The sequence below is a fragment of the Colletotrichum chrysophilum genome, assembly GCF_026319265.1.
Source record: "Colletotrichum chrysophilum strain AFK26 chromosome Unknown scaffold_114, whole genome shotgun sequence".
Classification (NCBI taxonomy): domain Eukaryota; kingdom Fungi; phylum Ascomycota; class Sordariomycetes; order Glomerellales; family Glomerellaceae; genus Colletotrichum; species Colletotrichum chrysophilum.
The window spans coordinates 1-135,848 of record NW_026517401.1 but is presented as its reverse complement, the minus strand read 5'-3'; the positions used below and the strand labels follow the sequence as shown (position 1 = coordinate 135,848).

Sequence of the window (135,848 nt, the reverse complement as noted above, 5' to 3'; positions counted from 1 at the left end):
AGAGCGTTTTTGGTGTCCTGGTTCATGATTCGCGGGTCTTTGTTGTGGATGAGGTGGCAGAAATTGCGGCCGTAGACGTCGCATGTGTACAAATCGAAGCGTTGTTGTTTGAGGAATACAATAAGCTGGTAGAGATCGTTGGCAGGCGACGAGAACCAAGAATCATTAAGAACGTGCATAAAGGTCTGTCCAGCACTGTTGACCGCCGATGGGTTGGGCGACAGCTCCTGCTTCAAGGCGTGGGAGAGATGGGTGTGAGGGGCATTGCCGGCTGCGAGTAAGTGAAGGATTGTGTTGCCAAAGGCGTCGCGGCGCGCAAAGTTGCCATCCGCAGGTCTGCCATACATGAGGACTTGCTGGGCAAAGGGTTCCGGTCCCCTGTCTGATACCCAGGCCTCTTCCGGAAGCTCATCATTCACATGGCAGTAGCAAGATCTCGTGTCATGTTCGGGTAGGCCTGGTAAGCAGGCACCCTGAGTATGAAGGCGGTAATGGAGGCTCAGGAAATCGCCGGGAAGTGGTCTGGCTTCGGTCTCGGATCTCCTTTGTGGCGCGTCGTACTCAAAAATCCACGAAGCCGGGTTCGAGTCGGCGGTGCCGGGGCGGTCGTCGTCCATCGGCGACTGGTTGAGCATCGTATTACTGGGCATCGTGTAGCGTTTCAACAACTTGTTGACCTGGCGGATGAAACCGGTCGAGTACTCGGACAAAACGTCTCCCAGGGTGTGCATGGTGCCTGAGCGGCGGAGGCCCCCGGCTTCGGGCGGCGCGACGGAGGCGTATTCGGGGGTCATGAGGGTCGGCAGCGGGCCGGGGGCGGCGGGGTTCCACCCGGCGGACGAAGCGCGGGAGTAGTCAAAGGACTGGAAATCATTCACATTCGGACTGTTGCCGGCCTCGACTTTGAATTCTGGGTTAACGCTCAAGTGCGATCTGGAGCCGGAGGAGGCGGAGCGCGTGTAGTCTGGCGAAAAAGCATCCTCTGGGGGCGCTTGGCGTGTGGGGGAACTATCGAGGGCACCAATGCGACGGTCCATATCGGTTCGGGTTCGGGGGTGAAGCCATCGTGGTTCTTTGTCGAGAATCGCATTCAATTTCTTGTTGGCAGAATCCTTTCTGATAGCTCAGATGTCAGCATAAGCGCCGGCGCAATAGCAATGTCAGCGCGCATACCCTGGGCAGTCCCGGTTCCCTGGGGTCGCTTTGTGGACGACTTCTACAATCTTGACCAGAGGAAGAGTAGTATAAACGTATAATCTAGCCAGCTTGCGCTCGGCCGACTCGGTCCACAACGAAGGGCGACCGGTCTGAGTGGCGTGGGAACTGGAGGGAGACTCCGACATTGCGCTCTGGTTTGAGGCCGGCGGCCACAGCCTTGTGGTGTTGGACAGTGTAAAGCGTGTAAGTGAGCGTCTGAGGGTAAATCAACCGGATGGACGTTGAGATTCGCTTCGGATCAAGAGCCAAGGGAAAGATTGAAGCAAAAGGCTCAGGAAATGGACAGATACATGACGGGCGAACAAGAGCGTTCGAAATGGACTTCTGCGATGGGAAGTGAGGGGGGATGACCAGGCTATTCAATGGAGCTGAACTTTGGCGCGCGCCGCCGTGGCGCCGTGGTGCGAGAGGAGGGATGGGCGGCTCAGGCTGGAGAAGACGGGAGCCGGCACGGCGCAAGGATGGAACACAGCTAGAGCCTAGAGATGCAGCCCAGGAAGCTCGCCAACAACGATAAGACTGACTGGCTGGCCCCCAGAGATGACCGGGGTCTGCAGTTGCACAGCACTTGGAGCCTGGAGGGGAGGTCTCGAAGGTGGTCTGGCGGAGTCGGGTGCTCCAATGACTTCTCCGTGTCTCCCAAGTGGAAGAATGATGGTGGTGCCGCCGGTAGGCTGGGTTGCAGGGGACGGGGGCTCAGCTGTGTGCCTTGGAGCAGCCAGACTTGACTACTCTGGGCAATACGGGTGAGATATTGACGGGGTTTGACGAGCATGAGGTCGTGACTTCAAGACCACTTATCGCAGCCATGGCACACGGAACAAGGGAGCGGCTAGAACAAGCTCGCCGAAGGATTGCAGAAGGCTAGGAAGCGGCTCCCGCTGATGGTATTCGCGCGTGAAGAAGCTCCCTCACGTGCGCTCGAAGCAGCAGCATGTCCGATGAAGCCATCCGCGTAGCGAAGCAACCGCCGGCAGAGCGTGATTGATGATTGCTCTTTGATGTGTTCAGCTCAAGGCACCAGCATTCGGCCATCCTTGCCCGCGTCCACAATTCAAGGCATCAGCAACAACCCCTCGTCAGGACGACATCGGTAATTTGGACATCGGTTACAGTCGAAAGAGCGAGGACGGTCTTTGTTTCCCCTGGGGCAGACTCGATTGCAAGAAATGACTTCATCCTGGACGCCGTACAACGAACAATGAGCGGGAGGTCTGCCGTTTGGGCCGCAGTAGAATCGAGATGGGCGCAGCTTGTCTGCTGTCACTCGGGAGAGTGCGAGAATGATGCATGAGTGGAAGAACACAGAAAACAGCCCTGTCAGGCAGAGTCGAAGGAGGGGAATCGCTGTGTGGCAGTGTCCCCCAAAGGCCTCCGGGCGCACCGTGCAAGCAGTTCAGTTGAAGGGACATGAACTGGGGGGGAGGAATGACGTGCTGTGCCGTGCTGTTCGTTCTCGATTGTGCTGGGCCAGACCGAGAGATACGTATCCGTCTTACCCTGACCCATGTCTGTCTGCATCTCCATCTGAGATGATTAAGCTCATGTTGGATTTTGAAGCAAACAACGACAATAGATTGTCCCTTTTGGATATTACAAAGAGCTGCGTTGTTTTATCAGACAGAATTCATTCTCTTTAGTCTTCTTGTTCGATTCAATAGCGTTGTTGACACGTCAGTCTTCACCAAGTCGGCCTCAGACAAGGGTATTTTCCACTTCTCGTGTAGCCAACACAGACATTGATCAACCAAGCCCCTTCGTGATCTTGTGAATTTCAATGCCCAATATCAACTTGGTTGACAAAGAATATGAGTTGTTGGCCTCAACTACTTGATGGGACGGCAAACTATCCCGAGGATGTCAACAGGGAAGAGAATTTCACCCAGAAGAAGCGGAAGAGACTAACCATGCCCTGCCTCTTGTGACATGCCTGCCTTTCTGCCCCTCAATCCTTCCGCTGCACCGCCAGCCACAGCCACTGGTTCTGCATTTTCGTTTCATCAACTTGGAAGACATCTTGAGTTTGGCAGAGAGAGCACTCATATCCCATGGTTGGCGGCCTCGGGCAGCCATTTCACACCTTGGTAGTGAAAAGATTTCCATCATCTCAGCCACACCCTCCCTTCCCTTGCCTTGATCCATCCCCGTCATGAACCTCTGCATCACTGGTAGCCGCTGGATGCCTCCCCGCTGCTTGTGCCTCCGGTTCGGTTCCCCTCCCTGCACCCATCCGAGCCAACACGCATGTTGGCTAATAATTCCCAGTTCCAACGTGTTGGCCAGGGCCAGGGCATGGGGATGGCCCGCCTCTAGGGGCAGGACATCGTCAGATTCAGTGGCAACACCTGCTCCCCATTGAGGATGCGAAGCATCCAAAGCCAAGCCAAGAACGGTTTCGAGGCCAAGCTTTCACCCGTTGAACCCCTTGACCGCCCTTGAACGATCGTCTAGCGCAGAATCTCCTTCGACTCTTCTTCGACTTCACAAGCGATCTAACAGGATCCTCTCGTCCGCATTCCCGTCCCGCTCCGGCGCTAGGTCGCGCCCTGATGCTCCCGCCCGTTTAACCCCGGTCGTCCATCTCTCTTCCCATTCCATATCACCTTCGAATATTCTATGCCACCGCCACAATTAATGGGGCAGAAGCCAATACCCTCTCGTGCGCAGATTCGCGGGCGGCGTTTGTTTCATATCTTGCTCACAATCGTCAATTTCCAGGTGAGGTGGCGAATATCGCATCACATCCAAGCTCCAACGCGCGAGTGCGCGCTCCTGTCTTCAGGGATTCGCTCCCCGTGACTTAGCCACGTCTTTTTACAATTGATGTTGTTTTCGCTCAACAGCGCATTTCCATATCGTCTTTCTCCCATATTTGTTAATCGTCTGCATTCTTTAGAGTCCAGAAGAGAAGATCTGATGGCCCGGGGCCCCAATTTTGTTCCTAACTCCAACGCGCTAGCTGGTCAAGTGACAGCAAGTTGACCATGATACTGGACGCCGCCACACAGCTTCTGTCTGCGTAAATCGCACACGCGATATTTCAATTTCATGTTCCTAAGCGCCGCCATTGAATCCTAACCCCACAATTGCGATGATTCAACATAGGTTGGGAATTCGCAACGGAGTTGTCAGATACTGGTAATTGTATTTGTTTTTTTCTATTTTGTCGAACTGCCTACCCTTCTCTCCTTCATCATGTCCAGGTGAGTATAAGACCCACGATTAGTCGGCCTTGAATCTCAGACCTCACCAACACACCCATCACCACGATAATTACCCCTGCTCTCAGCGACCCAAACTAGACCGCACCAACATCAATCCACATACCCTACCACTCCACCTCTCATAATCATGTCAGGATCCAAGTACGGCGCTTCTTCTTCTAGGTAGGCAACCACGTCACACCCTCAAACGGGCCGTCCCTTTCTGACATCGACTAGACACCAGCAGTCATCGTACAGCGTGTCTTCCAACACTGGAGGGCGCACATCGAGCAGCTCATCCAGTCAGACACGGTACACCTCCTACGCTTCATCGTCCAGCACCTCGGACAGATTTTACGCCACTGGGCAGCCTACCGGCAGATCATCTCAGTCAATGGCCGTCCAGATGGCTGCGTGGGACCGACAGTGGAGCAGTGCCAGCAGTGGTGGTCGTCGTTGATGAACAGCATATGCACCTGAGTTTGCAGCCTCAGACGTGCAACCCACCTTGTATTATATTTCTTTCCTTGACGCGTACATAGTCGGCCGATACCCCAATGGAATACTTTTGTGAGAGCTGTTTCTCGTGAGACTTATGTGTGCAGGATAGCTGAATCTTGTTGTTGGTTTGGTTCTGCCTGGGTTCAGCTGTGTGAGTCGTCAAGATCTGAGAGCTCTAAGTAAATGAAGGAATCAGAAACAGCAACGCATGGGGTCTGCTGTCTTGAACGAGGTACTATTCTCCTTGTCACTATGAGTCTCACCGCCATAGTCAACTTAATCACGGCTGGCTGGAAGCAAGTTAAGATGGCAACTGAACAGACAGGTTCCACGGTACAAGAGATGACATCAAGTCGATCGCGGGGCGGGCCATTCTTGACAGAAACTCCACTGCCGGCCTTGCATGTTGATGGCAATGCGAGATTACCGAGTCGATCGCAGGCCGGTAGTCATCCCATCGGCTTTAAAGTCTGACGTGGGAACTGGACGATTCTGGCCGGCTGCATGATATAGCTATATGCGCAAGCAACTCCATAATCGTCAGCATGAGAGGGCGAGAAGGTTCAAAGCTAGCGTTTCGCTCGAATTCCGACCTGTCATCCGGAGATCATACGTATTTGAGACGACGATGCGCGCACCTGGCTTTTTCTGCCCGTCGGCCGATCACTCGAGCAGATCTTGGAATAGCTTCAGACGCAGATGACACCAAGTGGCCTCCCAACACAGGCCAAGATCGACTGAGCAGGCCACACCATGGACCGGCCGTGTCGGTGGCACGTCGAGTTCATTATGCCCATTGACGACAAAGAAACAATCTCGAGAGCCCCGCACCTTATTCCGGTTGACATCCGACCGGGGAGGGTCGTATATGTAGGGCTGCTTCTTGGACCAGAACAAACCAATAGCGCGCGAGTGAGGACAAACGGAAGTGAAACCAGGCCCTTCGTTCTGGGTCTTAATCGCCTGGTTCCCAACCGGGACCTCCCGTAGTCGGAAGACTAGTCCCGGCAGTTGCAATCCTCATGTCTGTGTGAGCCTCGATAGCTTGGCGCGGCTGAAACTGTCATCCGCAACAGAATTGGGACGGAGGATGTAATGAGCGGAGGATGTGGAGGGGGGAATTCAGGGAACTATACCAGCAGCAATATCACCAGTCATTACTCCCGAGGTGCCGAAGTGACAGGTCTCATGTATTTTCCGAGCGGAATCATGCGTTGTTGCTGTCAGACCGCACACTTGTTCTTATGCATCTTTCAGCGAGACCCTAGATCTTGCTAGCGGCGGTGGTGTTTGGGGCGAGTTAGTCTTGATCCGGAGGTGTAATTGATTGATTGAACAAGAGAGAAAAGGAGAGAGAGCTCGCGCCAGACCGTGGCCGGAGTGAGGCAGGGGACATTCCTTTTGATTTCGAGTAGACCCCGCCGGCGCACGAACCTCAACTCGACCGAGACACTTGCTGCTCCTTGCAGTGTTTTGCTGTTCATTATGCTCGCTGCTCATTGCTCACTTCTCACTTTGACACCACACGTTCACACGTTTTCTCCACCACGTTGCCTTTATTCACCTGAACTTTCTCTCTGGCTGGCTGGCTCTTTCCTTATCGAAGTTTGAGAGTGGAAGTGGGCTTTATCGCGTTCGTTGATTTGCAGAATGTGATATCCGCAACTTAATTCTTGTTGTCTCACCGCGAATTGTCACCACCGCCAACAGGGATCACCACCCGATCAATTAAAAGAGGACGCTTGACCACCAAATGCGACGCCATGACCGAGATGAAAATGCGCAGAAAGCGCGTCGCAGAAGACGATGAAGAAGACGAATTTTATCACAGCCCCCCAAACAAGAGAGGCCGCGCTGGATCGGCCGCCTTCAAGTGGCTCTGGGCACCATCACCGCATCCAGATGACCCGCGACCGCAGGGTCTCTGGCCAGACACCGAGAGGCTATTTCGAACCCAAAGCGACCACCGCGACTTCAACCTCCCGCGCTCCTTCTCGCTCCCGCCGGAGACTTCCTCAAGGCGCACCAGCAGGCGCCGGGGTGCCATCTCGGTGACGTCGTCGCCGCCGCCAAGCGAACTGGATCGCCATCTCGCCATGCAACTGCAACAGCAAATCGCCATCATACGGCTCAAGGCGGCATCCCGTGGTGCGGACGACGACGAGGTCGAGAGAATGCGACGTGAACTCGAGGACGTGCAGATCGACGCGGCCCTCCCCTCCATCCTGGGCATCTCCTTAGACTTTGACCGCAAACTCGACCTCGGGTCCAGTCGTTCGCCGCAAGGGTCAGAACAAAGAGGTAAAGTCACGAACACCCACCCCCCAAACCATCCTAACGGTGACGACGAGTCAAGACTCACTCGCCCTCGCCCTCTTCTCACGTTTTCTTTCTTCTTCCTTGGCCATGTGCCTGTCTCAGCAGTTGAGAGTGGGAAGCCGGGGGACCACCACCACCAACATGACTGGACCCATGAACCTCCCAAAACCCATCCTCCCTGGCCGTCGATCAAACATGAGAGATCCCATCTAACACCCTGCACACAGAATCCAGTTCGTCGCCCGCCTGGTGTCTGTGGGATTCCAAGAAAGCCAAATCGGGCACCGGCGTCGTCGGCAGCTGTCGTGCAGCAGCAGACGACAAGAGGAACCTGCGACAGCACCAGCACCAGCAGGTCGGTACTGGGTGTGGTGCCGTCGTTCGTGGTGTAAGCGGTGGTTGCGGCGCCGGGGGAGAGGCTCCAGCAGCGGCGGGACTGTGGAGGAGGCCTCGGACTTGAGACCAAACTCTGCTTGCTGCATGCTCTGCCAAGCCTTTTTCTTCTCTTTTTTGACTTCCAAGACACGACACGCTTCCGAACAGACGGGGAGCAAGCACATGTAATTATTATTATTCGAGCACACAAGACAGCGATGGATGGGGTTGCTTAATGCAGCAACGGGTTGTGATGTGATGGCATGTTGGAGGGCGGGGTCGTTGGATGGCATGAATGTCAAAGGGTCATAATAAATTTTGTATTATACTGAGCTGGTGGTGTTGATACGGGTGTCATAAGGCCCCCTTGTAGAACAGTAATTAATAACATGAAGAGTAATAAATAGTAGAACAAAAGAGTGAACGTTATTTTTGAGCGCATTAATCATAGGTAGTCGTCCAAAGGCGTGTTTTACTCCTCCTCCCCCTCCTCTCGGCCTCCCTCCCTGTTCATTTGGGAGGCGGCGAATCTGACCTCCTAAATGGCCAGTCCGAACCCTTCTCCCCTGTCGGGCTGTCGACCAGGTCCCCAAACGGGCTCACGGTCTGCGTCCGTCTCAACCAGCCCTTGCTCCCCTCCACAAGCTCGCCTTCCTCGTCCACCTTGCTCAGCTTCTCGTTGTTGGTCGAAGCGAACGGGTTGGTGTTGGTGGCTGAAGCAAATGGCGGAGAAGGTCCTTGTGATCCCCCGGTCCCCGGTGGCTGATCCTGTTGTTGCTCTCTATTTCGAGCTGGGGCCGGAGTTGGAGGCAGAGCCGTATTTGGCGGTCCGTCTCTCGACTTTGGCGGGAAGAGAGAGTACGGCGGTTGTTTCCTCGGCGACGGCGGCACCACTGGCTTTCGACTCACCGACGGCTCTCGCTGTATCGTCTGCATCTGAGGTGCCGACTGACTGACGAACGTCGTCGTTCTCGAAAAATTTGGTGCCCCGTCGCCAAAGTCACTCACCGCGTACCCCATCCCGCCCGACCCCGTCGTCCGTGCCGTGTCTGGCCTCGTCGGTGATATAGAACTTTTTAGGTCTGGCGGATAGCCGTTGTTGGCCGCTAATGCGTTTGTCGTCATGAGCGTATTCTGTTTCGGGTAGCTGATTTCCCGTCGAAACTCCCTCTCCTTTGCCTCCTTGCGTTTGCCCCGGCGATAGCGTGTCCAGATGTAGAAGCCCAAGATGGTGAGAAGTGAAGAGCCGATGATCGCGCCCACAACTGCGAGTGCTGCTTGCGTGACTGAGACGGCTGCTCCCTGTGCCTGTGAGACTCTCAAGTTGGCGTCGTCCTGTTCATGTGTTAGTCGTGTAAGTGATGCAAAGTGTGAGTGAGTTGTAAAGACGTACCCTGGCAGCTTGAATCTGCTGTTGCGCTTGCTGCTGAGCACTCTGGATAGCAGCACTCGCAGAAGCCGTAGCAGATGCAATGGCCTGGGCAGCACTGATACTCGCGCTCGCCTGGATGCTCGCAATCTGTGACGCCAGCTGCTGGTTCGCACTGCTCGTCACAGACGCCAGATTCGCCGCAATGTCCCTGCTCGCACTCTCCCTCGCCTGCTGCTGCGCGTTGGCAATGCCCTCCCTCGCGCTCGCCTGTGCCTGTACTACGGCGTTGTTCGCCGAGATGGACGCCCTCGTGGCGGCGTCGTTGGCCTGTCTTGCCTGTTCCTCTGCCTGTCGTTGTCTGTCTTGGGCCTGTCGTACCTGGTCGTTGGCTTGTTGAACAGCCTGTGCCGCCGACTGCGATGCCGAGGCGATGGCCTGCTGGGCGGACCGGGACGCCTGGTTGATCTGGTCGATGGGGTTAAAGCTATCTTGTCTCCCAAAGAGGGCGGCCGGCGTGGGTACCGCCAGCACGACGCGGTCTTCGAGGGGTATGGGCTTGTTGATGTCCACCGACGCCGTTGGGGGCTCCATATCCCGCCTCCCCAAGAGGTCCATCATGATATGTCTTCCTGCTCCCCCTCGCCTCCGGTGAGGCTGTGCCGGTGACTGATGATCCCCCGCGTCGACCCATCGTGCCCACCGTCCTTTGGCCCCATCTGTCTTTGCTACCGCCGCTAACACGAAGCAGACCCAAGCAGATAGTAGTAGTATTCGTGGGAGGCAAGCCTTCACCATGATTTCATGTCGGATTATGTATGCCTCCTCTTTGCTGTAACCATATTATCCCTATTCTTCCACGGGTAATATAACACACAACACACAAAAGATGTATAATTCCTGGATTCACGTCAACACAAGAAACGAACAAAAGGAAAGATGAAAACACAAAAAAAAGACCAATCCAAGAAAAGGGCTAAAGGTTCAGCGAAATGTCCCTAGTCGGCGGCCCTCGCCCATGTTATGGACCGCTTCGTCCTAATTGTCCCCCAGTCCCACGACTCTTGTCGCCGCCCTACGGCACCATTCCTCTTTGGTTTGACCCCATCATCCCTCCCCTTCCGTGCGGTTGACTCCGCTTCGATATCACGCCCGTCGCTATCCAGTCGGCTTCATTGGCAGAGGGACGGGGGCGGAGACGGACGGGGTTGGGCCAGACGCTGGTAACTGCCCGTTGCCCGGTTGGTTGCCTTTCGGACGCTCTCAAAGGAGTGGAGTTGAAGTGGAATGGTATCCTTTCCCATAGATCAGATTTGGGCCCGCGGCGAACCGTCCCATCTTCTCATTCGGTCAGACGCCCAGGCTCGAGTTGGTGGTTAATGCACAGATGGTTTCACAAGGGGCTTTGGAAACAGAAAGCTGACAGAAACGACAGAAAAGTTTATGCCTGCCGAACGGGAGTGGTTTGCTATACCCTCGCGGCATCAATATTCGGTTGCGTTCCGAGCTTGGTATTGTCTCAAAAGCCAAAGTTGGTCTGGATCCCTGGTCAGGTTGAGGCTCTTGAAGGAGGGGTGTTGCAATGGCGGGATTGCCCCTCGAACCAGCGTCGATCCTCTCGTGCTCCTGGTGTCGCATATCCCTGTCCGGCGTCACTTGACTCGGGCCCGGCGTGCGGGCAAGACCACGAAGGTCGGGGCAGCCGGAGGAACTCCAGGGGAACTGACAAGATTTCTGCAGAGTCTGTTCCTGAATCGCTCCCAACTCAAAAGAAGGGAGGTGTTCCTTCAGGGTCTGCTTCTTTTCCTTTCCCCCTCCCTCCTAGTTGGGAAATGACGACGAGAGACAAATACTGAGCAGGGACCGACCTCAGTCGGCGACCCAAGAACAAGATCAAGATTTTCGGAAGCCGGCGAACTAACCGAAAAAGAACGAGTCATCGCAGCACGCGGTAACCGCCCCATGGCGCGTGCGGGCGGCTGGCATACGATGAGGAGGGGGGGGAACGGCGGAAACGTTCTTGAGAAAGCGGGCTGAAGAGATTTGGAAACGTTCTTCACATTGACCATCTATATACCAGTGGTGTCCCGGCCTTTCTTCCTGTTCGTCCACGATCTCCGTCGATCTGTGAGAAGAAGAATCAGCCATCCAACCAACACCCAAAAACGTGGCGTGACTGACTGGCTGCGTGGCACGCCCCATGCAAAACTAACCATATCTCCCAACGCCTGTCATGCATCCATCCTGCACGGAGAGGATATCCCGTACCTAGCACCTGGCCAACTTTTTGTATGTGTGTGCCTGAAATCCGATGTGTTGTGTTTGATGAGACTGGACGAAAAGAAATCAGGTCATGCCAAACACTTAGTCTCCGATGTTTCTCGGAGTATTTAGTGCAGCCCATGACTCTCCGCTCCGTCACGTCGCCCGTCGCGGAAGTTTCCAGGCGAGGAAAACGCACGAAGAAAACTCTTTTAAGAGTAGGCAAAGAGACTTTAGACGGGCAGCTTGAACTTCTTGCCCTTCATCACCTTGGTGTAGTAAATCCAGAAGAAGTCAGAGTACAGGATGGTCTGGATAATGCCGGCGACGATGGCGATCCAGTCGACCTTGTGGTTCACCTCGGTGAAGTAACGGTAGATCCAGTTGGGGATGTATAGGGCACGGTAGATACCGAGGGCAGCGAGGTAGTGGGTAGTGATGGTCTCGGCCTCGCCAGTACGCTGGAGCATGAAGAGCTGGGGCAGGATGGCGACGGCCTCGAGCCAGATGGAGAAGGCCCAGAGGATCTCCCAGAAGGTGTAGTAGTAGGGGAAGACGATGGCCAGGGCGGCGGCGCCTCCAAGCAGGTACTGGACGCGGAACGTGTCTTGGTTGGGGTCGTTGGTGGGCTTGTAGGCGGTCGTCATCAGGTAGACGATGTAGCCTTGGGAGGTAATGAAGAGAATCTTGAAGACCAGGTTCCAGAGGCTGCTGGTTGAGAATAGGTCTGTTGACGGAAGATGTCAGCTAAGTGAGGTCGTGCGGCAATAGGACGATGAGAGTCGACATACCAAGGTATCTGGTGATGTAAACCAAAAGGTAGAGAGCTTGTGATTTGAACGAAATACCGGAACAGCTCTGCCGAAGGATTAGATAAGGCTCGGGTGACGGCATTGTTGGCATCGCAAACACTCACGTTCAGCTGAACCATCTTGTGGAGGAGGATGCCAATACTGGCAAGGTGGGACAAGTCCCCTAGAAGCCGTGTTAGTCGACAGAGCCATCGCAAGACGGGGCAGACATGCTTCGGCACGCTGCGCAGGGTGTAGGCTACACGTACCGAGAATACGGAAGAGGTTGAGCATCGTCGCGGCTTGGCGGGGGGCGGCGGGATCGGTCGCAGTGGACGGGAGACGGGAGCTTCAGTCGAGTCGGATCGGAGCTTAAAGCTGCCTCAACAGCGGGGATTGTGGTCAAGCAGGTGCAGCCTCGGAGCGGCGTAGACTCGCAGTGCGCGGATGGGTGGTGGTTGTTGTCGTCGTGGTCGTGGTGGTGACCGGTGTCGTCTGTCGTCGCGATCGATGAGTTGGCGTTGGCGTTGGCGTTGAGATGTGTCCAGGGAGGGAGCTTCAACTGTGTGCGGCAGAGCTGGCAGCTATTTTTTTGGGACCGTGGTTCCAGGAGGTCGAAAGGACACGAACGCGATTGCACGCTCATTGGAAGCTGGAACCGACAGGCCAAGCCACAACCCGGTAGGGCACCTCACGTCTCTCGACCAGTGGCAGCGAAGCACTGACAGCGACGCCGCGTCCTGTTTGGCTGGCCGCCTGCTGTTTTACCTAAGGCAGGTCCCTGGTTTCGGCTTAGCTAATGGATTGTGAGACAGCTGCAGCCGTGTTGCAGCGCTGCAGGTGCTTGGGTGCTACTGCGTACGTAGTAGGTAGGAGGTACCTTAGTGTGAGGGTGCATTCCCGCCAGTTGCCGCTTCCGCGAGGATAGGTCCACTTCGCTAGCTGTCTCCTGGTCACTTACCTCAGCAATCCAGGAACCAATGAGAGCCCGAGCCTTGGCCTCGCGGAAGCAGTGACGCCGTCCCTGTTTCTCTCTGCTGCGTTGCCCGTCCTTGCTGAGGTAATCTGTCGGATTGCCCGAAGCTTTGCCGGTGTCTTGGCTTCCGAAGAGAGCACTGACGGGAAAGAAGAACCCTTCGTGCCTTCGGACCCACCCCTAAGTCCAGCCCGAAGGCCCGGAGTCCACCTGCCAGCGAGTGACGTATTACAAAGCTGCCTGAATGACAAACACTGCGAATACGCTCCAGACGGCCTCACCGGTGACCGTCTGCGTTTGCGCCTGCGCCCCCAACGCCGCCTTCCTGCACATTCTACGCAGTCATCTCGTTTGTATATATCTCTAGCGCATCTCTCAATCTTCGAAACCTTGTCGCATCTACCCACAGCATCATCAGATACTTGCATATACACCGATCTAGCGCCTCTCAAACACCACAGCTCCAAGAAACCACGAACCCACCCACCATGGCCGAACCCCATCGCGACGAGTCCGACTTCGACGACTCCGCCGACGAAGCCATCACAATCACCCTCACCCACCGCAACACCCCGCACACCTTCAAGTTCCCCAGCGACGGCACCATCACCCACCTCTCCGAAGATGTCGAAGACGCTCTCTCCATCCCCGCCTCCAACCAAAAGTTCATCGTCCCGAAGCTCGGCCTGCTGAAGCCCCCGTTCAAGGACCCCGACATGTCCCTCGCCGACTTGCAGGGCAAGAAGATTATGCTCATGGGCGTCGAGGCGAAGGAGGTTGCCTCCCTGCAGGCCGCGTCCGAGTTCGCTGCACGCCGCAACGCCGCCCGCAGCGCCGCGCGGAGGGCGAATCGCCCGTCGCGGAGGCGGGACCAGGGGCGGTCGCAGGCGCACAGCACGTATACCTTCCTGTCCGTCAGGCCGCTGGCGGGGCTGCCGAACCCGGAGCGGTCGCTGGCGCTGCTGGAGAAGCTGAAGGAGGATCCGGGAATCCGCGCCTCGATGGTGAAGCACAAGTTCAGCGTCGGCCTGCTGACGGAGATGGAGCCGCTATCAAACACGCAGTCGAGCCACGAGGGCACGACGAGGCTGTTGGGACTGAACCGGAACCAGGGAGAAGTTATCGAGCTGCGCCTGAGGACGGACGCGCATGACGGATACAGGGACTACAAGACGATTCGAAAGACGCTGTGCCATGAGTTGGCACACAACGTCCACGGCCCCCACGACAGGAATTTCTGGGACCTGTGCCACCAGATCGAGCGCGAGGTTGACGCCGCGGACTGGAAGCACGGCGGGCAGACCGTCGGGCAATCATCATCCTATTATGCGGCTGGAGAGGACGAGGAGGAAGGTTTCGAGGACCACGGGGGCTGGGAGGGAGGCGACTTTGTTGTCGGCGGAAGCGCCGCTGACAACAAGGGCTTGAGCCGACGGGAGATTCTAGCCAGAGCCGCAGAGGAACGCCTGAAAAAGATGAATATGGAAAGGAGGGATGGCGGAAAGCCGGATTCAGGAGCATCACCTTGAGTTCTACTTTTGGTCATGGTCTGCATTTACACAAATTAGCCTAGGTTGTTTTGGTCGTCGGGTTTGGGCATTGCGATGGAGTTGGTAAATATTATGTATGATGTCGCTGTACTGGCTGGCTTGGGGCTTCCATAGCGAGGAAAAGTAATCTCAGCACGATCCAACACGAAATCTCAAAAGTGTTTGTCAAATGTTTAATCTCGAGGTCCTTGGCACCTCGGTATCTTTGGGTATCTAGTGTGCACATGCGACTCCTCTAGTGGCTTTGCGGATGGTTCCATTTCATATGGCAACCAGCCCGCGCGCCATATCTACCCAACGGGCGGTGCTCATCGTAGTGATACTCTCCATCTTCATGATGTGACAAAAGGAAGAAAAAAAAAAGGGAGGTAATGCCCGAGTGTCCTCCCTGTCAAAAATCCCTGACCCTGGAACACCTTAATCTCATGCCATGCCATACCATGTCCGGAACGCCACCAATGCATGTAAGCGTGCAAAACGCAAAATGCTGCCGTTAAAAAAAAATTGCCCATGTGCTTTTGTGGAAAAAAGACAAGTCGCGGCCATCGCTTGTGCTGATCCAAATCCAACACGATCCTTACTTTGACCACTCGAGATCATCCGCAAGGTCTTCCGCCGTCGCCTTCTAGGAGGACTGCTGCACCTTGAGCCACTCCTTCTGTTCAGGTTCCCACCTGTGTCTGCAAGTAATTGTTAGTCGCGGCACATAAGAAGCTTAAACAGGCGGACGGAATTCCGCGCAGATCTTGACTTACCCTTGCCATTCAGTAGTGACCAGACTCTTGGTACCGTACTCCTCGGAGAGGATGCGCTCGAAGCTGTAGGGAATGATGGCGGGAACACCCTCGAATTCAGTCTCGCGCATGGGGAAGAGATCGGTGGTGCGGTAGCGGTGGTAGTTCTTGCAGCTCCAGACGCCGGGCATGCCAGAGGGATCGCGCTCAGCCAAACCGGTGATGTCGACAAAAGCACCGTTGGCCATGTTGATCCAGCGGGCGTCGATGATGTTCTGGCCGTCGCCACGGTCCTTGTCGGTGCCGTGGGGGTTGACGTCAAGCAGGTAGCGGTCCATCTGGGGGTTGCCCTCGGCGTCGGTCCACTCGTACTCGTGCTCGGTACGGTTCATGTTCTGGCCAAGCCAGTAGAGAGTTGCAGTAGAGACCTGAACATCGAGATCGTAGTCCCAGGGCATGATCTTACCATTCCACCACCAGCCGAGCAGGGTGCCGTGGGCGAGCCATGTCTCGATGTTGAGCTTCTTGGTGATGGTGAGGTAAGAGCGGATGAGGTTGCGCAGGACGACGCGGTGCTCGTCGTAGGGAACAGCCTCGGTGAAGTAGCGGATGTCGTAGTGGCCCAGCTCCTCGCCGCAGCAGGGTTCGTGGAAGTACTTGGTGTCTGCGCGCTTAGCGACAACTGGCGGTGATGCCGCGTTGGGTGATTGTTGTGAGGGCGCCGCGGCGACTGTAGCAGTAAGGCCCAACAGGGCGATGGGGAGGGCGAAGCTGAAGCGCATCGTGGCGGCTGTGAAAATGTATTGCTCTGGTGAGTGGCAAGGTTGCTGAGCAAATTGTCGACCTCGTGAACGGGTGATTAAGAAAAAGAGTTGCCAATCCAAGAAATAGGAAAGACCGTTTGTTGGATTTTTGGGTCTGTTCGAATTTTGGGTGGGAGGGTTCGCAGTGCCAAGAAGTCGTCGAGTGGATAGGAGAAGACGGAGGTAGGAGGTAGGAGGTAGGTCCAAAGCCAAGACGAGAAGGAGGGCGGTTCCAAAGGCGACTGATAACCAAACTTGCCGAGGGGTATCACTGCGCAGTAATAACTGAAAAGCACGGGAGGTTGTTTGTAGTAGACGCGGTCTCGATGTTGCGGGTATCGTAAGGCCGGTGAGGTGAGGTGAGGCGATATAAGTTGTTGATGTGAGTGGGCGGTTCGGTGTAAGCGTCGACAGCGGGAGCGGAGGCGGTGACTGCCGTGGAATGCCAGGAAAGACGAGATGGAGATGGAGGAGGACCCTGATGTGGAGGATGTCCAGACGATGTCAAGTCCAGGCTTTTAGGAAACTGGGACGTTGAAGTAGGCGAATGCCAAGAAGTAGTAGAGGCAGAAGGAGGAACCGGAGTGGACATGTGTGAAGCGCGGGCAGGGCGAGGCAGAGACTGATATGTAAATGTGGGATCGGATGGCGAGGAGGAGTACATGGAGTAAGTGAGTGAGTGAGTGAGGCCAAGGCCAGTCCCCAACTCCACGTCCAGGGCAGTCTCCAGCTCCTCCCGACGTGGACGTGGACTCCCGTCCCAATGGGGGTGGAGAGGGATTCGCCGAGAGGTGTGTCTGCAGCGAGGGACGGGAGAGAGGCGTTTTCCGGGGAGGAGGCGTTGAGCTGTTGCACGTCGTGGGTGTTGCCGCATCATCCTGCCTTAGCGTCCACCGTTCCTTCCTTTGCCTCTGCTTCCCGACGCCCGCCTTCTTACAGAGGTAACCTACGGATACCTTACCTATCCGTACGCAGTAGATGCATACCTTACGGATACCCAGTAGGTAGTTCTTGACTTGTTGCGACCCTGTTTGCCTTGCCAAGATCTGGGCCGTCTTTTTCTGATCCATTCTTTCCGACGACTCGTTCCTTTTTTCTCTGCATCTTGACACCCAGGCAGTGAATGGCACTTTTTCCAATATTGGATCCTTCACAAACATACAAAGACCCCTTCTCCAAAGAAACATTGTCTGCCAAACAAGACGAGACGGCCAGGACAAGACATCGGACTGAACAGCCCAGACATCGGACCAAGGTACGCAACAAGACAAGGGCAGGGCGGAACAGGGAGTCTCCCGCCGCCAGATAAACTGTGGTACGTACTCGCGCCTACGTACCACCGTCACCAGCCCCGACAGATGGATACCTCCATTCGTAATAAGGGTCAGTGTCAGTCAGTCAGCCAGTCCGCAGCAATAAGGTAGAGAGAGTAAAGTAGTCTATTCGTGGTGACTGGTGAGGGCACCGCTGCTGTGGTGCCACCCGTGTCCCCAATGTCCCCAGTGTCACTCCTCGTCAGACGTCCTCCCACATTCCTTGGCTTGCACCAGTAGGGGAGAAGAAGAAAAAAAAAAAAAAAGAGTCGACTCCAACGTCTGCGCGTATGTGCCATGATTACGCAGTAGTGGCATACGTAATCCCGCGCAGGAAAAGGAGGCCCTAGTCTTTGAGCCTTGAACCAGCGCACGGGAGCCAGTGACAAGCCGCGCTTTCGACTGCAAAAGGCGACGAGTCTCCAGCGGGGGGTGGATAAACACCCATTTACGGAACATAGAGTTAATTAAAAGAGGCGACCAAAAAAGAAGCTTGGGGCTGGACTGGCCGGGCCTCGGAGGGGCGGGATGGAGACGGCAGATTTTGATATTCCTGTGGCTCACAGTTGACTGTCATGGACCCGAGTCACCTCACTGCCCTCAGTCAAGGTTGAGAAGGACAAGAGGTTCGATAGGTGCTAGATGATCGCGTGAGGTCGCAGGGTTCCCGCCTACAGCGCTCGGAAAGGCCCCTTTCATCCACTGAACAGCCACTGGACGGTCGCACTTGCGGACGGCAGGCTGGACAGGGGAGGGATTACATAGCACAAGGTGGACGGGGTCAGGGGGGGGAGGGTGTCGTTGTCGTGTGCTCTCCTTCCTTGGTGTTTCTTGGTCCCGGTCGCCGCATAAGCCGCTAGGGGTCTTGGCAGCATAAGGAGTGGCTCCGGCGTCAGCACCGACCTAAGAGACACCTTGCACTTAACCGATACACAATACCTCACCTTGCCTTATCAAGTACATGCATGTCTCCCGAGAGGCGCTCACTATCGTGCCGATCTTCCCATGCACCGCCGTTGTCTCTGGCTACCCGAACCCTCTTTTAGCCTAAGCTCTGGTGCCGTTAGACTGGCCATCATGTCTGTCCCAATAAAAACATAGAATCATCTGATATATCTGCTGCTGCTGCTGCTGCGTTGTGTGCGCAGGCGCAGAGTGCAGATGCAGATGCGTTATGTATAAACCAAAACAAATAAACTCTCAACCAGCCGCAGTCAGCGGAAGACTCTTCAGACGAGAGAGGCACTACGCGGGAGAGATGGCCCATAGGTATGCGTCACCACAAAATATGCATCAATCCGGTCCCGGACTTTGCGGTGCTCCCGATATCGAAATTGGCAGGAGAGCACCCGACCTGCCTCCCGAGGGTCAAGGTCAAGGTCAAGCACCACCACCACACCACCACGGTCCACGGCCATGGATTGGCGTCAACGTCACAATGGAACCAACCCTTCCTCTCAATGGAAGTTCCATTCTCAAAGCCGGCCCCCATCAAATGGAAGCTGCCCCTGTCGCCTACATCCGAGCCAATCTGGGCGTAATCAACAGAAATTCGCTCCCGCGACCGACAAGATATCGATGACGGGCGCATTTTCCATGCCCAGCGAATGGGACATCGACCGTCGACCGTCAACCGTCCATCGTCCGCTGTCGACTGTCGCGTGCCCGTCATCTCATTTGCAGCCATCATCCATGATCCCGACCCATCCCATTTCATCCAGCAGCACAGCGAGCAACTTGTTCAAGGTTGACAGCGAAGATCACTCCCGAGGATTGCATATCTGCTTAACGGGATAAGATATGATACGTACGCGGGGAGAGACAGAGACTGCGAGAAAGCGGCTACAGCTACAGCTACAGCTACAGCTACGGCTACGGCTACGGCCACGGCTACGGCTACGGTGCCGTTCTGCCAGCGCCAGCTCGACGCCATTTCCCAGAAATTGGCAAACTGGCACGGCCTTGGTAAAGCGAATCCGCCCGCTTGGCACGTTTGGCGCTGCCTTCACAACTCCAGCCATTGTGCCTCCGAGCCAATGAGCCGAGTCCCTGCGCCGGGGCCTCATCTTGGCCATCCTCGGCGTCGCTTGCTGGCAGAATCCCGTCGCCAGGCTGACCATACCGAACGGATTCAACCTCCCCAACATCACCGATATATGCAAACTCCGTTCCGCCGCTTGGCCTTCTGTCATCCTCGGACTCTGCCTATGGATCACCTATGCGCGAGAGGCCACCGCAGACAAGATACCGTACGCACAGCACAGAGTCTTGCAATACGAGCCGCTCGTCATCTTGCATCTCTCCCGTCAGCCACCTCGTGAATCGCGAAATTTCATCCCATGCTGCAACATCCGAACGCAGCGTGTGTGTCTTCGTACGCCCATCCGAGAGACTCGCAGGAGAAGCTCCGTACTCTCCCAGGGAACATCCCCCTTTGGCGATCGGCGGGCGGCTCTGCAGCTCTGCAACGTCTGGAGATGGGCGCCCGAGACAGGAGGTGGCCGCTGACGAACCGCACCGCTTGATTGAATCGTCCCAAGTCGAGAGAGCCAGAACAGCCAGCCAGCGCCTGATGGAAGTTTGGAACGGAATTGGGATGGCCAGCAGCAGCAAAACCAAACCCAAAACCCCGGCCCAGCTGCTTGCTTCCCAGCGTTCTCAGCGTCAGCCTCCGTTTCGTGCCATTGGCCGTTGGCTGCTGCACAGTCCCACAGAGACGCGTGGCCCTGCTCCCTTACCCCCTGCACCCCTTATCCTTCTTTGGGACAACGGCTGTCAGGCCCTAGGTCGGCGCACGTCCGATGCAATCTTGTCTCTTCTTTTTCTGCCCTTCTGCCCATCACTCCTCTCTGTTTGATGCATAACTCGACACTCCTCAGATTGACTTTCCACCAGGTACCTGTGGCGCGACACAGCGCTTCCGCTCCGCCCGCCCATCGTCCGCCTCCGGGGTAGCGCTCCCTGTCGGAGCTTTCAGCATCGAGAAAGGCTGTGCCACAGTGCTCTCTGGGCTGCTTCGGTGGCCCTCAGGCTGCCTTCCAGGGCTTGAGCTACCGCCTCTGTGACGCTCTCCCAGCACTCCTAGTCGTTAGGCCCACGGCAACATGGCATCTCTGGCGGCTAGCAGCAGACGCATTCGTGGCACATGGTTTCAGGTCCTAATGTCACTGTTCGGTACTCGTCACTGGCCACGCAATTGAAGGAAGTCGGCACCGCTACGCTGCAAGCTAGCTGCAGCAATTCAGATCTAGCAATGCCACCAGCGAGCACGGAGGGAGAGAGAGCTGGGAAAGGCTATCCGATGTCTGCATCTCAACATGGCAACCTCTCGCATGTTCGGCACCGAACCGGCGGGTTGGTAACAACACCGCGGTGATGACATGACGGGGGCAACCAACTCAAAAGCTGCAGCCTGCTGGGCAACCTCCCCACCCCGCTCACCGCACCTTATCGACATGATCGCCTTGTCGCGTGTTGGCCTTCCTTTCGCGAGGAAAGGCTGGGGAAACAGTGTGGTTGGCGGCTGGAGATTGGCATTGTCTTGGCTTCTTGCCGCTCTCCCGGCTCAAGTCGTGCATCGACTCTGATGTTCGGATACAGCCATAATGACTGATGCATATTGACCGTCGGGCGTAAAGTGGAATGTCTCAACGACCGTCGCGGGATCCTTCGAGATGCAGTCATTTCTGGCCAAGAATGCTGCATACTATCTTTGGCTGGCCCATGGCTTTCGAGGTTTGGATCCGAACAGGCCAATGGCAGCGGTTAAACCACGGCCAGCAAAAGACGACTTTGTTGTCTTCTGCAAGCATCCATTTAGGACTGTGATATCTCTTTTCTCTGAAGGAGTGGTTTTGATTCCTTCAGCCAGCCAACTATCATAGGCTGCCTGATGAAAACAGAGCCGTGTCTGGACCTTCCTTCAGACGCCATCTGATGATTTCCCATCAGTCGTCAAAGGTTTAGGATTATTATGACCTTTGGAGGAGAACTTTGTCACATTGCACTGGAATAAGAATAGAGCCATGAGCTCGTGGTTGGCTGGACCGAGTTGCGGGAAGTGCGTCGCGAGACATTCGCCGGAAGCGTTGATGTCCTCGTTGCTCTGCCCGTGGTCTCCAAGAGCCGGGGTAAACGTCCTCAATTCACCATACCTTGGAGGCAAAAGAGAAGGCCATCATTCCCAAAACATTTCCATTTCTTGCTCAACCTGGTCATGGCGAAGGCTAGCTCCGCCAAGCACAGCTATATTCCGAAGCGAGACAATTGGTAGAAGCCCGAAGATGGTTCTGTCACGTTGTCGTCGAGACCGTTCTTGGTCCGGTGCACTGGTCGAGTGTACGCATTCGTTCACGCATGGCCTGATCGTGGCAGCCACAATCGAAGTGGTTAAGCAGGGCGAACAAGCTTCGTGGCTTCCTCGTCACTCGCCCGAATCATGACAAACATGGTAATCAAGGCCCGGTGCGCACGTATCGCAAGCGCTGTCAAACGTTTACACCACCTCCCGGGTCTTTGACGCCACAACCCGATTGCATCACCATCGCGGTATTAAACAAAAATTAACCACCACGAAGATCCGCAGTTCGATATTAATTGCCCGGTGTTCCCGTTACGGTTACGCTCGTGTGCCCGTAATGTGGGCAGGGCTGGCTGGGATGACTGCTCCGGGGTTCGGGCACAGCCGCCGCAGCGGCCGCACCGCCTCGATTCCGCACCCGGGCATGTCGAGTGGGTCTGATGCGATTCCGCTTCTTCGTCACCGCCACGGCCGTGATGAGAATTCTCGGACAGGGTCATGCTATCCGGCCTCCAAGCTCACAGAGGATAAGCCGCGCCGGGCTAGACGCCGGGGGCTGGACGGGGGACACTTCCTGTCACGGGAACGAGGCCAAACTTTAATTGAGTGCCGAACTTGATGTCTCTCTATGTCAAGTGCCGGCCGGCTTGTTCCAGGCCTCGGCCCCTCTTCCGTCATCTTGGTTCGGCGTGTCGTCAATGAGGCTGATCTTGGACCCTCTTCATCTTCATGCGAGGGTTTGCGCGGCGTATCGGCACAGCCCACGTGAGCGGAGACGCAAGCGACGTGTCTCCAGAAGCTTGTTTCCCCTGCAGCGGCCATGTCTGGGATCGCGAGCTTGTCGGAATATCGGCATCAGGATGGGTCTGGGAAGACCCTTTGAGACCCAGTATCTTAACCTTGAATGGATATATGGCAATGTGATGGCCTTGCCTTGAACGGATGTCGAACATCATGAACATGTCAAGGGGCGCTTTGGCTGCAGAACCATGACCTCAGACCTCAACTTCTAGTTCAGCATATTATGTATTATTGATATGCCTATCATGATCATTTTGTCCATGTTTAGTCTTTGTCCTTCTTACAAATTCCAAGGAGATCGAAATATTTTGGCGTTGGAGACGATACAAGACTTGATTGGTCTTTTCGAACTGGCTTGAGGTTTTTTTTTTGAGTAGGTATGTATGGGTTTATGAACACAACAATTCGCATGGATCCCCACTGCAATTCTTTTCATATCATTTACAACTATAGTCCACGGTTCTCAAAGCCATCGGTTCAGTGTAGTTTAGTTACGGACGTACTGAGGGTAAAATACGGTAAAGGAGAGAAGCCAAGATGACGCGGAATTTCCATTTTTGCATGACTTCAATATAATAGCTCTTTAACACAACGTTTGCGATGAAGATGCCATGTGAGATGCTGTACTTGTGTAGGTAATATGGAGGGATGGCGTAGAAACCCAGACAGTTGAAAACTCGCTCCTCGTGAGATATACATGGCGACGAGATACCTGGGCTAGGGTATGGCGGAGGACGGCCAAGAGCCCTTCGGCAATGTAACCAGGTTTCTACGCTGGGTCTGTAGAGAAGCTGTCAGAGCCACGCAGGAAGATCGATTGCTCCCATTTCACTGCACCGTCTGGCCTGGTCAGCCGAATGTGATCTCGAAGATACGGAGCAACCTCCGCCCAGAGGAGTACCTTATGTCAAACAAACCTGGTACGCGGGCATCTTTCATACATGCCGTACGGGCACCTTGATGGTACCATTTTACACTAAAGGACGAGAGGAAGGCAGTATGAAGACTAGTATGAAGACCAAACTCGTTTGTACTACCGGCGTCAACCCTTTAAAAGTCGTAGAGTCGGGAGGCGCGCGGTCAGAAGGTCTGATGCGGTAAGCAGTCACAATCATTGCACGCGGCGAGAGCAGGACCACTCAAACATCAAGCATATGGGGTATAGTATAAAACCTGCTTGTATTTGCGAGAAAGCCCTTTCAGCTGCCCGTGGACTCGCCCATACGAGCCGTACTCGGCCAATCATCCAAAGACCTGTTGTTTGTACATTCGAGCCATAAGTGTACTCAAACGATGATAACACTGGCTCGACAGCGATACCGAGGAAACATCCCCGAGCATGTCTTTCACTCTGCTCTATCCAGTACAAAAAGAATACACGCACCATGACAACGCCGTAGTATGCATCCGAAACCCGCCTGGTATTGCACATTTGTTTTAGGCCGCCCCATTACGGCCGTGCCATTGCCCTCAAACGCGCGAACTCATCGAAACTCATAAGTCTTTGCACGCACTCTCCTCCTCTTGCTGTTCTCACGCTTACAGTCGGATGTTGATGTCTAGACACTCAACCCGCCATTCCCTCCGTCCCAGGAGACTGCGCAGCCACTCGATGCCCAAGCCGGTCCACTCCTGTCTTTGACGTGCCAGCTCTTCGGCAGCAGCACCGGCCAGGGCGCTGGCAGTCGAGTTGATCACCTCGACGACAGTGGCATTGAAGCTCGCGTTCGGATCGATGTCGGGTATCGGGGAGGTGGAGAGGGAGGTCGGTGGGCGGGGTTGGAACCAGTTGCTGCTGAAGTCGAAGAAGCAACGGTCGGACCAGTTACACGAGGTGAGGAAGAGGATGAGAAGCAGGAAGCTGCAGTAGACGCAGGGTCGGTTGAGGAAGTAGGTGCAGATGAAGAAGAGGAAGATGAAGGCGGGAGAGGCGTTGGTCGGGATGAAGAGGAGCGGGAGCCAGCTGGATTGCGCTGTTAGCAAACGTGACTTTGCGACTGGGTAGGTATGGATAGTTTACCTTCGCAAGCAGAACATGTTGGAGGGTTGAGGTGGTGACGTAGAACAGGGTGGGTTGTGGTCCCTTGACGGGATTGCTTCGCTGGGTTTCTCCGGCCGGGAATCCTCAGGGCAGGACGGGACGGGGGAGCGGCGACTCCGTAGGGCGCAAGCTCTCGATGAGGAGGATGTGTGAGTGACGTCCGAATGGCAAAGGGACTGCGCCCTTGTCCTCGTGCCGTGGTTTGCGGTATCGTGCCGAACGGAGTCTCGTGGGTTTCGACAGGCTGGAGGGGAATATCACGGATGCCGGCCGATCGCAACCGTGGGCAGAGCGAAAAAGTCTTTGCGTGTGTGTGTCAGACAATGGCCGGTTGCCTTGTGGCGACGCCGTCAACAGCTGGTGGAATGTAAGGCAGAGGGGAGCAAAGTACGTGGGTTCATGGACTCGGCTGTCTGCGTGCGGTTGCGTTGCGCTGTGCTGTGCTGCGCTGCGGTTGTTCTTGGACCAGCACCAGCACCAGGTAGCCAGCCCACCGGAGACTTGCTTATGTCAGACACGACGACCAGGACACTGGACACTGTGATGTTCGGATTCTGCAAGCGGGCAGAAAATGGAAGTCTCGAAGAAGTGGGGGGGCCCTTGCTCTGCACCACGACACTGAACACTTGAACTGGAGCAGGCGCACGGTCCACGTCTCTCTGATTCCAGCAGGTGTATCATCTCCACTCCAAGCTGTGTCCACTGTCCAGTGTCCCTGGCCAACCAACACAGAAGGTGCTCGTTGCTTACCTGAGGCGCGCCCGGGCCAATGGGCTATGGCCAGGCATCACCAGGCACCTATGCATTTCTCCGGCGACTGGGAGGTAATCCGTACTGGAGTAGGAGCTTCATCAACCTTCAGCAGCTTCAGCAGCAGCAGAAGCAGCACCCCCCCAGCGTGCCTGAGCTTGGTCCAGGAACCTCCTCCCATCGCTTCCCCCCCAACCTAATCCGCACCAGTGCTGCACCACCCACTGAACGGCCCTCTCTTCAGCACGCGGACGCGCCAATCCACACCCGTGGACGCCAAAGCTGCCGTCCACTGCCAAAGCTAAACCCCGTGGAAGCTGCTGCCCTGATGTGCTCCCTCCCCATCGGCCCTTCCTTCCCTCCGCACCACCACACGCACCTATCCGACACCGACACCGACTGACACTGACCTGGGCAACCTGCACCTGCGGCAGGTCTTTCCCATTCAATTCAACCACGTCACCCCCCTGCACCACCTTCGCTGGCGCTACAGGGTTGTGTTAGGTTGGGCTGAGATTCCAGCCTCCCAAGTCATCGATCCCGTCCCAAAATTATTTTCAGATCCTCTTTTTCGCCTTCCTTTCCTCCATCCCCTTCAACCCTCTCTACATCTCCAATCAACCACCATCAATTCAGCGTCACGACGGAAGGGTCACCGCGTCAATTGTCCTTCGTTTCCCTCGTCGAATAATCCCTTCCCTCCCCTCCGCGCCCCAGACGCCGTCATGGTGTCGCCCATGCCCCCGGCCCCGACGCCCCCCGGAGGCAGCGCGCCTTCAAACGGCGATCGCACCACCAACTTGTTGAACTTGCTCAAGTTCAGTGGTGCCGGCGGTGGTGGCCAAGCTTCGCAGTCACAGTCGCAGTCGCAGCCTCAGCCTCGCCAGGACCCTCCGAGCTACCAGCAGCATCAGCAGCATGCCTCGCAGTCTTCCCAGCAGTCTCAGCAGATCCAGCACCAGCATCAGCCGGATCAGTACCAGCAGTCGCCTCAGCAGCACCACCAGCAGCTGCAACAGCAGACGATGCCTTCGTCCATCCAGACCCAGATCGTTGCACCGGCTCGCGCCCCCGCCGACCCGACCGGTCTGCTCGCCGCTCTGATGAAAGGAGCACACGATGGCGAAGAGTCGCGACCGGAGCCTTCCCAGAACGGCTCCTTCGCGAACTTCGGCGCCGCCGCATCGCCCCCCGATGACACCCGCGCCTACCTGCTGAATCTGCTGAACCGCCCAAAGCCTAGCCAGAACGACATGCTCTTGATCGAGTCGACTCGTTCTCCTCTGCCTCAGGGTGGTGAAAACATTCTCCAGAGAGTCCTCGCCGAGGCTGGACAAGCTCCCCCCAGCCTGTCGCACCTGCCCTCAAATTCCTCCTTCGAATACGACCCCAACACCTACGCCCAATCCAGTGGCAACTTCAGCACCTATTCCTATCCTTCGACGCAGGAGGCCAATCTGCCCCCTGTTCACTCGCAGCAGCAGCAGCAGCCTCAACACCAGCAGCAGCAATATGGCTACAACAATGCCAGCAGCAGCTTCGATGAGCCTCACATCACTTCGCCACAGAACCGCACCCCCAAGTCTGGTTCCATCTCGGGTATCGCCCCACCTCATTCTGCTGGCCAGTCACCTGCAGGCCCGGCTTCCCAGATCCTGAAAAAGACCCACGACTCTCCGAGCTCTCATCACGGAAGCGAATCCAAGCGTATCAACAACGAGCGCAGCCCTCTCGCCTCCCCCGAGCGTGCCCGCCACAACCTTGGCCACGGTTCTTCCCCCGCCGATAAACTTGCTAACCCAACCCCCGGCTCAACTGCCTCGTTTGCAAGCATTCCCGCCGCGGAGAAGAATAAAGAGACCGTGTCGGAAGCTGTTCACGACATCGCCGAGCAGGCGGATTTCGAGGCTCAGCAGGCTCTGGCCCGCGCTGAGGAAGAGCAGTCGCGGCCCGAGTACCTGCAGGATCTGGAAGACATGGACGCCGCCCGGACTGAGAGAGAGTTCGAGGCGAGCGCCCACCATGCTGCCCAGGCCATCAAGAAGGAGCTGGACCGCGAGGAGAACAGACATCTCCTCGAGAAGGTCGTCTCTGCCGAGGTCGCCGAAGAGGTTCGCGAGATTGTCGAGGAGGCTGCTGCGCACGCCGTCGCCGACAGCTGGGAGAGCGCCGACCAGGATGAGATTGTGGTGATTGAGGAGGAAACTCCCTCGCCCGTCAAGGTCTTCAACTTCCCCATGAAGCCTTGGATCTCAATTGGCCTGCAGGATGGTGCCACCGAGCCCCGTCCCCAGTTCCGCGACGAGGCCATCATGGACATTGCTCGTCTCAAGAAGGAATTCGACCAGATCGATCGCAACCTGTACACCGCGACGGAGAGCTACATGGCCTACGGTATGTCCAAGGCCGGAGGTCTCCGTGTCATCCGACAGGACGATGGCAAGGATGCAAAGATCTTTACCGACACCAAGGATCGCATCTTCAACGTCGCCATGTCGGTTACGCCCGCCGACCACAGTGGCACTCACCGCGAGGCCATCATCGGTACTGGCATTAGCGGCACGGTCTACTGGGTTCAGATCAAGAGTGGCGAGAAGGACCACATTGAAGACGCCCACCCCGAGCAGTACGGCTTTGCTCTTCCCCCCATGGCTTCCCACGAAGGTGGTGATGCCCCTGGTGGTGTCCTCAAGACCCGCGCCCGCACCTCGACCATCCACCCTGAGTTCTTCGCTGTTGGCCGCGGCAAGTCGATCAACATCATCTGGCCCACCTACATCATGCAGAACAATCTCTTCAAGCCTGGCCATGACCGCGTCGTCGACACAGAGAAGCTGGCCAAGCAATGCTCGTTGAAGATCAATACCGGTAAGGCCGGTAAAGACTTCACGTTCAGTCAGGATGACAGCGTGATAGTGTCTCTTGACAAGTCTGGCCGCGTCAAGTTCTGGGACGTTCGCGACCTCACTGCCGCCGAGGAGGGTAGCGACGCGCGTTGGCCCTTGCCCGCGCATACCTCGCTCGAGATCAAGGAGCCTCTCATGACTCTGACTAGCACTCCTGAGGGTGAGAAGGCATGGCCTACCTCGGTTCTCTTGGTCGATAAGCTCCGCCCCTACCAGAAGCGTTGCGCCCTGCGCTACATGATCATCGGCATGAAGCAGAACCACACCCTGCAGCTCTGGGATCTTGCTCTCGGCAAGCCGGTCCAGGAGTTCAACCTGCCGCACAGCAAGGAGTCAGACGCTGTCTGCAGTGTCATGTACCACCCTCCCACTGGCATGCTGGTCATCGGCCACCCGACCCGCAACTCGATCTACTTTGCGCATCTTTCGGCTCCTAAGTACAACCTCAAGAGCGTGTCGCAGGTTGAGTACATTCAGCGCCTAGTGGCCCAGGATGCCTCCATCCCGCAACCCGACTCTACTGCTGTTATTAGTGGCGTGCGTGAGTACTCGTTTGCGAACCGGGGCATTCTTCGCAGTCTCGACATTTTGTGCAACCCTGCCATGAGCCAAGAGACCGACGAGCCGACCCTTTTCGAGCTCTACGCCATGCACTCCAAGGGTGTTGCCTGCCTTCTCATCAAGCAGGCTGAACTCGGATGGTCCAAAGACAACAAGGTCCTGGCTCCCGTCGATGCTGTTGAAGCTGGTGTTGTCACCATCTCCAAGCTTAAGCCTCCTGCTGCTCAGCCCGCCGAGCCTTCCCACCAGAACAACGACGGAGGCCATCCTTCGGCCCGTAACATTGCCAAGGAATCTCTGCTCCAGACCACGCCTTCCCAGGATGATGGTACCCCCCGCCGCGGCCCCGAATCCGTCACCCCAGTCAAGATCGCGAAGGCCGAGGCCAAGGACGAGGAGACGCCGGCTCCTGTCCCTCCTGTGAAGGAAGAGAAGCAGGAACGCAAGAGCCGTAAGAAGAAGGCCGCTGCCGCCGCCGCAGCTGCTGCTGCTGCTGCCGCCTCTACAGACCCGCAATCCAACGGATCTCCTCGCGTCGGTTCTTCCAACAACAACTCGAAGGACAAGCAGCAGCAATCTTCCAACGCCATCACGCAAGAGTCGGTTGAATCTGCAATCAGCAGCATGGAGTCTCGTCTGCAGAACAGCCTCAATGGTCTTCTCAACACGTCCTTCAAGACCCTGCACAGCCGCATTGAGGATGGTCTTCGTGCTCGCGAAGCCGACTTCACTGAGCGCCAGAGTCAACTCCTCAACATGGTGTCTGACGTCCTGAACGAGAACACCCAGAAAGTGCTCCACGCTCTCATCAACGAGCAGTTCAGCACTGCCGTCATTCCTGCCATTTCCGATGTCGCCTCCAAGGCGGTATCTGACCAATTTTCTAAGAGCATGAATGCTCAGGTCTCCCACTCTATTCAGAAGGAGATTCACAAGGCCCTTCCTTCCGCGACCCAGCACGCGCTGCAGAACGGCGACTTTGTGAAGGCCATCTCTGACAGAGTCGGATCGACCGTCGCAGCCAATGTTCAGCAGGAGGTTGTCAACACGTTGACCGCCCGCCTCGGCCCGTCTTTCACCAACATGGCTGTCCAGGCTTGCCAGCGCGTCGCTGGCGAGCTTCAGAAGCAGCACCGCACCGAGATGGAGGCCATCAACGCCCAGCGCCTTGCCGAGACTAAGAAGATTGACCAGCTCACCAATGTGGTCACTCAGCTCATGGGCACGGTCTCCAGCATGGCGGCTACTCAGGAACAGTACCAGAACGAGTTTGTCAAGCTCCAGCAGCACATCGTATCTCAGCAGCAGATCATTCGCGCCCAGGCCCAGCAGCAACAGCAACAGCAACAGCAGGCCCAGCAGCAGCAAGCCCAGCAGCAGGCGCAGGTGCCCCATCACCACGCCGCTCCCTCGTACGCTCCATCTGTCGTTAGCCAGGTTCCAAGCCAGGCCCACAGCCAAGCTCATAGCCAAGCTCAAAGCCAGGTCTACAGCAACGTCCAAAGCCCCGACCGCGCCTCGCACCAGTCCATGGGCTACGGTCACTCGCAGGCCTTGACTGTTGCGAAGCCTGAATCTGGATACGACGCGGACCTGCAGGCTCGCATTGCTGTTGTCAACCAGTCAATGAAGGAAGGCAGAGCTGAGGAGGCTGTTGTCCGCTGGATGCAGTCTGGCCGCGAGCAGGAGGTTTTTGAGAAGTACATGTCGAAGTATAGTCCCGAGTTTGTCCGCAACTTGCCTCACTTGGTTCTCTTGACGGTGACTGCCACCGTCAGCTTGAACCTTGAGTCATGCACTCGTGAGAGAATTGCCTGGCTCGAGATGGTTGTTCACAGCCTGCAGGTATCTCTTGGCAACATGGTAAGCATCCACCCACGGTCCTTTCTAGTCTCGCGAATGCTAACAATTATCCAGGATGAGGATGCCCGCGCAGTTACACCTAAGATTATGGGTATGCTGGTGGCTCGTGTGGAGCAGCTCTTCGTTCGCATCAGCAGCAGTGCCGGCAACGACCCGGTGCTCAAGAACCTGTCGCAGATCATCAACAACGCCAAGCGCGTCATGGACGCTTGCCAAGACGAGCCTCACTACGCTTGAAGGGATGGAGGATGACATATTTCTGGCATTGAGCCTTTGACGACATGACGATATCAAGTACATAGGACATTTCGACATCATACACTGCAGGATGGCTTCGCTGCTATGCGGGGCCGACATTGTTGGGGAGATAGGGCTTGGGATGGCGGCAGACATGATACCAGAAGCAGGGCAGTCGGGCAGTGAGTGCATTCGTGGCCGCGTTTCCCTGCTTGGCTTTGGAGAATGGGGTTGGTTTCATTGAGTTGCGTTTCGTCGGGCGGCGTGATATGGGCATGCGAACGGAGTCGCTTGGGCTTTGATCGATCTCTGGCCGGGCGGATAAAAGTCCAATTTTCCTTTTTTTTTCTCTTTTTTCCCTTAGTTGTAATAAGTGTCGTCAGATGGCTTGGGTGTAGATTAGGGGGGGTGTGTTTGGACGCCAGCCTATGACTATTCTTGGGCTTGGATGTTCCATTCAGGGGGGATAGCCGTCTTAGATAGGAACGATTTCAGTTGATATGAACAAGTGCGAAGCTTACTCGGTGCCTTGTGTTGTGGCTGTTTGGGTTCTTGGATGATGCACAACGGTCTGCACAATATCCACCTACCTACCTAGGTACTGCAGGTTAGATATGCAACGCTGCACAAATGCCGCGATAAGAGATAAAGGAGGCGCATTAGCTAATCTTCAGGCAATGTGGCCTGTGCCCCTGAATAGAGGGTGGAACCTTGCTGGTGTTGATGCCTGAGGGTGTGAGTGTTGTGCAAATTCCGTCTGATTGGGCCAAAAATTGGCGGCAACGCAGGTTGGGGGAGCTCAGTCACAAACGGACAGTGCAGTGCAGGGCAGCCAGTGCAGTGCAGTTGTACAGCGTGACAGCGCTGACCTGACTTTGGACGGGAGTGACCACCTACCTAGGAACTGTACCTCAGCCCTGCCTGCCTGTCTCTCTTGCTTGTGTCTGTCTGCGCTGCGAAAAAGCCACCAAAACGCGACATATCGACGAAATCTCTGCGGCCACCCATTCCCGCGCATAGCTTTCTCCTTGGTGTGACCTCTTCCTTGGCCGTGTGCTTTCTTCGTTCGACTCGATCTGAAGCGAGCAGCTGCGATCCCACGACGTCTGCCACGATCCTGAGAACCCCCCAACAGCACCGGGCCAATTGCGTGGAGCAGAGTGTTCAGTGTCAAGAGCCCTCCACTGACTAGGTGACTGAGGTGGTACCTTGATACTTCCTACTGGACCTGACCAACGCGACAGGATCAGGACAGCGGAAAGCTCCAATTGACCAGGGGGCCGCAGCTCCGACTCGACTGCCACCACACCCACCTCAGGTTCTCAACCACCATCCATCCTGCCAGGTTTGGGGGGTTTGGAATTGACGAACTCGCCAACGACGACACGCCGACACGAAGGAACGAACGACGACGACGGCCGACCGAGCCTACGCAAGCATCGACACCCCGACCAGTTGCCGCCGTTCATTTCCCGCCCGGCAGATGCCATAGACAACACATCACCACTTTCTCTGTCTCTATTTCTTTGCACATCAAAGGCGCGGCCGCAACAGCGGGAGCCCAGCAAAGAAGGACCTCGATCGAGCTCCATCATCACCCACACCCATCAAACACCCTTCCACCTCGACGTCTGCCGGCAGTGCTGAGCTGCTAGCTGGGGACCAGTTTCCCTTGCGCGCGTATGAGCTGGCAGGTGGTCTCGGGCATGGGGACGAACATGGGAAACGGCATGGGGCCTGGGGGAAACGAGATGGGCGGCGCCATGCAGGGCAACGGCTCTGGCCAGCCTCATGCGACCGAGTATACGCTACAGGGTACGTTATCATCGCCGACCTACCTAGGCACTGAGTTGAGAGCATGCGTCCGCTGACCACAACCCTCAAACAGGCGTCATGCGCTTCCTCCAAACCGAATGGCACCGTCACGAACGCGACAGGAATGCGTGGGAGATTGAGCGCCAGGAGATGAAGGCCAGGATAGCCGCCCTCGAAGGCCAGGCACGACGGGCTGATGCCACCCAGAAGGCCCTCAAGAAATACGTCACAATTCTCGAGAAGAAGGTCAAGGATCAGTCCGCGCAGCTCAAGGGAGGATCCAAAGCCGAGGAAGCTGCAAAGGCCGAGAAGGATCGCGCCGCCATGATCCAGGAGAAGCTTCGACGTGAGTTCGGGATGCGCAATATGGATCAAAGACTTGCTTACAGGTGCTCGCAGCCTCGAACAAGAAGGCCACCAACGCCGACGGCAACGAAATCGATGTCGAGAAGGGCGATGACGAGTCGCAGCGCGCCGACCTCAAGTCGTTCCTGGATCAGTGCCAAGCAGAATTCACCTACCTGATGATCACTCCAGCCAACCCTTTGCCTCCTCGCGAATCGCCGCCGCTGCCGCTTCTTGAAGATCTTCGTGAGGGCGAGCCTTTTGGTGTTCCCGGTGGCAAGCCCTTCCAGGAGCCGCCCTTCCCATTCGCTTCTTCTTCCCTCGTGCCGCAGAACCATGTCCGCGAGGCCAATCGACCACCCCCCGCCCCTAATCACGCGCCCCCTATGCAAAGAAGCCAGCCGACGAGCCTCCCCATGAGGCCGGCCGAACAGCCGCCGCAACAAATGCCGCCTCCGAACCCCGAGCCTGCTCCTCCCGTCATGTACGCAGCCGGAAACGAGTGGCCGCAGCCCATGTCCGTGACTGCCCGTATGCTGGACGACAACCTGCAGCAGCGGCCTAGCCACGCCGTTGAGTCGGTCAATAGTGTCGAACCAACAGACGAGCCTCAGCAAAGTAGCCGACCGGCGCCTGAGACCGACGGATGGGAGTTCCCCGAGGGCGCGTTCCCCGAGTCAAATTCATCGCAACCCCTACAGCAACTGACCAACCGACCTGATACGGACGCTTTTCCTACGGCAGATAACCTTCCCAAGTCGCCTAACCGCGGGCCAGCATCTCATCGCCGCAAAGGCTCTATGTCAAGGAGGCGCAGTGCCGATCACGAACTTTCGTTGAACGCAGCCGCTCAGAAGGCAGGAACGGGCAACTTTAAGCTGCGTTTCGGTCTGCGAGGCCATCTCGACACCGTGCGAACGGTCATCTTCTCCGGCGGCGGCAGTCCTGGTGAGCCTGAAATCTGCACCGCAGGCGACGACGGCATGATCAAGCGTTTCCACATCCCCCGCGTCGACGGCCATGGCCAAACCAACGCCGCCTCTGACCTTGATGTAACAGCCAACTTCTCTCACCGTGGTCACAATGGAGCGGTCCTCTGTCTGACATCCTGGTCTCCATCCCCCAACTTCTCGACTGGCGGGCGCGCCCAAGGTGATGGCTGGATCTTCTCTGGCGGCCAAGACGCCACCATCAGAGTCTGGGAGCGTGGCAGGGTCGACCCGAAGGCGACTCTCGAGGGACACACTGATGCCGTATGGGCCTTGTGCGTGTTGCCTACGACTCTAGGCTCAGTCTTTGGACAGAACAACCAATACGGTAGTCCTGATCGCATCATGCTGGTGTCTGGAGGTGCGGATGGAACTGTCCGTCTCTGGGCGGTCAGCGCACCGCCTCAGCTGACTAGTCCTCAGCCAGGCACGAACAGGGCTGGGCCTACGGGTAGCAGAGGTCGTGTTCGCGGCAATTCTATGAGCTCTGGCAGCGCTTTCTCGAGCACTCCGCAGCCCAACATGGCTACCAACTCCCCATTTAACCACACTATGGTACACAACATCAAGAGACCCGAGGGAGCCACGGGTACCCCGACTTGCATCACACCCCTTGGCCCCAATGGCGAATCTTTCGTCGTTTCTTACTCTGACGCGGCAATTCTTGTTTACGACACCAGGTCAGGTGAACAGACGGGAACCATGGATAGCTTGGAGACGTACGACGGAACGATCAACACGAGCGTCAATGCTGTTGTGGCAACCACTGTCGGCCTGGAGCAGCCCCAGAGCGGCATGTCTGAAGAGGACAGTGGTGCTGGTGGCGGACCTACGGGAGGCGGCAGGTCGATGGCGGGATCTGGCGTCGAGGGCGTCATCATCTCTGGACACGAAGATCGGTTCGTGCGATTCTTTGATGCAAACAGCGGTAAGTCCTGGCGGATCCTGTGAAGAAGGCTACTTGCTAACGAAGTCAGGGCAATGTACGTACAACATGCTCGCTCACCCTGCATCGATCTCGAGCCTTTCTCTCAGTCCAGATGGCCGTGAGCTCATCAGCGCCGGCCACGACGCCTCCCTGCGGTTCTGGAGTCTTGAGAAGCGATCCTGCACGCAGGAGATTACGAGCCACCGCATCATGCGCGGCGAGGGCGTTTGCTCCGTCGTCTGGAGCCAGGACGGCAAGTGGGTTGTCAGCGGTGGCGGCGATGGTGTTGTGAAGGTGTTTGCACGGTAGACGGCGTGTACGAGGAAACGGAGAAAAATATACAGCAGCATAGCGTCCGTTGAATGGCGTCGTTATCTTTGGGTCGGATGCGGATGCGGATGCTCTCGGAGCTTGACTTCTGATGCAAGACCCTGGCAAGAAAGACAGACGAATGGCATGATTGGGAACGAGGACGTTTAGCATGAGGAAACGAGTGAGCTCTGGGCGGCCGGCAGTGGGCTGGAGTGCCTTTGAGAAGCACGGGGACAGGATACGGGCGTGACTGGTGCCAGCCGTCCTGTTGTAATATTGTACTGGGGCATTGTTCATTATAACTGTCGATACCCTCCGCTATGCCTGTCGTGACCTTTTTTTTTTTATGTTGATCGTTGGGACGTACATATAATTACCATAAATGAGAAGATGATTGACTGGGTATTTTGTGGCTTCGAGAAAACTGGCTGTTACGGAGAAATCAAAGACTTGCGAGCCAAAGGGAAGGTGCTAGAACTCTAGCTCCTCAACCTCCATCCCGCAGCCGTTGCATTTCTTCACCGTCATCCCGTCCTCGTTCTCAACCGCCCGTCCCCATTCGTGAACGTGTTTACCGCCACCAATGGAATCGCCAAACTTCCTCGGTCCAGCGCCGGCTGCTTGCGTGGCTTGCTGTCGCCGGATGGCCTCCGTCCTCGTTTTCCTCTTCAAGTCATTCAGCTTGTCCCGGAACTTCGCCTCTTTCCGCCGCTTCTTGTCCGCCTCCCGCTTCTCGAACTCGGCGTCCAGCTTCTCCGCCGACCCCCACTTCGTATTGAAGGCGTACTCTTCCACCTGGAAGCGCAGAAACAGCATCATGTCGTGCCAGTGCGACTTGTGCGGGTTCGGCCTTGACAAGTGCGGCAGCAGGTCCGCGTCCTTGAGCTCCTCATCCGTCAGGAGGTAGTCCTCCTTGCACTCCGTCTTGGTGAGGAGGGAGTACTTGTCCGGGATGGACTCCTTGCAGGCGTGGCAGACCTGTATCCCAAACACCTCGTCCCACACCCAGTCGATCTCGATCGAGGAGCACTCGCGGCACTTTTTCCGCGTGGCCTCGTCGGCGAGGACGCTCAGCCCGGGCTCGAACGGCCCGGCCTTTTGCCTGCGCAGCTTCCGGAGCAGCTGCAGACGCTCCCATTCCTGGCTCGACATGCCCTTTGGCTTCTCCTCTGTCGGCGGGCCGCCCGGTTTGACCTTGGGGACGAGGGCGGTGTTGTGCGGGTCGTCCTCGGCCGTGAGGAAACCGCCTTTGGTGTCCGTCATGGCGGACATGTTGTAATCGACGAACTTGGCAAAGTTGCGCGCCGGGCGCAGGGCGGTGGTGTCGCGGGCATCGCGGGCATCGCGATTCGTCTCGGGCGCCGTCGTCGTCGAGATGGACGAGTGTGGGCGTTTTGTTCCCGCGCCGGCGCCGGTGCCTGCTGCTGCGCCGGCCTTGGTGATGTGGACTGTGTCTGTTGCGATGAAGCCCGACAAGGTCGTGGGGACCGGGGCGGAGGGTGCTTCGACTTCACGGCGGTCGCGGAGGGCTTTTGATTTCAGACGGGATTCTTCCTGGTTTGGGAGTTAGTGATATTTGCGGCAACAATGACGATGGAGATTGGTGTAAGAGGGCGGCGCACCATGCGACGAGTTGCAGCTGGCGTTGGGGGTGTTCCGGCAGGCACGGCGGGCCTTGGATTTCCCGGAGGAGTCTTGGGTCGCTCCATTTTTGGTGGTAGAATGTGAGGAACTTGGTTCGGGGATCTGGGGCCTTCTGCTGTGCGACAATGTGGTGAGACGCGGGTGTTGAAGATGGGAAACGTGAATCTTGGAGGGGCAAGTTCTCCGGGTCGATTATGTCACCAATTGAAGCGCGAACGCACGTGCCGTTTCCGCGCTGACCGAGCTCACCGACGGCAGCTGCGGTTGCCACCCACATGCGCTAAAGAAACTACTGGGTAGATACGGCAGGATGAAAGGGAAAGGAAGGGTTGGTCAACGGATTGTTGCGATTAATGTGCAGTATCTCGGACTATCATCTACACGGATGCCGTGAGCTGTTTTGCGGCTCTATTCCCAGCAACAGGCGAAAGCAAGCGCATTGCGCCAACGCAAAAAGTACCCTGTATCCCAACACACACAGTTTTCCCCCTCCGCTTGTAGTAACCAGTTTACTCCTCCTTGGCACCACCACGGCCGGAACGCTCGGCGGCCTCGACGGCCTTCTTGTCGCTCTGGGCGGGGCCGGACTGCAGACCCTGCATGATGCCGGCGGGGGCCTTGAAGGGACGCTTGAGGTCGCCGGAGGCGGGCTGGCCGAAGACGTGGATCTTGACGAGGTTGCTCTCGAGGGCGGACTTGAGGGGGATGATGGACTGGATAAGGAGGGGGTTGGTGTACTTCATGTAGATGTGCATGAAGGCCATCATGGCGATGCCCATGGCCTGGGAGCGGAAGGCCTGGCGGAGCTGGGTCGAGTCGTAGGCGTGGATGGTGGTGGTGACGAGCTTGCCCTCCTCGGAGGAGCCCATGGGGGCGGGCTCGACGTACTTGAGGGTGGTGAGGTCTGTCAAGGGACTATGTCAGTGGTGTGTGTGGAGTGGCATCGGCAAACAGAGGCAACGAACCCTTCTTCTTGTTGATCTGGGCCTGAACGTAGAGGTACAGGATGGCGATCAGGACGTTGCTGGCAATGTAGCCGGCGCGGCACATGTTCAGGACGTTCGGGTCATCAAAGGGGACCTTGCGCGAGACCTGGACCATGCCGAGCATGATGATCAGGTTGGTACTGTGGCACTGTTAGCTTTGGCATCCCGTGATGGCTTCTTTTGCCTTCGCGCAGGGTCTGCATGCGACGCGGCGCGGGAGGCCTTGGAGGGGACAGGCAAACGCACATCTGAGGGCTGACCATTTTGGCGGTATTGACGATTGACTCCTGGGATTGACGAAAGGGACGAAGTTGAACCGAGACCTCTGCTGATGCAACGAGGGTTGATGTATTGAGACGGAGGAGGGTGGCTGGTTGGATGAGGTCGGGTGCGAGAGGCGCGAACGTGGAGGTTGCGAGTTTTTGTACTGGCAGCAGAGAGAGCCCTGAGGGTGAGGTGGTCGAAACGGCTGGGTTAGGTGGAGGTGGAGAGGTGCTTTAGTGGAGAGCCTTGCTGGCCGGCTGCTTTTTTAGCGCGGTCCGATTCGCGGCTTGCGCTTGGTTGCAGAGGTGAGAGGCCGCTCAGGGTACCTATGCCCAGCTAGGTTCGGTTCGGGGTCCAGCGGGATGGCGAATTGCGAATTGCACAATTTTCAGCGCTGCCCTTGGGATTCTGTAGCCTTCTACCATCGTCTTTCTTCAGGTCACATCCAATACCTAAGGTGCCTAGCTGCAGGGGTTGCAGTGAGGCTCATGTCCCCTCTCTTGCGCGGTATGTTGGTTGCCTACCTACACAAACGGAGAAATACACTATGTCAACCGCAGGCGCATTCGATGCAACAAACCATGGATCTCTAAAGACGCCAAACTTTGGGCCATGCGAGCTAGGCTAGAATCTCCGTTGGGTACCTACCATCTGTCTCCGTGACATGTGTCTCGGTGGCTTGAATCGTCCGTCTGGCCGATGAACCAACGCCACACCCCCATCTTCAAAACTCCGGTCCCTGTACCGCGGTTCTCAGTCTGCCATGTTGGTGAGGCGACACCCAGGATCCAAAGTTCAGGGACGCGATGAGGACACGTTCATTGATTGCAGCGTGGGGAATCCTGTCAGATACCCACCCACCTGCCTGTTCAAGACAGCTTCCACCGTGCCTCATTTTACAGCTGAAATTTGGTCATGCATGCAACTGCCTGCTTTGGCGTTGGTTGGTCCCTTCAATCGTGTGTCATGTTGGCAAAGTGGTTGCACTTCAATGGCAAGATGCCTTCATATTCCAGATATGTACACGGGGTTTGCCCCCTCTTGAGAAAATATCTACCACTGAAACTGATTCAGAGGGAACGCGCCCAGTACCTTATGCGCTTCTATGGTAGATATACATCTAAACCATACATATCGTACGCACGGGGCACGGGGTACGGCCCCTCTCTCTGCCGGCCGAATACGGCCCCACATCCGAATATCGCGATCGGTCTCAAGCAAATGTCTTGAGAACCGGGAGGTATGTGACGAAAGCCTTACCAGTTGTAGGCTCCATAGAGTACATGTAGTCAGCCCACCAAGGGCCGGCAGCCCACCCTTCATAAGGTTAGAATCGTGAGAAGACTAGGTCAGAAGGTTGGAAACTTACAGAGAGCGCCCTTCCAGACGTCCGAGTTGTCCGAAAGGTGCTGGATGGCACCCTTGACGGCAGTGACACACTGGTCGTTGGCACCAGCGCCAATCTCGCCGAGAACACCCTGCTTGTTGTTGTCCTTGAGCCACTTGGTAGCAACGGCGAGACGCTCAGCACCGATGGTGGTGCTGACGCAGGCCTCGTTGGTGCCGGAGCCGTCCGTGTCGAGGTACTGGTGCATCTCGTAAAAGAGCTTCTTGCCAGTGGCATCAGAAGGATCAGTCAGGTTCTTGAGAGCGTCGCCGGAGCCGCTCTCGATCCAGTGCCAGGCACCAGAGTACGAGTTACCCTCGATCCAGATGTTCTGGGTCGTGGCACCCGCAGCACGGATGTTGGTGATGGCGGCCTGGTTCAGGTCGTGGACCAGCGTGTTGTCCATGTCGTGGTACTCGTTGTTGGTGTCGAAGATGACCTTCTCGTTGTCCTTGAAACGAGCGGCAACGGTCTTCCACCAGGCTCCAAAGTCGGCGCTGCTGGTGATGATGTTGCCGTAGTAGCGGCCGTAGTTGTGGGGATCGATGACGGCATAGGAGCCCCTATAATTGTCAGTTTGCTGTGATTGGGTCGAGAGTCTTTCCTGTGCTCACTTCGAGGTAACGTCCTTGACAAGCTATGGCTGGGTTAGCTTACGCTGGTGTTTGAATGACAACAAGCAACACTTACGTCCTCAAGACCAGAGAAATAGGTCTCGTTGATGGTGCCCGTCAACTTGTCAGGAATGATGCGCTCCCTGTAACAAATCAATGGAAAAGAACTTCACATCCCATCTTTTGAACTTACATCATAGTTCCAATACGGAAGGTGTTGAGGCCAGCCGCCCTCAGGGTCTTACTCAGTCAGTCTCCTGCCTTACCCCCTTGACCACAAATACTCACATCAATAGCCGTCTTGTTGGGCCATGTGTAGTCCTTGCCCAGCTGTCCAGGCAGGTTGGCTTGGCCGAACTCACCACCGGACTCGTTGACACCGGTGAAGGTGAATTTGCCGGCACGCTTCGTCTTGGCAGAGCCGTCGACGGGGGCCGCCAGGACCGACGCGACGGACGCAGCTCCGAGAGCCAAGTTGGAAAACTTCATGTTGTCGAAGAAAGAATGGAAATTGGAAGAAGCTCAAAAAAATTGGGGTCAGACTAAGAAAAGAAGGTAAAGGTCGGATGAGGTCCAGAAAGCCAAGACCACCACCCCAGATCAGCCCAGAGGCGCCGTGGGCTTTATACTCGGCTGCCCTCGTGGCCCATCGTTCCCCTCTTCTTTTTCGTCTCGTTTACAGTTTTAGGGGGTGTGGTTCGAACTTTGGGGGCTGGCTGCCTTCGTCCAGGGCCCATCGTGACGGAGTCCCTTGCTCCGTCCCATGTATAGAGCCAAAAAGGCACGCGATTTGCAGGAAAATTTGGGAACCTGGCTAGTGTGCCTGTAACATAGAGACGAGAGAGAGAGCCTCCTCCGGCTAAGCTTGCTTGGCATGGGTGATGTGCTGTGTGGGGTAGTCCCGGCAGGGAAGAGCAGATCTCGGGACCTGGACCTCCTAGGGCGCTTTTCCCTCTGGACCTTGCATCATTCCTGGTTTGTCACGTTGTGGTTATTGGTGCCAAGAATGCCGAGGATTGCGGCTGCTCGGGTCGTGGTGGTCTAGTCACGTCGGGGTTAGATTACATGCAGTCTGTCTGCGTAACCATCTGAGTACATATATCTGGCGTCGGAGCAATTTGTTGGAGTGACGGCAGCGGCACTTGAGCAAATTTGAGCAAGCCAAGTGCCGTGACGGCCTGACAAAAGCAAATATGGCGCAGACGATGACATGTTTGGCAGAGTTTCCCGGCGACAGGATTCAGTTGAGTGATGGACTGATGTTGGTCCAAAGGGGGGATTAAGTTGGGCTGGTTTCACATGGCCGGGGAATCTCCCTCCGCGTGGTATAGTGGGCTGGAATTAAGGGATCGCCAGCTTGACTACTTTCCCCACATTGATCATCAAGTGGGAGCACATAGAGGCCCAGACTGAGCCGCGAGGCCGGGAGGATGATGCTAGCACGGTTGCAAGATAATTGGCATCCATATAGAAGTCGGGAGACGGCTCGTGGTGAATAGGAGACAATGTGATCTCTTGCCTGTCCATGACGTTGGTTTACGGATATGAGCCAAGGGGAAGATGCCATATTGGGCTGACTGCGAGCTCCCAGCACAGGCGATTTTCTCTTTTTGAGCCTGCTGGCTGGCTTGCGCATTCCAAAGGGGAGCAGGGTGGGCCTTGTGTGAAGTCCAAACTATGATTGAGTCGTTTCATCAGTTCGTGACAGGAAACAAAGTTGACCGAGTCCAGCGTTCTCTGGCCGTCTGAAACGATGGGTAGGTATCCATTCAGCGCATTGTGTGCTGCAGCTATCCCGCAGTGGCTCGGCCATTTGAGCGATGAGGAGGAAATGCAATGAACATTAGGTGAACTTGTGAAGCGACTAAGACTTCTGTTGTTACTTTCGACTTTGGTTTCGGTGACAATCTGCAGGCCCTTGTGTTGAACCAAGCAGCACGAGGGACGGCACTTGAAGTGGGTCTCCGTTGGGGGCGGCAGCGGTACGGTGCCGCGACGGTCACTCATCACGTGACACGGACAAATTCTCGAAGCTCGGAAAGTTCCTCCCGCGCGCCGCAGCAGCAAGGCGTTGAATCGCGAAGAACAGCAGCGCCATCAACCCAAGACAGGGTCATCAGCCGCCAAAATGCAACCCACGTTGGCCCTCCTGAAGAGATCGGTGTGGAAGGGTAAGTCGCAATCATCTTGCATTGATGTGGAAATGGTGAACTGACAGCTGCGCCTCCAGGACCGAACATCGTCCCGTAAGAGAACCCTTTGCGATGCCCCTCGGCCAACATCCCTCGATCCTAACCTTGATGCGAACAGTCTCGCCATCGTCCGCCCAGCACCTGGCAAGAAGGTCCCTCCCATCAGAACGCAGGCTCGATCGGCCACTATTCTGCCCAACTTCGTCGGCCTCAAGTTCCAGGTCTACAATGGAAGATATTTCCTCGATGTGGTCATTACGGAGGATATGGTAGGACACAAGCTTGGAGAATTCGCGCCGTGAGTGACACATACATTGCAAACGACTTGAGCAGGAACTAATGCGCGCCTGTCTAGTACGAGAAAGCCCTTCATCTGGTCCAGATTGTAAGAGGACGTTTGCTGAGGAGCCGGGTTTGTTCTGGCGAGAGGAGGAAAATGACGACCGACATTTGTACAACACTGTCAAGATACCAGCGATGCATTGTAGCATCAAAATGCCAGGCCATGTGCCGATGATGACCCTCTGCTTCATATACGAATGGGCTCTATTGTATCATTCTTTCTTGGTCGTGCGTGACTTGCCCGCTGAAACTGTAAAATCATTTTGCCATGTTCCCTGGCCCCTCGACGCCGAAGCAAACCATCCAACGCCTTGATATGTATACACCCGTCCGGAAAGAAACCTTTGCTGAAGCCCACTCCTCTACCGGTAGAACTCGCTCCTCTTGACATTGACACCGTACTCGCCCACGGCCATACCGAGGTCCTCCATCGTCAACACGGTGCGGTTCTGGCTACCTCCTTGACCGCCGCCACCGTAGCCGGGACGCTGAATACCCAACGGACCACCGCGGCCCTGGTCTTTTGCGCCAGCGGGGCCTGTCGGCTGGCCGGGGATGGGGAAGCCGGCGGCGGCGCCGAGGTTGCCCATGGGGTTATTGGCGTTGGAGTTGGACGCGCGGATGCGGCTGTATTGGTACGCGTCGGCGGCAATATCTGCGATGAACTTTTGCGTCGCCAAAGCGAGCAGGCGCGCGAGGCGGGGATCGGTCTGCGGCGGAGGGGGGAGGCCGGCCTTGGTCATGTAGTAGTTTGTAACCGCATCAGGAATCTGTGACCATCGTAGTTAGCTTCAAATGCGTCGTTGAGTCTGGGAGATGAGGAGTCATACAATGGGAGCGTAGTCGTCCATCTTGGTTAGGAACTCGCGCAGAGACATGTCCTTACGAGTGATCGCCTTCGGTTCGGGGCCAGGCGCGACTGCCTCCGGAACAGCAGCAGCAGGGGCTGCCGCCGGGGCACCGCCAGCCGGAGCGGCGCCCGGGGCAGGAGCCTCTTGCGAGTTGGGCGCGGTCGGAGCCTGCTCTGCGTTTGCTTCGGGGGCGTTGGTGGACATTATTGCGCTCTGCGACGATGAGATTCTAGATGAGACTTCGAGGTCTGGTTGACGCGCGACGTCCGCGAGGCTGATGAGGCTGGTGATGTAAGATGGAGTGGCACGGGCTTCGCTCACTGGTGAGAGCTGTGGCGTAAGTCACGTGTTATGTGGCTGGACCGGATACGGATGCACTGTGTCCGAGCTTGAAATATGGGGAACCCCAGTTACCTTCTTAGTGTTCCTCACCTTCTTCTTCCATGTTCATCGAGAAGGTGCTGCTCACCAGCGGTGAACATCACCAGGCAATGATTGAAATTGTTGAGCGTTACCAAGCGAGGTTATAAAAGCTCAGGTGCCAAGAATCCGACGACAAAATCGCAGAAATTCGAGTCCAAGAATGGAAAACGTCTACTGCGCAAATCAGAGCACGTTCCTGGCATTGATATTGAAGAAAGGTATGAAAGTTCGCTGCAGAATGCCATGCAGCGGATGAGTCAATGCTTAAATTGCACTCGAGCCTTTACAGTCCCATCTTTTCCCGAATATATGATGTTCCTTATCTGAGGTTTAGATTTCTTCGTATCCATGACTGCTAAATTCGGCTGGTTGAGTATTTATGACTGGGTACGTTGAGCATTATGCACTCGTAAGAATCATTTATTAAAGCACCTGGAAGCCAAGAATGATGGAAGGATACTCGAGAAATCCTTGGATTGCATCCCGACACACAACACGTCTTACGGCCCGGGGTTGATTGAATGATGTTGATCATTTGGGAGAGCTACAGAAAACTCGTGAATGTGCCCGTCAACACGTGTCCCAACCACGTTGTTGAGTCCGGTGCGGGAACGCGAAATTCGTCTGAGAATGCTACAGGCTACCTCTTGCGGACTGGAACAATCTTCCGAGCGCTACATAGAGCCTAGGGCTTAGCGCTCTCCCCTAAGATCTACGGGAGATCTGGCGTGGCTGCTTCTTTTCCCAGGGTGAACTCTATTTTGGCTCCTCAGGGGTTCTTTCGTGGCTGTGAAGAGCGTTGAACCACCTTAGTGGTGACGGAAACAAATTGATCGAGCCGGAATGAAAGGGGGCAATAGAGACAAGAACTCAGCTATGCGCATAGTAAACGGTCAACTATACGTTTGCAGGGGTTGTGGTGGCTGTTTTCGGTGTAACAATGGAATTGTGGTCGAAAATATGGAGGTTGTACTTGAGCATCGACTAACACTAGTATACTGGGGAAAAGCAAGGTTGTCCTTCCGGAAAAGGAAGCATCGTCTTTCTGTTCGACTATTTCGAGTCTAAAGCAACCTCAGGAGTAAGGGACTAAGAGTGGTTGGTGTACCAAGAGAGATTGGCCTCGACATGTCAAACCTATCCCCTTTCCTTAGTCTGTTATCCAACCGTTTGGTGTGCTGGCGTAGGGTCTGAAACCAAGTAAGCCTTCTAGTTCAATCGTGCTAGACGTCTGAAGTGTCCCAAATCGGACAGGCCTGTATTTTGGTGGTCCCAATCCGCTGTCAGCTTCTGCTTCAGCCTCAGCGGTATGAGGCGCCCAGTGGCGCCAACGGTTAACGTTGCCAGCCACCCATTCCAAAATCCGACTAATATGCTTAAACTTGATCTGGAATGTTCTCAGACAGCCGCAATACCAGCACTAGATTAGCTCATCGTTCTCCAGAATCCTTTATATCTGATCGTTTCTAGAAGCATGGTGTCTTTCTCTGACATCTTGACAGACTCTGAGCTTTCACGAGTAGTGTTCATTTCAAATGCCTCTTCGGTCTTCATTACATCTGAAATGGACCCCATATCGATCGCTGCGACTGCAGCGTCACTAGCAGGAGCTGCTGGAAGCGTGAGTGGTTTCTTCATGTCCTTCGGTTCAATGGTCTGCGAAGAGAGGCAGACCATAGGAATACCCGCTTTTTGTTCGATTCATGCATGCTGACGTTATTGCAGACTGCTATTGTGTTGATTCGACTGGCCAAAAAGGTCAAGAATGTGGACATCAAACTATCAGAGACTTGCGCAGAGGTCCAAAAGCTGTCTGGACTCCTTGTGTCCGTGGACAAGACAGTGAGGCAGTGCCAGACACACGTACCGTCACTTCTATATTTTTATCACAACATATGGGGACAGATTGGAGACACCTTAGTAGACTGCAAGTCCAACATCGCTGGTCTCGATCAGCTTCTCAGAAAACTCAGCGTACATTTCGACGCGGAAGGCAATTCGCTTGCAACACTTCTCAGAAAAACAAACTTCTATTTCATCCTGAGTATCCACAAGGAAGAGATTCAAGACTACAAGGTCAAGATCTTCAATTCAAACTGGGCTATTCAGATGACTTTGCAGTTGGTAACCATGTAAGCATTTTAGGTTCGAACAAGATTTTTGGTTTCTTCGATTTGACGATTTCTTAGTGCTCTCAGCTTCAGAACCAATATTTCTCAAGAGAGATTATTCCAGGAGCTTAACAAGCTGGAGGGTATGATCAAAAAATCTCTTCGAAAGGCACACCAAGAACTACCCGGGCCTGAGACGGAACAGAAAATGGAGATCGCAGCTCGCAACGTTCCTTACATCTACTTCGACATGTTTGACGAGGAGATCGATGAGCGGAAGCATCCTTACGAGACAACTGACCAGCATGGAGGAGTGCAAGCCAGCGGCAGACCAGACCAAGACGAAACTCCATCATCTAGGATTGCAGAGGATAACTGTGGAAATATGGACCAAGCCCTGAGCTTTTCGCAGACGTCCTTGGGGCCATTGGGCCTCCCACCCCGGCCAGAGTCCCCGAAGAAGCATGCTGCCAGCCGTTTTTTTGACGATGAATTGGAAGAGACGGATATGGCAACCGGAAGGGTTGGTTTTGATCGGGGACGGAGGATGTCTGCCATGATACCTTCAACCCATCTACAGGCACACGAGAATTCGATTGGGCGCCTAAGAAGTCACTCGCAAGGCTCCAGGCCATATCCAAACACAACGTGCCACGACAGCGTTGCATACTGGCATCGTTCGGTCGAGACAGCTGAACTCAGAGACGAAACAGCCAAAGAAGCTACAATGGGTTCATTTGGTCCTGATCTTTCGCCACTAATCATCCGGTCCGATTACAACCTTGCTCCCGACTCAAGAGCTAGACAAGACCAGACACGGCAAAAGAAGACCCAAAGACTACCGAGTCTGGCCATTACCCCAAACCAGCCTCCACGTAGTGTCTCATCGTACTCCGATGATGCCACTTCTTCCGCTCGCAAAGGATCCTTCTTAATCCCGACTTTGACACGGGCAACTTCGGACAGCCTTCATCCATCATCTCGCCCTGTCGAGAGAGTCTTCTCAGCATCAACCCCTGTGACACCGGTATCTTGCACACCTCATCGGCTCGTCAAGGTGAAATCATTCACGGACCTTCCAAGCAGAGCCCAATCGCAAAAGATGGACGGGGTGGAGAGAAATCGGAAACATTGGTAGCGGGTTCCTCAGGCACATCGCATTTCCTGCAACTCTCTAAGGCGAGCCGTAAACCCCGGTACATGAGCCACGAAAGGATGAAAGACGAAATGAAATTGAATATGCTATTGGCTGCAACACGGACAGGCAAAAGATACACGAGTGGTGGAACGGGAAGATGGATTTGAGCAACGAACGACGGGTTTTGAAGAGATTGTAACTAGCCCGTTATTTAACTAATAACTATACAGCAACACGTTGCTTGTCCCTGAGCGCAGTACCTTTTGATTCTCTTTGATCAGCATCCGTCTCAGAAGCCATGCTAAGGCCGCAGCTGCCGCAGAAAATGCAGCACTTGAGGCCATAGCAGTAGTATATCTGGGTTCATCTGAGGCCGGCCAAAGGTACTTCAGAATTGTGAGCCAAGCCTGAGGGACGCAACCTTGAGACAATGTGTATGTGTACTTACAGGAGTGTAAATGGGTCCGATTGTGGCGATGGTATTTACCAACGCAAGAGACACAGCTTTCTTTTCTCTCGTTTGCCCACAAGTACTCGATACCCATCCCAGGATCACGCTGTTGCAGGCATAGACTCCGGTTGCGAACGCGCACATTGCGAAGTAACGAGCCCCGGTATTAAGCGTACTGCAGGCCAGGACAAACCCGAAGACCGCAATAGCTTTGGCGATCGTGATATGCCACACTCTTTCGTTGAAACGCCCTAAGTTTGTTAATTCATTGTTAACCATATAAAACCGAAGAAAGAGTACGCAAGAAGCTCACCAGAGCTAGCCGCCCAAATCACAGATATAACACCAGAGATTAGATAAGGTGGGCAAGTAAGAGCGAGAGTGACGTTCCTATCGAAGCCCAGAGTTTCAACTATCGTGGGGAAGAAGTTTTTGAAGTTGCTTGCAGCCATGTGGCAGTGTTGACAACAGACAAGAACCCAAAGACGCGGGTCGCGTGTCGCTTGGAGCAGCCCAGCCCAAGTGCTCGTGTTATCTTCAAGTTCGACGGTGTCTCTCGCTACCCGGGCATGCGCAAGTCTTTGGTCATCTTCAGACAACCATCGCGTGTTAAGGGGCTCGTTCGGTAGAATGAATATGGAGGCAATAGAAATGACGAATGTAATGACTCCTTGGATGATAAATAACCATCTCCAGCCAGACAGACCGGCTAGTTGTTCCATTTGGAAGACTCCAATGGCGATGAGACCCGCAAAAGCCGTGCCGCAAATATTAGCACTAAACAAAATAGAAATTCGAGTGGCGATTTCCTGTCGATCGTAGAACATGGCGAGGATGTACAAAGCTCCTGGGTAGAAGGGGGCTTCCGTAATCCCCAAGAAGAAGCGTGTGAGAAGAAGACCCTTGTAGTCCTTGGTCACTGCTGTGAGGGTGCTTACGATGGCCCATAGGGCCATCGCTCCTCCCATGAACCAGGAAGGACGGACCCTTGTTATGAGCATGTCTGAAAAAGTCAGACTTAGGAATGGCATGTGAGGGAGGCCTTACTGCTTGGAATCTGCCCCAAGATGTACCCCACGAAAAGGATGGAGACACAGGTTTGGTACTCCGTCGATGTCATGTTGAGTTCTTCTTCCATTCCGTCTAATCTAGCGACAGTGATAGCATTCCGGTCGAGGTAGCTGTAGCAATCAGTCGCAGCGCTTTAGTTGGTCCTAACATTGCTTACTTGAACCAATACATGACCCAAAGCACAGGGAGAATGGTCCAATCTAGGCGCCTCACAAGCTTGATCTCTGCTGGACTGACTTTTTTGCCTGTGCCAGTATGGCCAAAATTGCTGGCTACTGGCTCAAGGCTTTCGCTTTTCTCAACATGATCGCAAGCAGGCGTGTCTTCTTTCAGTTCGATAAGGGCCATTTCGTGAAATTCGTATTGGGTTTCGTTGGTATACGTGCAGATTTCCAAATAGGAGGTGATCTGAACATGAAACCAGTCGAAAATCTCGGAAAATTGAGTGAACTTTTTATACAAATCTCTGCTGATGATAAGAGTTGCATGCTAGGTTTCCCCAGATTTACCCCAGACTACCCCAGAGATCCTGCACGTTTCCGTCCGCTAGCGTCCGTGGCTCCAGTGACACTGTCGCTGGCTCGATTGATTGTTGTTTAGCCCGGACAAAGTATGGCTCGATAAGCTCGGTTGCAGACGGATTATAGCATATGCCGAATGTCTTCCGTGAGGTTCAGTCCGGCCTTACACGGATGGCGGGAGCAGGGCCGAGGGCCAGCAGGCCGGTGCGGGGCCCATCGGACTGACACGGATTGACACGGACCTATGAGGTCCGATGCGGATCGACACGGATCAACATGGCGTTGGCATTGACTGGTCCCTGAAGTCTGTTTTCTCTGACTGCTCTTTCGATGCTGGGCAAGCTTCCAGACACAAGCGGCGGCAACGTGACTTAACCTGGGCAAAGTATTCTCCAAGTTACAATACAGCACCTTTGATTGCTTCACGAGCTAATATCCGGCAGGTTCCATAAGAAGTTGAGAGAATCAACGTCGAACCCATGGGATAACTGATCAGCTGTATCGCCAAATGGAGCTATGCTGGAGTCAAATTGCCACGTTCGCCAAAAACCCGACTGATCCAGCAATGCTGCTTCAGTTGTCGCCGTTTCTGAATGAGAAGTTGTGAGATCAAGTCCGCTGTAAAGACTGCTCATATGGCCATCTGTTAAGGCCTGGCTCGGCCTTCTTCCTTCTCTCAAAGGTTGAGACATCGATGACAGCGTGCCACGGAGACTTGACGCATGTCTTTCAATAAGATCAGCGTATCTCATGGCGAAGTCCATATCGTCTGGCGGATAGTTCTTCAGGGTAGTGGTGCACCGATCCAGCGCACGCAGAGCTCCATCCACATCCGTTGCTGGCGATCCAAGGCTGATAGCCTTTAGCAGAAAAACAGATGCTGAAATTACGTTCAGTCTGATACGGGCAGGAGCGTATGCCAGATGTTCCCTGAATGGTCTCTCGGTTACCATTTCTAGCACCTGACAGCTATCTGAAAGGACACCTCGCAAAAATTTCGCGTCTTGAACGGTCATGTACGAAGCCAGACCGTCTTGATGTGGCCGCACTGACCCCGAAACAGTTGCCCGTTTTACTACTGCCTGTATGGAAATAGAACCAATGCAGGCTTTTAGATGGTACAATTCAATGAGCAGCGAGTCTTTGAGAGGTTCGTGAGTATCTTACGAAATTAGTCAGACATAGAAGGTGATCTGGTCATTTGGGAGTGGGGTTTCAAACCTGTCAAAGTCGACCCAAACGTATTATTCCAGGTCGACAGCGAGGCGAGAAAGTGCTCCAGAAGATCGGGGTAGTTATCATTTTGAAGAACAGACTCCAGGTGATTTTTGGATTGAAAGAACATTGTCGATGCCACTTTCGAAAGCCGGGTAAGTTCCAGGTACGCATCCATGTGAGTGTTCCATGAAACCTGTGCCTCGTCGTCTATATGTCGCATTGATGATCGGGCGACTACAATTGAAATGCTTTCTGGGAACACGGTTTGATAGCCAAGTCGTGTCGCTGTCTGTGTCATGTAGGTGTAAAGAAGCTTTTGAGCTCGGAATTTCCGACGCTCAGCTATGTTGAGGCCAGATGCGTCTCCTTGATGGTCGCTCGACAAAACCCCAAGCTCATATGCGAGATTTGTCGCCAAGCCAAGAAGCATCCAAGACATCCGACTGGCTCTTTTTGCTGGCTCGAATACATCTTTACGCCACCGGAGGAGTGGTTCTTCATTATTTGTACGCTTGCGATTTTGGCGATCGTATTCGGTGTCGACTAGCACGGCATCCCAACCCTCTGTATCCGGTGGGAAATGTACAGCGCGGGGATGCCAATCTGATATCAGTAACAAACTTTCAATAGTTCCAATAATTCTCATTTTGGCGGATGAGACTTTCTCCTGGCCGAGTATGATTCGCTTTATCAGGGACTCGCAATACTGCCAAAGACGGTTGTGTATAAGGTGGCTTCTAGATACTCCGCCTGCGCCTGGGAGCATGAAGAATCGTGAAGAGATCATCAATATTGTGCAACAAAGCATTGACTCTTCACATATGAGAGCGGTGTGTGCTTCGTGATTCCAATACTGATCAACGACGACTGGTGACCATGGAGACAGGTATTTGTAAAATCTGCATTCAGGATCAGTGGCCAATCTTCTTCATTGCAGTTTATGCTCTCACAGATCAACATATGTGACGGCCTCTTGTGAGGTGAACCAGCCTTGTCTGACAAATCTGCATTTATCCCACATGTCCAGGATGGCATCAGTCGGCTCCGACAGAGTTATTATGTTGAACCCCGCTCCGCTCTGGCAGCCTGGACTAATAGCGGCAGGGACAGCGACTGGGATATCTTGCATGGCCAGAGTCGTTTGCGTGGGTGGCCCAGAAGCAGGTGATGCCGTATTATGATGAAGCAAGTTTGCCGCGTCAGACAACACGTCGAGAGCATCATTAGAACCCGTCACAAGACTCGACATGACTCTGTCAGAGATTGACCTGCTGTCTGGAAGGGAGCTCTGAGGCCATGCGATGGGGTGGTTATCAGGATCGGTTGATGGAATAGTGTCTTCAGGAGAGACCTCTTGCTGATGAGCTCGAGCATTGGCTTGAGTCAATGCTGCCGAGGAAACCGCTTGGGTTACGTCGGATAAACTCTGCTGTGCCGGTGATGTCGTTAAACGTTGCGATGTTGTCGATCCTGCCCAGGCCGGGACATCTCTATGTTTCGCGGTTCTGGGGCGACGGTCAAATCGGCAGTCGCGATGCTCTCGTTTGCACTTCGCGCAAGGCGGCTTCTCTCCCATGTTGCATCTTACTTTTCGAGCTCGGCAAGAATCACAAGCGACATATGTCCGTCTGTACCGTGGGGACTCCTGCGGTGCCGAGGCATCCCCAAGGTCGGCCCTTGATCCATCACTCATCATGAGTGTCAATCATGGATATGAAAGATAGTCAGTCTATGGGGGCCCTGCTTGAGTCAACCAGGAGCTGTGGGCCATTAGGACTGATCTTACCTCGTGAAACCACCCAAGTATCCAGTCTATGCAATTAGCAGTAAGCCAACGTTGTTGACGATCAGTTGAAGAAAGTGATGAGGAGGAAAATCATGCCCGCGACGCTCCGCGACTATCCGCGTCGGTCCGCCCTTGCATGCCCCGCCGCGCAGCACCATGCGTGCTTGGATCCCCTCCCCCGCACGAAGCGGCGCTGACGATGGACTGGCCAAGAGGCATCTTCGAAGACCATAGGGAAACACGTTGCCGAAGTTCACAGTTTACGCTTCGCCACTCCGAAAATCGGACGGAGAAGATATTGTTTTTGGTGCAAAGAACCCATCATCAATCGTGTATATAAGATGCCAGTTTCTGTGATGAACTTGGTATGGGCAGGTGGACATCCAGCCCAACATTCACAGACTCAGTTTCACTTATTCAAGCATTTCGAACTCACACACCATGTCCAAATCAATTGTGAACACGAACCCTTATCCCTTTCACTTCGAGACAAACAGCCTGCCAAATGTCAAGAAGAGCGGCGACCGCGCAACCATAAGCTTAGACAGCTCTCGCGGACGGATTCCGTCCCTGCAGGCGTCCAAGCTCCGCTACCTTATGCAGGAAGCTCATGATGACCCTTCCAAAATCATTGCACACGTCTGCAGCTACGATGCTCTCAGCTCTCGACTTTGCGAGGAAGCCGGATTTCCCATTGTCTTCCTTGCTGGCTACGCCATGGCTTCTGCTTTTGGCCTGCCTGATACAGGATACATTGCATTCCAGGAGGTCGCAGCGAAGGTCCAAGAAGTTGCACGAGTGACCAGCGTCCCGATTCTTGTGGATGGCGACACTGGATACGGCGGTCCTATGAACGTCAGAAGAACTGTGGAAGGGTACAGTAATATCTAGCCAAACTGTACTCTATGAAGGCTAACCTGCTCTGAATAGCTTCGCAACAGCAGGAGCTGCCGGTATCATGATTGAGGACCAGACTTGGCCGAAGAGTAAGATATTTCAGCACCCCCTTGATGATTCGATGATGGACTGGGGCTAAGTGTTCCAGGATGCGGTCACACCGCTGGCAAGAGTGTGATCTCCAGAAGTGAGGCATACGCCCGATGGCAGGCTGCAGTGGATGCAAGGAACGAAGGATTGGATATCTGGATCATGGCTCGAACCGACAGTCTCATTCTTGGGTATGATGAGGCGCTTGCCAGGGCCAAGAAGGCAATCGAGATTGGAGTCGACGCTGTCTTTGTAGAGGCCCTTCCCGATCGTGAGACCATGGCACGCCTGCGGAAGGATCTCGACTTCCCCCTTTTCGCCAACATCATTGAGGGCGGAAAGACGGAGAACCTTTCCGCGAAGGAACTGGGTGAACTCGGATATTGCGGAGTGGCATATCCATGGACACTCGTCGCAGCCAAATTGAGAAGCATTCGGGAAACACTGGAGGCACTCAAGGGTTCCCTCACCGTCGGCAAACCACCAACCGTTCTTTCCTATGCAGAAGTGTGCGACGGTGTTGGATTCAACAAATACTTTGAGCTGGAGGAACGGTACCAATACGATGGCAGAACAAACGGAGCCAACGGACATCAGTGGAAGAACTAGCTTTTGGCAGCTTGTGTACATCAGCGCAGTTTGAGTTTGATATCAATCCGGACAAGTTCGCGAACGGTGTTCATGGAAGATCACACATGGGAATGCCAAGCGAAATCTACGCTCGGCCTGCTTCGAACTTAACGGAATCGGCGATTCTTGAGAAGCTGATCTTCAACCTCAGAATTTCGTTTCAATTTCGTTTTCAAAAAGGCGGCCCGGGCTACTGATTGACCTTGAAATTGCGGTGTGCTCCTTTGACTGACTAGCGGCTTTCCCGACTCTAATTCGTGATCGACGTCAGCTAGGAAGAAACTTCAGACGACAGGACATGAAGCCTTGGGGTGACCCAGTTTTCTTCAAGCCATCCACCAGGCAAAAGGCATGAATGTACTGTGGACCCATTCACAGCCAAGGAAACCGTTGCAGCATGAAGAGACCTGGGATCTCGTCATTTTGTCACTTTTGCCATATTACCTCTCACGATCACGATTGAAGCTCAAGTTGTAAAAGATGAAGACGTAAATTCGTATCAGAACAAGCCTGACTGATGCCTAGCACGCTAGTCTAGACAAAGATCTATGCAATCTCTATGATATCCCAAAACCAAACCCATACTCCGAAATAAATGCTCTTCGGCGGGGGAAGAGGGCGCAGTGGCGCCAGTAGCAATCAACTCCTTATCATGTCCTGGGTGGACGACGTGCGATGCTCGTCGTCGGCAATCGTAAAGGCTGTTCCGGTAGCCTCTCAGGATGGAGGAAAGCTCATGTTGCTGGAGGATCCAGCGGTGGGGGTGCCGAACGAAAGGGGTGCGTCAAAGCACATGCCATTCAAGGCATTTAGTCCTCGGTCTTGTGGAGAGAGCCGGTGATGTAGCCCTCCTCAAGGTTGTCAATGACCTGGACGTCCTCAGGGGAGAGTTCGAAGTCAAAAGATTCGAAGTTGGACTTGATGCGGTGGGCGGTCAGAGACTTGGGGAGGACGATGTTGCCCTTGGCGGCGTTCCAGTTGAGGAGGATCTGCGCGGGGGTCTTGCCGTACTTCTCAGCAAGCTTGCCAATGACGGGGTCCTCGAGCTTGTTGCCACGTGCGAGAGGAGAGTAGGCCTCGATGGCGATGCCGTGCTGGCGGCAGACGTCGACGAGGTCCTGGCGCTGGAGGAAGGGGTGGACCTCAATCTGGTTGACAGCGGGGACAACAGAGGTCTCGGCCAGAAGCTCCTCGAGGTGGTTGACACCGAAGTTGGAGACACCAATGGAGCGGACCTTGCCGAGGCGCTGGGCAGTCTCCAGAGCTCTCCAGGAGGCAATGCGCTTCTCCTTGTCGTCAGAGGGGGAGTGGATGAGGTAGAGGTCGAAGTAGTCGAGCTGGAACTTCTTCAGGGAGTCGCAGAGGGCGTTGAAGGTAGCCTCGTAGCCGTGGTCAGCATCCCAGAGCTTGGTGGTGATGAAGACCTCGCTGCGGGGAGTGCCAGTCTTCTGGAGCCACTTCTTCAGAGCGCGGCCGCAAGCCTCCTCGTTGGCGTATCTGGCAGCAGAGTCGATGTGGCGGTATCCGGCATCGAGGGCGGCGATGACAGCCTCCTCAGTCTCCTGGCCGTTGGGGGCCTTGTAGACACCGAGGGCAATCTGAGGGATCTCGTTGCCGTCGTTAAGCTGGACGGTGAGGCGGGGAGAGTCGCAGGGAGAGGCGTATCCAGAGTCCTGGCGGCGAGGGTTGATAACCTTCTCCATACCAAGCTCAGGCTTGCGGGAAGCGAACTCAACGGCGGCCATTTTGAATGTGTGTGGTGGTGGTGGTGTAAATCGAAAGTGTCGAAGTTGTTGATGTTGGAGAGAGATGGGTATCAGATGAAGCTGTTGAGAGGCGCGGAGAAGAGTATTTGAATGTGATGAGATTGGATTGGAGTGGTGTGTGATGCTGGATCGAAAAGAGACTCATTGAAGCAGATTCATCTCGTCCTTTTTATCCTTTTCGATGTCTCTCTGAAGAACGACAGTGGATGGCCTCCTGTTTCCTTTTTCGGACCGATGGCGTCTTGCTGTCGCCTGCGGCGGACCCGCCGTAAATGTCCCGTCCCTACCAGGTTGATGCCCCGTTGAGGCTGGGGACAGTGCCCCGTAGAATTTGGGTCTGTACCTCGTTGGTGTTGAGACGGTATCTCGATGTTGTTTTTCGAGTCGGTGCCGGCGGTTCCCCAGTCGGTCTCCGTCCGTTGTCTCGACGGTACTGGGTTGAACCGTCTTGAGGCCCCGTGAGACCAGCGATAACGGGGTCTTCTCAGTCTCTGACCCGCACGCAACTGGGGCCAATGACGTAGAACTTCTCCGCCGGCGTTGGGCCGTTGCTCCGCCGTGCAATGGGCCGATGACGTGCCGTGTCTCCGCCGGTGCTGAGCCGATGGACAACGACCGAGTCAGGGCGTGCCCGCATACCTCCCTGAAGGCTGGCGGCCAAGCGCGCTCGTATGTACTGCCGCCTGTGTAGACTGAGGCCCTCACCTCCGTCTCCATGGACCATCCCGAATCCCGCCTAGCCTGACAAGGTCGATTCATGGCTTATCGATACCGGCACGGGCGCTGTATCAGACGAAATGGTGTCCTGGTTATGCCGTTATGAGGCTGAAGTACAGTTCAGCACAGCCAAGATCTTGGTTGTTGAGCCTCAATCTGTGCCTTGCTCTATTTTTTCCCATCGCTTTTTTCGGGTGGTGGCAAATAGATTGATCTTCAGCCTGTAGCGTGAGTCTGTCATTCAATCACAACTCTCAACGGTCGGACGCGAGAAGTTTTCTAGAATTAAACTGGAGCCTTAGCCAGGAACATTGTTCGGTCTATTTTTCCCGAGGACACATTGCAGAGACATTGCAGACAGACAGCCACTTTGGCGCCGTTTCAGCCGTCGCCGTTTGCGATAGCTAAAGACATGCGTATTCGTAGGTAGATGGTCTCCGTAAAACCCGAGGCAGAAGTGGTGGCTGTCCACCATCACCACCACCACCACCTCCTCCTCCTCCTCCGGAGTGCAACCCGCAAATGAGGGACTTTGTACGGGGTTTCTGGGTAAGGTGTCTGAAATGAAGCGCCCTTAGCGACGGCAACACTCCATCTGCCCATGACGTCAAGCCGCGGAGGCCCTCACATTGGTGGTGGATCTTTTAAAACGTGGTGCTTCTCAAGCTCCATCTTAAACTGGATACTGAAGCCCGAGAAGTTCCCGCAAATGGTGTTCTGCGCGTGTGGCGTATGAACGGATGGCAAGCGCGATGCGGGACGGGTGATGATGCGAGTCGCGAGTTTGCCATCACATGTATGATGTACACCTCGAATCGGCATCTCCTTGGGATGAGCAGGCTGTCACCGTGTTGCAGAACTCCCACTCCGCCCGTACCGTGTACGTACCCAGACTCGGTTGAACTGGACGGGAAATGGAGAAGACGGTGAAAAGTTGTTCTAGCGTTTACAACGCTGGGGCCTTTCAGGAAACTCTTGATCCCTGCTTCACATCGTTGATTGGCCTTTCCCCCCTGCGAAACTCAGGAACGTGGTTTCAGGCCACGCCGTGATGTCATTGGAGGGTCCGATGTAGGGCGGAATGGAGGCATGTAGCCTGCAGGACCCCTATGTCCTATCGGGAGTGTTCGGAAGGGCCCGCTGTTCCTTCAGCCTGGGCGAAGAGGTGGACGACTTGGCTGCCTCTTGGGAACTCGACAATCTGTGCGTTTGCAACAGCTTGACAGCCATTGGAAGTTTGAGCCTTATCGGCCTCTGTTCCGTCCAGCATCCGTATCGCTATCGGTTCCCTGTGTGCCGTGTCCGTGTTCATGCCCTCGGTCGGTGAGGCCTTGGGTGGTATGTCCCTGTTTGCCGTCTTCTGCATGGCTCTAAAGCATGAGACGAAGGATTGAGAAAGGATGTTCTCTGCAGAGAGACCCTGATTGACCAAGTTTGCGAGCCTTATCGATGTTCGCTGTCAACCAAAAAAAAGACAAGAAGAAGAAAAACAGAAAAGAATTTTTTCACATGTGCGCCAAGCCACCAGCCCAGCAAATTGGACGCGCCTACGACTTGTCGAGGCAGTAGATCGGCAGGAGATATCCGGATTTTCCTGTACATCTTCTCAAAGCCGCGAAAGGAAGCCGCGCCGCCGCCTTGCAGGCAACGCAAGCAGCCAAGCAGAGCCTTCCCGAGACCCCTGCTGGCGACTATCGATACCGACCCCTATCTGCCTGAAGAGGCATCTATCTACGTGATTGCGCTTGCAGTGCAGTGCTTGTGCTTGTGCTTGTGCACCCTGAGACAAGGCCCTATCAACGACCCACGCGTTCTCCAGTTTACTATCATCTCGTCCAAGGCAACGAGGCACATTCTCGTTCTCCCAGCCTGCCTGGCGTGATTGTGGACTCGAAACACAGTTTATTACTGGGTAAATGCCTCGTAATGTGGACTGGGACTGGCTGGCGCTAAGGCCAAGAGTCCCAAAAGGAACCCCCGTCTCGCCGTGAAAGGATCAATGATAGGGACGTATCAACACACAGACTGGAGGGCAGATCTCTGGTGGAGCCCCGATGCAAGGTGAAAAAATGTCCCTCACCCTTCAGCCTCTCAGCACGGTGCATGAAGACCAAAAATCCCAATAGGACTCGGTGCTATTGGCGGTGTGTTGACCTTCACACACCGATAATGGGGCAAAAGGGTCCACCTTGCCAGCATAACATTGATAATGGATTTTCCTCTCAGGACCTCTTGCTCGTTGCAGCGCCCGTCTTCATTGGATGATGATCTAAATTTCAAACTCTGCTGGATGTCATCCCTGGAGAGGCTGCAGAGTCAAACTTGGTTTCATGAGGGATTTCACGCCGACAGCTAAGTTGCTGCGGTAAGATTACGTCTTAATGCATCGGGATCAGGCAATGAGGCAGGTTTCTTGCGGGAGGCTGGGATAGGAAAAAAGACTCCCGCGAGGTAGCCGAGAATAATGGCGAAACGGCCAGGTGGAAGAAGATCCTAAGAATGGAACCGAGTCTGCGCAAAGTGAGACGCACTGCGCCCGTCAATCTTACAAGCGCAAATGGAGGACAAAAAAAAACAACGCATTCGACAATGCTATTGAGCTCGGACATACTCGTCATCAAATGCCGTGGCCGACGCCGTACACGTAGATAGCTGCGCAAGATAACGCTAAATTGTTGCAATCAACGCCCGACGTGGCACGAGTCAGGGCAGACGTAGATGAGAGCATCCCAATAGAAAATGGCAAGGTAAAGTAACATCAAGTCGTTTTTGCGCATGTCGCGCCACGAGTCGTAGATGTTGATCAGCACCGATCCCCAACGGCCTTCGCGTCAAAAGTCGGAGGAGAGGAAGATTCCGGAGAATGACGTGGAGGCCTCATGAGGGTAAAATTCTGATGAACGATGAAAAAGTCTTTCGGTCTTAATCACTGAGGGTTTGATGAAGCTGCAAATTGAGAAGGGCTGCTGGAATGGAGCTTGACTTACATGCGATATAGTCTCACTTTGCGAACCCCAGAAAACGCGAATGCTTCGCACCCCACAATGATCAGAAAACTCACGATGGCTTCATTTATGGGTCACGACTGCGAAACCTCTCGCGAAACATCCACACGTCAAAACTCAAAGCCTCGGAAAACCACGACGTCGACAGCATCGGAAACAATGTCTTGATAGACATCCTGCTATACTATCAGCTTCAAGGCCGTTAAACGGCCGTTTCGGTGTTTTTGGGCCTTATTTCTGAAGAACACAAAATTCGACGCTAGGAGACGGTTTCAGAACGAACAGACTCTCCAAAGATCCAATTCATTGAGTATTTCGCATATCTGAGCATCAGTCGTCTTCTTTTCGAAGGCCTCGTAGCCGCGCAGCCATCGCATGTCGTTGAAAAACTCCACCTCCACATCGTGTGGATAAGTGGTCCCAAAGAAAGCCTCACGATAATGCTACAGCGGCTGCGAACCGAACATCTGGGTTGGTATTTGGATGAATAAGCAACTACAACCTCTTGCCGTACCTACAACAGTGTACATCGCCAACAAGGGAGGATTCCACAGTGATTGTCTGGCAACCACTGGTCCCAGTCTGTGTTACAAAATACGATTTTTGTCAATGGTTTCATCGCGGGCGAGTTATCAAAGGTAGATGAGGCTATGACGTCAATACTCAACACCGATGAGAAGCGGAACTGTTGCTGCATTGCTTTGTATCAACAATATCTCGGGGGATCCCTTTTGCGTCAAGTAAATCGGCATGTTCTGATAAAACCGTCGCAATGCCAAAGAAGTGAAGTCGGTTTAACGACTAGGTTCCAGTTTTGGGACCCAACGATTCAAAGTGCCAATTCTTGCCCAAAAAAATCCTCCGTGACATCGATCTGCAAACACCTGTTCCCGAGACCAGTTTTTTCTCCTTTGACAGCAGAGTCAACCAGCTTGGTACTGACGATCACGATCCGATCGATACGCAGCGGCTACCGAGCTCGCTAAACTCGCCGCGTCGGCGGTTTTGCGGCGGTAACCGTATTCCTGGTTTTTTCGCAGGAGGGCCGCAGCGCGGATCGTGACGCCGCCGGTGGGACCTCAAGGATCGAAAACCTTGGAAGTGGTTGACTTGGTGCCCCCGCCGCACTCGGCACTGGCCGCGGTGCCGAGGCGTTCTGGAAGGCCTGGGGGCGTTTCTTCTTTCGGCCACGGGCCCGCCGCTGCTGCAGAAGCGAGTGGCGGAATTCTTATCTGGTCGGGCGCCGACGTTGTTCGTTTGGCTGTGGACCTAGGAGCCTTCAGGCAGAAAAGTTGGTCGATCGTGAGCCCGAGCTCGGCCGGGGGTGGGGGTGCCGGCTCCGAAAGAGGTTGGCTGGCGTCGGCGGCGGCTGATGCGGGGTCGGAGGCCGGAACGGCGGCGGTCGGGGACGTCATGGCCGGAGACTGGAACTAGTGAATGGTCACAAGAGTTCCGAAGCACCATTTTCAACTCAAGTAGCGCCGCCATCTTGACCAAAACAAACCCATAGGCTGCTGACTTTGTCACTTTGAAGGACATGCGTTTGGGGGAGGCTTCCTCATATGTGCGTGTTCGCAAAGGCTTGACCTGGAAGAGTGCATTGATTGAATATCAGAAGCAAAATTGGTTGCGTACGTTTGCATCATTTTATAAAAGTGAAGCATTAGTTGTAGTTATTTGACAGAACGAGCCATAGTAAGTATTCGCGGATCTTTTCCAGTGGTACCTTTGCTATCACACCAGCAAGAGCCATTAGCAAGACAAAATGTGCCGCGCCGTAGTTTCCTGTGCCGAGAATGTGACTTTTCGTCAAGAATGAGTCAAATGCGTTCAACGATAATCAACTGCTTTGCAAATAAACGCTTCTCAGGTGAGCAGGTCTTTCTCAAGGTGCGGTGAGGATATCTTGGAAAAGTTGATACTACGGGTATAAACCTGACGTTCTCTTGAACAATGACTTTTCATTTGAGTTCTTCGGGTACATTTCACTTCCTAAAACTCTGCGAAAGTTCTTTTGGGATCTCTATTACATCTATCAAACGAACTTTAGTGATCATCGATAAATTCACATTTGATACTCTAGTTAAGACTGTGTTATTTCAGACTATTAGTACAAGCACCCGCGCTTCTAAGATAGATTCATCGCAGATGTCCCATAAACCTCGGAAATGCCTTGGTTAGGCGACAGTTGGGCATCCAGCATGATCGCCCTCGTAAACCGATTATATGGACAGGCAACAAGCTGGGTCCTGGATTTCTACCACGTTTACAAAGATTAACAAATTAAATTACCCAGAAACTGTCCACAGCTTACGATGTCAAGTCTATCGTATGAATCAGAAGAGAGCGAATTCAGAGGATTCTCACAAGGCTTGTACCACGGCTACGCCCAATGAAACCCCATCAGAACCCTGATTGTCCTGCGGCCGTGGTATGGCTTTCTCAAGTATTGCACAGAGTATTGCAGCCGAATATGACCATACTGATCATGGTAGAAGGAGAATGAGAACTTCACCAAATGCGATGGTACAGTAGCATTTCAGCCTCTAGTATCAAGGAAGTGAGGGCAACATATAGTCCGCATCACACCGCACCTCTTTGTTTTAGCCCCAGTTTAAGTATGATATCAACAGTCTCTATCGTCTTAGAACATCATGGAACTTAGTCATGAACAATCATATGCTTCCTGATAACTTTACCGCAACCCACCGGTTTATATCAAAAGAATTGAGCGCGTTTCCCAGTTGTATGCAGCCTTTGCAACGGGGTAACAGAAATGATCACCATAGCATTTGGTAGTGCCATTCCCAAGAGGCCACTCCGAAATACAGCAGCTGGTATCTGTCCATGCTAATTAAATCTTTTGACGTAATTGCCGATTGGTGGGACACTTTGTCCTAACGTCAGACGTTCCTAACCTCCCTAGACAAAATGTTCTTCAGATCTTCAATTCAAAATCAAGTGGTATCTCGGTAATAAAGTACACTGCTCCGGCAATCATCTTGTCTGTTTCAAGCCCCTTCTTCCAGTCTCCGAGTCGTATTCACGGCAACGTGGGGGTGGCGTTCTTGGTCTGCTTTTCCTCGATGGCCTCAATTCCTCCTTTCTCCTCCTCGACGGGTCGGATGCCGACTTCGGTCTCTGTGAAAGCATCGACGACATTTCGGTAGGAGGGAATGAAGTTGACGGCGAAAGCATAACTCCATGCTAGGACGAAAAAGATGAGGGGGATGACCATGGCAATTCCCATGCCCTTGTGATCGCCCACAACACCAAGCAAAGGAGGGACAACTGCACCACCGGATACACCTGTGAGAGAAGGGTCAGAGCCTAGTGCATTTGTGAGGAATAAAACAAGTCACTTACCAGCAATGATGAAGCCACTGCCTCGCTTCGAGTGTCTGCCAAGACCTCTCATACCCAGAGCCACAATGGTTGGGAAGCAGATTGACTCGAAGAAGAGAACAATGTAAAGCATCGCCATACCGGTGTTACCGTGTTGTGTGACTGAGGGGGCGATGAAGATCACACAGCAGGTGAGAAAGCCGATGAAGACCAAGCGAGGTTTGAGGTAGTGCATGATACCGACACCGACGAAACGTCCGACTGCAAAAGCTGCTTGGGCACCAGCCAGAAACTTGGCACCCAACGCATCATCAGTGTCCGCTCGGCGCTCAGTCACATAGTTGATAAAGAAGCTAAGAAGATGTCAGCAGCGGTGACAAACACAATGGTACAAAGGGATGAAGAAGCTCACCCAGCAATAGCAACCTGAGCACCGGTGTAGCAGAACTGAGCGAAGGATGCATGGAAGAGGCGGTACTGCTTGCGGAAGGGCTTGACATCGGTGTTGGCGTGAGTCTCGGAGGCTTGGAACTCCATGTCGGCATCAGTGATCTCAGGGATGTGGGAGAACCAAAAGACGATGGCTAGAGACCAAACGAAGACGGCAATTGCAAGGTAGACCCATTGGACGTTCGATAAAGCACGTTCGTCGTCGAAGTTAAAAAAGACGTATGATCCCATGACGGGGGCCACAACGGTGCCGATACCGTTGAAGGCTTGGGAGATATTGATTCGGATTTCGCTATGCTTCGGCGGGCCACACACAGTGATGTACGGGTTTGCGGCCGTCTCGAGGGATCCCAGACCATTGCCGATGATGAAGATGGCAGCGCAGAAGCCACCAAAGCTCTTTGCGATGATGCACGGTATCGCGATGACGGCGCCGAGTCCATAGAGGAACAAGCCGAACACAAAGGTGGCCTTGTAGCCCCAGTGTCTCAAAATCCAGGCTGCATGACCCAAACTGGCGAGGAGGTAGGCACTGTGGAGGCAGAGTCAGTACATGGTAGCTCTTGAACATTGTCTAGAAACTTGGCGAGCTTTCGTGCCGCTTTCGGGCATGCGGCGAGGTAGTGTGGGAGATTGGCGAACTGCCAAGTGGTACCGAGCCCAAAGATGCGGGAATTCGCGTGCGGATGGACGTACCCGAAGTAAGCGGCTTGCAAGCCGGACGATCTGGCCCTAGTGATGCCAAGTGTGACCTGGAAATGCTTGTTCAGAGTGTCAAGTAAGCCTGTCCAAATAATGTCAGCTATCGTACGAGCCAAGACTGGGTCGAATGACAATGAACTCGTACCGTAGGAAAAGCCCCATAGGAAGAACAGGATGGTGACCAAGAAGATGGGGAAGAGCGACTCCTTCAGAGTCAGCTCGGCCGCGTTCGTCCGCACATTGTCCTTTTGGCGCAGGGACCGCTTCTTGAGGAATTCTTTTACGCCCATCGTGGACGGTCGATGGGAGACGGCGTTGTTCTAAGGCAGGCTTGTCTCTGGATGCGGGATAAGACAGCGACGACGGTCGCACGTTGGTGATTGTAGTTGCAGTAGTGTCAGAGCCTCTGGGCGAGACACGGGAATCGGACGCTAGCAGCCGTTGGTCGCCCGGGCTTTTGTTGGTGCTCGGGTCTTAACGCACGTTGGACAGAGCTGAAGTCTTCTGGAACGAGGGGAACCGGGTCAGATGAAAGCTTATAAAAGGTCGAGGCGGCCATACTCTCGGTCGTTTCGAGCCTTATTCTCCCATGCGCCGATTCGCTAAGCTGACGAACACGTCCACCCCCTTTGCTTGCCATGGCTAGCAAACCCTCGCAAAGGGGGCAAAACCCGCATACAACTTCAGGTCAATGGCGACGGACAGGCAGTCGGTTGCGCCTGTCTGGGGTAACGGGTGTTTGGAGAGGATTGCGGGGGTGGACACGGCGGATTCTGAGTCGCCGGGGAAGCTGGTTGTGCCCCCATCCATCTCGGTTCAAGTGCGGGGTGAAGGTTGGGGGAGCCAGTTGAGAGAGACGAGGTGGATCTCTGGAGACCTTGAAGTTCGCATGGCATCCTTGGCATGTCCATTCAGAAAGCCCAAAGTTGGAATTCCCCCGGATGAAAGACAAAGATGATCGGGCATCATGTGAGTGAGAGTGGGAACAGAGCCGAGTCCTCAAGGCAATGATTGGGCGATATCAGCGGCAGTTCCTGGGGTCTGGTTCGAACAGTCCGGGGCTCGACACAATGTTGGCCCGAAGGCGGACACACGGTTCGCGTAGCAGTCCGGCCATGGGCAATTGAAGGACTCGCGCGCCAGGTCTGGGGAAGAAGGTGACATCACTTGCAGCAGTCCTTGATGTTTGCTCCTCTTCCATCACGTTTGATTCGTCTCTGTAGATGTTGTGCCCTGGTCTGGTCCAATGAATACCGCACTTCAGAGACAACCTGCAGGCTTGTGCTCGATGCCGATCCCCGGTTCTGGCGAAACGCGTCGTGAGGAGTCAAGCACATCAAAAATAGACTCCCCTCTACCATCTCCAAGTCCATGTCTGACATCGCCGCATTCGCGATGTGTCAGATTGGAGAAGACCCGAGAGGCTGGAATGTTTGTTTGACAGATCTGAGTATCCATGTGACAGCATAGGTAGACGATCGTCAGGTGTTGATGCCACAGAATTAGCATGCTCTGCTATGCGCTCAACCTACTGCCCGGCTCTGATGACTGGGTCTCACCGAGCCGACGTAAGACCAATTACATCGCGATCCGGTCTAACATGCAAATGAGTGCAAGACAAGCTCAGCGCCAACAGCTTACCTTTGAGACTTGTCTCGGGCGCAGAATCAATAGTGGATTGCGCGTCAGCCAAACCTTCACTCACATTCGCAATCAGCGCGAATGCGGACCGTAGAACCCAGTTCCCAAAGTGTGAGGAAAATTCTGCATCCTATCATCAATTAAGCCTTTCAAAGTACTCTGTGGTATCTTTTTTGTCAATTTGCCAAGCATGGACAGCCATATGACCTGAGCGGACTGAGGATGAACTGCCGAACGCGAAGCCGTTGGAGATCGGACGGGAGTTTGCGCCATGACTCGCAGCGCGCGCGAAAGTGGGCGGCCGCTCACGTTGAATGCGACTCAATCCCTGCTCTCCAGATCGCCAGCTGCTCTCAGCTGCTTCCATCTGTTCACTGATTCTTTATGCCAAGGCTGACTTCGGCGACGGCCGCTCGATGACCAACGAGAAGCCATCGCGTCTCCTTGGCACCAACACAGCTCTCTGATGCCAAGATCTGACAAGCAGTGGCGATGGCTAGCGCCGTAGTGATATCCAGCGCGTTTCGAATCATTGCCGCAGTGAAAAGCTGGTCAATTTGAGCACACTGGGCGTGACAGCCTAGGGTGCGCACCCCTTTTCCCCAAACCGTCACCAAAGGACGTCGAAAATACCGCATCGGGCGCACGCTTCATATCGGCCAAGACTCTTGTCTTGCGATGAGTTCTACAACGATGTTGTAAAAGGGTGAATCCTCTCTTTTGATTGAAATTCAGGGTCAAAAAATGTGGGATACCACTACAGAGGTCGTGGTCGCGTCATCAATGCGCCGCGTGTCTTCTCCCACGCCTTCAACCAGACATGATGCTCAGAACGCCGACGGGATGATTCTGGCCACCCTCATCCGATCAAACACCTTCCCCCAAGCCTCGATTGTCGATCGCTCTTCGCCAAAGCCGGTGCTGTACATTTTCGACATGTCAAACTGCCGGTCCGCGTCGAACTGCGTCAGGAGAAAGTACTCAAATCCGGGGTAGATCATGGGATTGTCGGCATGCCCCTTTTCAAGCCCATGCTTGGTCTCCAGCTCATCCCACCTCGATATGTTTTCCCGGATGAACTTGCGCACCTCAATAGGGTTGTCCTGCTTGCTCTTTACGCCTTTCAACTCGAAATATTCGCACAGCACTGGCCATTTCTCTCGCCAGCACGACGCCCTTTTCGCATCGCCGACGTTGAAAGCATCCCCTTTCTTGATGGACCCGGCGGCCGTGGTTGACAAATGAAGTGTCTGCCTCGCAATCATGTCCGCCGAAGCATCTACACTCAGCGCGTTCCAGCTATCCTCGGATCCAGGAAAGGGACACTCAGCGCCGGCACCATGGATGTAGCGATACAAGCTGAAGAAGATGCCCAAGACGGTCCCAAGAGAGTACCAGTTGCCGTTGGGGACGAATCCGACGACAATATCGGGTCTCGTTTCGCACCACGACCAAGACCTGTCGCTGGCATATTCGGCGATCCAATCCAGCTGCGGGTAGTAGAAGAGGCCTGCATCATGCGGCGGGCTCATTCGCGGTAGCGTCTCCTTCATTGGAGGAACCATATTGCTTGGTCGATTACGAAGGAGGTGACAGCCGTAGGCCTTGGAACCTGTCTGTAGAACGACGAACTCAAGTGCCGGGGAGAGGCCATCTACAGCGATGACAGCCCTCTTGAACATGTCAATGTTCTCGTGATACTCGGCCTCATAATTGCAGTCCGTGTGAGCCTTGTAAGCTACCGGTTGTCTGTGAGTATTCCCATATCTCCATCGCAGACTATGGCTAACGCACCTAGGTAGAAAACATGGGTAACCATCTCGATGCCTGTGACCTTCTGCTTCATTATCTTATTCAACTCATCTTGATCCCCTCCCAGCAAGTCAACGCCGGAGACGACAGACAATCTCTCATCTTTGGGCCATAGCGTCTTTTCGAGATCAAGTGGCCTATTCGTGAGTGCGATGCAGCCGTCCCAGACGCCGGTAGTGGGGTAGTCATGGAGAATCTCGTTGACAAATGACCAGCCGGAGACGCCGCTGGCTCCAAACACAAGTGCTGTTTTCTTTCCTGTCATTGTGGGATGGGTCAAATAAATCGCCTACATAAGGACCTCTTGAGAAGTCTTGAGGAGAGTGCGTAACAGACCTGATTTATCCAAACACCCTTTTTCTGTTCCCGCGACCGTTGGCTACCGGAAACCGTGAGCCGTGCCAAGAGACAAACGATCCGAACCCGTCACGGCCGCTGCGGCGGGGGAAGTGGTTTTCCGGGCCGGGAAACCTCCCCGCGCGCCCCACATCTTTCGCCGTGCTTCACGGAGAAGCTACATGTACTCACACACATGGCATCAACTTGCTCGCTCCGCAAAATGGGCATGCATCTGGGTGCAGTGACGAGCATACTTGCTACGGTAGGTGCTGCCTTGACAAGCCCCATTTCGAAGTACTCGGTTGTCGAATTCGAAGCAGGCATTCCCACCCAAGTGGTGCATCACTGGCCTGCCACATCTGCACGAACCCCGGCCTTTCGAATCATGTATTCAAAGAGTCGAAGTGGAAATAAACATAGAGATAGGTCTGCCGCTAGGCGGTCCAGCTGTCGGCCCATCGGCATGGGCGACCCACCATGGCAGACCGGACGGACAACCCTGCCGGGCTGCCGGGTCCCGGCTGGCGGTGACCATGCCTGTGGGTGCTTGATATGCACAGCGGCAACACGTACTGGGTCTCCGCAGCTGGTTCGCATGTCGATGTTGCTTTGGTCTCACAGGGACCCTCTGATCCATGTGTCTTGAACTACTGCAACCTTGTTCCTCTCTGGGGGGCACGTAGGTGTCAAAAGCGGTGCGACGTCACGTGTGGTGTTCGACCGCAGCAAGCGTTATCCCAGTCTGTAGATACTGGTATTGGCAGTTGCTTTCCTCATGTTCAGGTGTCTCTTGAGGATCAAAGAGTTCCCATTCTTGCGCCCGCCGTTGAGAAGCAGTCTACGAAAGTGGTGGCCAACAACAGCATTATGAAGGAATGCCAAGGCTCCAAGGAACCATACTACATACTTACGAACTCTATCGGGAAGCCTTCAGGACACCACTCGTATCCGGGGTGGCGATAAACTTACATGAACATCAGTCATGCTCGCCAAGTCGGGCAACAGAACGTGTCTCAACAGCGGATGCAACTCGCAGATGCAGACAGCAATGCAGCACCCCAGCTGTGCGGACGAAGAAGATTCGAAAGGGCTTCTAGGCTGGCCCACGGCCAATGCCACCATTGTCAAAAGATCCAATAGCGCGTGAGATTGTTCGACACGCGCTTCATCTGGCAGGCGAGCAGGCGAATGTGGCGTGCCGCTGCTGCAGACGATTGCGCTGTTGAGCCAGCCAGGGCCGGCTTGCAACCCCCTTGCAGGGCCATCGCCGAGGCATCGCCCAGCCAAAATGAGCCGTCTTGGCCTCGCGAACGGGTGCGGTCTCTCCTGGCCTACGAAGCGAGCACGTGGGTTCGGTCGCGGCGAACGGGTGTGGGCGGGCCAGCCAGGAGGGTGGGCGTCGGAGTCTTGGCTGTCTAGCACGCGGTTCGGAGACGGCGCGGTCTTGGTTGGACCTGGACCCAGAGGGGAAGAAGAGGACAATTGTCACGGATGGCGTGTGGACTTCAATCCGAAAACTCGGGTCGCCGAGAACTTGCCGTGTCATCTCCAGGGAGTCTGGACACGGCTGGAAGGCGTCAAGCTTTGCCAATACTGCGGCATGCAGCCATCACATCCTTCTGCGCCTGACACTGGAGCGCCGAGATTCTTGTCATCAGGGAGGCGGAAAGCTTGGTTCGATTGGCAGCCTGTAGCAAGCCTTGCCAGGCCTTTCCCACTGCTGTGGCATGTATTTCGTTCCTTCAGCCCCGATCGGCGGGTTCGAGAGGCTTGGGTGCGTCCTGGCATCGCGTACCCGACTTGGCGATGTGTTATTTTCATCGTCTCTGCAACGTCAGTCGTAAATTGGATATTGGAGAGTCGCAATTATCAACGTCAATGCATGGCATTCTGAAGAGAATTCGCCGGGTGTCACTGTGCCCTTGTGGAAGATGAGGGTAAAAACACGTGTGACATCTTCGAATGGAGGCAAATGGAAGTGAACCGGGATGTAACCATAACGTGTCCCAGAGGGCCGGAGCAATTAGGAGCTCTCCGGCCTGCCGCGGTAGACTAGTCATGGGCTTGGAGCGACAACGCTTTACTCCATAGTTCACTTTGGCCGCGACATTGCGGGCGGGCAGCTTTTTCTCCATATGGGACCGAGTCGGGTCGTGGATTTCGCGGAAATCAGCTCACTGACGAAGGATTTGTCAAACCGAACAACTCATGCGTCCTCGGTCACGATTGGGCATTCTTGGCCTCAGCTAGAATGCATCGCAACGTCGGCTAGCCAATACGGACACCGGGTTTGCCTATTCTGCTGAGTCGAGGCGTCGGTCGTTGGTCATACTACGGGGCTATACCAAACCGGGCACCGAGGCGCCAAGAGTTGTTTGCGCAGGTATGGCGACAGACTTTTCGCAACGTGCTTGGGACACGCATTCCGGGTGGTCAAGAGAGACACCGGGCTAAGCGTTGATCGGAGGGGTATTGGGCGACAGTGGCTGAGTGGGAAGGGAAAACCCCGTTCAGGAAGGGCCTAGCTGCGATCCAAAGGAGAAACATTTCATGTTGGTGGATACGGAGAAACGAGAAAGCCTCAAAAGGACCGGAGAGGCAAACCCTTATCGGTAGGTCGAGCGTCGGTCGGAGGAGGCGTGCGTGGGGTCTTTCGTCGGTGGTAACGCTGTTTCTCATACTTTGAGCAGAAGAGTCGTGTGCAACATCAGCAACAGGACGGCGTAGCAACAAGCAGAGACGGACAGGCCAAGACCAGGAGGGCTTGGCGCTCTCTTAATATGCTCCTCGACGAGCAGGGGGGTTGAGACCAAGTCAAACAACTGTAGCGAAGAGATGCCACACGTGGAGAGGCAACGACTCATGATTCGCCAACTCCAGATGCCCCCAATCTTTGCGGGATGAGATTCTTCGCCCAAATAAAGCTTGCTGGGTGGATCCGAACTAGTATGCTAGGGATACCGACATCTTGGCACGCTAACCCCATCTATCATCCTTGATGCATCCATCCCGTCCAGTCTGCCATCCGTCCATCGGGTCTGGTTCATCGACCACGGACAACCATGTGGGAGAGGCGTCTCTTTACGAATACCGCAGTTGAGGACTCGAGACGAAGAGGGGAACATGGTTCAGCAACTGAACCTGGAGAGACATGGGGCGGGGCATGGGCATGGGGTGTGGGCAGAGTCTTTGGAGTCAGAGTTTGGTCTCTGCATCCGCTGATGGCCGCCACGCCCTCGTTCTGCGGTAAACCAGCATCCGCCAAGCAGACACATATAAGGTCTATCGTGTGCGCTCGTCCCTCATCGTAATCGCCTTGTATGTCTGTCCTGTCCCTCAGCAAGCGCCCCCTTCCCCTCATTCCTCGAGACCAACAACACTTCTGCTCGCAAAGCCACAGCCAAGCGGCAGTCAGTCACAATGGCGCTCGATCAGTACACCTATGTCTTTGCCATTGGCACTTTTTTTGCCATGCTTGACGCATACAACAACGGTGCTAGTAAGTAACAACTCCGATCCGGCTGGTCAAGTTGCTTGTGCAACGGAAGGTGGCCTCAGTGCCCCTCCATCACCGATCTGCACGCGATGAGATAGACTTTCAAAGGCTGACTCGCATGAACCTTCAGACGATGTTGCGAACGCTTGGGCGACCAGTGTGTCGTCGCGATCCATTACCTACAGACAGGCCATGATCTTCGGCACCATCTTCGAGATGCTAGGAGCCATCACCGTCGGTGCCCGTACTGCCGAGACCATTAAGAACGGCATCATCCCCAACTCCGCCTTCAACGACAATGCCGGTGTCCAGATGCTCGCCTTCACCTGCGCCCTCGCCGCTGCTTCTTCCTGGGTCATGTGGTGCACGCGACACTCCGCCCACGTCTCCTCCACCTACTCCTTGATTTCCGCCGTTGCTGGTGTCGGTGTTGCTACCGCTGGCGCCGACAAGGTCCAATGGGGATGGAACAACGGAAAGGGTCTCGGTGCCATCTTCGCTGGTCTGGGCATGGCTCCCGCCATCTCGGGATGTTTCGGTGCCATCATCTTCATGCTCATCAAGCTCGTGGTCCACGTCCGCAAGAACCCGGTCCCTTGGGCTGTCTACACCTCGCCCTTCTTCTTCCTCATCGCCGGTACCGTCTGCACGCTTTCCATCGTCTACAAAGGATCTCCCAACCTGGGCCTGAACAAGAAGCCCTCTTGGTACGTTGCCGCCGTCACCATGGGAACTGGCGGTGGTCTCGCTGTCATGGCCGCTCTCTTCTTCGTCCCCTTCGTCCACGCCAAGGTTATCAAGAAGGACTACACCATCAAGTGGTACCACTTCATTCAGGGCCCCCTTCTGTTCAAGCGCCCCGCTCCCGCCGACGCTGAGCAGGCCAAGGTTCCCAACTACGCCGTCGTCCAGGAGGACGAGGAGGACGAGCAGCTTCCCCGCCACAACGAGTCTTCCCAGGCCTCCGACTCTGGCGACGAGCCTCTCAAGGAGAGCAAGGAGACCTCCATTCCCCACGAGAAGTCTCTGGCCGCCGCCGAGATTGGTCAGGGACCTTCCTACAAGCAGCTCCAGGCTGAAGGCGAGGCCAAGCTGCACGCAAAGCTCCTCAAGAAGCGTGGTCCTCTCGGCTGGGCCATGCGCCTCCTCCGCGACAACCCTATGGGCCCCGGCCAGATTTACGAGTTCCACAACATGAAGATTATGCTCAAGCGCATTCCCGCCATGATCACTGTCGGTGCTCTCTACGGTCTCCACTACGACATCCACGCTGCCCAGACTGGTATTGCCGGTACTCCCGAGGGTGAGCGCATGAAGCGCGTCTACGGCGCCGCCAAGAAGTACCCCAACGAGGTCGAGCACACCTACTCTTTCGTCCAGATCATCACTGCCTGCACTGCCTCTTTCGCCCACGGTGCCAACGATATCGGTAACTCCGTCGGTCCCTGGGCTGTCATCTACTCTGCCTGGAGCACTGGTAACGCCGCTGCCGCCAAGGCTCCCGTCCCCGTATGGCAGCTTGCTGTCCTCTCTGCCACTATCTCTCTCGGTCTCATCACCTACGGTTACAACATCATGAAGGGTAAGCTACCGATTCAAGCACTATATTCGAACCATTCACTAACAAGAAGCAGTCATGGGCAACAAGATTACCTACCACTCCCCCAGTCGTGGCAGCTCCATGGAGATGGGTGCCGCCATCACCGTCCTCGTCTTCTCTCAGTTTTCCCTGCCTGTCTCCACCTCCATGTGCATTACTGGAGCTACCGTCGGTGTTGGTCTTTGCAACGGCACCCTCAAGGCCGTCAACTTCCAGCGTGTCGGCCTCTTGGTCTTCTCCTGGATCATGACCATCCCCGTTGCTGGTACCCTTGGTGGTGTCCTCATGGGTCTTTTCCTCAACGCTCCTCACTTCTAAATGCACTATACCCATTCCCAACTATAGGGAATACCTTTACTTGACTCATGTGTCGTCGCAACGTTTTACTAGATTTAATGTACATCAAAAAGGGGATTTGGCATAGCATAGACAGGATGGCAGTATGTCGCTAGCATCAAACAGAAGAATAATGACAAAGAATCGTCACATTGACAACGGCCAAGTGCTTGGCGAAGTGAATATGAAGAAGTGATATACGCAGTCCCCCTTCTCCGGTGATGGATCCGGTCATGATCCACCGCACATGGTGCTAGCGCTACTACACGGGCCGTCCCACGACACTTCGTTCACTCCGGCGCCTCTGAATGAACCGTAGATAGCTGCCTTGGTGAAGCCAGGTGCAACATTCGCTTACTTATTTTAGATAGAAATAGAATCAGCCAAGAAAACAAAAAGACATTTCGTTGGCTGTTGAGGATGCGTCGATGTTTGGATACTCCTCCGATTGACTTGAAACATTGGCACCGCAGCCCATGCTACTAAAGAAACACCGGGAGCATCGTGGTGCACATCATCCGGAATGATATCTTAATCAAGATAGCACAAGCTTGGCAAACTTAGATTCGGACCGCTGCAACTAACCGCAGAGCTGTCAGTAGCATTCTGAAATGCAATTGGACGTTGGATGGTTCTTGTTCGGAGGCATTGCTCAGCGCCAAGCTTTCATCGTGGCTATGCCAGCGTCACGGCTTCACACGGTGACACCTGCCAGCTGAAGTTGCCAAGCTCTTGCATCAGACTGCCAAGAACATCAAAGATATAGCTTCTGGGGGGTTCTTCTCTCGGCGGTATGCGGCAGTTGACGCAATTGGCATTTGATCGCGTGATCTATGTCTCTTCGGGAGACAGCAATTCTTGGCACGACATTACCACGACAAGTACGTCCTGCGCTGAGGGTTGAAGACACCGCGATGCGTCCATTTTTCACTCGTGGACTGACACGAAGTCAGAACATTCGTCCTACCATTGAATGCAGTGCCTCTATTTAGAGTGTCAAAGCCGTAATATTGTAGTTAAGAATGACGGAAGAATGTTCGCGTAATCCCCACACGTGCTTCACCTGGTTTCCTGTCTTGAAGATCGCCTTGATACCTGTTGGAAGTTTTGCAGTCTGAAGGGAATCGAAATCCTACCTCCGCTTCCAAAGTAATACAAAATTGAAAAGTCAACGGAGGCAAGCGTCTGAGGTCGACAGTAACATACCTCAGTCGCTATGTCTTCATCAGAGGCATCAGTACCAACGGATGGTGGCTCGGTGGCATTCATCGGCGCAGGTGACGCAATTCTTGAACTTGAAGATACATAGTCCTGAATACAAGAGTTTCAATTAAATTAGCTCAAGCAAAATATGTCCTCCACAGGCTATTGATTATCTCAAGTGTCCAAAAGGAGTCGTGGCGTTGAGGGTCGAAACTTTGCTGACATAATAATTCGTATTCGATACGGTCTTTTTGATACTGATCGTACCCTTTCCGCGATGCACACCCTGGTAGATACTCCGCAAAGATGACATTTCAAGAAGCTGATTGGAAAACGAATTGAAAATTAGGTAATATCAATGCGTACTGACCGAGAAGCTTGAGCTCTTCGACGGAATCGTCAATTTTTGCCGGAGGCCAGCAAGCGTATAAAGGAGGTCGACGCTGACACAAGCCAGCGAACTCTGTCGCTCCAGACTGCCACTCCTTTATGTTCCAATTCACTCATTTGACAATCGAAACCACCTCTTAGTCGATCTCTACTTGTTTCCATATCTTTACCCGGACTTCTTTCCAAGACCTACCTTACGGTCGTGCTGTACCGACTACGCCAGGCTCCACACGCGGCACGCATCCATACAACCAGAATCCTTCTTCTGCAAGAGCATCATGGCGCAACGAGAGTGGAACAGCAGTCTCATGGATTGTTCCCCATGCGGCACTTGCATGATGGCCACGTGGTTGCCATGCTTGGGTCAGTAGACTTCAACGCAGTTGGGTCCATCAATGTAATGTACTGACGTGAACCCTGGCGCGCAGTTTTCGGAAAGACATCCGAACGCATGAGAGATCCCAACCTAACAAACTACTCACCTCTCAATGGAGAATGTTTTATGATATCCGCTCTAGGCTCTATTGGGTTTGGCTGGTTGTAAGTAATGCCCGTTTCCCAGACTCCTCCCGTTAGATTTGCGGGTTTCCACATGCCGAGCAAGCCTTGACCAGCTGCTAACTTCTCTTTTCCAAATGAAAGATATCTTATGAGCAAGCGAACCGACATCCGTCAGCAGTTTGGAATCGACGGCAGCGAGTGTGGCGACTGCTGTACGGCGTACTGGTGCCCTTGCTGCGTCCTGATTCAGCACGAGAATGAGGTGATAGGCCGAACCCAATACGCACCTGTTACTGAAGGCTACCAGTCTCAGGGAGACAGTATGAAAATGCAAGGAATGTAAATGGTTTCTGCGAGACGTTCAGATCGACTACGGCAGTTGAATACTGAATCATCGGTACAAGGCCTCAGTGGGGTTCCGCCGGGGTACGTGCATCAAGGGGATTGAATGCTTGCTTATTATCAGGGTGAAGGATAGTCAGTTCCGGGAGGGGCACAGGGGGTAGTGTGTTAGTTTGATAAAGAAAGAGAGTAATAGAAGACCGCAAAGCCTTTTCGTTAAGAACGATCGTGGTTGGCTGGGTGTGTTATTGATGGACCCAGGCCATGACGTATTTTCGTATTAATACGAAAATCTCTCACGCTTCATTCGTTTACGCAGCTCTCCCCCAGAAGAATGCGCTAGGCGCCTAGGCTCCAGCACGACCCGCCGCAGACGGAGGCTACAGACATGAGCATCTCACGGTACTTTCTTCAATGAGTGAAGAGTTGTTTCTGAACATAAATACTTCTTTCTCTTCTCTTTTCTAGCTCGTCTGGAGTTTGTCAAGCCGAATGGTCTGGTCGATGGCTCGGAGTCTGTGGATCCGGAATTGTCATCTGCCTCACCCCACAGTCATCGCTATTCCCGAGCTTCGTCGACACTCTTAACGCGCCATCCGTACAGAGCGAACAGAACTCACTGGGCCCAGTCCTCATTGAAACAGGGAACAGCCAAACCAGCGATATGACTAGAGTCTACAGGTCTGTCCTGCTTTGAGAGGCAGATGTTGAACTGATTTCCAATGCAGCAGAAGGATACATCACTGGAAGTCTCTGTGGCCGCATGGCACCTCTTCAACAAAATCGAAGTTGCATTTGTTAGTGGAAGAGTCACCCACTGAGCCGAAGTTCGATTGCGGCCAACCGCCGCCTCCACAGCGGGGACTACCCTGTTTGGCATGTTTGGCACCACATGTGGCAGTGCCGTTCAGGGGAAGCTAGAGGCCTGTTGAGCCTTATTTAGCGGCGCCAACCGCCGCTTTGCCATGAGGTGGTTTCTTCAACCGCCGTCTTTCTCCTTGCCTGCTGCCCACCAGCGGAGTAAGTCTCGTTCTTCCATGTCAATACGAACTTGAGAAATCTTTGCAATATTGAGTAGTTGAAATGAGCGAAACCAGCGCCTCAAATCCAAAACATGGCGACCCGGGCTGCACATGCACGACATGTCACGTCGCGAAGAGGAGATCCCACAAAAAATCACGAAACGGCTGCAAAAGTTGTAAAAGAAGAAGAATCAAGGTAAGCACACATCCTCCGCGGAAGGGGAATTCCTTTTTTTTTTTTTTTTTTTCCACTTTATATTTTTTTGACCATTTTCTGACCTTCACATACATGTAGTGTGACGAAGTCAAACCTAGATGCGGGCAGTGCTTGAAAGCACTCATTACGTGCGAGTTCGCGCTTGTCGCTACTCAACCGGACCCTCATTCAATACCAGAAACAACACCCGAAGCAAACGCTGCTCTCCAGCCGAGGAAAAGGGGTCGCCCTCGCAAGAACTGGGACCCGGTTCTTCAAGGGCCGAGTCCTCCATACTCTAGCGTTGCCGACTCAGAATTGCCAGATATCATGAGCTTGGGGTCGACGCCCTGCGACTTGCCCCTCACTACAGACTGCCCGCCAACATTACCAAGTCCGATGTGGATGTGGACAGTTGATGATATGGAACTGCAGCATCACTATATGACTTCGGATGATCTTTGTCCTGGTGATTTTCGTCTCTGGCGAGAAAAGGTACCACGCCTGGCGTTCAGCAATCACTGCGTCCTGCATTTGCTGCTAGCAGTGTCTGCGTTACACCTAGCGCGACAAAGGTCTGATGAAGCAGCTCGTTTCGAATTAATTGCTGATGGGCATTACTCTATCGGTCTTCGCCAAATCATGGATATTCTACCCAACTTGAACACAGAGAATGCCGGGGCGCTGTATATAGCCTCAACACTGGTCTGCTCGTATAGTTTTGCACAACGGCCAAGCCCAGGTCATCTTCTCATTATATCCGATGGCGCAGAAGTAGCATGGTTTGAACTTTTGCGGGGAGTTAGGATGGTTGTGGAAACGATTGGTTTCCATGCCATATTCGCTGGTGTCCTGGGACCAATGCCGACAGAGCAACCTGAGGAGGAGCCACCCGCAGAGAAGATGACAGAGAGACTTGTCGAGTGGGAACCGGCTGTACGCAGGATCTCCGACCTAATAGCTGTGACTAATGACCAGAACTCACGGATTTACGAGAAGGTGGTGACCGATCTGTCCGAGTGCTTTGCCAAAACCTTTGGCACCGCGCAAAAGCCACGACATGCCTTTGATGGAAAGATGGAAATTATCATTGCGTGGGTTTATCGCATGGAGGACGAGTTTGTGGAATGTCTCAAGGAGAAGAAACACGTCGCGCTTCTGATCTTGGCGCATTTCGTTGTTCTCCTCAAGACACTGGACTGGCTATGGTACATGGATGGCTGGGCCAGTCACATTCTTCATGGGGTCGCTTTGTACTTGGGTCCAGAGTTTGCAGACTTTCTGCGGTGGCCGAGGGAGGAAATAGAGAGGTTGAATGAGGAAAAGAGACGGAGAGCATCGGCATAATACAATGATATCAATTTGGTTGCATCGTCGGATGTTCTACACGCAACTGCAGGCTGTCATTACAACATATATAATGCCATCAAGTAACAGATTTACGTCTAAGTGTATGAAGAGTAACAAAGAATATGTCATGATATGCCATTCTGTGGTACGAGTTGTCCTAGGGATGAAAGTGCGTTTTCCCTACAGGATGTAACACCCGCCAAACGATTATCCGTCACACAGTAAACCCAAATCGCTGCGAAATTCGCACGCATGCAGAAATCATTTCGTTGTTTACTACGCGTTGTGAGAGTCGCCATCGCCACTCCAGCAAACATGCATAATATGATCGAGATATGACAGGTCGGAAAGGAACTCACAGCATTTTGGCTGTTCCCGCGCCCGATTGAGTGCAATATGTGACAGACCAATCATGGCCAGAAGTTGGTTCAGCTTCGCCCGAAATCTAATTACGCAACTGAACTCTCCACCGAAACCTCGGAATTCAGTTGGGGGCTGGCTCCGCCACCTTGGCACATTATCAAGTTCAGCTACTGTCAGCCCTGCTTGCAAGTAAGAGGCAGGAGTCATTCGCTATGGTAGTAAGCCCAGATCCTTCATACACATTTCGATAGCATACCATTCCAGTAAGGGGCATAGTGTCTCATTTATTCGCCCGGAAATGAGGCATTTGGAGCTGTAGTAGGCCTGCGGTATTGTCTCTTGTGGAGTCCCAAATTTCTATCTCAAAGCCGGGCACTTATCCTCATCACCGAACATACGGAGCTGTTCACGATGAATGAAATGGCCTCTCTTAGGTCTGGTACCACACCGTGGTCGCCCTATCTTTGTGTGTAAACCACACCGCTGATTATGTGTCACTCTGCTGAAAGTCTTTTATGTCAAATTTTCCTTACCTCTGCCCCCCGTAAGATCCGCTCCAAGAATGGCCCCCTCGGCCCCCAATACAATCGGGTTTCTTAGCCGGGTGTGCCCATCCGCGCCACATGACCGCTGAACAACATCCAGGCACCGATCAATACCGAGATTTTTCTGCGACCACGGGAACATCTGGTGTTCTATATTACTGAGCTTACAGCGCCCTGCTTCCATTCCAAGAGACAACCAAACGATCATTCTTTCTGGTCTTGCACATTCTGATTGGCTGTTCTATTCTGGGACATCAACATAATTAGGCTTTGTTCTGGTGCTTGTTGGTCCAACTACCCGACCACAGCCCCCTGACCTTTGAAAATCTGAATAGTAGCAAGAGTCTCAGCAAGCAGATCTCTTCGCCAAAACAATATTTTTTCAACGGTAGACTATCCTCAGCATGAAGTCGATGAAAGTTGCCATCATAGGCGCCGGTGCGTCTGGTCTTGTTACTGCCAAGTACCTAAGCCAGGCCAAGCAATATTTCGGCGTGCCTGAGATTGAAATTCGGATCTTCGAGCGGGAGAAAAGCATAGGAGGCGTGTACAGACACAAGGTATACGAGGATGCAGAAGTATGTATATGATATGTCACTCTGACCTCCTTATATCAAGCTTTGGTTCATTCTATTGCGACGCCCGTCATCGGAGAGAGTATGGATCAATCACACAATAGGCTGACTTTGGAGACAGATGGTTTCGTCCAAGTATCTGACGGCATTTTCGGACTTCAGAGTCGCCAAGGAGCTTCCAGATTTTCTTCCTATGGAAGAGTATGTGCGCTATCTTGAAGCGTACTGCACGAAATTCGGACTCTGGGACTTGATCGAGACCCAGACTGAGATTATTCAAGTGTTACGACTTACTCAGGGCAACCACAGAGTCTTCTACAAGCGTCATGTTGACAGAAGGTCTGGCGGTGATAACGAACCCAGACCTGAAGAGCTGTCTTGGGACTGTGACGCAGTCGCTATCTGTTCTGGTTTGAACAATATCCCGTCGATACCTGCCATCGAGGGCTTGGAAAACGTGTCGTCTGTACTCCATTCTTCGGAAGTCAAGAGCGGACGTCAATTTGGCAAAAACACATCAGTGATGATTCTGGGAGCGGGCGAGACTGCCATGGATCTGGCTCACTTGGCCGTCACCTCCAACGCTAGGGAGGTGGTGATGTGCCACAAAGATGGGTTTTACTGCGCCAAGAAGGTACGTAACATGCAACCAAAAGCAGAGTTGTTCATTTGGCTTACTTTGCCAGGTACTGCCAATCCCGATAGTGATGAGGGTTGTGAAACCAGCTCCTTATCAGAAGCCAGTAGACACGGCCATCGCCAGTGTACTTGATACAGCATACCTGCCAGAGAGACTACAGCATTCTCGACTGCCATGGGTCTTGTATGACAAGACGTTGAAATTTCTTCATTTCATATCGGGGGGGACCCTCGCAGGTCCTGACCAATGGGTTGGCCAAATAGAAGGAGACCGGAATAACGCCGATTCTCGTGAGTTTACTCCAGCGGAAGCTCCTGACAACTCAGCTGACTGTACTAGTGTTTCTTGTCAAGTCAGATCGCGCACTCCCATATCTTAATGAAGGTCATCGCGCAACAGACCTTCTCTCCCGCATTCGAGCATTTGTGATGAATGTTGAGCTGAAGGATACCGGGGGAAGAAAGATTATGACCGCACCTTGGCCCATCTCGTTCACAAAATCCGGGACTGCAATCTTTCCCCGCAGTGAAAGACTCGATCAGAAGGAAGCGACTTCGAAGGTGTTGCGACCGGACCTGCTTGTGCTCGCTACAGGATATGTTCGCCGCTTTATTTTCTTAGGGGAGGGCTACCCGAAACCAGATGATTTGAACATTCGTGGCATATGGAGACGTGGGGATGTCACGGCTGGCTTCATTGGGTTTGTACGGCCTGGAATAGGTAAGTCATCCTGGAATCATCGTAGGCCCCGAAAAGATGCTTACTTGAATGCAGGCGCCATACCCCCGCTCGCAGAGTTGCAAGCACAGCTTTGGGTCTTCAATCTCCTTCGTCACAAGTATCAGCAGCAGATTCCCTCGCCTTCTGAATACGCGGATTCTGTAGCTCACTACGAAATCGACTATGCACTCAAGGCACGAGGCGGGCATGATTTCTTCAAGACCAAGCACGGAGTTGAGCAGGAATCGTACGCGTACCAGCTTGCCCTCGATATGGGTGCCGCCCCAACGTTCACTTTCATGAGACGCCAGGGTTTCAAGGCGTTTTTGACATGGGCCATGGGATCCAACTTTAACAGCAAGTTTCGTCTTGTTGGTCCGTGGAAGTGGGAGAAGGGAGCTCTCGACATCATGCGCGGAGAGCTGTTCGATGTGGTGAAGCAGACCGGAGGCGGAGTGTGTAAGTCATCCTGACGGACTCATCGTTCGTGTTGATTTTCTCACTAACTTATTGCTCTCTTAGTCTTCACAACCTACACATTGCTCCCGATAATTGTTCTTGGAGTTTTGACGATTGTTCTGCACATGATCGCTGGCGTTCTCCGGCTGATGGGCATGGAAGAAAGGGCGAAGGTTGTCTTGGGTTCCGGAAACGTTCCCAGACGCGAAGGCGATGATTGAGTTGGATTGACCAATGAACCGGCGCATGCCATCATGCTGACGCTCGTAATTCGTTAAACAGCCGGGAATTAAACACATGCTCTTGATAAATAACATTGCATGTCCGTTTCGTGGCGGCGTCTGAAGTGAAGTGTGACAGTTCGGACGATCGTAGGTGATGCCCAGGTAAGGTAGGTGGGTGTTAGTTCAGGGGCTCCCATCAGGTTCCAGCGGCGCACTCACTAGAATTGCCCCGCGCGGGGTACCTGAGTGACAAGGACGAACTGCTAACTTTCGATTGGCCTCTGCTGATTTTCCCGATAACGATAAGCCCAATTGGCGCTTCACCCCAACCAACTTTTTTTTTTTTTTTTTTTTCCTTTTCGCAAAGGCTTCCGTCGGCTGAACCACCAACACCACCACCTCGCCTGGTGAACCTGCGTCGCAATCATGTACTCCCTCGTGAAGCCAAACCAATGGGTGTCCATAAAACTTTTATCGGAAGATACAAAGGTCTTGCAGATCGTCCCGAACACGTTCGTCCTCAGCTTTGCGCCTCTCTCGTCTCCGACCTCAGCTAATGGCCTCCAGGACCATCTCCCTGGGCAAACTCGGCTCCTTCCCGACAAACCTCGTAATTGATCGACCTTACCACCTCACCTACGAGATTCAAGACAAGCGCGAAGGCGAGTCTTACAGCAGACTGCGAGTTGTTCCCCCGAGCGAGATCCACGCCGACGCCCTCGCCGACACGACCGCAGAGCCTGCCGAAGAAGACGGCGTCAACCTCGAGAACGTGATCGCCGCCCCAGACGGCGCCGAGTTTGCCGTCGTTGATAACGAGAGCGGCGATGTCGTCGCCCGATCCCGCCGCGAGATCATCGACGAAACTGCCCGTCAGACCTTGACCACCGAGGAGATTGAGCAGCTGAAGCAGGGCAACACCGACGCCGGCAAGGACATCATTGCGAAGCTGCTCTTGTCGCATACCGCCATTGACCAGAAGACGTCGTTCTCCCTGGCCAAGTATAAGCTTTTGAAAACGAAGAAGTACATCCGCCGCTTCACGATACAGCCGCTGGACACCTTGACACTGGGCAAGTGGTTGCTGGAGGAGAAGGATGCCGGCAAGGTTCTTGAGATGAGAGAGGAGATGATGGGTCTGCTGGGCTGCTGGGCTAACGTCCACTTCGGCGGGCTTCCTCCCACAGACAAGCCAGAAATGGTGACGGCTGACGGCTCCGGTATGCTTGACAAGTCAGAAATCTGTGGCCGGTGGCTCGTGGTGGATGACACTGCTGGTCTTGTTACCGCTGCTATGGCCGAGAGGATGGGGATCTTGCACCAGAGCGAAACTGAAGAGGACGAGAATTCCGAGGAGAAGAAAGAGGGCGCCGACGCCGACGTAACCGCAGACAAGCCCGCAGAAACCACGACAAATACGGAGCAGACGAGCGCAAATGCTGCCCCTGTGGACACCACGAAGCCCGACGAGGCCATGCCCGATGCATCTGCGGTCAACAATGGGGAGGAGCAGAAGCAACAAGCTCCTCGCAAGAGGCACCCACCCCGCCGCGACGACTTCGAGTCTATCTTCGCTCCGACAAACACCCTGACCCTCATCCATCCCAACAGTCAACCGAACCTCGCTCTCCTCAAGTACTACAACTTCGACAGCACAAATCCGAACCCACCGCACCCCCTTCACCCCCTGGCCACCAACCTGCTCCCCATCTCCTGGCTGCAGTTGCTGGAGCCCGAGGAGGACGTCACATATTCCACGCCGCCCCCCGATGTCTCCGACGAGGTGCTTCACTCCTGGAAGGCTAACCGCCGAGGAAACTACCACCGCAAGCGTAGACGCTGGGCTCGCACCCGCTACATTGTCGACTCTACACGCGCGGGCGGCTTCTCCGGCCTCGTGATTGCTACCACGATGGACATTGTCTCCGTCTTGCGCCACACTCTGCCCCTCTTGGCTGGCGGAGCTCCCATTGCGATATACTCGCAGAGCATTGAGCCCTTGACCGAGCTCGCCGACTGCTTTAGCATCGCACGTCGTGCGGGTTGGTCGTCGAACCCCCCTGCGGAGGCAGTTGGCAAGTCTCTTCAGGAGCTGGAGCGCTGGGAGGGCTCTGATGACTTCCCGATCAACCCGACTCTGCTTCTGGGCGCCAACGTGCAGACGAGTCGCGCGAAGCGCTGGCAGGTGCTCCCTGGGCGTACGCATCCGTTGATGATGGGTCGTGGCGGAGCGGAGGGCTACGTGTTTACAGGCTGGAAGGCGGTGCCAGCGGAGGGCAAGGTCGAGGCCCGCGGAAAGTTCAAGAGAAGAAAGACGGAGGCATAGATACACATGGCTGGAGAATGTGACGGTTACGTGGAGTGCAGAATACACGCAACACGGTGGATGCGGGGCGAACAGGGAAAACATGGCAGCTTGCATATAGATACCCTGGCATCTCCATTGAGGCTTTCAGAGCCGTATGAGAGTATAATGGCATCATCTTTGGCCCGGTCGCTCTAAAGTCAAACACGTAAAATGAGTTCTTCCTGATGGTCGTCATCCCCCTGGGACTTTTTGATATTGAACAGCCTCTTTACAGCGCCTTGCCCATGAACTTTCTCTTGGTGAAGCTCAGCCACCACTTGCTCGGCTTTCCATCACCGCCCTCGTCAAAGACCCTCGCCAGTAAGCGTGCCGCCAGCTCCTGACGGACCTGGGACATGTACTGTCGAAGCTGCTCGGCGTCTTGTCTGTCGCGGGGAGGCTCGTACATCTAGCGGTGAGTTGTCAGTGGATGAAGCGGGAGTGGGTCATTTTAGCAGTGTGTCGCACCTGGTTGAGGGGAAAGGCCGGGTCGCCCGGAATGGCAAAGTTGGTGTCGAGGGCGAGGTTCAGGACATCTTTGGTAGCATCGCGGACACCGGCGCTGGGCTTGATCTTGGTCAGGCAGTCACTGACGAACCAGATGCCGTAGACAAGCAGGCGGTCGGCGGGGCCCTGGATCTCGAAGTTGCGGAAGAAGGTGTTGGCGCGGAAGAGGGCGAGGACCTCGTCGAGGATGTCGTAGCTCTCGCTGTCCGGGTCGGGAGACTCGTTGGCGGGCAGAGGAGGGTTCGGGAAGGGGAGGGTGTAGGCAGGACCGCGGGTCTTTGTTCGGAGCGGCAGGAGAGGGAAGTTGCCTATTAATCGAGGGACATTGGGGTCGGCATTGAACATGGAGTTGTAGGCCTGGATGGGTGTATCGTCAGCTTCAGTTCATGCCCGGGGGTGAGCTCCAAGGAAGCTAGCAATCGATGGATGATGGGGGAGCGGTGTCGTTTCATCCACCATGCTTGAGCTGGATGGCAGTTGGAAGATCATTGGACATACCGGCATTTTGACAGCTTCGTGACCAGGAGATCGGTCTGGTCGGGAATGAAGCTGGTCGTGATGGTTGGTCGGGCGCAATATAGTGAGACGTCAACTGAGGCACGAAGCAGCGGCCGATGGAGGAGTGGTGGGGCTTGACTGACGTCCACCGCACCTGTGCTCTCACTGCACCGCCAGCGGTGCATTGACCTCAGCTTCCTGCTCACTGCTTCAGCCATCAGCCGTGGGGGGAAGGTGGCGCAGCTCTGTAGGTATCACGTGACTTTACTAGTCACGGGATTGATGCTCGATGATGACTCAGGCTGCTCCCTGTCAGCAGACGCCACACGGGCCACCTCACGGGCCAAGGCACCGGCCACCATCTAAGCGAGGGGGCTGGTGCCTGGGATCACATGACTTCGCTCATCCGGCGTGTCAGGTTGTTGGCGGCAGGGTGGCAAGTCGCGCCCTTTCGCTGCCCGTCCAGCAGTGCTTGCAGCGGAGCGGGGCGTAGCTGCAGGCGAAGCGGTGACAACGCTGTCACCGTCACCACCAACAAGGTCTCCTACCGTTGTAGAGGGCAAGTCTGGCCCGTTTTCGGGGGCGCTTTTGGCAGGCAGGCACCACTGGCACCCTCACCTCCAGGTGCTTCCTGCCATTCCCAGTTTTTCTCTAATCTGGATTCGTACTCTGTACCGCCCACAAACTGGAACAGCAAGAGCAATTGACGTGGTCGTGGTCAGTCGTGGTCACCATTGATTGTTATTTGACTCACGCATCCCGCGTTTCAGCAGTCACTGCTCCCACGATCAACCCTTTCCCCTTCTCTGGATTCCGCTTTCCTGTTATTCCACCTTCAGCCCCCATCAACCGCCTCAGCTCCACCAACTCCGTCACACATCAACCAGCGCATCGATCGCATCGCCTCTTTTCTCTTTCTCCCGCCCTCGCTCTCTCCGTCGTGCGCCCCCCTCTTACCTCCGAGCGAAGCACCACCCCGGATTGCGAGAATTTCTTTTTTGCGGCGCCGGCTTCAAACGCATCGTCGATCTCAACAGATTTGCGACGCATACCGACGCTACTCAAATACCTTGGTCACGTCGCATACAAGACGGGTATTCTCCGACCATTTGCGGATCGACTCCTCTTTTCTCTTTCGCTTTCCCACTGCGACTCTCAAAAAACCGCGTCGCGCACCCTGTTCCGCCGACTAAACCCCCGGCTTCTGCCCCGTCAATCACCCACAACCACCGTCCACAGTCGCGTCCAACGTGGGATCCCCCAAGAGGCACAGAGGGCCCCCAAGAGCCCCGAAAAGAACGAAAGGGAGTGCGCCACACACCGATGCTCATTTTAGAGTAAGACTATCCTTTCCATTGTTGTCGCCGCCGTCCTGTCCTACTCGCCGCTGTTGTTTTTATCATCCCTTGCAACAACCCTCCTTTCTGCGTTTACTAGTATGCTAACAAGCGAAAAGATCAGTGTTCAATAGAAGCAGCTTCCTCGGACATCTGCGCAACACCGCCGATTTACCCATCGCCAAGATGGATCTCCCCAGCAGCGCGCCGACCGTTTCGACAATGTCGTCGCCAGAACCCATCCACGCCACCCCTCCCTCCTCAAGTCCCATTCCGACCATGACCGCGCCTGCGAAGCGCAAACGAACATGTCGCGTCTACAGTCCTGACGAAGGTTCCCTCTACGATCTCATGTGGGAACACGCCGGCATCTCTCTGTTCGTGCGCCCCATCTGCTGGACCGACTTGCACGTTCGCCTTCTCGATGCGCGATTCGTCGAGCTTCCTCCTTCCAATACTCCAGTTCCCCCTCAGTCACCGCGCGGCACCCCCGTCTCGCCCTCAAGATGCCATATGAAGCCTTCTCCAGCGGCAACAACCTTGAGCCGCGAGCTCACCAACATGCTGGCCCCTGGATCCAACAGAACCTTCTACACCAACTCGATACGCACCGTCATTTCGACCCTCTATCCCGGCAAGCTGTTCCGCGCCAGGACACAGCTCGACCTCCACCATTATTTTGGTGGTCTGGTCTATCGTGATACTTGCCGCGTGCAAGTGGCTTGGGACGCGACACCGTCGCGTAGCGGCTCAATCGCCTCCTTCGAATCAGCATCGACGCGTCCTGCCGAGTCTTTCGGTGTCCCTACAGGCACGAACGGCAGCAACGGAGCCAGCAGTGGAAATGCCAGCCAGCAACCGCCTTTCACTCAGCCAGTTCTGGCTTACATCGGCAAAGCGTCGGTTGCCGCAACACGGCGTAACATGTATCGCGTGATACCCGGCCCCAACCGTGCGTACAACGGACCAGTCGAGCGTTTGCAACAACTGCGATCCAAGATGTTCATCCCCCCCAACCCGAACCACGATCCTCTTTTGGTCGGTATCATTCTTGCCCTGGCGCAGCGGCGCTTCTATGGAGAGCCCAAGCCTACTGCGAATAAATGGTTCCCCTCAAAGCCCCTGTCTCTGGGGCTTGGAGAGCCAGAGTTCCACGACGTCACGGTTCACATCTTGACCAACGACAACGACGCATCCGAGTTCATTGTGTACAAGGGTTTGGTGACAGCGGAGCTGCTGCGCAAGTTCCACGAGCCAACCAAGAACCCCAGCGCCGGGGCTGGCAAGACGCTTGCTGAGAGGATGGGGGAGGCGGCCAACGAGGGCGGCGGTATTCGCATCGAGTACACCAGAGTGCCAGTCTGGCCAATTTTGGGACTCAAGGAGCGGCTGGGCAAGGTTCTTGGGCAAGACATTGTGGGACACTTTGACGAGGACAACATGGAGACATGGGAGGAAGAAGCGGAACAGAGCAGCGACAAGCTTAAGCGACGCCGAGATCGCGAAGCCCTCGCCGAAGTGTTTAACGGCAGCTTCGAGGAAGAGGCACCCGACGGTATGCCTCTCAGTGGGAAACGGAGATGTTTAGTTGACGAGGAAAGCGGGCAGGTGGGAGTAGTCGTCTAGAGACGTTGCATGGCGGCGATCTGATCTCTGCATAACGAAGCCACGAGGCGTTTAAAGATGGAGCATGGCATTTTCTCCAGTGCTGAGGGTCAGCAACCGGTCGAAGATACGGACATTTGGCTCATTCAGCAATCGGAGTTGTGGGAAAACAGTACAGTACATTGATGAGGGTTACGATTCAAACTTGTGTTTGGGATAGACGGATGAAGAGGCATCGAGCATTCAGCTACGGCTAGCGTCATGGTGGTTTTGCTTTTCGAGACGTGCGCAGGCAGATGGGAGGAGAGGATTCGGTATCCTCTTGGAAGAAGTGCTCGGCCGCTTGGCATTCAATAACACAAACTTTGCGATGACAGTTGAAAACCCCCTTAGACAGGACAGCCGTGAATAACCTCGTGCGTTGTGTGCACTTACCTTACCAGAATCCAGCGTACCGACATGCGCTTTCCCGTATGCGACATGGCGTCGGCCCCCCTCCAGGCAGTCGGCCTCCGTGTCTGCCTGCCACCCACATGTCCCAAAAGGGCATTCGGCATCGTCCCCCCTCGGCTCCCGCTGGAGCAACGTCTGCCTGCGTTCCTGTCTTTGGGACCAGACCTGGCTCAAGTTTGATCACATCTCAGTGTTCTCTTAGCCCGTTCCGCGCCCTCAAGCAATAGCGCCGGGGGACAGGGTTTGGAGATGTCAGGATACGACGCAAATCGGCACAAATGCGCCTCGTGGGTCACGCAGTCTTCCCGACATGCATGGCCGCACTGCACAGCTGTCCGCGGTGGTGTGTGAGCGCAGCCAGTCGCCTGTCAGATCTGCAAATCACAAGATGACAGCGCCGTCACCCACGCTAGGCGCTTTCTTATTCTTCGGGAGGCACACGATCAGCGGCCCGCCGATTGGACTTGATCCCTTCACGTGCTTGTCTTTCGCGAGACTATTCCAGTTGAGCCTCACCCCCCGCCGCGCTTGCCCTTAGTAGCCGTGGCCGAATCAGCGGGCGGAAGCACCATTGCAACGCTGTCTCTACAAGACAATGTCTTATGCGGTCGGGGAACCAGCGGCCTTGAGAGGGAGACCGCTCCTCGACCCACGACCGACGACGATGTTTCTTCTGTTGGAATACTTGGCCCTTTGCTTTGCTCAAATACGGCACGTTTCCTCTCCAAATCCAACATCGCGACACCTGTCCATCTCTAGCTACCCTTGCAACCTGCCGCCAGGATGAAGTCTTTCTCTATGTTGATACTGGCATCTTTTGTGCTTTCGCCCTTGGTTGCGGCCAACCCCGAGAACTACAAACACAGTCCACGCGCTGCCCAACCTGCCGTCGATACCGGGGCTGGCATTTTTCGTGGACGAACGTTTGGCTCTGTTGAGACATTTGCCGGTATTCCCTACGCCAAGCCGCCCATCGGTCCGCTACGGCTGAAGCCCCCTCAGAGGCTCAACGGCTCTTTAGGGACGTTCGACGCGTCTGGTACCGCTGCCGCCTGTCCACAGTTTGTGCTCTCTACCGACAGTCGCAATATCATCCTCGATGCCCTCGGATCGCTGCTCACGCTTCCGATATTCCAGCCCATCACCGGCCAGGAAGACTGTCTGACGGTGACCGTCCAACGACCGGCTGGTACTACACCAAACTCTAAGTTGCCCGTAATGTTCTGGATCTTTGGAGGAGGCTTCGAATTTGGATCGACAGCTTCTTATAACGGCGCTAGCTTTGTTCGCGATGCGATCGACTTGAAGCAGCCCTTCGTGTTCGTTGGGGTCAACTATCGTCTAGGAGGCTTCGGCTTTCTTCCCGGAAGAGAAATCCTCCAGGACGGCGCCGCGAATCTCGGGCTTCTGGATCAACGGATGGCTCTGGAATGGCTCGCGACTAATATCGATGCGTTCGGGGGTGATCCAGACAGAGTGACTATCTGGGGCGAATCAGCCGGCGCAATTTCGGTGTTCGATCAGATGGCCCTGTACGATGGCGATAACAAGTACAATGGACGACCGTTGTTTCGTGGAGCAATCATGAACTCCGGAAGTGTTGTCCCAGCAGACCCTGTTGTTTGCCCCAAAGGGCAGCTTGTCTACGATACTGTGGCGCGAGCTGCTGGTTGTTCTGATTCTGTCAATACACTGGAGTGTCTTCGATCCGTTAGCTACGAAACTTTCCTGAAAGCGGCTGCTTCTGTACCGAGTATTCTGTCGTTCGAATCGCTCGCTCTCGCATACGTCCCAAGACCGGATGGTGTCGTTCTAAGAGATAGTCCCGACATTCTGGCTAGGGATGGGCGGTACGCGGCTGTGCCCATGATCATCGGGAACCAAGAAGATGAGGGCACGCTTTTTGCCTTATTTCAGCCTACAGTCGCGACAACTTCCCAACTAGTCGACTACTTGTCCGATCTTTACTTCGACAACGCGTCTAGAGACCAATTGAATACCCTTGTCAGCACCTACGACCGCCGGATTTCGTCGGGGAGTCCGTTCAGAACAGGCATCCTGAACGAAATCTACCCTGGATTCAAACGAAGAGCGGCCATTCTGGGCGATCTCGTATTTACACTAGCTCGACGCTCGTATTTGTACGCAGCCAAGACAAGATATCCTTCGGTTCCGGTTTGGTCGTATCTCAACAGCTACAGCTACGGAACTCCTCTTCTAGGCACTTTTCACGCGTCGGACATCGTGCAGGTTTTTCTCGGGGTATTGCCGACGTTTGCGAGGCAAAGTACGAGGACGTACTATCTCAACTTTCTGTACAATCAGGATCCCAACACCGGTACAGGCGGCTATGCGAAGTGGCCAGAGTGGAGCGAGGATCACCAGCTTCTTTGGTTCTTCAGCGATCGCACACAGTACTTGAAAGACGACTTCCGTGGCGACAGCTTCAGTCTTATTTACAATAACATGGCATCGCTGCACTTCCGGGACAACTCAACAACCTTGCCTCGGTGGACACTATGAAAATCCCAGCCGTGGACAGCAAAATAGTGGTCTAGAAAAGAACGAAGCCCATTCACATCGCAAAAGGGGTATGATTCTTCAACGCTAAGCTATGTACGTAAATGAAGATAAGTGTCAGGGCAATAACTGTTGGCTGGGTCTGGTTCCGGCGCACCTAGCATAATTTGCTGTTCTTGTTAGCTGGCTTGTCACAGCAAACCTTGGGGGAAACCCGTGATTCTTACCTTTGAAAAAACATCGGCTTGGCGGATGCCCATCTCTTCTGCAATCTTTGCAAGACGGGCCTTGACGTACATGCGCTGCCTTCTGGTGGCAAATCGGCTCGAACCAGTTGCCAAAAGTGGCCACATACAAGAGATGCCGGCTAGACCCTTGGGCATCTCTGACGTCCCACAGGGAAAGTACGGGGTGCTGAGGGCATCACCCGTCCACCCGAAGAAGTACGGTGTGCTCGAGATGATGTCTGCGACTTGCTCCTTGCCAATCTTATTGGCGTCGATATACTCCTTGGTCAAGGTGTGGTCGCTCGGTGCGCATACCCACGCGATGCAGCGAACGATGACTTGGTTAAGCAGCAACCTAGAGACGTGGGTGTTGATGTGCTTTCCTGCAGCCCAAACGTTAGGATAATCGTAAATAGGCCCGGGGAACGCTGAAACAAGGCCAATCTTGTCATCAGGCACGTCAATCGCGGAGCCCGAGATGCCCTTTCTCCAAGCTGGCGGACACTTGTCGAACCACATCCCGAGTTCGTCGTCCATTTTCCGAGCTCGTTGGAGCAGCTTCAGAGCTTTGTCGATTTTGTCGGTTGTCCTCGCGCCTTTCAGCAGACTGTCGGCTTCCGCACGAATCATTGTAGTCTGGAGGTTCAAGACGAGAGCCTGATGACCGACGGTATCGCAGACTGCTTGCCGCGCCCACCACGTCAAATCTTCCAGCGAGATGTTTGCAAAGAACGTGTATTGTCGGACCTGAGTGTGTCAGCAAAAGGGGCATGAAGCTTTTCACGTATGAGGACCTACCGATGTTGCTCGCACAAATTCGAACATGCTCAATCCCACACCAGTCGCTGTTTGCTGAGGTCCGCGGAGCTTCACAATAGCCGTTGCTCCCGAGATGTGCTTCTTGAATCCCGACATTTCCACGTCATCTGACACAAGACCTTCATAAAACGCAAGCAAGATTGCAGACGCAAGAGTCGTGTCTTGTCTCACAGCAACCTTGTCTTGCATTGCTCGCGTCAAATCTTCGAGTGCTTTGCTGTAATGGAGATGTGCCATCGAAAACAGTCGTCTCGAGTTTGGTCTTCCTGCCAAAGCTGCCATTGACACTGCGGAAAATGCCGATTGTAGCGGAGAATACTGGTAACTCGGGATATTCAACAACGGGAGCACGAATGTGAGGATTCCTCTGCCCACACCAGTCGGAGGCGCGAGCACGTAGTTTGCGAGGAAGAAGCAGGTGGCCTGTTGGTCGAGCGGTGTCTGCAACATTTGCGGCATCCCGTAAGTCCCACCTTCCAACTCCTTGAAAGACACAAACGTATCTGGTGCCTGGTTACTAATGTACGAAAGCGAAGAGGCGTAGGACATGGATGGTGATACGTCGGAAGACCCCGAAGACATGGAGTGTCGGTCGAACCAATCGTCTTCGGGGATGGCGACAATTTGCTGTTTTCGAGGCGGTGGTGGTGCCGGCGGCGTCCATTCCTGTACCTTCGCCTTACTCTGGCTCTGGCTCTGGCTCTGACTCTGGCTTTGACTTGGACTTTCATTCTCCGCGTCCTGTTCCGTTGCGCGTCCCTCCCTTATGGCTTTCCTCAAAGCTGCCGATTTGGCTTTTCGAATAGTTGATTGCGTCTCATCGCGGAGATTGATCTCGAATGCGTCGCGATACCCAGGACACACTCTCTTTGATTTTGCGCACTTCAAGCAAAATGGCTTGGTCTCGTCACATTTGATTCTCCTCGCTCGGCAGAGCTTGCATGCCCTGCTCGGGTGTCCCGTGTTGACCATGTTCCTGTCTGGGAGATGCAGTATGCAATGGTACCGTGGTAACGCGCGTCTCTATGTCCGTCTTCGCGCGTGGGGTTGAGGAAGATGGAAAGTCTTCTGTGCAGTGACCCCGAATTTCCAATGCCGGTCGACGTGTACGGGTTTAGTTTTGACAGACCGTGTGTCATGTGGGCGAAACCCCTATCAAAGTAGGAAATTCTGGGAGGAATAAGGAGGCGGACGTGCTTCCCTACGGCAATAAAAGGAAAATGGGCAGACAGGGCCAGACATGTGTCAGAGCGGCCGAGGACGCTTGTAGTTGTGGACTGCGTGGGAACCGGCGGATCTGTCCCCCTCGTGGGCAGAAGAAGATGGAAGAAGCCGCAAGTGAACGATAATATGTTTCAACTCTAAAACCAGCGCCCCGCTCGTTTTGTTGGTGGTATTCTGCTGATTGAGAGAGACGTCGCCGGGTTACATGGCACCTGCGATGACGTTGCGAGTCATGGTTGGGGGAGAATTGGAGAAGCTTGAGGTGTAGGAGGAGCAGAAGACAGCTCGATCAAAGCATACAACTGAATGATGTGCTGGCGGATGAAGGGGGGGGATGGGACATGAAGGGAGGCTATGGCAGATGAGCCCACCTCATGTCTGTTCGGCGTGCCGTCGAACCCGGCCTGTCGAACCTTGGGTTGGGAAGCTGTCAACGCAGTTCGGCATACGTCCCCGTTGGCGGTCATTGCGAGTGCGAATTGTTGTTGACAAGATGCGAGAGAGGAACATCAGACGAAACGGTAAGCCCAAGCGTCGCTCCCAACTGAGAGCGTGAAACCGGAATTCCATGCGAAGACGATAGGTGTTTCTGAAACCTGGTCACCTATTAACCAACGCAACAGACCACCGTTTTAGGAAAGGCGCCTTTCGTATGGACGCTTTCTAGAAGCCTTCCGGTTTGGAACGGCGGACGAGCGGCACTTATTCTCTGGAATCACGCTGGGAGCGGAACGTATTATTCCCAATTCTATGGATTCTAGGAAGGTGACGTTTTATTTTTGATTTGAAGATCTTCGCAGGGGGGACATTAGAGGGAAGTTCCGTCCTATTCCTGTGGTTCCCTCCACAAGTGTCGTAGGATTAGCGTGCCGGCTGTCAGCAACTCGTTTCTCAATAAACTTGGCAGTTTGTGTGTCACAAATCACTAGTGACGCGCCGAGAATAGAGCTAACGGCTGCTGCATTAGCAGCTTAGGTTCTCTCAGGCCAGAACCACCCATCGGGGTTAAGCTCGTGCAGCTGCCGGCCTAGAACGGCAATCATCTTTCGTCTCTTTAGGCGCGATGAAGCGTTCGCATCCCGAATAAGATTTCCGCCCAACGGCGCGATGGGAGGAAAAGATGATGAGATGCTCTGCGTTCAATGCTGGTCGGCGGCCGAATACGGCTTCACGTGTTCGGGATGTTATTCGGCATTTTCGGGTTGGCCCGAGGCAGGAGCGGCAGTGGTCATATTCTCAGACCTTCAGACTGCGTACGTATGTGAGATGACGGAACTTCCTTAAAGTCAGAGTCAGTTGCTGTCGGTTTTGCCGATTCATCTGATGGTGCTGTTTGTTGACGCGTTCGAACCCACGAGAACTGACAGACATGACAAGACACATAACCTACTCGGTCTCGGCACAGATAACCAGAAAAACAGTTGCCGGGCTTGTCAGGCAGAATAATTCTGCGAGGACAATCCGAGAATCCCGGATACCTTCTCAGTCTGCGGTGGATGGCACAACGTCCACCCCGTGGGGAGCAGCTGAAAAAGCCGACTCTTCGAGACTGGCTACCAACTCCGCTTCAGGATTTCGTTTGCAGGCAGATGCCACTGCCGTCTTTGGAATCGGAAAATCCGTAGGCTCCAACTCGGTATCGCATTGTACAAAGAATGGACACATCCAGTGGTCACACCTACTGTGACCAACGCATCGGGAGGATATTGGACAAATCGCGTACCATCTTGGACTTCTTGCGATAATGCGTCGAAATATAACTTCTTACGAGTATTGTAGGATAGCTACGAAATGACCAGGCCGGCCAACGCTGCGTCTTCCAAGACGCAAATGTGTGTGACTTACCGCCCGGGTTGTTGTCTCAAAACATCTGATAAATCGCTGAAGCTATCGCGACTCGTCCTTTCCGCTCAGTAGGGAAACATCGTGTTGGACACAGCCTCGAATGAACCACCAAGTCAGGAAACAAGCGTGGCTGTGGCTATTCCTGCCTTTGTGCGGGATCTGCCGGAAGGCCATTACCCATGTCAATTATGGTGATGGTGTGGTGTGGTGCCTTCTGAGACCAGATACCAGGGTCAGGGTTCGACGCGATCCGCCCTTCTGAAGAGAAGGTCGGGGAGAAAGACTGAACATGTCAATCCACACTACATCATATGCCTAGCAAGGCCTCCAGGTTCAGCAGTTTTCCCGGCCCGCTGGATCCTCATACTCGTTCCCAACGACAGATGTGTTGAAGTCATTCCGTCCCCACTGGATAGATGTTCGGCCGGTTCGAGGCAGCCTCAGCTGCGCAATCTTTCGAAACCCGTTCCGCCTTACATCAGTCCGGGGCTGACTGTCTCAGGCGTACGTAAAAGCGGAATTCGGACTCGAGAAGTGGACTCGACAGCGGGAGCAAGCCACGCTGATGACAGATGTCGGACCCTGACGTTTCTTCTCCATTGTTCGGGGTAACCTTAGACGGGCCTGTCCAGGTGTTTTTCTGCCGCAGTAGTTCCCAGAGGTCTTGTCGGAATGTGGGCAATTGCCAGGATACCCTGAGTCCGATTGCTTCCGACGAATTGGCCATAGTTTGGCTCTGGCTGTCCCCCTCGCATGGCATGTGTATCACTTAGGCACTCTAACTCTATACCTAGCTCGGGTTACGAGTCTTCACCGCTCCCCAAGATCATTCTGTGAACCCCTCCACGGGCCGCCTAGGAGGGCTGACAGGTTTGTGCGGAGATGTCAAAAATGTTCCAAAATCCGAAGAGAAATCTGATGTCTTGTACAACACTTTCAAGTATCATAGTACGAAACCGAAAGCGTTGATAGAGAGGTATTGGGCCGATCCGCGTCAGGATCAGGGGGCCTTAATGGGCGATCATATTACGGAGTGGCAGCAATCCCACCCTCTCCCGGCATATGCGCGGGCCTTGCAGCACAAGGTGCAATGGCTACCTTGCGATCCTGCACGCGGCGTGATTTAAGCTTGAAGCTAGCGAAAAGCAGATCGCCGCAGGCATGGTGTTGTGATTCTCATCGCCAGTGGATGTTTACAGATGTGTTCACTTCCGGTGGGAGAAAATTGTTCACCGAGACCGACGCATGATGCGGCTGAGGTAACAGAGTAAAGACGCATGCAACGGCCGAGAAGCAAATCCGATATCCGCGGCGAAAGAAAGATCCAACCCCGCCTTTGAAAAGTCTCAGACAGCGGGATTCGATTCATCACTCATGGCTTCGGGATCATCGCCAGTCCTTGACAAGCATGCAGGGCAACGTTCGTGCCTGCAGTAGGTGCACATTACGCAATTGGCCCCAGAGAGCTCGGACAACATGGCAAGACGTTTCTGCAAGATTGGCTCCTGCTTCAGTAGTTTTTCTCCCTATCAATCAATACACCTTGCCTGGCGGTTTTCGGAGGGTGTAGGCGAAGCTCACAGCTTTCAGTCGATTCCCTGCTTAGACCATGGAGCTGCTGGCTCTCTGAAAGGCGAATCGCATTGCATGTCGGGCGTCTAAATGGATCGAAACACTGGCCATCTGCTTACGATTACCACAACAGGTGGATGATGGGGAGAATCGGGAGCCACCAGAGAGGAGCCACACGGTGGAACGGAAGATAGATCGTACCCAAGAAGACGGGCCGTAAATAGGACATCAGCCGCAACAGCCGCAATGATCGGGCTCGCATTCCTCGCACTATCCGAGACTCTTTTGACAATAGGGGAGACGACCGTTGTGGACTCGAGTCAAAATGACAGGAACTTACCGCATCAGGCTGACAGTCCCGTCAGAATGGGTCGCATTGGCTCGCAACCTCCATGGGTGCTAACAGACGCCCCAGACAGCCTGGACACATGCAGAGACAGCCCGGCGACAGGCAGGACAGACACACGACAGTTCAGCAAAGACGGGATGAAAAGTGAGCTTTTGAGCTGATTGCCCCTTTGGTGGCAAGTCGTTGCGATTAGAAGAGGCTGGAGCCCGCGCCTCTGCTCCCGAAGTGGAAATGGTTCGATGTTCCCCAACGGCTCCTGAAACGGTTTGGCGCCGAACCTCCTCCTTCGACCTGCCTCAGTGGGAAACTCGGCGGAAAGTCTAGAGTCAACTTCTACTCCTAATACCGGCCCGCCGCTGAGGCGTTGTTCCATCGTCGTACTTGAGTGGCATCGATGGGTCTGCGATAGGGTGGGATGAAGAGAAGAGGGAGAAGGATGGAGCGCCAAAAGGCTGATGAGATGGGATCGAAATGGCTCTAATAAGGGTGTCACTGGCACTTTGCGCCTGTTTTCGTTTTTGCAGTTTTGGCCAAAAAAGAAAACGAACAAGAGCACCACTAGCTAACGAAACGACTTCAATCCAAAGCCTCATCAATAACGATTTGTTGCTTCCACGAACGAGCACGCTGAGAAAATTGGCAGTCAATCAACTCAGATCAAGTAAATACAGGTCCCATTTACGACATATGTGCTGTCGTCATAGCCGTACAGCCTCAACAGCCCTACAACGATCCGTATTCGCCTGGGTTCAGCCCCATGACTACTCTACCCATTGCGGTATACGCATCGCACTTTTGCCAGTCCGGTCGACCGAATTCTCTTCCATCACTACCTACCTCCCTTTGAGCCCTTTCAGCTGGACCTGTCTACTACTACGAGGAGGACCCGCTTACTGCTTTGGTGCATTCACTTCGTCACCACAGATGAGGCGCCATGCAGCACCGGGTTCAGTCACCACCGACCATTAGGAACACGCATACCGGCACATAGACACTGGGCCCCATATTCTCTCACCTGAGACCCTGCATATTCGTTCTTGTTTTGCTTCTGCAATCCTCCTTCCTTTCCCATCGATCCCAACTCCGACTGTCTCCACAATCCAGCCGTTCTTCCGCATCCCTGATTCAGGCAACCGAACGGGAACTACGGACGGGAACGTCTCGTATTACACACAACCATGGCTGGCATTGCCGAGTTATTATCTGCTGTGTCCCCTTTTCTCGCACAAGGGTTCAATCTTGCTCAGCAAGGTGCAAGACCAGCAGACGCATCGACATCCAGACCAGCATTGATTCCAGCTGCACTCTCACCAGCAACCTCGAGAGCCTTCGTTGCGCCGGCCGTAGCAACAGTAGCTGGTTCTAACCCTAATGGTGCACCGTTACCTGCTGTACAGAACCAACCTCCGCAAGTCATCGTTGAAACAAACTACATCATCTATACGACGGTAAAGACACTTCCGCCCGCCGTCGTAACTGTCACACAAACACAACCACCACCTCCTCCTCCTTCTCCTCCTCCTCCTCCTCCTCCTCCAGTACCACCGCCGCCCCCAAAAGAGCCACCATCACCTCCTCGACCTCCTAATGCAGCCCCTCTTGCCGCCAATCCCGATTCAATAGCAGCGCCTATTCTTTTGTCACAGTCCTCAGTAACTCCAAAGACAACTCCTCAGCTCGCAGCTGCGTCTCCAGTACCTCAACCTCCTCCGGCGCCTGGACTTGTCCCTCCTCCCGCTCAAGAGTCATCCTCGCCTCCAGCGACTACCCTAATAAACCAAACCCCCCCACCTCCGGTGCTCGCTCCCGTCATGAGCAGCCCTGGTTCAGGAAGAGGTGGAGGGCCGCCGCCAAATCCGCAGGCTCAGGCTGGCCCGCCTGCTGGAGGTCCTCCAATGGGACCCCCTGATCCAGCCAACGGAGCTTTCCCGGGTGGCGTACCAACAAAGAATCTTGACCTTCCTGTCACAATCATGTTCATGCTTCTGTTCATGCTAGGGGCATACGTTCACATCAGCATCTACAGAGCCAACGCGAAGCGAGGACACAAGTTTTTGATCTCGGATATCATTTTCGACTTTTGTATGCTTCGGACTGTGACCTGTATTTTTCGAATTACATGGTCAATTGTCACAACGCGTGGTGTCATTCTTGTGGCGCTGATCACCGAGAACGGCGGGTGAGTACTCACTTTGTCACTGAGATGAGTTAGAATATGACTAACAAAATCAGTGCCGCGCTGCTCTTTGCAGTAAACATCTTTTTTGCCCAGCGCCTGCTCCGTTCCATACACCCAAAAGCAGGATGGTGTACTGCAGCTAGCCAGACGTTCCTACTGTTGCTATTTTCTGTCCCAGTCTTCATCCTATTCAATGGCGTCAATTTGATTATCAGTTTCTTTAGCGTTGGCAATCTCGATCGGCTTGAAGCGACAGATGATCTGATCAAGTTTGGGTCTGGATACAACATGTTCCTTGCCGCCTTTCCGGTGATTGTGGTGGCAGGATGTCTTTGTATCCCTGGTCCTGAGCCGGAAAAGTTTGGTACAGGATCGATGCGTGTCAAGGTCGCATTGCTATTCTTTGGCTCATTTCTCCTGATGACTGGACATGCCATTCGTGTCTATGCTTTGGTCAACAAAGAGCCGCCTGGAACGGACAGTGTCATCTATGGCAAGGCGGTCTTCTACACGACGGGCTTCTTATTCGAGCTGCTTGTTGTGGCTGTATACGCATTCGGCAGAGTTGACCTACGATTTCATGTTCCGAACGGGGCCATTGGACCAGGAGACTACTCCGGCGACAGAGACAAGGGCAACTACTCTGTTGAAGAGATCGAGCGCCTCATTGATGATCTTGATGTTCCACATCAAATCATGCGCGAGAGGAAGGGTCCGGAAGACATGGAGATGGTGTTCGCAATTTTCTTTGCAGCCAAGAAGGAGGAGGACGAAAAGAAGGACCTCAAAGACGGCTCTTCGGATGATGCCACCGTGGTGGCTGGCGGCGACTCGGAGAATGGATCACGTCTAGGACAGACGCCTCTCCCGGAGAGACCCAGGAGAATCACTAGACGGCAAACACTCATCGACGCCTTCCGACCACCGCCTCCACGCCCTGAGCGTGAGCCCACCATGTATCCGGACATCACGGACTTCTATGTTCAGATGGATGACGGGAGGACTCCCCGACGCCCTATGAGGCCGTCCATGTACTCTTCAATGGAGACGGGCCAGGGGTACAACAACTCCCGGCCGGATCAGCGAGTCCGGCAGTACTGGGGTGCCTCGCCTCCCTATGGAAACGAGAAGGAGGCGATGAAAAACGTAGACTTGAGATGAAAAGTCAAAAGAGAAAAGCGAAGCATTGGAGCGATAGCGAGCGAATGAAATCGAAGCCAGTTTGGACTTCCGTCTGATGTATACTAGCCACAGAACGTGCCCTCCGGGTGGGGAGCTACACGCCGGGCACTTGGGTACATAGCTCAGAACAGAATGGTTTATGGAAAACAGCCATGCGAATCTCAGTGTCGATCTATGCTTGTGCAGAAACTTGTACTTTCGCTGGTCTCACCATAGGAACCATGAGTGAAGCCTTGCCCGCACTGCCGCGAACAACATACCCGACGCGTTCGTAGAGCGGCACGACATCCTGGTCGGAGTCGAGGTACATCCGATAACCCAGCTGATCCGCAATTTCGGAGGCGTGTTGGAGGAGTGCGAGAGCATAACCTCTCCGCTTGTGAGCAGGGTCCGTCATGATCAATTCAAAGTCTACCGGTCCTTGTCATTAGCATGCATACCCTGTTTGAACTGCACGTGTGGGGTGAGTTGTGGGGTGAGTTTCATCAACTTACAGACGTGTGCATCTTTTCCCATGTTCTGGTCGTGTTGAAGGGCCATGTCGGTGAAGAATTGATCGAGAAGCTCATCCTTCTGGCCTGCATTCGCGGCAGGCCAGCGCTTCCGCCAGGACCAGGTTCCGTTGTCCTCGGGACGAATAATCCACACAAGGCACGAAGCGACGACTTCACCTGCGACGTACTGCTGTCAGTCTTTGGAGACGTACCTTTTGGCGGGCACTCGGTATCCCCAGTCTCCCGCGTTTGCGGGGTGGGTTGCGGGAAGGAAGCGGAAGCGGGATTCGGAGATGGGGCAAGTGGATATCCCGTAGATCCGCCTACCTTCATCGTTTCTTATCACGTAGACTTGACCCTCTTGGCTATGGTTCTCTTTGGAACGCATGAACATCTCGTACGCCTTGGTCATGTAGTCTCGTCCAAACTCATTTTGAGGAAACAGAGTCTGGAAAAACTCATCATTGAAAGACTTGAAGAATAATTCGGCGAGCGCGGGCGCGTCCTGAATCCGGGCAGCCTCTACTACGGGAGTGGCCATTGTAATCTGAGGTTACCGCGGATGGCGTGGAAAGCAAGAATGAGATGGGACGAGGAGTTGACGAGTAAGACCCTCGGTTTTCGAGGTACGAGCGAACTGTGTATAAGCAGTGAGACGGTTCGGGTGGGAGAAATGAGATGAAAGGCGGTGGGAGGATGGGCGGGAGTTGACATAAACTTTTTTTCCCTTTGAATATCTGGTGTCCCCTCGGCCAGGGGTTCTGCGAGGCCGAGCCCGACTCCGCCATTTACAAAATTGAGGGACCAAAGCCTTGGTTTTACAGGGTTCAATGGGCCTTGAGTGGTAACTTTGTGGCGGATGTGACATCGTGACACCTTGGCCTAGGTCCCCCCAACTACAAGCAAGCTATGAACGGCTCTTACTCGGTCCGCGTTCAACCGAACTCTTCAATTGAGTCTTGAGGATACGAGCATTGCGAAAAAGGAAGCTGCACCTGTCCGCTGGTGCCGAGCTTCAATCCTACAGGATGGGGTGTGAGCTGAGATTCTTGAAGGGGTGAAGAGCAATGGCATCCATACCTCAAAGTGGGGGAACTCGTAAACGTCCCGTGGCATTGTCTCTCCGATGTTCAAACAGTACATCGTTTACGTAATGAGGATTACAACAGGGAACTGTGAGCTTTCTGATGAATGACTATCGAATTCCCGCTGGTGAGACTGCACCTTATGATATAGCACTAGCATGTCTCCCAACTCAACCACGGCACCACCCAGGTTTCGAACATGCGGAAGTTTAGGTAAGCAGGAAGAGCTTCAACATGCCAGAAACGTCGTAGTTCCATATGTCTACACATTTGACACCACTATTTTGTCCTAAAGTCTAAGATATAATGAAGGAAGAGTTGCACACTCGGAACGCCGATAAACGATTTCACAGGTGAACAACGAACCTGACATGATGCTGTGCAAAGTGCCCCTGACAGTGCATGTCATACAGTGTTTTCGCGACAACACGCACGGTCGCGGTAGGTGGGACCAGCACTTTAAGTGGTCACGTGCGCTCCAATTCCTTAACGCGTCGCAACGCGTCTCGATGCTTCAATTGCATCACGCACCAAATCGCCCAGCTACGTCCGTAGGTACGGTGGTCTCCTTTGCTGTACTCGCTCGACACCGCCGGACCTCCAGATTGACCATCTTCCATCTCAAATTGTCGCCATGTCTGACTACGAAGATGAAATGGACGTCGATGCTCCGGCGTCCAAAGACATCACCTTCTCGTCCGATGCCAAGCAGGGCAAACGCAGTGCCGCCAACCTCCCCGTCGAAGCCGAAGACAGCTTGCCTTGGGTCGAAAAGTACCGTCCGGTCAACCTGAATGACGTCTCGGGCCACCAAGACATCCTCGCCACGATCAACAAGTTTGTTGACTCCAACCGCCTTCCCCACCTCCTCCTCTACGGGCCCCCGGGAACGGGCAAGACCTCCACGATCCTCGCCCTCGCCCGACGCATCTACGGCGCCGAGAACATGCGCCAGATGGTCCTCGAGCTCAACGCCTCCGACGACCGTGGTATCGACGTCGTGCGCGAGCAGATCAAGACTTTTGCCTCGACAAAGCAAATCTTCACTCTCGGCCCCGCCGCCAAGGCGGGCGGCATGGCGTCGTACAAGCTCATCATCCTCGACGAAGCCGACGCCATGACCAACACGGCCCAGATGGCTCTTCGCCGCATCATGGAAAAGTATACGGTCAACACACGGTTCTGCATCATTGCAAACTACTCCCACAAGCTGTCGCCCGCGCTGCTGTCGCGATGCACGCGGTTCAGGTTCAGCCCGTTGAAGGAGCGTGATATCAGGGTTCTGGTGGATAAGGTCATTGAGGAGGAGCACGTCAAGATCATGTCCGAGGCGACAGAGGCGCTGGTAAAGCTGAGCAAGGGAGACATGAGACGGGCGCTGAACGTGCTTCAGGCCTGCCATGCATCAAGTAAGCAGTAGCGTGCAGCCGTATCCTTTGCAAGCTAACATGTCAAGGTACACCACTCCGAACCAAGGACGAGCCCAAGGTCCCCGACAGCGAAATCGTCAGAGAGACAATCACGACCGAGACGATATACAACTGCATCGCCGCCCCGCAGCCCGATGCCATCCAAGAGATCCTCGACACCCTCCTGAGCACGACCGACGTAACTACTTGTTTGACGACCATCAACTCGCTAAAGGTGTCGCGGGGCCTGGCGCTGGCGGACATTATCACGGCGGTTTCGGAGCAGCTGGCCACGTTGGAGGTCAAGTCAGAGGTGATGATCAAGTGGCTTGACGGGCTGGCGGACATTGAGCACCGCGTTGCGGGTGGAGGCAGCGAAGCCGTGCAGACGGGTGCCGTGGTCGGCGTCATTCGCAGCGGCGCAGAGTTGATGAGCAAATAAGACCAAAAGGTATTACAGGGATGGAGACAGGAAGAAAAAAGCAAAACAAGGAATAGATAATTCATGATGTTATGATCACCACCATGATTGCGTCCGTTCCGTCGTCATTCTTTCTCAGATTGAATCAGTGCCGCATCAAACCCCCGCAACTTCTTTTCAAGTGATCAGCATTCCAGCCAGCGGAAGCCAGAAATAGCACACAGAATGCCGGATGAACCGTCGTTCCAGAGTCGACAGGGCGAGCAGAGAGTCGTGTGCAAGGTTGTACCATATCGGTCGCGGCCGCCTTGTCTAGTGTCTCAAGGCCTGAGTCAAGAAAGTCGCCGGTTGCCATCTGAAACCTTCGCTCTTTCCCGGTCAGCCGGGAGAGCTTACACGTCAAGTCGAACGACAGGCAGCACGCACGCAGAAAGGAAGGACGTCGTAGAATGAGGATATGATATGCGAATCGGAATATATGTACGTAAGATAGTAAATCGGTACCCAAAAGAGCTTTTTCTATCAGGAGCATCGGCGTCTGGCGCCCAGCTGAACGAACCCGGCCCCCTCCCTGCTCCAGTCTGCTAGCCAAAGACACCGTCTCCAATAAAAACAAAAGTCTTTCCAATGTGAACGCCAGAGCATTTCCAAGGACTCTTGCCGCCGTCTTCGTAATAGTTGTACATACAGAAAATAAAACACACATACACACACGCTTGGGCTGGGAAATTCTATATGCCGAGCCGGGTGGCTTTTTTTTCGTTGTCGATCGGTTTCTTTGACGGAAACCGTAGTGCGAGACCAGGGAAATTCAGAATTGGGGGAGAAACCGTTTTCTTTTCCCCTGCCGTTTCCAAGACAGTCCGCTTTGGTGTATCCAAGACATTGGCGCCCTGAGACATGGTATAGGGACCCACGTGAAACATACGTCACGTCTCGAGCCTTGGATGGCAGTCGTAACCTCGCAGTCGTCTCTCGAATCTGCCAATCTTAACCCATCGTCGTCGAACCTCACGGGTGATCTCCGGCGACGATCGGCATGCGTCTCGTTTGTCGAGTTTTGATCTCTCAGACATCGGGCCACTTGACGGGTCCGCACTCGCCTTGCTTCTCGATCCAGGAGTTGATTTTGCGAACGTCCCAGCCGGACATGCGGCGCTTCTCCTCCTGGGACTCTTTCCGGACAGGGTGGCCAAGCTTGAAGGCCCAGCTGAAGCCGCAGACGCCGTCTCTGTATTGGAAGGAGAAGCAGTTCTGGTCGGCTTCGCATGCCTTGCGGCATTGGCCAAAGGACCTGTGCGCTTCCTTCTCTTCGGGCGACAGGTCGTCCAGCTTGGCGCGGCTAAGCTGTGTATCGTCGTGCTTGTTGGCCGCCTCGTCGAGGTAGAATCGATCGTCGGCGAGGTTGTCCCAATCGGCGCGTTCGGGGATCATCTTCGGGGCGAAGAATCGGTGGTAAATGTCCTTGATGCGCATGACGGGGGGCGGGCTCGGCAGGCTTGGGTCGGCGTAGCGCTCGTGTTCGAACTCCCAAAAGGTCGAGATCTCCTCGGCATTCATGTGGTGCATTGTGACGATGGGGTGGCACCAGTGCGTCGGTCCGTAGGGCAGCGTGAAGGGCTTCTCGCCGTTGATCGTGGGCCACTGCGACGGATCAGAAGGTTGCGCGCGCGGTTGAAAGCGGGCAATCAATACTTACCACATTATGAACGTCCACGTCCGCGTTTTCCTTCATGGCGAGGGCGAAGATGTAGTCACCACAGCACTCCTTGCTAGCGCGGACGTCCCACTGGTTTCCAACCTTTTCCTTGCCAGCAATCATGTCGCGATGGGCAGCCTGAGAGATGATGTAGCCGGAGCCACCATGGCCAAAGATAAAGTTACGAATCATAGTCACACTGCCGAGATAGTGCTTGTTCTTGGGGTTGAGCTTCTTGAGCCACTGAACAAGCGTGGGCCACAGGACGTAGGTGTCGGCGTCGATGTAGACGTACCAGTCGTAGTTGGGACGCATGTGATATGTCTTCTCGGCAATGTGGACGTTCTTGTACTTGTCGAGGTTCCATCCCTCATCCTTGGACACGGCAAGCTTGTTGCAGCTCTGCTGGTCGGCTTGGCAGGCCTTCTGGCGGCGATAGAGGTCAAAGTCCTTGTTGCCGTCCATGGCCTCTGGCAGGACGCTGTCGAGACTATCCCGGATATGGTAGTTGGCAATGGTCTGGTCGAGGTCGGAGAAGATGAAGAACTCGGGCAAGCACTTGAGCATTGTCATGAGCTGGGTCGGGACCTTGTCGAAGGACTCGGTGGCGCCCGTCTTCATGATGACGAGAATGTTGCTCGTGTCGGGGAAGGTGTCGCAGATGGGATCGTGAGGACGGTAAGGGATGTCTTGGTTCGTCACGTTATGCTGCGCTTGGCGGTCATCTTCGGCGCTGGGCTTGTCGGGCTTGCCTCCGGGAGGCGGCGGGCCGGGTGGGGGAGGACGCCCTCCGGGACCGGCGCTTGGTGAACTTCCTGGCGGACCTGGCGGAGGAGGCGGGCCATGGCCTTGTTGGAATGGATGGTAGTTGGGACCCTCGATGGCCCAGTCGGCGCCGAGTCTCCGCGAGGAAATGAGGAAGACGACGGCGGTGACGGTGACGAGCGCAAGGACGGTAAGGGCACGGCGGGATAACATTTTGGAAGCGAGTATGGGATTTACAAAACCGTCATGCCGTCTTTGGGTCAAGCCCATGATCTGTCTGTGTTGCCCAGGGTCTAGGACGGTGTACCGACGGGAACGACGGGCACAACGGAGGTCGGTGGTGCAAGTCGATCGGTCGGTCGCGGGAAGCGCTGCGTGAGACAGGAGGTATCGCGGCGGGTACTATGTATGGCGCCGAACAGAGAGCGTGAGGTATCGGGTCGTACTCGTGGCGCGCGCGATCGCAATCGGAGAGAGACGTTGGAGAGGAGGAAGAGAGAGCTCGAGGGACGTCGAGGGCAAAAAGAACAGCAAAGCCAAAAGAGAGGACGGATGGATGACGGAAACAAGAAGAAGACAGGGTGCCCCGGACAAGGAGTGCGGCCGAGCTCGAGATGCGTGGAGGAGGAAACGGGCCGTCGCAAGTGGATTGATTAGAGCTGGACCTTGCTTGCGAGGGAGAGAGTGAGCAAGGAAGAGGGTACCCAGCCAAAGTGACGAAGAGGCGGAAGCGAAGGAAGAGAAAAAGAGGATGACACGCAGGAACTGAGGCGGTTTGGATGGCAGGTAGGCAGGCACGGCAGGCAGCCTCTTGGAGATGAAAAAAGAGCCACCAAAGCCAAGGCCTGCGCTAGAATAAAAAGGACCGGGGCGGCGGGACCTGGAGTTTTGGATGGCGTGGGGAGCTATCACTGCATGTGTAGAGTGTAGAGGGAGAACTTGAGAAGGGGGAGTGGACGGGCCAAACGGCAGGATACTTTAGTTTAGTGTTTAGCTTCAGCTGCCTACCCAGGTATATCACCGTACTGGATGCTTCGGTCCCGCTGTCCGTTCGGGTTTGCCTTCGAAACGGACCTAAATAGGTATCCAGCTTCACATTGACGCGTTGAGCCAGGCGCGCGCATTGATGGGAACAGGCAGGGACCGGGGGCCAAGAATTGACGATGTCGATGCTCTGTGGTTGATACACGGACGTTACGCCTCAAGGACTCTCTGTATAGAGAGAGAGAGAGAGCGTGAGAGTGAGACCCCCACCACGAATGCTCACAGTGTTGGAGGTAAAGGAGCTAGGTTGGGAAACTTTGAATTCAATGTTAACTTTTAAGTGGGGACCCTCTCAAGTACCTGCACTTCCTATGCGGTTTTCTCTCGCTTGGCATCAAGGAGGGAAAGAGCCATGCTCGGGATGGGCCAATAGGCAAGCCACAGAGAAGCTTGGCGGCCTAAAACTGCCAACACGAGCAGGGCGGGAAAGGCACTCACAGTGGACTGTGGGCATGTGGACACCCCGATGGAAAAAGAAGGACCACTGTGACCTTCGCCTGGTAGGTACGTACCGACAGGGGCGACGGTGCTTGTGCTGGATTGGCGCCGTTTGGTTGGCTCGCGACGGTAAGGCGAGCTCGGTTAATTACGGACGGACGGCGAGACGGCAGGCGCGATGCGATGGAAGTGTACAAGTACGGTGCAATCTGCCAATACGACACGGCACAGGCCGCAAAGAAAGGGAAACTAGGTAGGCTGGCAATTCGCCTCAACTTGACAGACCGGAGAATGGGACTGATGCAGAAGGAGAAGCGCGCCGCTGCACCGTCTGTCAGATGAACCCCTCCCTCCCTCTACTGCGTGAAATCTAAACGACGAGCATGTGCATTCGCGACAGGTGTAGCGTTGCTTTCACCAGCGGCTATCTGTACACAACGCCGTGTAGCCCCAACCCAAGCCCGCCCCGTTTGACTCCCCCCCCCCCCCCCCCCCCCTTGCGTTTCCATGCCGTATCCTCGCACCAACTTCCTTTTGATCTGTAGCCTCCCGAAAGCCAAGCCGACCGACCAACGGCGCCAAACGACATCACGCTGCACTGCACTGCAAATGGAGAACGACAAAAGGAGAGAAACCCCCATGCCTAATCGTACCCACGGAAGGATGTCTGCTACAAAGCAAAGCGCCCAGAAAAACAGAGTCTCGACAAGTCCCCGAGTCAAGTCAAGCTTTTTTTTTTTTTTATTTTTTTTTTTTTTTCTTAGCTTTCTCTTTCTCGTCTCGCTTCTTGTTGCTGCTCTGCCGTTTTCCCAGTCTCCCATCTACGTACTATGAACGATCTTGCTTAGGTACTAGTGTAGGCAGTCAACCATGTTTCCTCATTACCTCTTGAGTACTAGGTGGTTTGAAGGTGCAGCAGTGAGTCCCTGTCGCTCCACCATGACGCCACTCTGTGAGTTCGCACCTGCTGAAAAGGAAACTGCCTTCAGTGCCCCTGAAAATGCGCCCGTCCTCATCCTGACTGCACCCGCGAAATTGCCACAGATTTATCGCGCCTGTCTCAATCAACTTTAAACCCCAGTCTTCATTCACGCCCAAAACCTTGGGAAGAAGTAATCACGGATGCGCAGTACATAATGCAGACTCTTGACAAGTTGTTCATAGCAATTGGTTGTTTCGGAGTCTGCCGCCTCATGAGCTGGCAGCCGACATTCAGCTGCTCTGCGCCAGCCTGCCTTGCCACGCGAATCCGGGCGGAAGGCGCCCCCCCTATTTTTGGATCTCGGCTGCGGGATTCCGCCATCATCTGCCATCTCTGGCTGTCCACGTCCAGAGCACCTCTTCTTCTTTCAATCCGCAAGCCAAGAGCATGTCAACCACAGACTAGTCTTATCGGACACATTTTCATGTCCACTAGCTACCCTGTAGACTTGTGCCAAGTCACCATACTGTAACTGATGAGACAGTGAGCGCAGTCGTCCGTTTCGCTCCTTTTAAATGTGTCCACCAGACTTGTCTTTGATGCAGATGGCCCCGTTTCCCCATCGCCTGAGTCGGGTTCCGCGGCCGCTTCATCACCCAGCATCCTGGTCGACCCCCGTCCCGTCGCAGCCACCCGGCCTGGCTACGACCCCAATCTCGACGCCGATTCATCCGTTTCAATCCCGAAATTCCCTCGCGGATATCTCACTTTATTTGACTTCAAGCCGCCCCATTGCCATCATACTCGGGTCCTACCTCATCTCCCGAGCCCGCCACTCGTTGCCATTCAGAATGCTCATCCGCTCTCGTACTCAATGCTCCTTTGCGTACTGCTGCCACTATCCTCACTACATTTCAGAATCCGGCCGATCCACCATGGGCCGCAACACTCTGTCATCAGCTACTAAAGCTGCATGTCTGTGGCTGTTTGAGGGGAACAAGCTACAAATTGCCGCTCTCGTCGCATTAGAAAAAGAATTCTAGCTTGACTTGATGCGTCTGCATGAAACTTCCCGTTTTGAGCTGCCAGGTTCATCTCATCTTCCCAGCGGCTCGGGCTGCAGAACCCCGCATCGATGCCATCCCACGTCTATTGATACGTCTCTCAGCTTCTTCTTACGTTGTTCCTTTTCCCGCCATGGTACAATGATTTGAGCCACCAGGCAGCTTGTGTGTTAAAATACAGCACCTTGGTCAATCTTATTACGCTTGAAGCCGGCAATCGCTTTTGGTTTTGGCCACAGCACCGCCTGGCCTCCATGTTATCACGTTGCTCTCGTTGTCATCGCTTGGACTCGGCCTCTTGGGATGTTAGGCGGTTGTGATGTTGATAGAGTTTCGTCCGGGGCATTGTGGACAATTTCTACAGAAAGTGTCTTCTACCTACGCGCCAGACGCTCCTTGTTGATCCCCGATGAGATGACGTGATAGAAGCTGTACATCCGTTGAAACACACAAACCACGGGAACCTTGATACAGGTGCAAGCGCAAAACTAGAAGCCGCTGTTAACACCGCTTGAAATGGGGTCTCCCCAGGTTCAAGTCATTGTTTTCACTAGAGATGATTGTTTACATGATCCTACTCTGGTCCGACACCCGGTGCATGACATTTTGGTTCCTTGCCATTACGGATACATGTATGGAAATTATTCACCAGGTTGCGGTTATTCTTCTCCTCGGAGTTCCTTGCTAAGAGGCGCCTGTCGCGTCCAAATGTTCATGCCAACCTTCTGCCCACTGGTCACAGGCAGCCCGGCGTGCAGATTTCGCTGGTCTCCAGTGCCATCCCACAAAAGATTCTCCCAGTACACAAAATTGCCTTCCACCGGACGGAACGTCACCCCATTCTCCCAAGGCTCGTCGCAGTCGATGAATTCGCACCACCGTTCGTCGTGAGGGGCATCTAACATGGGGAAGTTGGTTCCCCCGCCCGTCACATTGACAACAGAGACATATCCAAAGAAAGACGATATCCGATTCCCGCCCTGAGATGCCGTGGTATGCTTGGGATCTGTGAACCAGTCGGTGTGAAAGTGATACCGCTGGCCCTGCCCATACTTGACTAGTTGCAGGGGTTCAATGTGACTCTTGGGCATGCTGTAGCCTTGGAACGCGATGGCACGGTCCTCGATACAGCGAACGACATCATCTCGCCATAGAGCTGTGCTCTGCGAGGTGCGGACTTGATGGGTTGTCTTTCCACCGGCTGCGTCGATGACGCCGGAGTGGGTGAAGGTCTCGCTTCTATGAATTGTCAGCGGGGTGGCAGGCAAGCATGGGAATAGATATCTCGGTTCACCCACCCAAGCTCCAGGAGATGTTTTCGTTCGGCTGGTGTAACGAAATCTGGGATGTAAATGACCAGTGGCGATTTCGAGACGATGTGCATCTTGTATGGTGGATGAGTGCATTGGTAGTTGGTCATTGGCTTCTGATCGTGTCCGACAACTGGGGTTGCCAGTGCTGCCACGAGGGCCAACGTTTTTGCTGCTGCTAGGAACCCCATCTCGCTCACTTGGACGTATCAGGATATGGAAAGTGGTGTTCGGGGGTGGGAGTCTCACGATATCCCTTTTATCAATCAGTCAAGCCAACAGCTAAAGTCGGATGACGGATCCGATGGAGGAGCTGATGAAACTCAATGTGTTTTGGGGCTGGCGTTCACAGGCTGGTGGCTTAACTCTCTCAGCAAGTCGGAGGCTAGTTCAGGGGCTTCCTTGTCTGATCTTCGTGGCTCAAGGGGCGAAAACGGCGCGATTATGGGGCGTCGGCCCCCAAAGCACTGGGGTAATCCCCCGGAACGCGTTGGAACCTAAAGCTCCCCCGAGCTCTTTTTCAACGTCGTCTGGTTTCTCATTCTCTTCTCAGTCATTGACTAGGTGACACGGGATCCAAATCTTTTATAATGTTTTTGAACACAGTCGGTTTGGTGCTAGGCGCTGCACATCTCGTGCAATGTTGGAAATTCGCGACCGCGGACGAGTTTCGCAGTGCCTTAACAAGGAACCAAGACACGTTGGTTGCTTGTGAGTACATTATCCCTGATCTGGCCCCAAACATGAGTTCTGACCTGCCCCAGTCGTTGCGGTGAGCTCTTCTCTTGGATTTGACAACTGCTGCAGAAAACCATTTTCTGATCTACATTAGCCCTCAAGGTATGGTCTGCCATTGTCAGGAAGACGACGCCGAACACGCTTGTACTGATTCGTATTGCAGCGCTGCAAGCGACAGCCTCGAACCCCAATGGGCAGAGGTTCATCAAGAACACCCCAACGCCATCGCAGTCGACTGTCTCCACGACCGTTCTCTCTGCGACGAGACTGATCTAGCGTCTTTCCCGGCCATCAGACTGTATCTTAAAGACGGCAGCATGCAAAGATACCGCGGGCCCCGCAGGACTAAAGAGTATTTGTCCCATTTTGAAATCTGAGGGATTCATGGCTAAAGGTTACCGACAGTATCACGGCTTTTGTGAAGAGATTGTCGCGTCCAGTAATCACATATGTCACGCAAAATGCTGCAAGTGACTTCTCAAAGAGCGACAATGTTGTTCTCGTCGCCAGACTGGCGAATAACGACGACAGTCTGCGAGTAAGATTTGACAATTTAGCAAAGCATCACCATGACCGATATTCATTTGGTGTGGTGCAAGGCTCAGATACATCGTCTAGCATGAGCTGCCATAACAATCTTGACAGCCTCCAGTTCAATGCAAACGACCTTTCGGCAGTTGATGCGTTACAGTCGCTCATCCGTCAGTGCTCCACGCCTCTCGTGGCACAGCTCACGCGGAGGAACGAGATGGAACACTTGAGTGTAAGTTTTCACAGTCGAGACATGTATCTGAGTGGGCTCTTATTGCTACCAGGCTGGCAAATCCCTTGTGTACTTCTTTGCCTCTGACCACGAGCGACGGGAAGAGTATTCCAGCGACATCAGACAGCTCGCAAGAAACTTTCAGGAGTACCTCAACTTTGTTACTGTGGACTCTAGCGAGTATTCCGACATGCTAGTAGGGCTAGGACTTCCAAAAGACATATCTGAAGCATTGGCGCTTCAGAACCCCCAAACTGGACAGATTTTCCCGTACATTGGCAAACTTGACACCAAAAGCGTGGAAAGTTTCATTGTCGATATTTCCGAGGGCAACGTCCAGCCTTGGGATGGTCAGTCGCCAGTTGCAGAGCAGGATGGGGTCCAGAGTGTGCATGATGAATTGTAGGCATTAGCTGCCAGCTCTTAATATCTCCAGCCAAAATTTAAGCTGGAATTATCAACGAACTAGACAGAATTCGAGATGTCGAATAACAGCATACTAGTTTGCCATACGTTGCGATGCGAACCTCGGCAGAACCAGATCATGTCGCCCACTCAAGTTCGTAGGAGGTGGGGGCGTCAGCATGGCAGGTCGTCGCGACCAATTACTGCACAGTTCCCGTCTGACTCATCCAAACATTTGGTGCTTCGGAGCAAAAGGCCAAAAGTTATCTTTGCCCTCCGTCACCATGAAAGATTTGGACCAAACCGCCTGTCAAAATGGACCAACACCGGTATGACATGATCCTTTCAATGTCGATTCTCTGCAGTCACTGCCAAGCGATCCCTCTCAACGACGACCAACTCGGCAGTCATACAACAGTAGCAGCAGATGGGTCACAGTATCTTGACTTTGACAGCGAGTGTGAATCTTTCGAGATTCCGATTGACTGGCATTTCGAAATCACTTGGCCATCACTCGAACAACTCCATGCTCGTCTGCAAAGTTTCTATTGCCCAATTTGTCGTTGGATTAAAGACGCACTCACTGAGATTCGTGCGGACAGAATGTTTGAGTTGCATGAAGTCAGAGGATTTGTCAAGACATCGTTATCTTACGCATGGGGCCTGTCTCCTGGAGTTGCAAGACGCGGGCTTCGGGCGTTAGTAATGAATGCCCACTTTCACTCCCACAGCAAAAGTAAGAAATGGTGTAGTTCTTATGGTTAGACATTGACCAGCTATACAGATTTGATAAAAAGTCTTTCCGCTGATTTTCGAATCACGTCCAGCAGAGTAATTCCCACCCACACATCATCGGGTAACTATTGAACATGACACTGGATTGAAAAAGCAGGAAGACTAATGTCCTAGCCTTGTAGATAGTCTAGGCGCACAACCAGTTGCTTCATGGCTCAGTCTTGGCGACCCAATCTCTTACCTGGATCCTGAATACGTTCAGTGGATGGAAGAGAAGCTTTCCTTGTGCGAAAACCATACACAAGTTTGTCATCCCATGGCACGAGAGCATTTCATTCCCGACAGACTCATAGATGTGTCCAATGATGCTCTCAAAATTGTTCCAAAAAGGGAAATATGGCAGGGACCCGAAACCTTTGACCGAAGATATGCGGCCCTGAGCTACTGTTGGGGAAAGAAAGAAGATGCCTTAGCTCAGGCAAAACTGACCGCGGCGAACATGGCCCAAAGGCTTCAGAATTTTGATTTCTCAGAGCTCACCATTTCAATCCAGGAATCCATAATGGTCACTAGAGCTCTTGGGTTGAGATATCTCCGGGTCGACGCACTCTGTATCATCCAGGGTGCTGGAAGCGACTGGGCCATCCAGTGCGCCATAATGGACAAGATTTATCGCAATGCATACGTTACTGTCTGCGCGTTAGGGTCGGCCAGCTGTCGGCAAGGATTTCTGCAGAAGCGAGCAAAGATGATTCTACCTTTTCAATCCCGACTTCATCCCAGCATCACAGGCTCGTTTGCAGTTGACCAGCCAGTCATCCGCGAGACAGGACACTGTCTGGACCCTTGGTCAATGGACTATGATGTCGCAGAGAGTAACTGGGATGACAGAGGATGGACCTTCCAGGAAAACGTGCTTTCAACACGAATGTTGCTATTCGGGAAGCGCAGTGTCCATTTCTCTTGCTCCGAATTTCACGTTTCCAAGCAATGCCGTCACTGGGCTGGGAGCGAATCATTTCAATTTCCATCAGCGAAGCATATGGAGTATGACCGCGTTGAACTTTATGATAGGTGGTCTTCCCGCCTTGTCACCTCTTACACGGACCGGACCAAAACCCTGACAGTCGGAACGGACGTTTTACCGGCATTTGCGGGCACAGCTCGCCTATTCCAGGATTTAGTTTGTGACGAATATGTAGCAGGACTCTGGAAAGGGGATCTCCACCGGGCATTGGTATGGATGCGCGTTGAGGCAGCAGATGACCGAGTCTGGCTGGATGGGCTATTGAGCCCTAGGACTTACATGGGACCCTCATGGAGCTGGGCCAGACTTGCCCACATGTGCGACGGAGTTGCCTTCCCCATGTATCAAGTCGGAGAGTACGCTGTGTTTTCACACACCCGCTGTCAGCCAGAGTATGATCTGCATCATTTCGAGGCTACGCCGTCCGGGCCCAATCAATTTGGTGCAGTATCCAACGGCGTATTGGAGATTACCGCCAAATCGCTTTCTCTTAAATCCAGCATGTCGACGACACAGGAACAGGCGGCGTGGTGCGACGAAAGCATTTTCCGGCTTCAATGCGATGGAACAACCACCGTCGATATACAGTTGGACTTTGAATGTCTCCGAAATGATATCGTGATGGTTACTTTGGGGGTGGAGGGTTCAAGACTTCGATTGATCCTCATTGGGAGTACGATCGAAGAGCCTAAGGCAAATGAGTTCTGTGAAGACGATGCTGAGAGCGACGAATGGATAGAATGCCGCATTGATCACAATGAGCAGAGTGGAGTGCGTCATCCCATTGAAGGAAAACAGCCGTTAAGACCTATAGCAAAGAAGGATCGAACGGCATATGGGTTGGTGATCTACCCGACGCTCGTGAGTGGAGAGTTCTACCGGGTTGGGATATTCTTCTCTACACCGCAGTCAGGGGCAGGACCTGATATTTTTGATCTGTCTCATACGGAGAGAATATCTATTGTCTAGGGAAGTCTGAAGTGTATATCCTTCCTTCTTACTCATTCAGACCCGCACAGAAGCTACGGATCATACGGTCCTGTAGCTCGGCGACCTGTGAGTAGTTCGGCTTCTCCAGACTCTTTGACGAGATAGATGTCTTCATGTCTTACACCAAACCTATTCTCAAGGTAGATGCCTGGCTCATTGGTGAAGGTCATGCCCGGCTGAAGCAAAACTTGGTTGTTCCACTTATTCAAGTAAGGGGACTCGTGGGCTAAGAAACGTTAGCAATCATACGTGGGTCTCGGCGGCGGGTACGAAAACTCACCTTTGATACCAATGCCATGTCCCAGACGGTGAGTAAAACCGTAACCGTAGCCTGCATCCTCAATAACAGTGCGCGCGGCAATGTCAACACTGGCAGCCGTGTTGTTCGGCTTGAAAGCAGCAGCAGCCGCAGTCTGTGCTTCCAACACAATGTCCCAGACCTTGAACTTCTCCGCTCGGAGCCCGGAGGTCAATTCAGAGGTATGCATTGTTGATGACTTCCCGAGAAGTCCCAGGAGCATACCAATCATGCTGCGTCTTTCTATCTTGGGCGGGTCAATGAAGAAACTGCGACAGATGTCCGAGCTGTAACCCAAATAGTGAGCGCCAACATCAATGACGACCATGCTCTCGGTCGTCAACTTCTTCCAGCCAGTGACGAAGCCGCCATGGGGTAAGGCTCCGTGCTCTTCAAACAAAACAATGTTGAAGAAGAGTTGGAAGTCGATGGACAAAAGAGCACCGTTCAGGATTTCAGTTACCTCATCCTCGGTGAGACCAGGAACTAGGCAAGGCCGCATTGCCCTAACCGCAACCACGGTCCCGGTGTTGACGGCGCGGAGCAGCTCTACTTCTGCAGGAGTCTTCTGTTGTCGCACAAGCTCCACTTCCGGGTTCAGACCGACGGTCTCAAATCCGACGGAGTCCAGACCACGGACGATGTAATCACGCATCTCCTCATCAACCATGACTTTGGCCTTGTGGCCATCGAAGAGACGCGACTTAAGTAGTGTATCGTATGGATTCCAGTGCTCTTCCCAGATCACAATGTCAAGATCCTCGTCTCTAGAAGGAATTCCCAACATGCGAACTCGGCCCTCTTCGAAATGGGGGGACAGAAAAGCTGTTTTGGCAGTGACTTCACCAGATGATGAGGTCTGAGGCAAGACCAACATCAGGAACGGTCGCTCCTCAGGCTCCCATGGCTCCCAATCGACTTGGGAAATATTGCCATAGTATCTTGTCCAACGTCAGAACCGACAGAAAGGCTATTTTCACAGGGCGGACTGCTTACTGAAAAGTGTAGCCGGGCTCAAGTACGAAGGCGTCTACACCTGTAGCGGCTAAGGCCTTGGCAAGACGATCCCGTCGCTCAATGAACTCGTCGCTGGCAATGGGCACAGCAGAGTCAATAAACGACAAGTCAGACCTCAAGTTGTCGATGGCGCACTGCTGAACCTTTTGGAAGACTGTGTGTTGGCTGATGTGGGATAAAGAACATTTGTAGAAAGTGATAGCCAAGAGAAAGAGCGCAGTCGCAACAAGGGGAACCATTCGGGTGCCGCTCGCCTTCGAATGCGGCGTCGGAGCCGGAAAGGCTGGAGCGCCTCTGGGATGCTTCTCTGAATTTGGCATCGGTCGTTTTGTATCTTCAACATACAATTGTAAGATTTGTCAAGTCAAACTGACGAATGGAATTGTGTCTTTTTGATTTTTTTGCGAGTGAGAAAATGACAGGCAAATGCAGAGACGACAGAGGATGAACTGCCGAGAGGTCGGATGTCGGGGGCTGTCCGACTTCGCGCACCAACCCCTCTCCGGGGTGCAGCAGATGCGGATCATTTCCTGGCTTTGGAATGTTCCCCACACGAGTCATGCCAGCCACGCAGCAGGTACCAACACTTGCAGCGACCAACTTGTATCATTCGCAAGGGTGTTGATAACGCATGCGTGTTTCCCTCGGGTTACATCGCCGAACCGGACCAGCAGATAGGAATGCAATCGCTGCCTATTGTTTGCCGAAGACCTAAGGGACCCGGTCCGGAGGGTTGGGTGAGATATCGAGCCGCGGTGACGAGTAAAATGGATGGGTGGTCCGCTGGAGTTAGGGGAGGATTGTCGTTACCCTCTTCTCTCCCGGTTTTGCCCATCAATCTTATGTTTTGCCCGTGGAACTGCAGCGAACCGGCACTATGAGCCCCGAACCAACACACGACATCGACGCGCCCACAAAGATGCCGACGACTTTTGCGGGCAGCGACAAGATTGCAGCCGATCATGCAAAAGCGGCCGCAAATGTGGAGAAAGGAGAAATAGACATCATGACTGAGGAGCCTGAGAAGACCTATTACAGCACCGTTTCTGTCTGGCTTATGGTCTTATTTTCTGGCTTGGCGATTGGTTCTGACGGATAGTATGACTCTTTTCAGAACTCTCGCCATATCTAGCCTTGATCCCTCTTGACGTGCGAAACTAACAGTTGTCTCTACAGCAATGCCGCCGTCATTGGCAATGTGGAGCTGCTGCTCGCTATTCTGTATCCCGACGAATTAACTGACACAATCTACCAGCGTCTGTCAAATGCGTTCCTCATCGGAATGATTGTTGGCATGCTGCTTTTTGGCGTGGTAGTTGACCAACTTGGACGAAAGACCGGCGCCGTTGCAACCACAGTTCTGTTGGTGCTGGGCATCACGCTCTCCACGGCGGCCAGTGGAACAGACCCGACTGGAATGTTCTGGATGTTGATTGTGGCTCGCGGTATAGCCGGCGTTGGTGCTGGTGGAGAGTATCCTGTGTCAGGCGCTGGTGCAGCCGAAGCCACAGACGAAGACGCCAAGTATCGCAAGAGGAGAGGCTTCATGTTCGCCATGTTGGCGGATCTGTCAAGCAGTCTGGGATATATTTGGGGCGCTTTGGTGCCCTTGCTTCTCTTGCTGTGTGTTGGTCAGCAAGTTTCCAAGTATGACATCGTTTGGCGAACGTCTTTTGCTCTTGGAATGGCGCCCCCGCTTCTTATTTTCTGGTTTAGAATGCGCATGGCCGTTTCAACAGCATACCGCAAGTCAGCAATGCGTAAGCAGCGCACACCTTACTGGCTGGCTTTGAAAAGATATTGGAGGCCTCTCATCGGCTCCGCTTCGACTTGGTTCTTGTACAACTGGATCAGCATTCCTTTTGGTATTTTCAGCTCTACCATCATGTCTCGAGCCAACGCCGGTGACAGCCTCGTTAAAACACTTGGATGGGGTGTCGTAATCAATTGCTTTTACGTACCCGGTCCCTTTATCGGAGGATATCTCTCCGACAAGATTGGTCGACGTCAGACTATGGCCTTGGGGTTCACACTGCAGGCAATCCTTGGATTTGTTCTCGGTGGAGCGATGAACCCTATCCAAAACATCTTCCCATTGTTCGTCGTGTTGTACGGTATTTTCTTGACGCTGGGCGAAGTTGGACCCGGAAGGTAAGTGAGACAAGGGCGAGTTGCCTAGATTCGGCGGAAAAGCTCGACTAACAAGCTGTCCAGTACGGTTGTCTTGACTGCTTCTGAGTGTTTTCCAACGTCCATAAGAGGACAGATGATGGGTCTAATCTCGGCTTTCTCAAAAGCTGGAGCGGCTATTGGGACACAGGTAACTTCGTCTCTTCTCGCTAGATTGTGGTCTTTGCTTCTCAAACTGACTCATCTAAGGTGTTTACGGCCATTCTCAACTCCTACACGTCGGATCCCTCCAAAGGAAACCAGGTAGCTTTCCTAATTGGCTCAGGGTTTGCTGTTCTAGGTGCCATAATTGCGCTGTTTGTTATTCCGGACGTGTCTCGCCGGCTGAACGATGACGATGAGGCTTGGAAAAAATATCTGCAGGAGAACAATTGGGAGGCGCAGTGGGGTGACGAGGTTACTCGAGATCCATCGGGAGTAATTATGAACAAGGCCGCCTCCTGAGAATGAGGTTCTCAGTTCCATGGAAACTGGGATTGAATTAGTGGTTACTCAAAGGTCCGTCTGGCCGAGCTTGATAAGTTACTGAGCCCGGGAGGTAATTTTCTACTGCTGCTGCTCAAACAGGTTTTGTCAATCGTAGCACTCGACATTTACTGTGTGACCCGTGTCCGAGATATTGAGAAATGCGTCCTGATCCTGTCCTTAGAAGTTGAGATGGTGCACCGGGGCACTTGGACAACGTGAATAGGCTGTGTGATTGCATCTTGTGAAGCGGGATGGCAAGGTACCATTCGGTCAAGATCCCCTTGCGATGATCCTTGTTGACCTACCTATTGAGGGTTAGCGAGCTAGAAATACGAGAGCCAAGAAAACAGATTCGGGTAACCAGCAGTTTCTATTATTGTTGCGTGATCAAAGCTAGAGCATAAAACGTGGAATCTCCCGTCGGAAAAGTGAGTTCCTCTCAATTTCGGATCCCCAGCTGCGTCAAAATGAAGTTCAATCTCTCCATTCTTTTGAACGGCATTCCATTTGCCTTTTCCCAAATCTTGGCAGGTCGAGACCTTGCGATTCCAAATAAATACATCATCAGTCTGAAGGCGAATATACCCGAGACTGCTGTTGAAAACCATCTCAGATGGGTGCACGAAGTCCACAAGAAGCGGAATCTAGCCCGTCGCGACCTCGTCGGAGTTGAAAAGACCTTTGACATCGGCTCTTTCCACGCTTATACGGGTTCTTTCGACGAAGAAACCTTGACGGAGATCCAAGCAAATGAAGTCGTACGTCTAGTCACAAAAGAGAACAGTGGGATAATGTTTGACTTTTGTGACAGGTCGAGCGTGTGGAGCCAGATGCTTCCATCTATCCGTTTAATGTTGTGTCACAGCAGCAGGCGACATGGGGTTTGGGCACTATTTCCCACGTGGCCCCCATTGATGCCAATGCCAGCCTTAGAGATGGATTCGAATATCGCCACGACGAAAACGGAGGAGAGGGTACATTCGCATATGTGATTGATACTGGTGTCTGGATCGACAACCCCGACTTCGAAGGGCGGGCCGAACTAGGATACACAGTATTCGCGGACATCCCTTTCGAAGATAGCACTGGCCATGGCACGCATGTTGCTGGCACTATTGCGTCCAAAACATGGGGAGTTGCAAAGAAAGCGCGTGTTATTGCTATCAAAGTAATAGCACCTGGCCGAGTGAGTAACTAAATGGACTAAATGGAACGACCGAGACGCAGAGGCTAACATGCATCTGCAGGGTGTCATGTCGGACTTTATGGATGGATTCTCTTGGGCTGTGAACAACATCACGTCGATCCCTGGTCGTGCTGCAGTGTCAGTGATCAATATGAGCCTGGGTGAGTCATATGTGACTGCAAACTTGGTTTGGATAAGCTGACCCCAAAAAGGCGGCCCTATCAACTACGCATTTGATAGCCTGGTGCACGCAGCATCTGAGCACGGGATTCTGTCAGTCGTCTCCGCCGGCAACGCTGGTGTTGATGTGAACCGCGTATCTCCAGCTGGAGTAGTCAGTGCGATCACGGTCGCAGCTAGCGCTGCAAACAACACTGTTCTAAGCTACAGCAACTTTGGATCTAAAGTGGACTTGTATGCTCCAGGAGTTGATGTGTACTCGCTTTCATTGGAAGTAGGAAAGGACGTAGCATTGACTGGCACATCTATGGCCTCGCCCCACGTTTCTGGCCTGGTGCTGTACCTGAAGAGCCTGGAAGCCGGCCTAGACTCTGTTGAGGCAGTAACTGCCAGAATCTTGGAGCTGGCCAAGCCGGACGTCATTGATGGAGTACCGGAGTACACACCCAATCTGCTCGCATACAACGGAGTCGAAGCAAGATTGTAGCAAAGAGGGCGAGATTAATATCTGAGACATTAGTAAACCATCTTAGGCAAAGAAAACAGGTACATCGTACGACCCAGCCCACGCTGCCATGCCGGCATCACGAGGAAAGACAATTCAACGCTTCCGGACTGTGCTGTTCCTTTAACACCGAAGGAAATCCACCTCTAACCCCGAAATTTCTGGTCTAGATCCAGACAAGATTGGATTCGAGGACTTTCGGGTGTCTTGCCGTCTCATTTCCCCGCCTTGATAAGCCGTCACACGGGTGCATCTCCGGTCTAAAAGGGGTGTGGGGTGTGGGGTTCTACTGATTAGGTTCACTCCCACACTCCCAGGGAGGTCAAGTACAGCTCTTTCGCTTCCATATAAATTGGTGAACCCCCGAAGAAGATGGGATTCTTGGCCGTCGACGTAGATACTCAACAAATACGTCAGCCAGATCCATACGCAACCTACAATGACATTCAACCACGAGTTCAAAGCCAGTTTCAGTCTGGCATCAGTGGCAGCACTTGTCCTATCCATTGCTGTCTATGCATGGATAACATCAACGGTAGGGTTATGCTCATATCTCATCCTGTTTCCATAACTGACATTGATCACTAAGATTAGGAAATGGCGTCTTTCCAACGACCTCAAGTCTGGTATCAGACAAGTGGAGAACCACGCCCATAACGTAACGGCCAAGGCCCCCTTGGAACGGCTTGAAAACTTCGACTGGAAGTCCGCATCACCAAGGAAATTCAGACCTTTCAAGCCGATTTATCACATTACCATGGGTTCGTGCAATTCATAAGAATGCCGGTCAGACTGGTTTTGACAACTCTGGGTAAAGCCCTGCAGTCCGATACGCCGTCCGATCTTATCACAATCGACAAAGACTATCTGGAACGAATCAACCTTCGCAAAACCCTCATCAAGAAACACGGCCAGACAGTTCATGGATACATTCCATCCGGCCAGGATGCTGTGCAAGAGCTGTACAGCTACCTGATGTCAGAATACCTGCCAACTCGATATCCCACATTATTCGAACTAGCGGAAAACGGCAGCATCGTCAGGAATCAGGTAACACGAGATGAATACTCAGTCGAAACCCCAATCGATACACTCGCTGCCTTACGTGCAGTAGGCACGTCGGTCGAAGAGGACATTTTCATCCTCAAACCAACACCTGATGGACATCAGTGTGTGGCCTTCATGTGCTGCTTCCCATCAGGGTGGAACCCTGCCTCGAAGCTTGGGAAACATATGAATGCCATCCACACCACTGTTCCAGCGTATGAAAAAATAGGACCTAGCATGGAACGTTTCTTCACCAAGCTGAAATTTGGAGAGAGCGTCAAACGTGTTAATGTAAAGTCTATCTTGCGACGAAAAGAAGCTCAGAACGTATTAGCTAACGCAGTAGAAACCCAAGTGGACAATTCAGACTCACACAAGTCTGTATAATACGAAGGGGAATCACATTCACGGCGAATACAAGGTGGATCCCGAAGAACATATTGATGCAGAAAAGGTAGATACAGAAAGACTTGTGAGGCTGAAGATGAGATGAGCCAGCTAACAATTGCAAAGGCATTTGTGCGATGCGAATTGCAGACTTTGAGCCGACTCTCGAAGTCACACAGCATTCTCTTTTCTTTCAAGACATACTTGTACCCAGTGAAAGAGATCAAGGCGGAGGGCATGGGTTCTGCACTTGCTGATGCAATTGAAGGTCTGAAAAAAGGAAACTGCCCGGGAATGTGGAAGTATAAAAGCGCCGTCAGATGGGGAAAGCCGGTTTGCGAGTACCTGCGCGGTGCTTGAATTCATGATGGCATTGAAACGCGCTAGCTTGAAACTATCATTATGCACTCAAATTGTAAATGACAAGTTTCTATCGTAATTTCATGCTTGATGTTGGTGACCGGAAGTTTTGTGCGACGTACTAGTAAACCATACATTATGTGGGAGGCCTGAGACTCTGGGGGAACAGATGCTCGTGCTCGTGTGAATTAGATGACTTCGTTTAAGGGGACTGACACATCCTTCGTTCGGGCTTCAACAGGAATTGAATCACAGAAGAAGCGAACACGGAGAGACGCGGGGAAATAGCTGGTAGAACTGCAAGAGCAAGGCGGCGTGTCTGTAGCAAGTGTCCATCGAAGGTGGTACAATGTACGGATACCCCAGTCAATTCCAGACCTAGATTCCGGGGATACGCTATTTACGCGGGTTGCGGTGATACGCTAGACACGCTTTGGGCCCCCCACCCAACAGATGGCTGCCAGTGGGATGGATGACGGACTGCTGAAGGGGAAAGTCAAAAGAGACCCAGCTACTTGCACGGTAATGGACGTTAGCCAATGATTGAGTGGCAAAGACCATTTACCACGTGCTAACAGGCAAGTACAATTGATATCCAGCACCTGCGGCGCTCGCGATTGTTGTGGTTGTGGGGGCATGAGGATTCTTACTGTCCCACTCTCCAAAACCTTTTCCCAGGATTGTGCCCGGATTACCATATTGCGAAGTGGGAGTGCTGCAATCCCTTCAAATCCGATCATGCTCATGGTATCTGTCGATCGCAGCGCCGCTGTTGTCCCAGGCGTGTCGCCCGTATCGTGCGTAATCGCGCGCATAGCAGCAATGTGCACTTCAAGCCATGAAAGAACACAGAATTCTTACGCACTGAGAGCACAAGTCTTATGTGCCTCGGCAAGGTATCCTAGTATACGTTCCATTCTCGTAAGCCCCAGCCCCGAGCTCCGAAGTCGGCAAGTGTGGTGCTCAAGTGTCGTTCGATTTTCAACAAACGCGCAATAAGACGGTTCATCTTCAAAGAAGCACGATTGAGACTTCTCAGTCGCCCCAAAGGCCATGGTGATTCAGTAGTAAAACATTTAAAGTGCATCCAATGTTAAGTCAGAGTTTTATCGATCATACACATTGTTCTGAATCATGGAAGGTAAATAGTCTCACGGCTACGGAAGAGCATTATCTACTCCAAATTGGGTATCGCCGAGATTGGACCTACCGGAGTCCAAGTTTTGCCAAGCCTTGCATTCCAGTCATGTAAGTTGATGTGAAGAATGCCGAAAACGTAAAGACGACTAAATCGTAGCAGCTACCTCGTGGGCGGCAACTCTGTCTTTCTGGCTGCGCTCGAGTCACTGCATCGTCGCCTCTCCATGATACCACAATCATTCAGCGACGGAGTCATTGTTGCTATTGGATATCCTCTTTCTCCAGACTCAAGCACAGTGATGTGTCCTCGGCGGACAAAGGACCTCACCCCATCTGCTGAAGTAACGTCCGGGCTGGAGGGAGGAGCTGATGCTTTTCTCGACCTGATTCAAGACAAGCTGGAAGATCTAGTTAAACGAAGGATTCAGGAGCCGCGTGGCGCTACCATTGGGAAGGAGGCACTGTTTGGCCATTCTCTTAGAGGGTCTTTCGTTCTACATGCCCTTTGCACGAGACCAAATAGTTTCAACTGCTTTCTGGGTGGCAGTCTAAGAATTTAGTGGAACAACCGTTTTATCTTGACGGAGGAGGTTGGATTCCGTAGAACTGAACCCTGTGTGTCTTATTCGTCCTCGTTACTTTTGGCTGTCAGCGGGCAGGAACAGGATCCCCAGAGAAAGCGAGGTGAAGACTATTGCTATTGTAAAGAGAGAGCAGATCGTGACCAGCGGCGAAAGATGGTGGATGACGTTTCAACTATATAGAGACGCCTTCAGGTATATAGGAAGCTCAAGTACCTCGCCGCTCACATTCATAACAGAGAGGATCATAGCATTGTTATTGCATGTTTATTTAGTAGAGGGTTAGCGACGGTATTCGAGGACTGGCCTTTTGCAACACAATACTGACTGGTTAATCATGAAACTCTCTATAGACTCATTCTCATCTCAAATTATAAAGAAACAAATTTAAACACCGCGAGTCTTCTTAGCCTCAACAGTGACACTTTCAATGTCACCTCCCCTATCAGTTTCGATTTTGTCCATGCCCTCCTCTGGTGCGCTCGATCCTTGCGTCTGAACTAAATGAACAATTTTGACGAGCCACATTATAATCATCATTGGAGCTAGCGCGCATGTAGCTGAAATAGCAAGCAACTGCTGGGTCTCTCTGGATGCAAGGTTGATTGCTTGTCGCTCAGTTGTGCCGATGGCAAATTCCTGTGCAACGACAATAGACGCAAAGATAGACCTTGCCTTAGGCTTGGAAGTGGATGGGACATATTTCCCAAATTTTGTGAGAAGGTTTGAACGCTAAATACTGAGCATAGGTCAAGCCACGGATACCGCATCACGGTTGGCAGGTCACGTACCTTGTTCCAATAGTACCACCACGATTCATGCTCGCAAAAGCACTCCTGTAGCGACGGCGACGTCATCCCGGTCAGCCACCGTCTGAATGCAAGCCTGGACTGCAGTCTGACAGAGCCCTCTACCAATTCCGACTAGCGTCTTTGCGACGATGAAAGACGCCTCATTTGCGTGGTCAGCTCCACGCATATCGACGAGGTAGATTTGAAGGCCCTTGCCCAGGACACAAAGGGGAACACCAGCCAAGAGCACCAGACATGGACGAGATCTGGAAATATACGGGCGAAGAATTGCTGAAAACTAAAGGTTAGTCCCTCGGATGTAGCCCATCGACACTCGCCGGACTAGTCTGTATATATCCACATGTAACTTCTCCAAACTCTCTGTTGCGATCAGAAAACAAATGGTTTGCATGAACTGCTCGCGCAGAGGCGATTGATACTCAGCTAGATATGCTCCCACAACAATGTCACGGCAAACTTAATCATCAATGTACTAGGGTAAGAGTGGGATCAAATGACCGCCTTATTGGGGCCGGTAGCTATACGGCTCCCGAACAATGAAAGGGACAAAATCATTAATAAGGCTGGTTATAACATTTCTTTTCACTAGTAGAGATCAGGTTGATAATTTCAATGACATTAAAAGACGGGACGGGTACATCAACAATGGAAGTCTAGATTGGCATGTGTCCGAACACGAGCCTTGTCTGATTGCTCAACAGGACTCTGAAGATGCTTTAGACGGAAGAATAAGAGATTACTGTAGTCTATGTTACTAGAAGACATTTATTACTTCACTATAAGGCGATGATTGCATAGTAGGCGAGCTATAAAAGCCTATTATGTACACAGCAAATTGTCTGAACCTGAAATGACTTAATGAGCAGCTTATCCCTGAATCTGGCAACTGTTTCAAGGAGTTTCCGTACCATAGTAATCAGCTTTTGTAGTAAGGGCTATGTCACTGCTTGGAGAAAGGTTCGCTCGTGTTCAAGAGCGCTGGTCATTTCATCAAGTCGGCCCTGTGTGAGTCGCCAATTCTGCATCTTAGGTGTAATGCTAGTAAGCTGATCAAGTATGCAAATGAGAGTTCGTCCCAACAAGGGTTCCAATCGCTTTAAGACTCACTGGTGTTTCCAAAAGGCTCTACTGCCTCACCAGCGATGGGTTCAAATGTTCCATGTACTGTGCTGAAATTTTGCGGCATGAATGTCAAGAAAAACAACCATGAAACTGGCAACCCCAAGAATCGCTTCTTCAACAAGTAGAGAACATTGAACCCACGCACCAGCTTGTTATCTGATGACTCACGCGGGATACATGCACTGGAGAGTGAATGTCTGAAGGGAAGCATGTGGTGCGGGCAAAACATTGGATGTTGGAAAGGCAGATCCAAAGAATGTGCCCTGACGTTTGACACCGGATCTTGGTTACCAACAGGATTCAAGATCGACTCTATCCGATTTGAGTAATGGCCCCCAAGAATTGAAAGCCAAACAGCAGGATGCAGGTGCTTTGGTTGCGGCACCAACTAGCGCGCTGGAGGGTGCCGCCCGATGCGACGACGAGACCCCGCAGTCGATATGATGTGGTCTCCGAAGTATTAGGTGCTTACTTCGCGGGCCCACGTACGTAAGTAAGCGAACGACTGTTCGCATAGGTATATGGACAAACATCGACGACCCTTCTCGACCTCATACGTTGGTGTGCTGCTTCAGCAAATGTGAAGTCACCAGCCACGGCCGTTTCGGATCCGGCCATTCTCATTCGCCTGACTGCGTTGAGTGCGGCGATGTTCAGCAAGAGGAGTGCTATCAGGTTCACCTGGGGGTGCCGCGGCCAAATCAGTGCACCGTTGCACAGGTTGTGGGCACGGCAGTGTCCCGTCTTCCAGCCCCCAGTCTCCACGGTCACGCTTTACTTAGCATGTCTGGGCTATATCCTCCACGTGAGTACGAAGGTGCCAGCGCAGAACCGAAAACAGTCATTCGAAGTACGAAGTACTGAAATGTCTCTGCGCCAGCTTGATCAACGCGTGACGGCGTGAATACGTAGATGGTTCGTACGACTCGTCACACACTCCGTTGGCTCAGTCTCTGGCATTCAGTCGGAAGCAACCTGACCATCCACGCAGTGCGGCTCGACAAAAGGACCTGAGCACTTGGGAATGCGCTGCCATTCCATTTGGGCGGCCGATCTAATCGACTTTGGGCTGCCCCCGAGGGAGAGGCCGAGATAAAGTTCCAGCTACTACGCTCCCCACGTCCCGACCACTGAGACCCGGGATCTCTCGGCATCCTCTTCCCACCAGCCACTCTTATCGCTATGGTATCACATTGCTTATCTCTTGCGTTGTGTTCCCAGGACGGAACTCCGGCTCAACCCTCGTCCCAAAATGAAGCGGGTGTGCAACCATCGCGCTCAATTCCCTCAAGTCCCGCCACTGGCGAGGAACTTTTGCCTATGATGTGCACGGGCAAGCCAACTAAGGAAATTGCCAAAGAAGCAAGAAATGATGTAAAAGTCGGAAAAAATCTTTCCAGAAGACATCCGGACCGCTGACAACTGAGCACGTCAGGTGTAGGATGCTGTTGCGACTCGTCCAAATTAAGGATCCACCCCCACACTAATCGACAAGGAGACAAAAAGTTCCTCGTCCCCAATTTGTGATTGGCAGGTCACGAATCCGAGGTTCGCCAAGTTGGCTAGCACACTGAAAAGCTTCCAACTTGTGGTCTCGACACTTCCTTGGCGACGCTTCTGCACAACCTGCCCGGCTGGGCGTTTGCTTGTATGTGCCACAATGTAACTTACCCTGGAATTGCCGCCGAGTATGATATGAGCATTGCTAGAACAGCTTCGCATCGCCACTTGGTGGGGCAGAGGGATATCAACCACCAACAAGAACAGCCTGCATCAGGAAACTCCTTATCACGTCAGTACGCGTAGACATTCACCTTCCTAATTGCACGTAGCTTCGCGTGTATATGAAGTGACATTCCAATTTACCGGGCCATTGGGTTTGCATGAGGATCCCTGTCGGAACTCGGACGCCCCTGCCCGACGCAACGTGTCGCCGACAATTCTGGGCGGACCTCCCACGACATCCAATGGCACAACACCCCCCTCCCATGGCGCCATCTGCCGCCGCCCAGCTTGACGAGTTATCGCACCAGACGTCTGTACCTTGTGAAGACAAAGGTTCCAGAACGAAGGTTCCGTATCATCTATGTACATGTAGTCTGTGAAACCACCAGCAAGGGGCTGGCTCAAAGCTTTTATAGACTCGACCGTCGCCGATGCGACTAGAGAACCATTTTGGTCGCACAACTCTCCTGAACATCGGTCGGTCGCATTCGCTCCCCCAGATAGCGGGGTCTTCAATATTTTCTCGAGCCTCAGTCCCTCGTAGGATTCGGCGCAGCAGCCATGCCAGCGCCAGACCCAATTGGTGACACCATCGTCGCCGGTGCTCTCAACCCTGTTGAAGGAAAGATTGTCTCCGTGCCAAACCACGCGGCCATCAACGAGAAGACCAGCTTTGCTGATACTGCTGCTGGTAAAGAGTTGGAAGCGGAAATTCAAGCTGTGGCCCCCCAATCGGAGAGTGGTAGTCATGGAAAGGACAATGGCAGCGAAGAAGTTATCATCAGAACTGGAGCAGATGCTGCTCAGCACCTGTTGCCTCTTCGGGATGACTTTCAACCCTCTTTGACATTTCGCAGCATCTTCCTGGCCACCTGCTTGTCGGCCTTTCAAGCTGTCATGAGTCAGATCTACACGGTATGTCTAGTCGTGCAACATTCCCTGAAGAAGGTGGACGAAACGTGTTGATAGTTCTCCGGTCCAGTTCAAACCCACCCAGGTCACCATCTCGGGAACCTTCATCGTTCTCATTGCCTATTTCATGGGCAAAGCATGGGCCAACTTTCTCCCCCGAGGCGATAAACTCGAAGCTCGGTGGAGGGAGAAGGGTGGGGAGGGAACGCCTCCTCGGTGGATTCGGACCGTCTCATTCTTGAACCATGGCCCTTGGAACTTGAAGGAACATGCCATTTGCGCCATTACTGCAACATCTGCGTCCAACGCTGCTGCTAGCATCACCGTGTTTGCTGCTCAGGACCTCTTCTACGACCTTCCTCTCAGCCCTGCGACCGTCGTGTTGAGCGTCATTTCCATCGGACTTTTTGGCTACGGAATCTGCGGCATCATGCGACCTATTGCTGTATGGCATGTTGATGCGGTGTACTGGAGCACTTTACCTACGGTAAAGACGCTTCAAGGACTCCATTGGCAAGACTTGAAGAACTCAAAACCGTTGAGGTGGTTCTGGTACAGCTTTGCAGGCATGTTTGCATATGAATTCTTACCTGCGTATATCTGGCCCTGGCTCAACTCGGTCTCAATTCCCTGCCTTGCCGCGATGCACGCAACTGGTACCAAAGCTGCTACTTTGACAAACCTCTTTGGCGGCTCTATCAACAACGAAGGACTTGGCCTCTTCAGTCTATCCTTCGACTGGCAATACGTAAGAGAAGACTTTCCCAGTGCTATAACATATTCACATCTCTAACTGGATCCAGATCACCTCTTTCAATACCTCTCTTCCCCTGGCACTGCAGGCGCATGCGGCTCTCGGATACTTCGTGTGCTTTATTGTGATGCTGGGTATCTACTACTCAAACGCCTGGGATGCGAAGTCCCAGCCATTCATGTCCACTCGTCTCAGGTCTGAAGATGGATCGACATACCCAATCGCGAAAGTCTTCACTGGTGGAGTGCTCAACAAGGAGGCTTTGGCGACTTATGGCATTCCAAGGCTCACGGGTAGCTTTGCGTACGCAATGTTCATGGCAAATGCTGCTGTAAGTCATATTCTTGACTGGGAAAGGTCGAGCCATCTAGAAGGATGCTAATGACTCGTAGATTGGCGCTCTCATTGCTCACTGCTTCCTGTTCTGGGGCGGAGATGTCGTTAATGCTTATAAGAGCGCCCGAAGCGGACGGTACGACGACAGGCATCACGCGCACATGGCGAAGCACTACAAAGAGACCCCATGGTGGTGGTATGTGGTGGTGCTTGTTCTCAGTTTCATCCTCGGTATAGTTGTGGTGACAACTCAGAATATCACCCTTCCGGCATGGGCATACATTGTGGCGTTGCTGTTGGGCATCTTTATTGCTCCCTTGGTATGTTGCACTCACAATGAGGCAGTCATGTTGCTGACAAGTTCTTAGAGTACCATTCTTTACTCTCGGTATGGTAATGGCATTGCGACCAACAACCTCTCAAAGATGCTTGCTGGACTTCTACTGCCTGAACGTCCCATCGGAAACATGTACTTCGCGGCTTGGTCGCACAACGTGATTTCTAATGCCGTCACTCTATCGAATGACTTGAAGATGGGCGAATATCGTGAGTCGCAACAATACTTATATCTGGACAGTGTCACTGATGTTCCCCACAGTCAAAATTCCTCCCCGCGTTATGTTCTTGACCCAAGTGTATGGAACTATACTGGGCGGATTTATCAACTACGCTGTCATGATTTCAATTGTGAACGGCAACCGGGAGTTGCTTGTCGACAGCGACGGCAACAACGCTTGGAGCGGTGCCACTATGCAGTCATACAACACCAACGCAACCTCCTGGGCGCTAGCGCATTACCTGTACAAGATAGGTGGCAAGTATGAAATGGTGCCCATCGGCTTGGGAATCGGCTTTGGCATTGTTGCCTTTCATAGGCTCGTTGTTCACGTGAGTAATGCCAGAAGACACCGATATATCGGTACCCATGTCACAGACAGTACTGACGAGCCAACCTACGCACCAGTTCGTCCCCAAAATCCGTGGTTTCTCGCTGTCTGAGATCAACTTTCCCCAGTTCATCCAGTACGCCGGATTCATTCCGTATAACCAGTCGCAGACTTGCGTCATCTTCAGTCAAATCATCGCGGGCTTTTTCACGCAGTTCTATCTCAGAAACTATCGCCCGCCAATTTTCAGGGACTACTCGTATCTAGTGACTGGCGCAATGGACGGCGCTAGCCTTACTGTTCTGTTCATTCTGTCCTTCGCTGTGTTTGGGGCGGGAGGCTCTTCAAAGCCTTTCCCAACGTGGTGGGGCAACAATGCGGATGGTTACTACGACCTTTGCCCGTCATCGGAATAAGTATGCATCTCTTGAACACGCATCGGTACCTACTAGGCTAAGATGGTCTGAGGCTATGGAGACTTTTGTTCCATACATCGCCCATCTCTGTCTAGTAGGCTCCCGCGGTGTGGCCAAGACATAACGTGTCAGTTGGGCCTGTAAATAGGTGACAGTAAAAATAAATCCCCATCAGCCCCGAGGCTTTCTACGGTAAGGTAGCCTTCGCTATCTATTACTGGAGGCATCACTAAACAGTTTCTCCCCCCATAACCCTTATAACGACGCTCATGAATAAATCAATGTGCACATTTGACCCTTCATGACCCAATTTCAAAAGTCGAAAGGACCTGACTTGTCTGATCCTTTGACCCTGAGACTGAGCCTCTTGCAGAGTTTAAGCTCAGTGTATTCGCTGGCCAATCGCAAATACGTCTATGTGCAGCGTGCCAGCTCTGTAATCATGTATCAAACTACGGAGTGATGTTGAATGTGATGGAAGGAGTTGCAGAAGCATTCGGAGGCATTGCGTAGGTAATGTTCCAGAACTCAAAGCCACTGTGCCTGGTCAGAAGATGAATTCAAAATGGGAGACCCTTGTTCACTTACTGGATGATGGAGCACGTACCGCCCACGAGCCCACAGAAACTGATCTCAGGATCTGGCAGAACTGATCCACTGGTGGTAATATTGATACCGTCCAAATCCCCAAATCCTTGAATATCACGTTTGCCGCCAATGGGGTTGGAGCTGACCATGAATGTAAAGATGCTTGAAACGTTGCCGCGTGGGTAAGTCAATGTCAACTGCCCCGGATCAACCTTCACTTCCATCGCTTGTTCAGTCCCGTGGAGGACTACGTATCCGATGCTGCCGTCATCTCGTGCCCATTGAACTGCAGCAGGCGACCACTGCAAAGAGTCTTGTCGGGGACCACCAAGAGTATCCTCGTAGTATGACTCAGCGCCAATGGTGACATTGTGAGAAAGCCATGCTGTAACGTTGCGAGGCGCCAAGTCGTGAGGAGGGGAAATTGCCGTGGTCTCGTACATATGATCCCCAGGAAACGACACGAGTTTTTGAATGACCGACTTTGGCACGAGTGCGTCGTGATATGGAGCCAGAACAGAGATGAGCGGCGCGTACTCAAAATCGTCAGCATGGGCCATGCTCCAGGTCTGACCAATACCCGGCGCCTGGGATTTGCCGACGAGGGACCAAATGTATATGTTGAGGATGGCGACGTATTGATTCATATCAAACCCGTAGGCTCTATCCCATGGACCCGCGATGTTGCGAAGGTTAGCGTTGTACATGTTTCCAATTGTTTCCCACACTGCCTCAATCATGCGTGCCCCGTTCTGGCCCATGAGAGACGATTCAGGCATGTACTTGGCCCATATTGTCAGCGCGTAGAGACTGACCCCTGCGTAGTTTGGACTGTTGAACTCAGAAAGCGTGTCGTTGCGGTCGAAAAGGTCCAAAATTTCTCGAGCGTACAGTTCTCCAGCTGCGGTCATATTAGAGTCGTTGAGCATACGGCCGGTCCATCCAGTAGCAACAGCCCTCATAAGAGCTGGGTTGCTGTAAGAAGGGTACAAGACATCATCATCCACGCCCCCGACGCGATAACTATCGCCAACAGTATTGTTCCGCATGCTCTCGAGGATGAGCATCTGAACATCTTCGGAAATCAGGTGCCTGAACTCCTCATATATAACGATGAGATTGCTGCCGATGAACCCTCGCCAATTTGGGTCCCAGGAGTTGAAGATCTGGTACAGAGTCAATAGACGAAGAGATGCTGCTTCGAAAAGGTAGACATACGTGCTTGGGGTATGCTGAGGATCCCACAGTTGGTTCCTCAGGATATACAGTATAGTCTCCATACCTAGATAGCCAGGAATAATTAGCAAGCTGCAAGAACACAATATCTAGCAATCCGTCACTCTTACCATTGTTCGCGTGGTACTTTTTTCTGGCCCGCGATGACGTTTTTAATGATCTTGACGGCCTCTTTCACGTCGTCTCCTTCATTGCGCTGAAGCAGGCCTGTTGCGTACCAGACGGAGGAGCGGGTTTCATGCTTGCCTGCGGCAAGCGGGAAGTAAAAAAAGTAAAGATAGCCAGCAATAGGATCATAAATCTTGTCCAGAAAGTTCATCGACTCATCAAACAGGTCTTGAGTGTGATCCGATAGATTGACTGCAACTGCTAAGTCCATAGCAGTGAGACAGGCAAGCAGACCAATCGAAAGAAGATTCTTAAATGAGGTATTCATGATGATGGGTTGTTTGCGTTACCTCCATAGGGTGAATTGAACGTGCCAATGTCGCGTCTTAAGACGGGGAGAAAGCCTGCATTTGCAGCAAGTTTTGCTTTCCAAGACAAGAAACTTCCGGACTATCAGAGTCATCGACTAAAGCCCCAACAATGTCTTTGCTTAGAAGCCGCCAGCCAAAGCCGGGTGCCAGCTCTGGATCAGCATGAGTACGTCCCGAGGATGGCCGGTTTGCAGGAAATCTCTCCGCGCGCCATTTGACTCTATTGGTGACTACGTACATCAACGGTATCATTGTTAGGTAGTAGTGTGGGGATTCAGATGGTGATCATTGCAGAATTGCCGGGCGAGGCTGTTCGCCGAACTCCCGATAAGAACAGTGTGGGGATGCCGATCAGCCGTGCCCCGCAAGCCGCTCCTACGGCAAACCCGGCGAAAGCACGAAAATCGACGATTGTCGTCCAACCGGACCGGAACCGGTCATTGCCGGCCTTCGCCGCAACTTCTGCTAGGAGGGAAGACTCTAAGTAAACCAAACATGGATATTACATTCTTTCTTTTTCCTACTAAATCTCTCAATTTGAGAAACTCTTCGTGATAGTTCGTACGCTGTTTCTTCCCGTCTAACTGCTTTTTTCCTTATTTGTGTCTCCAATCACAGGTACTTCCTTATCCAGTGTATGCGACACTTAGTTCTCCAACGAACTGATCGGCTTCTGAGTCTTTCTCGGAGAAAAAGTGAGATGTTAACTAGTAAACTTACAGTATACACCAAGTGGTCAAGGCCACCATGATTCTTCTCTAAACAGAAATTCTATGCCAGTCGTACTTTGAGATTTGGGCTGTTGAACCAAGATCCAGAGACGCTTATGACGGGATTTCCGGACTTGTTCCCAAGTATCTCCGACCAAGCCTGCGGGAGACGGAAGAGATGTTTAAGATCCCCAAACCGTCACTCAAATATGGCTGGCACCTTTGAATGCCTTGGCCTTCGAAGCTCCTGTGAACACCATCATAATATACGGTACGAGCCTTCAAAACCATCTGAGAGCTGTTTGACCAATTTCAAGAAGACTTATTCATTCACGCGTTACTCGGTCCACATTCCAATGCTTCCCCTAAAACTACAGTCCACAATTTCGATAATCGGAGTTTGCTCACCACACCCCACCGCGAAATCCACTAACCAGCTTTTACTACCTGTAAGAGGCGGCAACAGGATCACACGTAAAATTAAGCGCTATGTGAATGCCCCTCAGCGATTTCAGAGTTACGCGTCAATAATCTGGGCCTTGACACGTTCCCAATCCTTCGGCGGAAGTTGAGCAAGCAAAACCTTGAGCTTCTCGCATGCTGCGTGAATTTGCGAAGCCATAGCCTGCATTGGGTCCTGCTCTTTCGCCGAGCCGTCATAGCTACTGGGAGATGCCAGCATGGCGCCGACCCAGTCCAGACGAGCCTGGGAAAGCCACTTGGCGGTTTTGGGCTTCGCGTGCCACCGCATGGTGTTCTCGAGATTGAGGCATGTCATGAGCTGTCACGGTCTATGGACCGGTGTTCGGCCTTCGGCAAGACCCTCAGCCACGACTCATTGGACCCACCAAATCCAATGGCGTATTTGCTAGAAGGTTCCAGGAATATCGACAAGGTCAATGGCAAGGTTATAAGAATGCCC

The 135,848-nt window shown here is 53.5% G+C and overlaps 37 protein-coding genes across 37 annotated transcripts in view; 17 read left to right on the top strand and 20 right to left on the bottom strand.

The window, feature by feature from the left end:
- Positions 1-1,037, bottom strand: part of COL26b_010564 (uncharacterized protein) — a gene marked incomplete at both ends in the record, with an annotated part of 1,902 nt that extends 865 nt beyond the window's left edge. The window contains one exon of the mRNA XM_053183259.1: positions 1-1,037. This exon is cut by the window's left edge and continues 865 nt beyond it. Coding sequence (XP_053032827.1) covers positions 1-1,037 — 1,037 coding nt within the window.
- A 5,648-nt stretch (positions 1,038-6,685) lies between these two features.
- Positions 6,686-7,701, top strand: COL26b_010563 (uncharacterized protein; the record flags this gene model as incomplete). Its single annotated transcript, XM_053183258.1, has 2 exons — positions 6,686-7,209; positions 7,476-7,701. The coding sequence occupies 2 exons, from the start codon at positions 6,686-6,688 to the stop codon at positions 7,699-7,701; spliced, it is 750 nt and encodes a 249-aa protein (XP_053032826.1).
- A 425-nt stretch (positions 7,702-8,126) lies between these two features.
- Positions 8,127-9,603, bottom strand: COL26b_010562 (uncharacterized protein; the record flags this gene model as incomplete). Its single annotated transcript, XM_053183257.1, has 2 exons — positions 8,127-8,951; positions 9,010-9,603. The coding sequence occupies 2 exons, from the start codon at positions 9,601-9,603 to the stop codon at positions 8,127-8,129; spliced, it is 1,419 nt and encodes a 472-aa protein (XP_053032825.1).
- A 1,877-nt stretch (positions 9,604-11,480) lies between these two features.
- On the bottom strand, positions 11,481-12,332 carry COL26b_010561 (uncharacterized protein; the record flags this gene model as incomplete). Its single annotated transcript, XM_053183256.1, has 4 exons — positions 11,481-11,974; positions 12,039-12,105; positions 12,164-12,222; positions 12,308-12,332. 4 exons carry the CDS (start codon positions 12,330-12,332, stop codon positions 11,481-11,483), a joined length of 645 nt encoding a protein of 214 aa, XP_053032824.1.
- Positions 12,333-13,502: 1,170 nt separating this feature from the next.
- Positions 13,503-14,543, top strand: COL26b_010560 (uncharacterized protein; the record flags this gene model as incomplete). Its single annotated transcript, XM_053183255.1, has 1 exon — positions 13,503-14,543. The coding sequence occupies one exon, from the start codon at positions 13,503-13,505 to the stop codon at positions 14,541-14,543; it is 1,041 nt and encodes a 346-aa protein (XP_053032823.1).
- A 646-nt stretch (positions 14,544-15,189) lies between these two features.
- Positions 15,190-16,080, bottom strand: COL26b_010559 (uncharacterized protein; the record flags this gene model as incomplete). The annotated part of the gene is made up of 2 exons (XM_053183254.1): positions 15,190-15,238; positions 15,320-16,080. The coding sequence occupies 2 exons, from the start codon at positions 16,078-16,080 to the stop codon at positions 15,190-15,192; spliced, it is 810 nt and encodes a 269-aa protein (XP_053032822.1).
- Positions 16,081-24,054: 7,974 nt separating this feature from the next.
- COL26b_010558 (uncharacterized protein) lies at positions 24,055-24,552 on the bottom strand (the record flags this gene model as incomplete). Its single annotated transcript, XM_053183253.1, has 2 exons — positions 24,055-24,478; positions 24,536-24,552. The coding sequence occupies 2 exons, from the start codon at positions 24,550-24,552 to the stop codon at positions 24,055-24,057; spliced, it is 441 nt and encodes a 146-aa protein (XP_053032821.1).
- Positions 24,553-26,031: 1,479 nt separating this feature from the next.
- COL26b_010557 (uncharacterized protein) lies at positions 26,032-30,873 on the top strand (the record flags this gene model as incomplete). The annotated part of the gene is made up of 2 exons (XM_053183252.1): positions 26,032-30,636; positions 30,691-30,873. 2 exons carry the CDS (start codon positions 26,032-26,034, stop codon positions 30,871-30,873), a joined length of 4,788 nt encoding a protein of 1,595 aa, XP_053032820.1.
- Positions 30,874-32,603: 1,730 nt separating this feature from the next.
- On the top strand, positions 32,604-35,259 carry PRO11 (the record flags this gene model as incomplete). The annotated part of the gene is made up of 4 exons (XM_053183251.1): positions 32,604-32,688; positions 32,762-33,034; positions 33,088-34,950; positions 35,063-35,259. The coding sequence occupies 4 exons, from the start codon at positions 32,604-32,606 to the stop codon at positions 35,257-35,259; spliced, it is 2,418 nt and encodes an 805-aa protein (XP_053032819.1).
- Positions 35,260-35,733: 474 nt separating this feature from the next.
- On the bottom strand, positions 35,734-36,971 carry COL26b_010555 (uncharacterized protein; the record flags this gene model as incomplete). The annotated part of the gene is made up of 2 exons (XM_053183250.1): positions 35,734-36,816; positions 36,885-36,971. The coding sequence occupies 2 exons, from the start codon at positions 36,969-36,971 to the stop codon at positions 35,734-35,736; spliced, it is 1,170 nt and encodes a 389-aa protein (XP_053032818.1).
- A 444-nt stretch (positions 36,972-37,415) lies between these two features.
- Positions 37,416-38,155, bottom strand: COL26b_010554 (uncharacterized protein; the record flags this gene model as incomplete). Its single annotated transcript, XM_053183249.1, has 3 exons — positions 37,416-37,810; positions 37,872-38,032; positions 38,139-38,155. The coding sequence occupies 3 exons, from the start codon at positions 38,153-38,155 to the stop codon at positions 37,416-37,418; spliced, it is 573 nt and encodes a 190-aa protein (XP_053032817.1).
- Positions 38,156-39,369: 1,214 nt separating this feature from the next.
- Positions 39,370-40,646, bottom strand: COL26b_010553 (uncharacterized protein; the record flags this gene model as incomplete). Its single annotated transcript, XM_053183248.1, has 6 exons — positions 39,370-39,473; positions 39,526-40,106; positions 40,158-40,180; positions 40,234-40,300; positions 40,351-40,397; positions 40,446-40,646. The coding sequence occupies 6 exons, from the start codon at positions 40,644-40,646 to the stop codon at positions 39,370-39,372; spliced, it is 1,023 nt and encodes a 340-aa protein (XP_053032816.1).
- Positions 40,647-42,285: 1,639 nt separating this feature from the next.
- Positions 42,286-42,651, top strand: COL26b_010552 (uncharacterized protein; the record flags this gene model as incomplete). Its single annotated transcript, XM_053183247.1, has 2 exons — positions 42,286-42,328; positions 42,488-42,651. 2 exons carry the CDS (start codon positions 42,286-42,288, stop codon positions 42,649-42,651), a joined length of 207 nt encoding a protein of 68 aa, XP_053032815.1.
- Positions 42,652-43,053: 402 nt separating this feature from the next.
- COL26b_010551 (uncharacterized protein) lies at positions 43,054-43,746 on the bottom strand (the record flags this gene model as incomplete). The annotated part of the gene is made up of 2 exons (XM_053183246.1): positions 43,054-43,461; positions 43,522-43,746. The coding sequence occupies 2 exons, from the start codon at positions 43,744-43,746 to the stop codon at positions 43,054-43,056; spliced, it is 633 nt and encodes a 210-aa protein (XP_053032814.1).
- A 1,783-nt stretch (positions 43,747-45,529) lies between these two features.
- Positions 45,530-46,101, top strand: COL26b_010550 (uncharacterized protein; the record flags this gene model as incomplete). Its single annotated transcript, XM_053183245.1, has 2 exons — positions 45,530-45,586; positions 45,691-46,101. The coding sequence occupies 2 exons, from the start codon at positions 45,530-45,532 to the stop codon at positions 46,099-46,101; spliced, it is 468 nt and encodes a 155-aa protein (XP_053032813.1).
- A 6,601-nt stretch (positions 46,102-52,702) lies between these two features.
- COL26b_010549 (uncharacterized protein) lies at positions 52,703-53,857 on the top strand (the record flags this gene model as incomplete). Its single annotated transcript, XM_053183244.1, has 3 exons — positions 52,703-53,136; positions 53,192-53,247; positions 53,307-53,857. The coding sequence occupies 3 exons, from the start codon at positions 52,703-52,705 to the stop codon at positions 53,855-53,857; spliced, it is 1,041 nt and encodes a 346-aa protein (XP_053032812.1).
- Positions 53,858-54,687: 830 nt separating this feature from the next.
- COL26b_010548 (uncharacterized protein) lies at positions 54,688-55,623 on the bottom strand (the record flags this gene model as incomplete). Its single annotated transcript, XM_053183243.1, has 1 exon — positions 54,688-55,623. One exon carries the CDS (start codon positions 55,621-55,623, stop codon positions 54,688-54,690), a length of 936 nt encoding a protein of 311 aa, XP_053032811.1.
- Positions 55,624-62,409: 6,786 nt separating this feature from the next.
- Positions 62,410-64,153, bottom strand: COL26b_010547 (uncharacterized protein; the record flags this gene model as incomplete). The annotated part of the gene is made up of 5 exons (XM_053183242.1): positions 62,410-62,675; positions 62,733-63,064; positions 63,124-63,693; positions 63,858-63,945; positions 64,009-64,153. The coding sequence occupies 5 exons, from the start codon at positions 64,151-64,153 to the stop codon at positions 62,410-62,412; spliced, it is 1,401 nt and encodes a 466-aa protein (XP_053032810.1).
- A 2,178-nt stretch (positions 64,154-66,331) lies between these two features.
- On the bottom strand, positions 66,332-67,581 carry COL26b_010546 (uncharacterized protein; the record flags this gene model as incomplete). The annotated part of the gene is made up of 2 exons (XM_053183241.1): positions 66,332-67,242; positions 67,299-67,581. The coding sequence occupies 2 exons, from the start codon at positions 67,579-67,581 to the stop codon at positions 66,332-66,334; spliced, it is 1,194 nt and encodes a 397-aa protein (XP_053032809.1).
- Positions 67,582-71,075: 3,494 nt separating this feature from the next.
- Positions 71,076-73,069, top strand: COL26b_010545 (uncharacterized protein; the record flags this gene model as incomplete). Its single annotated transcript, XM_053183240.1, has 3 exons — positions 71,076-71,154; positions 71,282-72,733; positions 72,786-73,069. The coding sequence occupies 3 exons, from the start codon at positions 71,076-71,078 to the stop codon at positions 73,067-73,069; spliced, it is 1,815 nt and encodes a 604-aa protein (XP_053032808.1).
- A 6,334-nt stretch (positions 73,070-79,403) lies between these two features.
- On the top strand, positions 79,404-81,614 carry COL26b_010544 (uncharacterized protein; the record flags this gene model as incomplete). Its single annotated transcript, XM_053183239.1, has 5 exons — positions 79,404-79,577; positions 79,696-80,208; positions 80,757-80,934; positions 80,989-81,393; positions 81,457-81,614. The coding sequence occupies 5 exons, from the start codon at positions 79,404-79,406 to the stop codon at positions 81,612-81,614; spliced, it is 1,428 nt and encodes a 475-aa protein (XP_053032807.1).
- Positions 81,615-82,043: 429 nt separating this feature from the next.
- On the top strand, positions 82,044-83,943 carry COL26b_010543 (uncharacterized protein; the record flags this gene model as incomplete). Its single annotated transcript, XM_053183238.1, has 2 exons — positions 82,044-82,129; positions 82,185-83,943. 2 exons carry the CDS (start codon positions 82,044-82,046, stop codon positions 83,941-83,943), a joined length of 1,845 nt encoding a protein of 614 aa, XP_053032806.1.
- Positions 83,944-84,193: 250 nt separating this feature from the next.
- Positions 84,194-84,975, bottom strand: COL26b_010542 (uncharacterized protein; the record flags this gene model as incomplete). The annotated part of the gene is made up of 3 exons (XM_053183237.1): positions 84,194-84,373; positions 84,433-84,828; positions 84,970-84,975. The coding sequence occupies 3 exons, from the start codon at positions 84,973-84,975 to the stop codon at positions 84,194-84,196; spliced, it is 582 nt and encodes a 193-aa protein (XP_053032805.1).
- A 1,517-nt stretch (positions 84,976-86,492) lies between these two features.
- On the top strand, positions 86,493-87,894 carry COL26b_010541 (uncharacterized protein; the record flags this gene model as incomplete). The annotated part of the gene is given in 2 exon segments (XM_053183236.1): positions 86,493-87,861; positions 87,875-87,894. 2 exon segments carry the CDS (start codon positions 86,493-86,495, stop codon positions 87,892-87,894), a joined length of 1,389 nt encoding a protein of 462 aa, XP_053032804.1.
- A 1,253-nt stretch (positions 87,895-89,147) lies between these two features.
- Positions 89,148-90,887, top strand: COL26b_010540 (uncharacterized protein; the record flags this gene model as incomplete). Its single annotated transcript, XM_053183235.1, has 1 exon — positions 89,148-90,887. One exon carries the CDS (start codon positions 89,148-89,150, stop codon positions 90,885-90,887), a length of 1,740 nt encoding a protein of 579 aa, XP_053032803.1.
- A 114-nt stretch (positions 90,888-91,001) lies between these two features.
- On the bottom strand, positions 91,002-92,119 carry COL26b_010539 (uncharacterized protein; the record flags this gene model as incomplete). The annotated part of the gene is made up of 3 exons (XM_053183234.1): positions 91,002-91,013; positions 91,112-91,858; positions 91,910-92,119. 3 exons carry the CDS (start codon positions 92,117-92,119, stop codon positions 91,002-91,004), a joined length of 969 nt encoding a protein of 322 aa, XP_053032802.1.
- A 6,774-nt stretch (positions 92,120-98,893) lies between these two features.
- COL26b_010538 (uncharacterized protein) lies at positions 98,894-100,260 on the top strand (the record flags this gene model as incomplete). Its single annotated transcript, XM_053183233.1, has 2 exons — positions 98,894-99,099; positions 99,324-100,260. The coding sequence occupies 2 exons, from the start codon at positions 98,894-98,896 to the stop codon at positions 100,258-100,260; spliced, it is 1,143 nt and encodes a 380-aa protein (XP_053032801.1).
- A 193-nt stretch (positions 100,261-100,453) lies between these two features.
- On the bottom strand, positions 100,454-101,316 carry COL26b_010537 (uncharacterized protein; the record flags this gene model as incomplete). Its single annotated transcript, XM_053183232.1, has 3 exons — positions 100,454-100,692; positions 100,776-100,952; positions 101,103-101,316. The coding sequence occupies 3 exons, from the start codon at positions 101,314-101,316 to the stop codon at positions 100,454-100,456; spliced, it is 630 nt and encodes a 209-aa protein (XP_053032800.1).
- Positions 101,317-102,494: 1,178 nt separating this feature from the next.
- On the top strand, positions 102,495-103,711 carry COL26b_010536 (uncharacterized protein; the record flags this gene model as incomplete). The annotated part of the gene is made up of 2 exons (XM_053183231.1): positions 102,495-103,269; positions 103,317-103,711. 2 exons carry the CDS (start codon positions 102,495-102,497, stop codon positions 103,709-103,711), a joined length of 1,170 nt encoding a protein of 389 aa, XP_053032799.1.
- A 1,047-nt stretch (positions 103,712-104,758) lies between these two features.
- Positions 104,759-106,367, bottom strand: COL26b_010535 (uncharacterized protein; the record flags this gene model as incomplete). The annotated part of the gene is made up of 2 exons (XM_053183230.1): positions 104,759-105,334; positions 105,390-106,367. The coding sequence occupies 2 exons, from the start codon at positions 106,365-106,367 to the stop codon at positions 104,759-104,761; spliced, it is 1,554 nt and encodes a 517-aa protein (XP_053032798.1).
- Positions 106,368-110,281: 3,914 nt separating this feature from the next.
- Positions 110,282-111,006, bottom strand: COL26b_010534 (uncharacterized protein; the record flags this gene model as incomplete). The annotated part of the gene is made up of 2 exons (XM_053183229.1): positions 110,282-110,861; positions 110,921-111,006. The coding sequence occupies 2 exons, from the start codon at positions 111,004-111,006 to the stop codon at positions 110,282-110,284; spliced, it is 666 nt and encodes a 221-aa protein (XP_053032797.1).
- A 4,591-nt stretch (positions 111,007-115,597) lies between these two features.
- On the bottom strand, positions 115,598-116,675 carry COL26b_010533 (uncharacterized protein; the record flags this gene model as incomplete). The annotated part of the gene is made up of 3 exons (XM_053183228.1): positions 115,598-115,681; positions 115,713-115,816; positions 115,871-116,675. 3 exons carry the CDS (start codon positions 116,673-116,675, stop codon positions 115,598-115,600), a joined length of 993 nt encoding a protein of 330 aa, XP_053032796.1.
- A 1,149-nt stretch (positions 116,676-117,824) lies between these two features.
- On the top strand, positions 117,825-119,060 carry COL26b_010532 (uncharacterized protein; the record flags this gene model as incomplete). The annotated part of the gene is made up of 2 exons (XM_053183227.1): positions 117,825-118,003; positions 118,082-119,060. The coding sequence occupies 2 exons, from the start codon at positions 117,825-117,827 to the stop codon at positions 119,058-119,060; spliced, it is 1,158 nt and encodes a 385-aa protein (XP_053032795.1).
- A 970-nt stretch (positions 119,061-120,030) lies between these two features.
- COL26b_010531 (uncharacterized protein) lies at positions 120,031-121,416 on the top strand (the record flags this gene model as incomplete). The annotated part of the gene is made up of 4 exons (XM_053183226.1): positions 120,031-120,321; positions 120,375-120,749; positions 120,811-120,910; positions 120,962-121,416. 4 exons carry the CDS (start codon positions 120,031-120,033, stop codon positions 121,414-121,416), a joined length of 1,221 nt encoding a protein of 406 aa, XP_053032794.1.
- Positions 121,417-129,169: 7,753 nt separating this feature from the next.
- COL26b_010530 (uncharacterized protein) lies at positions 129,170-131,913 on the top strand (the record flags this gene model as incomplete). Its single annotated transcript, XM_053183225.1, has 7 exons — positions 129,170-129,523; positions 129,591-130,268; positions 130,324-130,605; positions 130,667-130,930; positions 130,979-131,156; positions 131,209-131,498; positions 131,545-131,913. The coding sequence occupies 7 exons, from the start codon at positions 129,170-129,172 to the stop codon at positions 131,911-131,913; spliced, it is 2,415 nt and encodes an 804-aa protein (XP_053032793.1).
- Positions 131,914-132,497: 584 nt separating this feature from the next.
- Positions 132,498-134,173, bottom strand: COL26b_010529 (uncharacterized protein; the record flags this gene model as incomplete). Its single annotated transcript, XM_053183224.1, has 3 exons — positions 132,498-133,667; positions 133,720-133,783; positions 133,848-134,173. The coding sequence occupies 3 exons, from the start codon at positions 134,171-134,173 to the stop codon at positions 132,498-132,500; spliced, it is 1,560 nt and encodes a 519-aa protein (XP_053032792.1).
- A 1,270-nt stretch (positions 134,174-135,443) lies between these two features.
- COL26b_010528 (uncharacterized protein) lies at positions 135,444-135,707 on the bottom strand (the record flags this gene model as incomplete). Its single annotated transcript, XM_053183223.1, has 1 exon — positions 135,444-135,707. A coding segment is annotated over one exon (264 nt), but the record flags the coding sequence as incomplete, so codon positions are not given.
- Positions 135,708-135,848: the final 141 nt, after the last annotated feature.